Here is a 144179-nt window from a genome sequence, read left to right as displayed (position 1 = left end):
ATAATGTCCACTTAAACATATAAATCCTGTCAAGGAAAAAAAAATATAAATAAGTCCAAAGACATGTCATACTCGTGGATTGTAATACTGCAGTACTGTTGAGTTGGTGACTGTCTCAAAATTATCTGTGAACTCAGTGCAGTCTTTTTAAACATTCTGGTTGGTTGTTGATTCAAACAGGATGTTTTGTTTGTTTCTGTTATAAACCAAAAATCTAGTCATTGTGTCTATATGAAAGAAACTACTTACAGGATAAAAGTTTATTTTTCCTCATGACTTCAGAAGTTTCACTTCTATCGTTTTCTACAAGATTTAATGTACATGTAAGTTTTTTTTTTAAGGTTGATTTTTTGTTTAAGTGTTGAAAAATACAGACTCTGATTTCACCTCACCCTGGACACAAACACTCTGGGGGCATATGAGGACAGCTCAGAAGTCAGCGTGGCTCTGACGTGACACCGCTTACCAGCTCTGTGACTTAAACCAACGATATATCCCTCTCTGAGCTTTCTTATCTCTATCCATCACACATAGTTAACAGTGTCTCTTTGTAAAACTGGCATTAGCATTAAAGAGAAGAGGATACAGGCTAGTGAGATGGCTCAGTGGGTAATAAGAGTGCTTATCACCAACCCTGATGACCTGAGTTCAGTCCCTGGGACCTATATAGCAGAATGAGAAAACCAACTCCCTTCACTTGTCCTCTAACACCACACCTCGGTCATGCCATACGCTTATCCATTCTCTCTCTCCCTCTCACTCACGTGCACACACACACATACACAGACGCTAATGTAATTAAGAAAAGCAACCAGGCAAAGGCTGATCCCCGATGCAGGCCTAGAGTACAGGTGGGATGATTTCCCACACTGCCAAATTATTTCCAGACTCTTCTATAATTTCTGCTCTGTCCATTTTGGTTAAATTACTACCTGCAATGATTCCTTATTCCATTTTCTTCATTTTCTTCATCTAAAGGTCTCCATCTCTCTGTTCCAGCTAAGGTGTGTGCTTCTCAGTGTGTATTTTGATTCACATTCTATAACATCCCCACCCATTCGAGGCCACGAAGACACCAATTCCCAGGACCCTGCTCTAACCAGCTGAGGTAGAGCATCTAAATCTCTCTTACCTGGTTATTCCACCAGCCAAACTGGTCAGTGATTTCACAATTATTTGCTGCCCCCCTCAGCTACATTAATCTTTTCACTGGGCAACATTCCATGATGATGAGGAAAACAAATTAGAATGTTTCAGAAAATGGAAAGGTCCCAAACACATTTAAAATATTTGTGAAGGGTTTGTTAGATCTTATTACACTGGACAACAAAACATGTATCTACTGCTGTGTCTACTAAAAGATATAAATAGCTCAGCAGGAATGAGGCAGGGTAGAGAAGGAGCTCTGGAGACACAAAGAGAAAGGGTCCCTTTACGTTAGAGTCTGAAGGAAGCCTCTCACCAATTGAAAATCCATAGCTCCATCGTAACTAACAATGTTTTCAATAAAGCCTGAGAAGATCAAGTTGATAATATTTTTATAGAAAGATGTTTTGCGTGAAGTCAAAATGACGGAGGTGGAAGGCCTGAAAGGTTATGACTTAGGGGAGGGCCTCATTTTTTTTTTCCAAGTGTCCTGAAGTCTCTCAAACAAGACTTAATTTTGTTTACCTTAAAGTTCTCCTGTCTTCCTGAGTCTCTGTGGGCTTCATTTTTCTCAGCAGTTGCAATCTTGTCAGAACCACTGAGGATTCTTAGCAACTCTTTGAAGATAGTAACTCCAAACCCCAATATCCTAAATAACACTATCATTAAAAACAAAACAAAACAAAACAAAACCATGAACTGTGACTCTACTGTGAGACAGTCACATCTCTGTGCTTCTTTCTGAGTATCTCTTTTCTATCTCTTCATGCTTAAGCCTATATTAAAATATCTTTACATTGCCTCAACTCTGCTCCATAAAAAGCCAGTCTTAAAATTCTCTGCTGGCCTGAGAGTCGAAGTCCCTGAAAATGTAAAACTTTTCAGGCTGCTAGTGACAGCCAGAACCTGTGCCTGGACCCCAAAACACTTACAGGAAGCCTCAATACAGTAAATGTGGCAATTGTATAAGTGGTAAAGGAACCGTGTGTACTTGTTCCTGACTCTCAACTCATTACGAAAATGTGCAAAGCTTTTGTGAATGAGGCAACGGACAACTATTATCTCCCCTGTAAGTGACAACTTAGCAGCCTTCCTTAACAATAGAAGGCTACACTGAAAGAAAGGTTCTCCCTCTTTTAGCTCCCGTAATTCTCCCAAATGAAAAAAAAAAAAAATCAGAGATTTCCCAAGAGTTTAGACATCCAAATTTCAACCCAAAGACCTGTCTTCATCAAAGGAAATAACTGTTCTTGCTAAGGTTTTTATTCTTCAAGTGACTTCTAAATTGCCCCCTTCTTTGATTTCATTCATTACAACAGATAACAGCCTACATCATTCCCCTTTTTGTCACTTTGGAGGGGGATCTTCATTCTTCCGCCTCATTCTTCAGTCTTTTCTCTATCAAATACCAGTTACTGAAAGTTTCAATGAAAAGCCAGTAGTTGTCCTAGTTGAATGAAGACTATTGGCCCTTTTCCTGACCTTGCACTATCACTGTGAGCATGACTGACATTGTATATGAGTCTCAAATATACACCGGGCTCCAAACACCTGATTTAAAGATCCATTAAAAGAATGAAAAGGTCAAGACTGGAGAGATGGCTCAGTGGTCAATAGAGTATACTACTCTTGCAGAGAACTCAAATTCAGTTCCCGGTACCCACATCAGGCAACTACCTGCCTGTATTTTCAGCTCCAAGGGATTTGACAGTATCTTGCAAACACTGTGGGTACCTGTATTCTGTGGGGGCCTGTATTCATGTGCACATACCCAGATACATATATACACAATTAAAATTTTGAACAATGAAAGAGAATGAATAAGTCTATAAGTAAGAATAGACTTCAGCAATTTGGGATCTAGTTCAGCCTTGCAAGTGAGATCATTCATTTCTTCCAGGGGTCTGCGTGGATAGCCCTCAGAGAGACAAAGACTGTTCTAGCCTCTGACCTACAAAGGCAGCCCAGATTAGCTGATTTCACCTTTTGCTTCAGTCATTACACACAGAAATGGCTGCTCTTGCTGGAACTTGGGTCTTTTGCTTAGCAGAAAATAATTGAGCACTGGCTCCTGATACTTAAAACACTGAGCAAATTACTCATACTACAAAGTCAAAAATCAAAATCTTCTGCAAAACTGGAGCAAAGGCAGTGAAATCTATAAAATCCTTGATTGCTGTAAATGCTTATTAAATATTTACCAAATGTTTCTGAAAGATGCATACTCAACAGCTGAGAGTTCAACACCTCAGGTTTATTATTGGCCACACGGAGGCTTTCCCTTTCCATTTATCCTCAGCAAGAACTGGACTTTTAAAACAGATTAGTTTTTTTTTTTTTTCCAGAATAGAGAAAGAGAATGAGAATGATTTACAAAGATACCCAAACTGAAAAGATATTTCTTGACCATCTTCTATGTTATTATATCAGAATATGAGAGGAAGGGAGAGAAAGGAAGCTTCATTACTGCCAAAGTCAATTTGACTCTTGCAAACCTAATTAAACATGTCTGAGGGTATAAGATATATCATCCCCAGATAACAGCGCATTGTGAAGTTCTTCATCTTATTAAGAGCCTGCATTAAATGCGTCTTCAACATAAATTGTAGACCCAGACAGGTACTATTTGAGAAGGCTCACAATAGGAATGACCTAAATTAGGGTGACAGAGGCAAAAGACAGATAGCTGGTGCCTGTCTCTACAAGAAGAAGGATGGGAATCCCATCTGCCATTATGGCCCCAGTCTAGTGTGTTAGCATTCACTTCTGACAAGGTTTCCTTCCGCAGCCTTTATTTAGGCTTCCCTACAGTTCTGGGTCAGCAGAGGGGTTTTCATTCTCAGGGGGAATAAACCCAACCCCAGGGTCATGAGGTCAATGCTGAAAGTCCCTTTCAGACCCCTGGAATGCAATATTTTACTAATGAAGAACATGAGGTCTGGATCTGTAGCACATCTGAGGTTATAAGCAGTTACGCCTACTGTAGAGAGCTAATATAAATAAGTTATTGATCTGAATTGATTTAACCATAAAAGATACATGAACTTCTTAAAATTAACATGGTGTTTTATGGGCTGGTCTTATTAATCCATATCTTCCATACTTAGCACTATTACCCTAAGAAACCACTGTGGGCCATGCCAGCCTAGATACTCTCTTCCCTGAGGGTGAGAATTCCAGCTCCTTCTTCATGGGATCATAGGGAAAGCCAAAGTCAACAGAGCCAAAACAACTTTCCATGAGAGTCCACAAGATAGCCAGCAAGCACCAAGTGTAGCAGACTAACGTCCTCACAACAAGCTCTGCCTTTAGAATTCCTTTGAGCTTCTCCTGTGTCCTCCAAGACCAACTGCAAGCCAAAGCTCTTTGTGAAGATTGATATCCAAAGCCGTTCATTTCGGGTTCCCTGTGTTCCAGAATTCTCATCTCAGGGGCACATCAGCAGGCTTTGTGATATTTTAAACACCATGAGTTATTCAGTCTCCAGATCCGCTCAGTTCAGATTCCATCCCTCAGTGATGAGAGAGACAACCAAATGCATAAATGGAGAGCACAGTGTCTGGAAGCAAACTCAGCTGTGCCTTTAATTGATCCTTCCTGCCTCAATTTACCCCCTATTAAAAAGTAAACAATAGGCTGCCATGGAATGAACACTGTGAGCAATAAGTACATGAATACATGCAACATAGAGAAGCATGCCCAGCACGTGGTTACCGTGTAACTGCTAATATAGTAGTGATTGTGATTACAAGATATCAACATTTGCCAACATATGGTAGTGACGTATACAGAAATCAATGTATGTTTCTGGTCTAAATTTATTTGCCTTCTTCCTCTACAACTGCACTAAAATGGAAGCCAGTTTCAAGGGGTGTTTGCCTATTGAAGAAGTCCTTCATACTAAGATAAAATATCATTTAAAAACGATAAAATTCCGAGACAGTGTGCCAAGCGGAAGAAATCATACACAAAATGACAAGCATCACATGCTTTTATTTATATGAGTCACCTAGAAGAGTCAAGTTCAAAACAAATCACTAGCTTTCTTTTTCTCTACCATGTCTGTATACGCACAAGAAGAGTATGGGTTGGAGAGATGGCTCTGAGGGTAAAGTTTTTACTGTGTAACTCTGACTTCCTGAGCTTAGTTCCCATATATATATATATATATATATATATATATATATATATATATATGACCTACACACACACACACACACACACACAAAGACACACAGAGAGACAGACAGATAGAGACAGGCAGAAAACAGACAGACAGATACAGACACACATAGAAAGAATGACATACACACACCTCACAGTTTTGAAGGCTGACTCTCCAACAACAGGACAAAGCTCTGGAAATCTCTCTTGATTACATGCCATGGTGAATGACATCATAATGGAAGAGGAACATGCAAGAGAGGGAAATCACACAGGAATCCAAAGAGGCTGGGGATGGAGCAGTGGACAGACCTGTGTTTCTTTTTTTTTTTCCATAATTTTATTTTTCTCATTAGTTACATTTTGTTAATTCTGTATCCCAGCTGTATCCCTCATTCCCTCCCCAATCCCACCCTCCCTCCCTCATCTCCTCCCTGCCCCTTTCCAAGTCCACTAATAGGGGAGGACCTCCTCCCCTTTCATATGACTCCCTTTTGTCAGGTATTTTCAAGACTGGCTGCAAAGTCCTCCTCTGTGGCCTAACAGTACTGCTCCTCCCTGTGTTTCTTACAGCAACACTCTAAGACTTCCTCAGAGCCCTCCTTGCTGCAGGCAGTGCCCTCCATGACCTAATAACCTCCAAATAGGCTTCATCCATCATCAGTCCTGCCAGTCCTTCAATACATGCTGCCAAGCGATTACATGCAATTCAAGTCCAAATCAGAGCACCCTAGGGCCAACAGTTTAGCAAGAGGAAGCTCCAAAGACAGATGGTAGTGATGGTCACATAAGAACTGGGAAGTATTCAATGATGTTATACTGAATGCTTAACATGTTTAAATTGTGCCTTTTATAGTAGATATGTTGCTGCAATATAGAAATGTCTAAAAATCACAGGACTATGGAAGACATTTAAATGTGGTATTCCCTAATTACAAGATTATATTCAAGGCATTAAAAACCTCTCTGAATTCTCCTCTTTATTTTCCTCAGATTACACACACATAGATGGCTTTCATATATCATTTTGACAAGTGTGATGCAAAGTTGACCTTCTACAAAATACATACCACTGAAGTGAGTGGGGGCAGTAAAGCACCCAAAATTTGCAGAACCCCCTCAAACAGAAAATCCTGTGCATTAATAGGTAAACCCTGAATGACATTGCGAAGTTGCTATCGACTTGACGTTTGATTGATGCTGTGACAGCTCTTGCAAACCTTATACACTGTCGCGCAGCCGTATTAAGAACAGTTCTTGACTTTGTAAAGTCATTTTTAAAAAAGTAACTTGAGGGTAAAGATTACAAAATACCTCATTGACATCCCAAGGGCACTTACATTGAAAAAATAATGTTCCTCACTTTGGGACGATTTCCTCGGGAGAAAATAGATGTGCGCGCGCGCGCGTGTGTGTGTGTGTGTGTGTCACACATATATACATTCTATTGTCCCTAGAAGGTGTATTCCTTCTAGGGACACTGTGTTGGCTCTGCGAGTCCTTGAGATTCATTAAAGGGCCAATGGAACGCTGGCTCTGCATTCATTTACGCACTGTGTGAGACACTTCCAGCGAAATTCAATTGTGACTATGAATGCTCCCGACCAGATACAATTTTAACATTTTCTGCCACTGGAGTGGGAAGACCAAATAGCTATTGCGAATTCACATTTCCCTTCTCCAATTGATTGTGGTGCTCCCCTTGGAATGCCCCATGTGACAACAGTTCTACCTTTCCAATTCATTTTCATGGGAAGAAGCCGAAACATGAAGCAATACCTTCTCCTCTCCCAGTCACCGTGTTCCCCTAAGGGTATTTTTGTGTGAGAGCAAGCCACTGGGTAACAGACTGATAGCTTTTTGTCTTCCAGAGCTCATTGACTAAGAAAATAATACTCATAAAAGCAGCCTATTCTAAAAATATCCCAAGGGGGACACAGTCTATTGCCACCCACTTTTAGTGATGGTGATAGAGAGGGCTAAAGAATAAAACAGCTTGGGGGCTCTAAAGGATACCAAGCCAATTCTGTATGTTTTGATGAAGAAAAAGTGGGGGAAGAATCATGAAAACTACCCAGCAAGAAAAATTCAGGTGAAGGTTCCCCCTGTCAATTCCGATTAGGTAAGAGTTAGAAATGAGCTCTGTGGTAATAGATGCTCATTGAATTTGTACATTGCTTTACTAAATGAAAATACAAAAATGAAAGGAGCACAAAATGACATTGTGCTACTGGGAGAGCACAACTTGTCCAGACTTTTGGGGAGAACCAGTGCCCAGAAACCTACCCTGGAAACTATGTCTTTAAATCTTCCCTTCAATTGCTGGATGACATTTATTTCTTAATAATGCTTCATGGCAAGCATCCAATTTCAATACAGAAACAATTTCAAATCTGAAGTATAAACATATTTCTGTATCAGGTCCCATAATTGTATCTTACTTTATAAACACTATCACTTGAACCTGCACGAATGCAGTATAATTAGGAAAAAAAGTAAAAAGCAACATGATTTTTATTTCTGTTTACAATTTTATAAACATGGTTAAGCTTTTCCTTTTAATGTCTTACCTCCAGCTGTAAAACAGCTTTAGCACTGTTTTTAATAATCTGATCTTATTTAAGATTGCTTCCTTCCTCTGTATACGTATTTCTTTTTAAAAAAATAACTTAGTGTTTAAAAATTGTGAATCTATTTTAGAAGAGAAACAGTTGAGTCACATGCTCAAAGAAGAAAATTCCAATGCTCTGAGTTTAAAATAGCAATAATGGTAGGAAATAAAACTGGTTTTGTGAAAAAAAAAAAAAAAAGCATTTACTTCAGTAGATGGCAGGAGTAAAAGCCTTCCATTTTTCTCATTTTGAATTTTCATGTTGAAGGAATGTAATGCATAAACATATTCACTGCTCTATCATTTACCAAATATCTTAATGCTTATTTATTTTCCAAAGTATATCATCCAGGCAGACACAGGCCATTTCACAGTTGAGAATAATAAAGTTCTTAGAGACTGGAGCAGAGTAAGGAAATAAGCATGAGGCCTCTGAACTTGAAAAGAACTGATGGCCATCCATGCTGTGATGGTCAAGACTGCCTGTCTACTTGGCAGGATCTAGAACCACCTATGAAACAAGGCTCTGGTCATGTGTGTGAAGAAGCTTCTAGATTGGGTTAAGTGAGCTTTGAAGTCCTTCTCTAAATGTGGTTGGTACCACATTCCCGGTCCCAGACTGATTAGGAAGGAGAACACAAGCTCAACCTGAACATTCGTCACTCAGTCACTCTCTGCTTCCCGACTGTAGCTGCCATGTGACGAGTGATTGCACAGTCCTGTTTCCATGTTTCTGTAGAATATGCTGGACTGGGATTTCAAACTGTGAACCAAACAGACCCTCCCTTCCTTAAGTTGTTTTTGTCCAGTTATTTTGCTACATCAAGAGGGAGAGTAACCAAGCGTTACTGTTTCAGTGGGAATCCAGTTTGGACATTAACACTTAATAAGATGTTTCTCACTGCCCTGGAAGATGCAGTCACTCCTAGCATCTGCTTTGTGAAGAAGCACGGGACCTCAGCAGGGATCTCAGGTGAGTGGCAGAGAGAGCAGCTGAACAGCATCACTGATTGTTAGATGCCTGTTGTCCAGCCTCAGACGGTCTTGTCTTCCAGCCTCCAATCCTCACAGCTACAAGGTCTTTAATGTTTCAGCCTTGAGCATAGTAGCTTACACCAGTTTTGTTAGTTTTTCCTTAGTTCAGTTTTCTCATTTCTCTGTTTGAGAATTCTTATCTATGTTTGGCCATATCCTTCCATCTCTCCCCTGAAAAACTCAAGATGGACCTGTTTTCATGACTAGATACTCTTAACTCTTAACATAGTTGTGTTCACAACAAACATGTTACAGTTCATTTAATAGCACATAATGTCACATTCCGAATTCTAATCTGACTCAAGAAATTGAAGCATTGATTCACACAGTTCTGTGTCCTTAGGAGTTACTTAGGAATGGCCTTCAGGGGAAAAAAATATGCCACTGGGTCTCTATCCTGTTTCCCAAGCTTCAGCGTCAAATAGGCACACAGATCCTTGTTTGGGGGATGCTCCTGGAAATAAAGCTCATCCTTACTAAAGCTAACACATAGGTGCCATATACTGTTTTCACTCTGTACAGTCCCCCTGCATACTGCCTGGATGATTGAGTCAAGGGTACCAAACAAAAGATCATATTTTCCTGGAATACTAAAAGAATACTGATAATCTCTTACCAATTCAAGCATAAAGCATTTGAGGCCAAGTTTGGGAACCATCCAAGAATGGTCCAACTTTTTGAAGCTTTCTTCTTGCTCCCCATTTTGCACACTTTTAACAAATATCCTCCTGCCGAAGATCTCAAGAGCTATATGCCCAAACTTGGATTGTTCTAGCGAAATAATCATCTGATGAGTTAAATGCAAATGAATGAGAAACATACGAACTGGATTTCCCTTGAAACTCACAGGGATTTAAAAGTTAATGGGGAAAGTGCTGGCAACACACATTCAGACATTTTATTGAAACCGAGCTGTTTGAATAAACATCCTACATTCACTAACTTGAAGTGAAAGAGGGTTCACCAGCCTTTAATTATAACAGCACTCCAAGTGACGGGGAAGCATGTCACGTTCAAGTTTCAGATGGAAAGCTTCACCTAGGAATAGAGTTTGGTTCCAGAAACTTCGGCATGTGTTACAGCAACCCACTGAGACATTAAAACAGGCAGTGACGTCCTCGGCGCAGTCTGGCAAGCACCACGAGACAACTGGAATTTAAGAAAACAAGAAAAAGGAGTGTCCAGAGTGTAATGATTAAGTTCAGAGAGGAGGTTAGAGCAGAACACACAATTTGGAAAGAACATGGCTTTTTAAATGCAGTAACCATTAGCAAATCACACAGGAAGCAGTGGTCAGTGCTCTGCTTTTTTCCCTTCAGACCTGGGGCTTATAATTTAGATCTGCTTATGTGTGGAAGATGAACAGACCTGGAATGGAACTACAATTTTTCTAATGTCTAATGTTTCTATTAAGCGAGAAGTGGGGAGGGCAGAACTTCTATGACCAAGTGGGACCAAAGCTCCTGACCCCATGAAGTGAATCCCCAGTGGCTTTTCACAATAACTACCTCTGAGATCATCCAGGGTTCTGTTTAAATGGTAAGAGGCAAAGTTAACCAGGCGATGGCTGTTAAACCCAGCATGCATTAGCGAAATCCTAGCTTGCATCAGAAACACCTGAAGAACGGGGGCGGCCAGCAATGCCTTAGCGGTTAAGGGTACTTGCTCTGGCAGAGAACCTAGGTTCAGTCTCCAGCTTCTGTATCAGGCCTCTCAACTATCCATAGTTCCAGATCCAGGGGTTCTATGCCCTCTTCTGATCTCCATGGGCATCAGCCATATACATGCTGTGCAAGCGTATACTCAGACAAAACATTAAAAAATAATAATAAATCTATAAAATCCATTGACTGAATGTACAAATCAGCAGATAATTAACAAAATTTGAAACACAAATGGTTTAATACCTGCCCAAGGATATTAAGATTCAGTAGGTCTAGGGGAGAGCCTAACATTTTCCCTTCTAACAAGTTTTTTTACATATGATTCTTGCTGTCCTGGTGCCCTTTGCTAAAGACTATATTCTTGCAACAACTAATTCGCTCCAGTCTTAGGTTCTTTTCAACGTCTGCAGCAAAATACCATGCCCAATTCAATTTTCAAAAGAAAACATTTTATTGGGAGCTTGATTGCAGCTTCATGGAAGACAAGACTATGTTGGGGAACATGGCAGCAGGCAGGCATGGTACTGAAGCGATATCTGAGGTCTTACACCTGACCCAAAGGACCAGGGAGAGAGAAAGGAGACAGAGAAACAGGGAAACCTCCGAATCCATCCTCGGCGACACACCTCCTCCAACAAAGCCACACCACCTAGTCCTTCCCAAACTATTTCACCAACTGGAGACCAAGTGTGCAAACATATGAACTTATGGGCCATTCTCACTCAAACCAACATGGCACCTTTACAAAATTAACTGGTACTCCTGCAGTCTTCTATTTTCTTCACCCGTGTGTGATCTCTGTAGCTCCCAGACACTCTCTTGAGTGTTGAAGCTTGTTATGTAAATCCTCAAGTTGGGCAAAGTGATCCTTCTACCTTGATTCTGTCTTCAAAACTGTTTTGGGTAGAAAGAAAATTTTAAAACTGGTTTTGCTTTTATATATCCTTTACCTACTCATGAGAATGTTTATCATGATCTCCTTTATAGCTACAAAAAAATAATTCTGCTCGCATTTTAGTTGGCATTGTATTTAATGTAAATAAGTAAATAAGTTAGGAAAAATTAGCATCTTTATTGTGGGGTAGAAAACTATATTGATCTCAATTATTTTACTCAAATCTGTGAACACATGATATATCTCAATAAGTCATCTTTGATTTCTTTCATTGGTGCTTTATAATTTTCATCATCTAGATGCTAAGTGCGCCTTGTCAGATTTCTAGCCAAGTATTTCGTTCTAGCCGAGTTTTTATATGTGGTAATTAAATTTTTTGAGCTAGGCATGGTAGAGCACACCTTTGTTTTCAGTTCTTGGGAGGCTAAGGCAGGTGGATCTTTGTGAGTTTGAGGACAGCCCAGTCTACATCATAAGTTGCAAGACAGCCAGATCTACATAGTAAGACCCTGTCTCAAAAATAATAAAATAAAATTTTTAGTTTCCTAGTTGCCAGTATTATAACCTAAAATGAATTTTGTTTGTGCTGATGGTATGTTTCTGATATATACACTTATTTCTGGGAATAATCTGAATATTCCATGTGATATTTCATAAAGGGTATCATAACATCTGGGAAGGAATAACAATTTTGTTTCAATATGAAGACCTTCTATTCCTTTTCCCTACCTGGGTATATAGGTTAGGACTCAAAGTTTGACATTGATCAGGAAAGAGGACTCCTCTGCTTTCCTCCCAATCCTAAAGGAAAAGCATCCTTCTGAAGACAGCACATTCTGATGCTATCTGTGGCTTTGGTAGATTATCACATTGAGAAATTCTCTTCTATTTCTACCAGGCTGAGAGAGTCCATCATAAATGAGGATTGAAATCTATCAAATTCTTTTCTGCATTCACCAATATTTTCTTAGGGATTTATTTAGATAATCAGTATGGTAGATTGCATAGATTCTTAAATATTGAAATAGGTTTTTAACCACAAATGAATCCCAGCTGGCCATTTTATATTCAACTTTAAAAATTATTAGATTGTATTTGTTAATACTTTGGAGGATTTATTTTATCTCTGTTCACGAAAAATGTTTTGTCTTTTTTTGTTTTGTGCAGTCACTTGCTTTCTTGTTATGATAATTTTGATGTCTCAAAATATAGAAAAGATGTGGTTCCTATCCTTCTCTTTTCTGGAAATTTTGGGGTATAGATTATATTAGTTATTCATATTATATAAATGCCTTATATCTATCCATATTGTATACATATTCATATTGTATAATGCCTTATACAATTATAAAAAAAAGAGAGTGCTACACTCTTTTAATCCCAGCACTTGAGTGGCAGAGGCAGATAGATCTCTATGAATTCAAGACCAACCTCATCTACAGAGTGAGCTCCAGCCCAGAGCCAAATAGTAAGATCCTATCTCAGAAAGAGAGGTAGAATGAAAGAGAAAGAGGAAAGAAAGAAAGAATGAAAGAAAGAAAGAAAGAACGAAAGAAAGAAAGAAAGAAAGAAAGAAAGAAAGAAAGAAAGAAAGAGGAAGGAAGAAGTCTCATACAACAGCTATGAAATTATTTGAGTGTAAATATTGATATCTCAGAAGGTTTTAGCTATGGATTTTATTTCCACTGTTATATGAGTCTGTTGAGCTTGTTGGCTTCATACTGTGTCAAATGTGTGACATGTGTAAAAGTCTGCAGATGCTGAGCAGACCTATGAGTTACTGCAGTGGCGGTGCCATCTTGTTACCCTTTTCCTGTCTGCAGTGGTACTCTTCATACTTGCTAGTAAGGATGTATGTGCCTTTTACTTCTTTCCTTTGTCTACCTTGTTAAACGGTCATCAATCATACTGGCATTTTCAAAAACAAAAAATCAGCCTTTTATACTTATTAAGTGATGACAATCATATTTTAAATTTCACTGATTTCCTTCCACCATTTTTGTTTCTTGAAAGTTAGCTTCTAAGTCTTACTTTTCCAGTTTTTCCATGTAGAAGAAAAGATAACTTGAGAATTTTATTCTCTTCGAACACACATGTGAATGTTGATTGTTCATTGGTTAACTGCATTGCTCAGTTTCCCCTGACCTTGATGATTCTCTCGAGCCCTTAGAGCAGGCTGCTGGAATTTTCAACTGTAGTCATGGATTTGTCTATTTCTCCTTCCATTTGTTGGGTTTGCCTTCATGGATTCTGAAGTTCTTTGGTCAGGGAAAAGCATATGGCACTGGGAGGAGGGAGAGGGTCTTGTGTGACCTGAAGAGATTTGACATCATTGCATGAATACTGGGAAAGACGAGAGAGGGGGTTGCTAGAAGAGATGAGCAGCACAGGGAACTAGAGTCTAAGAGTTCTACTGTAGCCTCCAGTGACAGTAACTAGAAACAATTAAGCAAAAATGATTATGGCCAGAGTATTCTTCCCAAAGTATTTTACCAAGGACACTGTGATGGAGATCAGGTTTCCTTAGAAAGCAACGTGAACTTGAAACATTCTTATATACATACTGAAATTCTAACTGAAGCACTTGAGAATTGAGAGATGGCAGCATTACCAGTAATGTGTTTTATTAATCTAGGTCAAAAAGACGTTTACAAAGAAAAGGACCTTGTACGCACACAGCTACACTGGGGCCTCTTGAAGTTGTCTCAACATAAGTAGAAGGGAGGAGGCTGTTTTTTATATAGTATTTCAGAACGTCCATTACAGATTTAGCATTAAAAGTTTCATATAAAGGTCAATTTGCTGTCTGTCCCTGTGAATGGCCTTATTAATAAATAATCCATATTGTTTAATTAGAAAAATATGGGGAAGACCAAAATGTAAAACATCTTAATAAGATGTCCTTATGAAAGGTCATTGGCCTTTCTAAATGTTTTCTGATGACACTTCTACACTGGAAAGCTGTTTTTAAATGCACACATGTAACGTCAATACAATCACTTCAGCAGCTTAAGCATTTCTAAGTGTTGTAGTTCGGCTGTGTGGTGACTCTGGAAGGCTCACAAGTTACAGACTCATGTCCCAATGTGTTGTTCAGAGGTGGGACTCTTAGGAGCTGATGGGTACATGAAGGCTCTGAACTCCTCGATGGATTAATCAGCTAAAGGATTCCTATTTTGAAGGCATTAATGTGTAGTGGTAGAAAGTGAGAGGTGGGGCTGGGTGGCTGAAATAGGAACACCCATATGGAAGGCATTTTTATCCACCCTGGACATGCTGTGCCCTTCCTTTTACAGCAATGGGACTCTAAACATCATTGTTCCCCATGGAAGAAGGAAAAGGCTGGTCCTTGTACCCGCCAGAATAGAAACTCTCCCAGAAAGTTTAGACAACTTGATGGAACACTTTGCAGAAGAGACTGGAGCTAATGTAACACCAGCTGAATGGTGGGTGGGATCATACTTGACTGCTTAGGTACACATACATCTCTTGAAACTTAAACCTCATAGCAAGACCCTGATGACAGATTTAAGGGAGCCCTTGGACCTCTTTTTTCCCAATGTGACACACTGAATAAACCTGCTTTCACTATTACTTGTCTGCTGAATGGCTCTGTTGGGGACAAGTGGCTGAGCCTAGCTTGTTATAGCTGCCAGAACCCAAGCCAAACGACTACACCAGTAACATTTCCTATGATACACAACACCCCCACCCCAGTTTTCTTCCCCCAACTCTGCCTCCTTTCTGTGGTGGCATGAGCCACTTTGCCTGACAGCAAGTTCCTTGCCGTTATGTTTTGCCTCGCACAAAGCCAGATCCTCAGAGACTGGTGGCCGTGGGCTGAGCTCTCTCACATGGGGACCAGAACAAATTTCCCGCCTCTTGAGTTTTTATGTTAGCTAGTTTGCCACAGCAACAAAATACTTACACTTTGAGAAAAATCTGAAGTTGTTTCTGAAACTGTTTCACAGTGTCACAGTGATAATCTACTATTTGTAGGCTTCAAAATAAATAATTGCTTTCATAATAATAAAAAAGCAAGCACTTGAACTGTAAAGGTTGTCAAAGGAATGCCATAAGGATTTGAGAGGGACTGCCCTTAGTTGAGGAGAATTTGGTGGCTATCAGAGGAGAGGGAATCCCTTTTCTTTAGTGCTGTGATCCCTAGTAGGATGACCGTGCTCCAGAAGATGGCCCCAACACCCATGCACATATGGAAAGCACTAATTGGATTCAATAGCTTATTAAAAAAAAAAAAAGTAAGTAAGACACAAGTAAGAGAGGGATGTTGGAGACCTTGGAGGAGAGAGGTAATATAGGAATAAAGTCAATAATACAGTGTGTGTTTGTGATCCTCAAAGAATAAATAAATATTATAAAAAAGAATGAACAGATCTCAAGGAAATCAGCAGGAATAACAAGGAATTAACAAGGCTAGGCACAGCGAGTCTAAGGACCCCTTTTTAATCTAAAGGTGAAGTTTTCTCATAGCTGACCTTGATGATGACACCTGCATCAACCAGAAAAACCACAGGGGCATTTACGTCACTCCACTACTACCTTTATCTCCAGTGCTAACTTCCACAGGCCGAAACACAACATAGTAAGATTGATCCATAAAGGTCTGCCCCCTAGTTCCCAGAATATGGTAGAGACAGAAAATTATAGAAATGGAGTAACCAGGCAATTGAAAGCATGGAGAAGAGATACACACAATTAAAATATTTTTACCAGGTGTTTTATAACTGAAATATTGCCAGTCACCTTTGCCAATGCTCATCCATACTAGTATCAATTCCATTTCTTGGGGAGGTAGTTCTAAGCCACCAATGGTGACTAATGCCCATCATCCTAGCATTTGGAGGACTGAGGGCATTGCCTCAAGTTCACAGTCAGCAAGAGGCACAGGGTTAGTACCAGGCTAGCTTGTGCTGCAAAGTCAGACCCTTTCACAAGACAAAATAAGTTCAGGCCTTTGCCAGAATTCCAAGTCCAGATATTCGATGACAAGGAGAGCTTCTACTCCTGTTGAACACAGCACAGGAACTCAACCCAGTCTTCATTCATCGTCTTAACTGGTGGGGCTTAGATTTGGGACAGCAAGCACTCAAGCAACAGGTCCCACTAGTGCAACTAGATCCGAAAAACTGAAAAGAGCTAAACACCTCAATGATTTCAAGTGCTTGAGGCTTTGAGTAGTTCGTGAGGAAGGCAAAACGAGATCATTCTGAGTCCTTGTCTGTTCTTATTGTCACTTGATCACAATCGCACTAATAAGATAAAGGGCTTCTTCTGTGAAATGAGGACTTCAAGCATGCTTAAAGCAATTGAATAGTGCTTCTTTTATACAAGATTCACAATCTTACTACCTTTATATCCCTTCGGTTTCAAACAAGGGCAAAGATCCACTGGTTGTACTTATTAGTGGAAATCTAGGAGTTAACATAGTACATAGCAAGTACTTTTAACTGAATGGACAAGGTAACATGCTACTATGAAAACTATTTCACCTTACTCTGCATAAGACTAACAACTTAACTATTGGTTATGTTCAGGGAGATCATTTAACTTTTGAGTTTTAAGTCTCTTTTGAATAAAACAAGTCCTTTCTGGATTGGTAAATCATAAGAAATAATGTATTTGGAATGATTTGGGAAAGTGTTAGTCAACTTCCTATGTATGACTATAATAAAATACCTGAGATAATAAACTTGGACAAAAACTGATCTGGATCAGTTTAAAAGGCTTATATATAGTTTATGATTGATTGACCCCTGTCTTGGGTCTGAGTTAAAATAATACATTGTGGTTGGAGTAGGATATATAGAGGGAAATTTTTATTTCATTTAGAGGAGGAGGAGGAGAAAGAAGAAGAAGAAGAAGAAGAAGAAGAAGAAGAAGAAGAAGAAGAAGAAGAAGAAGAAGAAGAAGAAGAAGAAGAATTACAAGGAGAAGAAAGAAGGGGAGGAAGAAAGAAGGGGCAAGTCTCAACACCCCCTTTGAAGATACGTCCCCAAGAATTAAAGGCTCCTCACAAGTCTCCACTTTGAAAAGGTCCTCCCAGTTCCCAAAATCAATATTGCAGCTCCAAATCTTCAACAATGGGCCTTTGAGGGGCATGCACAATGCAAAGCGTAGATGCAGTCTAAACCATAGAGCTTTTTTTATGTTACCCATAAAACCTGTTACTGTGGTGGTTGATTTTACATGGTAAATTGGCTAGATTAGGGATTGCCTGGAAGCCTGTAGAATATTATTTCTAAGTGAGGTTGTTTATAGAGTAGATAGGTACTTGAATCAGTAGACTGGATAAAGAATACTTCCCTTGTCCAACACTGGTGAGCATCATCCAAAGGGCAGAGGGTCTAAATGGACAAAGGGCATAGAGAAAAAGAATATTCTCCTCGTTTGAGGCTTAACAGTCTTTTCTTCCGCTCAGACACTGGCACCCCATGTTCCTGGACCTTCAGACACAAACTAAAATACCCATCATTCTCTAGCAGGTTTTAAGCCTTCAGGCTCAAGAAAAGACATCAGCAATATAAAAACAGCTCAGATTTCTCTGTATCACACCAAACAATACAGATTTTGGTTCCCTGAATGGGGGGTGCTACTGAAAATATAGGGGCATCATTGGAACTAAGTAATGGGTAGAAGCTAGAAGGGTTTAGAAGTTTATGCTATAGAGAAACATACATTGTCATGAATGGTGTCAAGAGGAAATTGTGGTGAGCCAAACCCACAAAAAGATCATTTCTATCTTAACGATACATAAATCATCAGAAACAGGACATGGGAATAACATGGATGGTACAGTCCATTTTGATGAGGCCTCGTGGAAATATGGAGTATGCTGTTAATGTGATATTATAGGATGGATCATGTTTGGGAAGAGTGAGCTTATGCACAGTGAGACCAAACACTTCAAATCAAGGTGTTCAGGGTGAAACTTTTCTTGATTGTGAAGGTAGACCAAGGATATAAAGAAGCATCTACTGGCTACTTTACTGCTGTAAGAAATTACCACAGCTAAAAACAAATCATAGGACAAAGGTGTGTGTTTAAGCTTAGAGTTCCAGAGCAGGTGCATTCCATTATGGCAGGGACAGTATGACAAAAGGAATGGGTGACCCGCCTAACTATCAGAAGGCAGAGAAATCACATTTCACCTTCACACAGGAAGCAGGAAGAAAGAACAGGAAGTAGGAAGGCTATATACCCTCAGAGTCCACTTTTTACAAGCTCCATAACTTGAGCATCACCAGCAACTGGGGACCAAATGTTCAAATACACAAGTATATGGGAGATGTTTCTCATTCAAATGACCACAAGGTACAATAATACATTTTCAATCAAAAGAGAGAACTTAAAAGTATGGATAATTTTCTGTTCAAAACTGGAAGAAAGGAGAAAGCTATAGAGGAGTTAAAACAAGGCTTTGAATCAACTTGAGGTCATGGGCATGGATCTGCCATTTTAGTGGAAGACTGGTACTAGTTATCAAACTAACAAGCACATAACCCAACAAAACAAAGCCAGGATCTATAGTAAAAAAAACAATAATAGAATGACTCTGAAGGTATTTCATAGAACATCAGGGATGCCTTTCCATCACAGGCCCAATTTTCAAAAGTCTAGGGATAAAACCATTTTAAATTCAAGGCCACTGGTACCAAATATCCCCTCCATAAGAGACTGTTCTCTAATACTCCATGACCCTACCGCTCTTATGTGTGGCACCTATATACTTCACCCAACAATACTGAAAGACATTGCTGTCTCAGCCTAGATACCAAACGATCCTCTAGACAGTCACTGGGTGAAGACAAAAGCCACAGCAGGAGTCCATCAGGTCCATACCAGCTAAGACAATGTGGCTGTCAATGGAGCAACTACTCCAGTGGGTCCATCTCTTTTCCACTTGGCCTGAGAGTAGAGTACTGAGCCAAAATAACAAAACATAAAACAAACAAACAACAAAAGTATGTTCAAGACTGTATAGATTTAATCCTGCTAGCCTTCCCATCATTACATTTTGTTATAAACATGTTTTGATTTCTTGGGTTTACAACTGGAGAAAAACATGTTTCAGATCTTTCATCTGAGTCTCATCCATATCTGATTTAGAATACATTTAGATAAGATAGGACTTTAGCTTTTGGAGTTAACACAGGGCATGATCGTGTGCTAAGAGATGAAATGAGTGTATCTTGTGTATAAGAAAAACCTAAAATTTGCAGGACCAGAGTTAAAATGTAAGTCACTGAACATTTATGCCTCTTCCAAGTTCATAGGATAAAATTTTAATTCCTCATATGATAGAAAAAGAAGTGACGCCTTTGAAAAGTAGTTACACCAAGATGAAGCTCCCCCTTTCATTGGGATCCCTGCTCTTGTACATCTGATAGAGGATTAATATCTAGAATACATAAAGAACTTAAAAAAAACAACCAAAGAGTCAGAAGAACAAAGAACCCATTCAAAAAGTGAGCCTAGAATCTGAATTGAGAGTTCTCAATAGAAATAAAAATGACTAAGAAATAATTCAAAAGATGTTCATTATAAATGGCAATTAGTAAAATACAAAACAAAACAACTCTAAGAATGAGAATGGTAAAGATCAGCAAAACAACCTACAACAAAAGCTAGAAGGGATATGGAGAAAGGGGAACCCTCCTTCACTGTTGGTGGGATTGCAAACTGGTCAGGCCATGCTAGGCATCCATGTGTATAATCCTCAAAAAGCTAAAAGTAAATCTACCATATGGACCCAGCTTAGAATATGCCCAAAGGAGTCAACATCTTTCTTCACAGATATTTGCTCAGCTGTGCTCATTATTTCTCTACTCACAATAGCTAGGAAATGGAAACAACCTAAATGTTCTGCAGCTGGCAAATGGATAATAAAATGTACATGTATGCTATGCGATACTATTCAGCTCTCAGGGAAAATAGGAAGCCACGAAATCCTCAGGTCAATGGATGAATCTTGAAAAGATCATACTGAATGAGGTATCCCAGAGCCAGAAAGACAAACACTGCATGGTCCCTCTCATCGGAGGTTTCTAGTTCGAAATATTTAGATATGAACACATAACCTGGAATAACTACAAAACTATGAAAGTAAAGGGGACCAGGCTGGGGAAGGGGAGCAATCAGAGAGGGAAATAGCAGGGTAGAAGTTATGTGAAGTGGAAAATGGGGGGAAAAAAACTCAGGGAAAGGGTTCTAATTAGGGAGTGGAGAAGAAGATAAACACAAAAGGAATGAAGACAGGAAAATAACAAGATACCTGAAAAAGTTATAAGGAATCATACTATTAACTATCTACATAAAAATACACCCATAATGTACAGAAGTTGGCATACACCTTTACATATATCGTTTAGATAAAACTTTCCTATCCTACCTCACACTACTCCATTTAAGAGCCAAAGACCATCTAATAAAAACTCTAGCACCAAACATGAAAAGTCCTTTTTTGAATTGTTTGTCAGTATGGTCTAGGAGACTCCCAAAACATTTTAGGCTATTGCGCTGCCTTTGGTTGTCCCCTAGAGGTAGACAGTAGAAGACACCCTACACTTCAGACACAGGGCCAGAGGCCATGCAGTGGATCTGACCTGAAAACTTCCTCCTTGAACACTAACTTTCATGGTATCAGAAGGCAGCACCCAGGTTCTAAAGGGAAGCAACCAACAGTCCTTCCCAGCTACAGCAATTATGAGCCACAACAATCACCAACGTGGCATGATAACTCATAGGGTGTAGTAATGGCAGGCATATCTTGGTGGTAACCAACAGTTCTCTGATTACACTTAAGACACACTCAACAATAGGGAAACCATGCCTTGTTCTCAAAACTTAGCCAGTGAACCAGAGCTAGTAAAATTATGGTTCTTAGAAGAGAATTTACAATAACCACTTTACTGAATAAGCCTAATCATTAATTACCTTCTAAATATTTGTCCCAACGCTCACAGATAACTGTAGTCCTCACCGCTCACCAGAAAAACTTCTTTGTGCAACAGAGAAATCATGTACTCATTTGAGTTGAAATAGCATATAAACTAATGCACAGGACTGTCTCCCAATACTATTTATCTGCCCACACTGCAACTTATATTTTCTTTAATTTTCATATGTAAGAAAATAAAATTCATTTAATTTTTCCCAATTTCTAAAAACGTGAATAACATTCTGAGTCCATGAACCAACCCAGAAACAGGTAAGTGAAAGAATTTATCCCTAAGCTATAGTTGACAAATCCCTGGCATCAACTATTAAGCAAAGATTAAAACACCGATTCATTCTATAGTTACTATTCTTTCTCTAAAGAGCATGTAACAAGATGATAGGTAGAGTGATTACAGTTTATGTTTATGTAATTTTAAGACTATTATGCTATGGAAAAATAACAAATTATGTTGCTATTAAAATATAAGATTGGAAGCAAAGAAGGAAAATCTAGTTTTTCCTATATCTGTGTCATTTTTTTCTATTATCAATAATGTATAACTCTTATGAAACCGAAAAAATAAAATATACGTACATGTCAAAACCACAAACATTTCACCAGATAAATACTGTGTATCGTACATTTTTGTTCCTATCGTGATATACCTGAGGCTGGGAACTTTATAAAGAAATGGGGGGGGGTGTTCACCTCACAATTCTAGAGGCCTAAGGGCATGTCTCCGTGTCTGCTCAGCTCTAGCTAGCACCTTCTGGACTGCCACACATCATGGCATTTGGCGTCATGCTGGGAGTATGGATAAGGGAGAGATTCCATGTTGGAAATAGAGTGCCAACGAGATTAAGGAGACAGGCAAGCCTTTTCCAACAACCTCTCAAGAGAATTAACTGGCGTCCCAGGAGAAAAATGTACACTCCCTCTGAGGGCATTTTGCATGCTCGACTAAGTCATTAAACCCCACACTGTATTCCGCACTCACAGTACATCTGGAGTGGAGATGGCTACTGCATAGCTTGCTGGCATAGGTTGGTTGCTGATGGATTTTCCCTCGCTATCATTTGCTGTCCTTATGCTTATATACATTGAATGTATTTAGATACAAAGAGTAAAAGCTCTCCGTAGCGAAGTTGCTATATAAAAGGCATTGCTGGTTGTAACAGATAAAACAGTAAGTTTTAGAATGAGATGTAAAAGTATGCTGAGTAAATATTGTCACAGAAAAAGATTTTGTGAACTAAGTTCTTCCCACTCACTAAAGATCCCACACCATGTTAGCCCCTCATTAACCTTTGGAGAATCATACACAAGCCGCATCACGGCTAGCTACAGCCAACTCCATCACTGAAGTTTATATATAGATATCCATTCCATCCAAACAGGTTGTTTCTCGTAGCTGCGAAGAGGCAGGGCAGAGTTTAGATCTGAAAAGAAGGTGCTGACTTAAAATGTTTTCTACCCCTGAAGATACTGGTGCTTGCCTTTGTAGGATTTCATCTAAGTCACCCTTTAAATGAGTGAGTATGAATAGTGCAACATTATCTGGCCTTTTGCTACATAACAATACTTTCCAAATGTCTCCACTCTGAACACATTCAATGCACCTTGTCTTTCAGGTGGGAACAACTGAATTACCCAGCATGGGTAATTACTCCCCCAAACTTAAAGGCATGCATCTAAAATGAGCCTCTCCTGTCTTTATAGTTTCCATATATTAGAGGCCTGGTACAGGACTGTGATCCCAACTACCATAGAGGCTGAGGGAGGAGGTTCACAAGCTCAAGTCCAGCCTGGGTAACTGGGTAAGCCACTACCTCCAAATGTAAAAGGAAAAGCAGGACGGGGGATATAGCCCAATGGTAAAGCGCTTATCCGGCAAGGATGAAGCCCTACATTCAACTCCTAGTCCTGAAGTGGGGTAAGGAGTAAAAGCATAACAAGCATGTTCTCCTTTTAGTAGTATATCATATTTCACTAGTATGTAGTAGTAGAATAGCATTGGTTCTGGCTCAAGCAACTTCTGCAGGTCATCAGCCATGGCTACAAAGAGTCCTGACCAGTGCCATAGGATTCATTGCCAGGGATACTCAGAGGACAAAGGTCTTGAGTTCTTGACACATGGACTCCTCCACAGAGCTGCCCTTATGACATGGCAGCTCCCAGATCCCACAGTGAGGACAGGAACAAAGAGAATGCAGAAGCAAGCTGTCATGCCTTTTACAGCCTACTGTTGGAATTCACACGCCCTCGCTAGCCCATTGGTCCGAGGTCAGTGAGCAGAAGAGGGGCTGGGTACATGCAAGGATCAGGAAGTGAGAACCAATGGCTGCTGCAGACCACGGAGTTGCCCCAAGGTACTTATGGAGATAACCCCCGAACTTCACACACACCTCGCTGCTAGCCAGCTTTACAAATGAAACTCTGGTTAAATAATCTGAATTTTGTACAGAGCTGTAAGAAAAAAAAATCTCAGTTATATTAAAAGCATACTTAACTATAACTTGTCAAATATTTGACAATCAACAAATCCGTGCTTTTAAAACACCCAGAGAACACAGCATATTTTATACAAGCAAATTACCTATCAGTATAAGCTACATGCTCAAGTGAATAAATACAAGAAGCAAGGTATTAGATGGAGGAAAAATTGTATTGTAAAAGGGAACCGCATGGGCTTATTATTTTCCTGACAAAGTCTACTATAGCACAGGAGGACAAAAATCCATTTGGTAAAAAAAAAAAAAAAAAAAAAAAAAAATCAGGTTATTAAACCTAATGTATAGAATATCATGTCAGAAGAGAAATGTGTATGCCTGGAAAAAAAAGACTGGATGTACATTAACATGTTTCATGCTATCCCTGGCCGTTCAGGCTAGACTGTACGGCCGTCCTTACTCATGATGTTCTTATCTCTGGTCTTTAGAGAAACCATACAACAGTCATGTCAATGTGAAGAAAAAAAAAGACTTGTAAAATGCCTATTAGCTTTGCCCATTATCTATTTTTTTTTTTCAAAATCTGGCTTTCATGAAGGTACTTCTGTTCCCTATATCGCCTTTTGGAAATGTCATTTGCAGCATATAAATCATTCTTCCACATCCAGAGCACATCAGACACCTGTTCTGGCATTTACTCCTAAGGCCTTTGGAAGCTAATTGCGAATAGGTAGAATAAGAGGAGAATTTCATTTATATTAACTTACTTTTGTGTTCAATAGGGTCAAAGGTAATGGTTTGCCTCCTTCTGGTCCATAAAATATGGATTGTTATTTTTGAAGTACGTCAGCAGCAGTAATAGCCACTCCCATTTAGACAGTCACATAATCTTATGAAATATCGACATGATAAAACAATATAACCAAAAAAGAAAACAGGGCATGCATTTTATTGACAAATAAATGCATGGGCTTAAATTGCTCATAACACCTTTATACCTGATTGACATGTTATCCAAAAAAATATAGATCGACGTCTTCTGAGATCAATAATTTCAAAATACTTCTTCAGCACAGATACAAATACGAATTCAATCAACTCTGTTTCATATTGGAGTCTATGCCACCTTGACAGTCACATTTTATGGCAAACTGTACTTTAATTTTATGTTCAAACCTTTTTCTGAGTTTTCTTTGAGAATTCACTTTTTAATATATGACACTTCCTGGCTCAATTCAAGCTTTATTCACTTTTGGATACATTGGGAAGATAAATAACTGACAGCCTCTGCCATTCAGGAGTGACATACGGCCTATAACTTAAGAAAATAAAGCAGGTATTCAGAGATATAGACTTGTTTTAGAAATAAATATGTATCATATGTATAAGCAATAAAATAATGGTGAGTTAGATATTGTCATAAAATGCTTTCCTATTTTACTGAGAATAAATTATGTCCGGTGATATATTGTGAGGGCATATATGTTTAAAGAATCAAACACTTTCATTGCAATGCTGAATATAACCATGAGTAAATGTAAAACATACAAGTTAACTGGTATGTGTAGTCTTATCGCAGACTGCAGCTTTTGGTACACATCCATCCTGAGTTATTTCTTTGTGACTAAAACATTGTAAATCATCACAAGCATGATTAAGATAAAAACAAATCATGAAAAGCAAAGGTATGTCTGTATAGCACTTAATAGTTTTTCCAATTCATAGATTACGGTCTATGTGAGCATTTTTCATAAAAGCAACCCCAGTGATCATTTACCAGGTCCTTTCTAAGTACGGAGAACTCTTCCTACCTCTTCAAGGATTTCATTAGTTCTTGTGACTCATTGACAAGGCAGAAAACACTATCTACAAACTCCAGATGAGATCATGTCAGACTGAAGCCCAAACCTAGTTCTTAACTCTTTTACCTCAGGAAATTAATTAAATTGGATATTTAGATCCTAGCAAAGAAATAAATCTGTTCTTCTGTCTATGATCAACACTCACTCTCAATATATGCTAAGCCCGTTGCAGACAAAAATCAGTTGCCCTATAATCTCATTCATTTCTGACACCAAATGGAGATTTGGTCCCACAGAATTGTTCCTACTTGAGGTGTCGGTCACAAGCCTAGGCTGTGACCCGTAAAGACCAATTAAAACTTAACAGATTCCCAGGAGGCTCCACCCAATCAAATTGGATTGCTTGCTAAAATGTCTCCTAGCACTTGTAATGTATTTACCTTTTTGCATACCTGTAAAAGGATGTAACTCAGACATAACCAGGTAGAAAGGATGCCTAGGACAGGGTATGTGGGGGAGTCCAAGCTGTCATGTCAGACCAACCTCCATTATCTAACAACCCACAAGCTCTCTGTATGCAGTCCTTTCGGTTTTCTATAGAAGCCTCATTGCACAGACAAGACTGATATTAAATTATCGCTCCTTCAGTGAGCTTCTAAACTCTGGCCCCTCTCCTACGATGACACCCAAGAACCCTCACTCATGAGTAACCAGCTCTTATTACACAAAAAGACACTCGTCATTTCAGATACCTTAAAGGTTTTAAGAAACTGTGTGCCATGAAAGAGGGACAGAAAATGATATTCTTACTATATCACAATGCCAGAGAATGCAACATATTTGTTTCTCTCTGTCATTCTCAGATGAAATCATTAATGCACACCTGGTGACAAAATCTGACCCTCAAGAGAGGGACAAACTAGGAAGATTAAAGTTGTTTTGATATGAACCCCCTGGCAAGGTTAGTTTCAAACAAACCATCTCTATATTCTCTAGCTCTGACTACAAGCAGAGAAGTCACAGTCATGGCTAACTTTCTTAAGTTAATCTGTTGGAAACCAGATTAACTTAAGAAAAAGAAACTGGGCTTGTCCGTACAGTGACTGAGGTGTGATAATAATAGGAAAAACTGGTATATGTACAATAACTTTCCCAGGCAAAGACCTCACAAATCCCGTTGCTATCACTACATTCTTCCCAGGGAATAGTTTTTTTGTTTGTTTGATTTTGGGGTTTTGTTGTTTTGTTTTGTTTACACACAATGGGATCTAAGAGTAAATCAAATGGTTACAGCTACAGGGTCATTTTTTAATCTAAGTCTCTGCTCCTAACAGAGTGGGAAAAACATAAAAGAACCAGGCGCCTCTTCTAACTATTACATTGACTCTCTAGAAGAAAACTTAGATCTCAACGAACCCAAGCTTCTCACGGATACTATTATGCCTCCATACTTTAAGCTTTCCCAATCCCACGGCTCCACAAGATAACACTCACCCCTTTATAAAATAGTTTTTTAATATAGGTTTTTATTACTTGCTTCTAAAAGCATCATACCTTCCCCAGTGGAGACTGAGTAACTGCCATATGCTAAAGTTTTCATGATTCATGAGTCAGTGTATGCACCATAGTGACAAACTCTGAAAACTCCCAGATCCTCTCCTTCAGGCCTGTGGACAGAACACGGTGTTCCATGTTACCTGAGGTCTAAGAAAGAAGTTGTAATGACAGTGTTCATTGTCAACTTGGTAGAGCCTAGACGGGACCATGGGATGGGTGTTGGGGGTCATTCTGATGCTTTATTTTGATACTAATTACTAGCCTTCAAGATCTGATTACTGCCCGGATACACCTATCCTTGTTTTTTGTAAACCTGCCTGAGACATTATACCTGATTGACTGATTAAAGGCCTATGCCTGGGCAGGGCAGAATGAGGTAGGCATGGTTAAAGTTCCAGGGTTTTGAGGACAGAAGAATCACAGGAAAGCAGTGGACAGGAAGGGTGCAGGAAGGAGGACACCACAAAGGGTTAGTGTGGAGAAGAAACCACATGGGCTGGGAGGAAGGACTCCAATAATGGCGTGGAAAAGCCCAGATGAAGAATACAAGCAAGTGTCTTGGGATTATGGATGGAAGGTAGCCCAGATAGGAATGATTAAGGCAGATGGCATTGGATGGGGGCTATGGGAGAGGGATAGTGAGGTTATTGATACAGCGTGGGTAGAAATATCTGCCAGGCCCAAGGTAATAAGGCAATTATAAAATCTTATTATTTGTGATAGCAGGTCAAATAATAGCACCACAATAATTATGGGGCTAATAATAAACATTATATAGTCTAACACTCATTTTTATTTTCTACAACAGATGGGTCTTACTACAAGCCTTTGGAGCATTATCTTGCTTGCCTTAAAAGAGGAGGGAAGACACGTCTACTCTGTTTGAGACCATGCCGTGGAAAGATCCTTAAGAGTTTGTGTGCCAGGCCACAGAGGAAGTCAATGCAGCCAGTCCTGATGAGACCTGATAGACTAGGATCAGATGGAAGGAGGAGGACCTCCCCTATCAGTAGACTGGGGGAGGGGCCTGGGTGGAGAAGAGGGAGGGGACCAAGGAGGGGGCTACAGTTGGGATATAAAGTGAATAAATTGTAATTAATTAAAAATAGAATAAAATATATCTGGAGGAAAAAAAAGAGTTTACGTGGCAAAACAGAGTTAAGCAGCGATCTTCATGCCTAGCCTTCTGACCTCCTGCTTTAAGCTTCTGGCACCTTGACCTCCCTGCCATTACAGACTGTACCCTTGAGCAATGAGCCAGAATTTGCCTTTTCTCTCTTAAGTTGCTCTTATCAGAAAACTTTACACAAGCAACAGGGAAAAAAAATACGATAGAAGCCTTGAGTCCACAGAGTTCTTGAAGACAGAAGATTGGCATCCTGAAGACTCATCCACTCACATGGTTCAAGAGTTTCCCAGCTAATGCCGAGACTCTGGTGAAAGCTACTAGCTATAACATATCCATCTGGCTTTTCCATGCAGGTTTGGTTTCCTCGAAACACGTTGACTCCCTTCCATGGACAAGAGGCAAACTCATGCACAAGCCACATCACCTCAGGGACACTAACTTCAGAAGCTACCGTGGTCACCTACACTGAATTCCATAGTGTAAGACAGTCACCCAGTTCCACCCAGATTCAAGAGGAGGGAAGAAGGAAGATGTCATTATCACATTATAAGAATAGCATGCAAGATGGGGTGTACATTTGTATGGACAAGTTTGGAAATGCAAGCTGCCACAGTTTGCTTTAGGCCACAATCATTCCCATCCCTAGCACATGCAAAATCCCTCCCCGAAGCCCTCATGTCGATTACAGAATCAGCTCAAAGTCCAGGAACTTGTCATTTGAATCTGGTCCAGGAGCAGATGACACTCCTCAGATACATTTCCTTAACTCTACCCCCTTAGCTATATCACTGCCATCTTAAGGCTGTGAACCAAACAGATTAAAGAATTTCTACTCAAAGCGCATGTAGCATTCAACACTGGAGCATTCATGGAACCTGTTAAGCACGGTGGTCTCTTCAAAGTGGGGGCGTGGGAGACAGTTCACCATTCCATTATAGTTGTAAAGTTCAACCAGGTATATGTTGCCAGCTCACTGGTTGGTTGGAAATTTGTTTTGTACCATGGCTCATGATTTCATCCTCTAGTTAACAATTTTTTTGTTCATAAAATATATTCCATCACAGCAACTGGGTGGTTTTTGTCAATCTGTTCCCTTCCCACTCTAGTGATCTCCTCTGATTTCACCCTATTCCTGTCCATTCAAGTTTGACCTGATAAAAGTGCTCAATAAAGTTTTGTGTTTGCCTGATTCACATGAGCTTAGACAGAAGTGGTAGGCACAAATTGCTTTCAGATATGCTTTTCTCTGTCTTGGGTTTCCTATGGAACTGACAGGAAATGAAATCTTTAGGGTCCTCAAAGGCCCCATTGGCTTTGGCTTCCTTGTCACCCTGTTTTTAATCTTTATAAAGTGTTCTTCTGACTTTAATCTGGATATGATCTCTACCTGGGATCCATTTTTGAAGAGTATAGAATGTAAGATAAGTTTTCTTTGAAACTTTGCAATCCTTGGGTTTCCTGTGCTTTCTTTAAATTTCACTCCAAGATGAAGAAGTTTATTATGTACAGTTCCTGTTTCTCACATTATTGTGAGTAGTGGCATCGGTGGACTTGGGAGCATTATGTCCCCAGCTTCAGCTTCCACCTCAGTTGCCGATGAGACTTGTGCAGGTATCTGCTGTGACTAGCCTGCTACTACCTCTGCTCCTTTATCAATACTCTCCGTGACCTCTAGGTGCCACAAGCAGAGTCATGTGTCTCAAGTCTGCCCAATGTTTTGGCCCAAATCAACTTCCATAAATTTTAGGTTTTATGGTACTTCAATGATTGTGGTATCAATATATGTATTCCTGTCATTGTAGCTGTGTGCCCCTAAAACTGACTATCTTGAAGCAATTATGTATTATGTCCTCAGAATGCAGGCAGGGTATGGTAGAGGTGAATAGGTACTTTTGAGAGTATCACAAGCCAAAGGTCAAAGTCTAGATGACAGAGTTCCCTAAAGGATGCTCGTTTTAATTCCTGACTGAGACTTAATCTAGACTGGGTAGCTGTGACGGATAACTTCTTCATGCCAAGCTTCTGTGTTCTTAGTTCCAAACTCATAATCCTTGAGATTAACAAGGACCATTCAGGAATCATATCACCCCTTATGAGGTAACTCCATAGGTCATCCAGTGTCATTTCTGCTATGTCCTCAGTGTCAAAATTCGTCTGTTTTTGAAAGGACTCTTTAATAAATGATGTTGGAAAAATTCAAGATCTACATTCAAAAGGATGAGCCAGGAGCTTATCTTATTCTATATTCAAAATGGACTGAGGACCTACAAGTGAGGGTGGAAAGCATGAAAACCCTAGAAGAAATACTCCTGCACACTGACTCAGCAGTCACTGGGGCTTGGGGGTGGTGTGCGAACCATCTAAAACCCTGTCAGTGAAGACAGCAATAATTAAATGGAGTTATCTTAAACCAAAAGGCTTCTTCACAACAACAACAAAAAAGCCTATGAATAAGGTGAGAAAATAGAAGACAGATCAGGAGAAAATACTGACTCATCTTCTACCAGCTAGGAAGTTAATATCAACATATATAAGGAGTTCAGACAAGTCAATAGCAAAGCAAAATAATATAACCCAAAGCAAACAACCCATAAGAAATCCCATTAAAATGTTCAGAGGATGTGAGTGAACATTTCCTCCAAAGACCTAGAAATGGCCACCTATCTGAAAAGAAACTTGGCAGATCTAATCAACAAGGAAATGCAAGTCAAAACTACAGTGGAATGCCAGGTGATAATGTGTGAGGAAAACTATTAGCAGAAAGGCAACTGTTAGCAGAAAGGCAACCTGGCACGGACGTTGCAAATGAAAACTGGTGCAGTCAATGTGAAATGGCATGGAACTTCCTCAGAAGTGATTAAAAATGAAACCGTTGTCACACGCTACATAGCCACGTTTCAGTCCGCCATGGCTTATACACCGTGGCAGCCCCACGAGACTGTGCCTCCTAGCGACATCACACTGACTTAGCTTTTACGAGTATACACTCTGCTGAGCTGCATGTAGCAGAATATTTCCTTGTCAAGTGAACCGTGACTGGACCACAAAACTGGGCAATCCCGCTCCTCAAATATGTGCCAGGAGAATAAAGTTGGGATCTCATAGAGGTGTCTGCAGCACCATGTTTTTGATATATTATTCTTAAGATAAGATGCTATAAGTTCTTTATCTATTCATCTATTAATGGGCACCTAGGTTGTGTTCCTGCCTTGGTTATGACAAGGTAATACAATCATAGGGGATGACCAGTTTTGTTGTTTTGTGGATGTGTGTATGCCTGTATGGTGTGCAATGAAAGGGAACTGTGCGGGGTTGGAGGCCAACCTTAGGTGCTCTCCCTTGCACTTCAACCTGTTTGAAATAGGGCCAGCTGTTGTCTTCTACTGTAAGCACCAGACATGCTACCTTGTGAGCGTTGGAAATTTTCCTGTGTCTGCTTCCCAAGTACTCGGGTAATAGGGTCACGCTAACAGGCTGGGCTCTTGAGTGACTTCTGGGGTGGGGGGAGTCTGAACACAGGGCCTCATGTTTACGCATCTCCACGCCCACAGCATCCAACCATTTCAAAGAGAACAACGGCTCGATCCCTTAGTGAAACACTGTTCTTATTATGAGACGACAATGTGAAAGAACAGCACACACATACAGACATGCAGGCATGCACGTGCACACACGGTGTGTATTTATCTAATCAGTAGGTAAAGGATGCAGTTTAGACACGTGTTTATCCGGGGCTAATTTCCTGTCTATGATGTTAAGTATCCCCACACACTGATGGGGCTGGGTGCCACCTGAGCATGGATGATGGTGGTGGTGGTGGTAATGGCAGCAGCAGTAACAGCAGTGGTGTTTTTTTTTTTTTTTTTATGTCAAGTAAGACATAAAACATAAAACACAAACTCAGACACAGCCAACGAACGTGCAAATCAATTCAAATAAATATGAATGGACATTGTTGGGCTTTTCCTTTTCGTTTGTTTGGATTGGGGTTATTGGTTGTTTTGTTTTGTTTTGTTTTGGTTTGGTTTGGTTTTTGAGACAGATTCTCTGTGTAGTCCTCACTGCTCTAGAACTTGCTCTGTAGACCAGGCTGGTCTTGAACTCACAGAGATCCACCCGCCTTGCTGCCTAAGTGTTTGGATTAACGGTGTGTGCCATTACCACCTGCCATTTTTGCTATTGTTAATAGAAAATGTTGATTTGTACCAAATCAGATGTTAAAAACTTATATACATTTGATCCATACATAAACCTTATATGGTTGATTTTTAAAATTTGTGCTGTGTTTGTCTATTCTGAAAATAGGATTTTCTCAATATTTTTAAATGCTTTTACTTTATTGCATTACCAGAAACTACTAAGGATATTGAGGATCATTAATCAACACCATCAGTAATAAGCCACAATTTCAGTTTCATACCCTCAGATGTTCCTTATCTAGCTCTTGATTGGGAAATTTCTTTGCTTGGATTTCCGGCTTTGTGTCAGCCCCAAAGCATGGCCACGGATTGCTCCCTTTCCTTAGATAATTAGATATCTAAAGGAAAAGGCAACCTTTCAAATAAGTTTCTGAAGACCAAAAAATCCCAAAAGAAAAGAAAAAGTCACTTAATCATATAAAATCCCACTTCAGTCATCAAAGTGCTATTCCATATCCATTACCAAATTACCTTTAAAACTACGAAATGTTTAAATTAGATGGCTGGTTTTCTGATCCAAAATTTTTTGAGATAATATTGAGAATATACAGAAAAGATCTGAGTAGTATTTCTCATATACATTTAACCTTGAAATTTATATTTTTACAGTCCCTGCTGAACTCACACATGGCATCATGAAGCTTAAGTCAACACAGCTGATACATCCCTTGGTCTTCCCATAAGATTTTATTAAGGAGTGACATCTGTAAGTGTCTCAGTTTTTGTGAGTACAGACTAATGCTAATGAATCACGCAGTTTGTGGACTGTTGAGGTGAATTATTAGTATGTCTCACTGTCTTGGTAGCTAATCTGATAAGGTGATGATGATTTTTGATCTGAGAGCAGAGCAAAGTCACGGGAGCACACATTAACTGCTTTTCTTGTTGCTGTGACCAAATACTTGACTAGCATCAACTTAAGGGAATAAGGGTTTATTTCTGGCTCACCGTTGGAGGGGATACAGTCCATCATTGTAGAAAGCATGGTGGAGGTGTTTGGTCATGTTGTGCTGATGGACAGCTAGCAGAGACTGGATGAGAATAAGATCTGAACTAATCTCACAGTTCATTCCCTGTTCGCTACTTCATCCAGTAAAGACTTAGTGAAACCTCTTAACAGTTGTTCAAGCTTCCAGAGCAGCACCATCCACTGAGAGCTAAGTATTCAAACACATGGTCCTGAGAAGGACATTCTATAGTCAAAGCCCAGCAGAGCATATCTGAAGCATGCTGTCCTGGATTGGGTGGCATACAGTGGCAGTCTCGCTGTCAGGATCATCAAAACAGCACAAATCCCTGCCTACTGGGACTGACAGAAGGGAAGCCCTTCTAAATGGACGGATTGCATCCTATTTCCTTGGATCTTGGAGGTATCAGAAGAGCTTTCTATTCATTCAGCATGTGAACTCCAAAAGGTACGGCCCTGGCACTGCGTTCAGACTACTGCCTCCTTAGCCTTGCCTTTCACAGTGTGAACTATGGTCATTGAAACATAGGTCAAAGACTCACCTGTTGGTGACAAATAGCTACTGCGCAAACACTAACCGGTCAAAGATGCTTCCATTCTTTCAATTAATTAAAGTAATTTTCCCAGAGAACGAGATCTAACAAGTCTCTTTCATTTGCTGGGGGGTGGACCTCTCTCAACATTCAAGTCTACCTGGAACTAGGTGTATGAACCGAAATCTGTACGTTTTTTGGCAATAAGGTTTCCTAACATTCGCACATTTCTGACTGTGATCCCATGAAGCTCATGGCAACTCTTTTGCTGGTGTCTTATCATCTACCCTCGAAGGAAGAATGGAGTAAGAAGTACCTAAAAGATTGATGATGATGATGATGATGTTAATAATGATGACTGATTGATGTTGGTGGTTGTGGTGGTGAAGCTTAATACATAAACATATTTTTGTTTCTTTTGAACTGAAATAAATGGTTTACCGTAGTGTCTTTGTTTGGGAAATTATGGTTTACTAAGCAAATCCTCACAAACATATACAGCAACATGGCACTGGTCTAGTCTGATCAAAACTTATTGTTGTCATTATTTAAAGCTCCATTCACATAAGTGAAGCATATGCTATCCATCTTTGACATTTCAAAATACTCGACTTTACTTTACTTGATTTAAATCTTTTTTTTTTGCCTTATTCAGATTTTCACAATCAATCTTGCCATAAATTGCAATGAGTCCAAATAACACAGAAATTTTTTCAAGTTTTTTTTTAATTAAAAATTATGCAAAACTTTTGGCAGATTATTTCTCATAATAGATGGCTCTTGCAATTTCTCTGCTATTCATGCTGTAAGGATAGTTTCTTTAAAAGCTAGACCTGTGACTCTAGCAGGCACAGTGTTTTAGAAATACAGTCATGGCCTGGGAAGATGGCTCCAGCAGTGAAGTGCTTATCACTCAAGCATGGTAACCTGAGTTAAGATCTCCAGAACACACATATTAGAAGCTATATATGGAAGTAAGCCTCTGTAAACCCAGCACTGAGGAGGCAGAGATGGGTAGATCCCCCAAAGGGTTCAGTCAGCCACCATAACTAAATTCATTGGCTACAGGTTTATTGAGAGACCCTATCTCAAAAAGCAAGATTGAACCGCCACCCCCTTTCTCAAAAACTCAAGGATTTTTTTTTTTTTCTGGACAGGAGAGGAGAAAGATTGTAAGAGACAGAGGTGGTTAATGACTATGAGGAAATAATGTTTTCTGGGTCCAACACAGCAATTGCATACATGAACTCACAATGGTTGTATTAGCATACACAAGACCTGTGCAAATTCAAGCCAGATAAAATTCTAGCATGCCGTAGGATAGAAGAGCATAGCTGAGAATCTATTGGCATAGTAGTTTCTCCACGAGAGGGGGTCAGTTTTCTTTAAGGGTATGATCCCAGCTAGGTAGATCTTGCTCTCCTGAAGGCTCTGTACCCAGAAATATTTGAGCAGCATAAATTGGATTTGCTGATTTAAGGAGGAGGAGGAAGTGGAGGAGGAAAAAAAGGGAGAGAAATCTGGGTTCTTTTTCTTACCTGCCTATATCACCCTCCCAAACCCTCGATACTAAGTATAGAGAAAGAATGTCATAGGGGAAAGTGGGTATTGATACCGTTAGACTATTTCCTGCTGATTCTGGGTGTCGAGTTCTTTGAGGCAGGGATGATCTTCAAAGTCAGGACACCTCCAAGCAGCAACCAGCAATCCAGAAAACAGCAACAAACAGCAACCAACCAACGGCAGCAGCAATGACCACTGCCACTGCCTCTCTCAGGCCTCTGGTATTTATCTACCCTCTGAAGAGTCCCCCATAATTCCAAATGTAAACTATCTTCAGCTGGCAAAAAATCACGCCCTTGCTAGAGCATAAGGTAACTCATAGTGAGCTGCTGTGAACAGTCTGAAGCAGCCCCATAGTCCACACCTGGGATTAAAACCAAAACGTATTTTCATAATATTTCTGTGTTTTTTTAAAGAAAGCAAAACATCTCGCTACATTTCCTCTTTTCTGCTTTAAGCCATTAATCCTACTGTGTTTAATGAGAAATTATGAACAGAGACATTTTCAATGACCTAAACGCTTTTCAGATCAGTGGACAAGGTTTTTATCTATAACCTGGTGACTCTTGGCTGCTTCTTGTCATACTTTTTACTGCAGGGCCTTGAGCTGCTAGCCTCCCCCGCCCCATTTCATTTCCCAATAGCAAGAAATTGCCTTGGCTATCCCTCTTGGACCTGCATTCATTGGTCCAATGTATCTCTTGCCACAATGTCTGAAAACCCTGGGAAGCCTAGGCATTCTTTTCCGAACTCATTGCCCCAAGAAACAGCTTGTGCACATCTCTGGCAGAAAGTATTGTCTTTCTCACAGTTAATGCACTGGGCACTTTCAGATCTGAGGCTTTTAGTGGCTTGGTCACAATTTCTTTGTAAATGACTGAATTTTTTGCAGTTGAAACACTGGGCATTTTGATCCTGGAAACTTTTAGCAATGGCTTGTCCTTATGATATTAGCATGATACCCCTGAGAGCCAATATCTTTATCTATTCGTCCATTGGCCGTGCTCACACCTTTAATGCCCTAACAACTCCTTTACATTCAGTATTCGTTTTCAGTATTCATTAAGGGTTTCTATGAACACCTGTTTCGTAGGGTCTGCTAGAGCTTTGTTTACAGCTGAAACCAATCTTTGCAACAGATCTGTGAAGGAGTCCCCAGAACCTTACACAGTCTTAGTAAATGAGGTGGACCTTTTCCCATGGTGTTCTACTTTGTCCCAAGCTCTTGAAACTGCTGAGCAATATTATTCTATAACAGCATCATCAATTCGAATCTGTTCTTATAAATCAGAGTACCACCCCCCAACAAGCAAATGATCTTTGACAGTATTCATTTCCCTTGCTTCACTTTGCTGGTCAATATTTGGAGCTTCCTCCGTCCACCACATTAACCATTGTGACTACCGACCAGCCTCTACCACAGCTGTGCAATGCCAGGCAGGACTTTAATTTGCCTCCTAGGCCAGTTTGCTTCCATTTTTCTTTCTTTCTTTCTTTCTTTCTTTCTTTCTTTCTTTCTTTCTTTCTTTCTTTCTTTCTTTCTTCTTTTTCTTCCTTCCTTCCTTCCTTCCTTTCTTCCTTCCTTCCTTCCTTTCTCTCTCTCTTTCTCTCTCTCTTTCTTTCTTTCACTTTACAACCTTGTTGTAGCCCCATTCCTCCTCCCCTCCTAGTCTCCCTGTCCCCTTCTTCCTCCTCCCTCTGTCCCCTCCCCTTTCTCTCAGAAAAGGAGAGCTCCCCTTCCCACTCATCCCAGCTCATCAAGTTGCATCAGGACTGAGCATGTCCTCTTTCCCTGTGGCCTGACAAGGCAGTCCCACCAGGGGGGAAATGATCAAAAAGCTAGCAAGTGAGTCCATGTCCAGTGCAGTCCCACTTCCCTTACTAGAAAATCCACATGCAGCCTAAGATGCCCATCTGCTACATCTTTGTAGAGGGCCTAGGTCCAGTTCCTGCATGGTCCTTGGTTGATACTTCAACCTCAGCAATCCCCTCTGGGCCCTGGTTAGTTGGCTCTGTTGGTCTTGTAGAGCTTCTGTCACCTCCAGGTCCTTTTCTCTTTCCTCCCACTTTTCCACAAAACTCCCTATGCATCATCCAACATTTGGCAATGAGTCTCAGCATCTGTTTTGAGGTGTTGCTGGGTAGAGCCTCTTAGAGGACAAATCTGTTAGTCTCCTAACAGCTGTTAGTCTGTTAGTCTGCAACTTAGCAGAGTATTGTCCATAGTGTCAGGGGTTGGCACTCTCTGATAAGATAGGTCTTTAGTTGAGCCAGGAATTGGTTGGCATTCCTTCAATCTCTGCTCTATCTGCTCTATCTTTATCCCTGCACACCTTGTAGGCAGGGTAAATTATGAGTCAAAGTTTTTGTGGGTGGGTTGGTGTTCCCCTCCCTCTGCTAGGACACTAGTTTAGTTATAGGGTGACCTCTTTCACTCTCTACAGCCTCTAGTACTGGTAGTCTTTGCTTGAGTTCCCCTCACCTCCTCCCAGGAGCCTGCCCTGACTTAGGTATCCAGCTTGTCATAGAGATAACCCAACCCTCAGTTTCTCTTTTCTCTATAGGCCTTCTGTACTCTCCCCCTCCCTTTTCCCAGGTCTGATCTCCACCTTGTTAACTCTCACCGCTCCTTTTCCTACCTTGTTCTCGTTCTTCAGCCACTACCTCTGTCTATTCTATCTCCCCTTCTGAGTGAGATTTATGCATCCTCCCTTGAATCCTTTACTTTAATTACCCTCTTTGGGTCTGTGCCTCATACTATGCTTATCCTGTACTATATGGATAAAATCCACATTTAAGTGAGTACATACCATGTGTGTCTTTCTGGGTCTGGGTTACATCACTCAGGATCTTTTCTAGTTCCATCCAATTGCCTGCAAATTTCATGATTTCTTTGTTTTTAATAGCTGAGTAGTATTCCATTGTGTAAATGTGCCACCATTTCTTTATCCATTGTTTGGTTGAGGGACATCTGGGTTGTTTCCTGATTCTGGCTGTTTCGAATAAAGCTGCTATGAACATAGTTGAGCAAGTGTCCTTGTATGGAGAAACATCTTCTGCGTATCTTCTGGTCAAAAGATGCTCCTCCGTTTTTCATCCTGCAGGAAACTCCTCTCTGCTTGCTCAGTTACTGGGTCTGAGCTGGTTTGTTCTCCCTTTTCTGGTGCTGCTCTCTTCCCAGGCACTTCTGCCTCTACCCGCCATGTTTCCAGTTGCACAGCCAACTCTGCAACCCTTTCAAAAAGGAAAGAACAGAGTGACCTTTTGGTTTTCCCCTTTCATCCATTTTTTGTTGTTGTTGTTTCACAGATTCCTTCATTTCCACCCATAATTTTTCAAACTGTTCAGCAATTCTCCCAACCTTTTTTTGAGATGGAATATAGGAAGAAGAAAAAGAAAAAAAACATGAAATCCCCTCTCCCAGCAAAGTGAGGGAAAGCCTAGTGGCAGCAGCTGTAATAAATCTTTTGCTGACATCTTGAAACAGAATATTCATCCTTTCATCTCCTGCTGTTTCCTCTGCAGCATTTGTAATCAGATTTCTTATTCTGTGTAGCCCCACCTCTTGCTGCCAGTTGTAGCTGGACTTTTGGCTACCCAGTTGGGTTCTTTTTCCTACTGCCCTACACCACCTCATCCCTTCCAACTCCCCAACGTTAGGTAGGAGATAAAAGAGGTTAGAGGGAGAGGGGCACCGATATTGTTAGATTACTTCCTGCTGATTAGGGATGTCAGGTTTCTTGGAGCAGGGTTGATCTTTGTGGACATGATACATCCAATTAGCAACCAGCAACCCACCAAAGAGCAACCAACAACAACTATCAACAGCAGCAGGAACAGCCAGCAACAGCTGCAGGGGCAGCTGGGGCAGCAAGGCCAGCAAGGGTAGCAGAGGCAGCAAGGGCAGCAGAGGCTGCAGGAGCTGCAGGGGCTGCAGCAGCAGGGAAAGTAGCAGCTGCCTTCTTTTGGGGGGCTCTGGCAATTATAAACCCTCTGAAGAGTCCACAGAATTCCAAATGTAAACTATCTTCAGCTGGCAAACTCATGCTCCTACTAGAGCATGAGATAAATCTTAGTCAGCAGCTATGGACAATCTGAAGCTAAGAATTTTAAAAAAATCATTCTATTTCAGCATATATATTGATTAGTATATATAAAAATCAAATTGTCGATGGCTAAGACTTCTTACCTATTGATCCCAATTCGTTGTCCTCGCCAAAGCAAGGGAATAGGCTGGGATGGTAAATCTTCATTGTCAGTGACACTAGATTTAAAATTGCTGTGGAGCTTCAGAAAGTTTGACTGATGTGGGAAGGACCTCCCTAAATGAGGGTAGCTGAGGAGGTCATGGAGTTGGGTTCCAGACTGAGACTAAAGGAGAAAGCAGGCTGGGCACAATTATCCAACTCTTTTCTCTTCTTGACAGCAAAAGCAATGTAACCAGCCCCCCTCACATTCATACTGTCATGCTGTCCCTGCCATGATGAACTGTCTTCTCAAATCACAACCCAACAAAACCTGAGAAGTTGCTCTTATCAGGCATTTTGCCAGAGACATAAGAAAGGGACTAATACATTCATTAAGTCTTAAGGAAAGATAGAACCTTCCTGACCATAAGTCGAGCCCTTGAGTCTTTTTGCGGAGTTAGTAACAAGTACCACACATGCACAATGCTTGCCGTCAGATCCAGCAAACAGTAAGGCCAAGATTATAAGTATACAATCATTAGAACCCCACTTTCAGATGACAGGCCCAAAGCTTGACAGTGACAAGCCGGCTCCACAGACCCAAGATTGTAGACTTTCAGTTCACATTCTTTTTCTGCTGTGTTCATTCCTAGGACAATCCAAGGAATACATGAACGTCAGGAAACTCAAGAGTTGTGTTGCTTGTTTGTTGTGTGTGGCAGTTACCTGAGCTGCCCTAAGACTTTCAGAGCCCAGGAGATGCTGAAGAGTATGAGAGTATAAGGAGAAAAGAGGTCAAAGAAAGCCCAACAATATTTTGCTTTTCTCATGATGACTGTGTTAAAATATCAAAAGCCAAAATTCTGAAATAAATGTAATGCTTTTGTTTCACTTGTTTGTTAAAAACAAACCCTCACATAGGGTACAATGAAACTCTTGTTTGTTTCAACATGAGTCATTGGGGTTGGGAGGTGTCATGAAGTTTAGAGGTTGACTTCTTAGATACCCTCCATACAAATGGATGATGTTTGGTATATCCAGGAGGAAGAGAAAGGAGGGAGAGTATCTTCTGTCGAATCTTTTTTTTCATCACATCCTAACTCTTGGTACACTCCCAATGTGGGTGTTGACTGCTGCCGTGTGCTCTATTACGCTTCCAATATTCTACTCCCAGCTCAGGGAAGATCTTGAAGACTCACTGTAGGGGTATTTGTTTAAGTATGGCTTCAAGGTTACCTTGAATCCTCACCTGTGTGCAGTGATTCGGGCGGATATGGGTGAGAACTACGTGCACAGAGTAGGCAGATTCTGACTCATGATGTTCTGTGAAATAGGAATGCACCCGTGATGACAACTGAATGTCAGAGCCAGTGTCTAGATACTGGGCTTTGTGTCCTGAGAAAAGTAAAGTTCTTCCTTCCAGATTTGCTCTCATTTAATGTGGGTCCTCACACCCTCCTCTGCCCTCCAACCCCTGCCCCAGGGCCCTTCCCTGATCAACTTCCTTTCCAGTAAGCTAATTCCCACATGCAGACTCTGTCCCTGATCTCCAGCCTGAACTTCTCACCTAGTTCCAAAGTCTCCATAGGAGACACCTTTTGTGACAAGTGTAGGGAAAATGTAGCAAAGAGTTAAAACTGAATCTCTTTACCTCTTTGAACTGTTTGCTTCATACTAGGTGTACACAGATGCACTTTTGATGTGTTAACTAGAGAATCTGACTAGAAAAGAACAAAGCAGCTGTCACTGGAAGGAAGACACTGACAAAAAAACCACCCAGCCCTTTATTGAAGAACTGTCAAGGCTATCCTACAGTTCTGGGCTTGTCTGTGGTATTTATCAAACGCCTCGATCTGATGCAGGAAATTAAAAATAATAATAATAATAAATCTATCCACTGGACATTTATTAAAGGAATCTAAAATTATATTACATTTAAAATGACTAAAAATGGATATTTTAACAAATCAGAAACAAGGTTGTTTTTATTAGTTTATACATGTATTTGTGTATTTGTGGACATGTTTTTCTAACATCAAGTATATATTTGTATAAAGAGAAAAATATTTATATAAAGAGAAAAAAGTATATATTACATCTCATCTACGTGTCCTTAAATTAAATACATGTCCTTATCAGTGTCAGAGAAACACAATACTCAAATAGTTACTTTGTTCTTGATGCTACCTTTAATAATACATCATGTAAAATCAAATATTTTAACTATTCCTTATCTCGGCTTAAACAAGGCCGTTTCAGGCAAGCGGACTTTCTTAATTCATGTTGTTCTATTTCATAGCATGTTTCTGGCTACCATAGCCTGTTCAAAATTAATATATGTACTGTATTTACCTTCATGCCGTCACATGCTAATTATAAAATTATTTGCTCTGTGCATGCTGTTTAGACTCGGTTCTGTGTTACTATATTTTCAGGCATTCAGTAACATTAGCAAACATTCTTAATAAAAGTATTTACACAATGCACTGTCTATGAGGAAAAAAAACAATCTACACATGTTCAGAAAGAACACCCTATTGTAAGCATATATAGTATATTCTATATATTCAAATCAATGTATCTCTTCGTGTTTTCTGATCACAGCGACATAGCACAAAACAGGCTTCATGGTTCAAGCTTCAAAGTTAACTGAAATGCTAAAGGCTGACAACACTGTGTTGGTTATTTAACTTCTTCACCTGTAGGTCTGGGATACTATCTACTGTACAAAGCTTGCTTGACTGTGGAAATATTTACCAAAGCAGGTTCTGTAGAGTGGCCATTTGAAAGGAAGTGAGTCCAAGTTGAGTAAAGAAAAAGAGAAGGGGAACTCAGTTCAGTGAGAAGTAAGTTGGGGAAATGTAGAGAACAGACTTCTCTCTCCGGAACAAAATGCGCAGCTGCTTAGAGCCTTTCTTGTGCTGAATCTTCACTGTGCAGCCTGGCTGGCCTGGAACTCGGTGGTAGGTCAAGCTGCCCTCAAACTCAGAGCCACCCACTGCTTCTTCCTCCTAACTACTAATACAGGCCTGAGCTATCACAACTGGCCAATTAGATTGGTCTCCTGCTAGCTGGTTTACATGTATTTGTGCATGTACACACTGATGATTTTGGAAGGGGGACCAGGCTGCAGGTCAGAATGAACCCTGGGTATGTCAGGGGCCACTGAGATGGCTTTTGAAAACTGTTCTTCCCAAGTCAACCCAAAGAAGGATGTGCAGAATTTGTGCAGAAATTCATTGTCCCCTGTTTATTTTTCAAAAACCAAAATGCTGCGTGGAAACAAGGTAAATGTAAGAAACAGTATAATAGATTATAAATATAATGTAATGATAACTATAAGAAGCTTTTCTGTAAGTATAAGAAACTTTTGAACAGTCCAAAGGCAGGAAAACCTGATGATTCATGTCTCTCCTTTTTGAAATTTTCTCCTTCTCTGAAAATTCCAACTGTTCAAAGGATCTGATAAATAATACCAAGTTCACTGGCATTTCAAACAGACAAGACATTTTATCTATTTTAAGCCATGATGAATGTCATATTTCCATTCAAATTTGGGAAGATCACATTTTCAGCTACCCACCAACTATGGAAAAATCCTTCAGACAACAATAGCCTCCTAATTGAAGATTTCTCTTAAGAATTTTTAATAGAATAATGTGGGTGTTATCCTTCGGAAAAACAAAATGACTTTTAATGAAGCAGTTCAAAATCAGGGCAGGAAAAGAGCAAAGAGTCCCCTTGAGGTTCGTGTGACAGTTTACATAAAAAGATGTTGTATTTTCTCTTCACAGGGTGTACACCATCATTTTGTCTTATTATTCCTGACATTCGGTTCATCATATTAGCATCTTTGTGGGAAACATGAAAGCAATTAAGGGTTTTGCTCCCTATTCTTTAGAAGACACATTTTTGCTTTCTCTCAAAACTCCTAAGGATGAGGCAGCCCTGGTCAAACACCAAATGCACGGGCTTTAAAATGCGATAAAGATAGAGCTTTAATAATTTTCAATTACAGTCATCCTGCAATAATGTTAGCGAATCTCATCTAAAAAGTAAATTATTCATTGAATAGGAAATGGGAAAGCTTTGGGGTTGTGCAACTCCCATTTCAAGTTTCGGTGAGATTTTACTTGATAAAGTCCTTTTTAAAGATCACATACTTTATACTTTGTTTCTATGCCTTTTCTTCATTCCTGATGCTGTTTCTACTTTTTAATTTACTTTTCTAACAAAACACGGTAGCTACAGAGTGGCCATTCAGAGGAATCTATTCGGAGTAAGTATTCATTCATTGCTGCCAGAAATACTGGTAATATAATATTTTTTATTTCATTTCAAGAATTTTTTTTTCACTTTAAGCAAATGAAACCTAGAACCATTTTTTTTTTTTAAGGGACTCTCATTGGCTTTCATTAGGAGACTGGCAGGCAACCACCGTCCCTGTTACTTTGCGTTAGGAATGTTGCCTTTCATGTAAATAAATTGATCACTTACTGGAAAGTGTATAGAATGCAGCAAAACTCTGAAATGTTTTAAAATACTTTAAATTGAAATAAAATAGTGAAAAGGGGATAGAGACCATGATTTCCAGGAAAAAAAAAAAAAGAGTGGGGGAAGGAGCAGCAGTTCCTTCTGAGACTTAAAAACAAATCATTAGCTCAGTAATTTCCTCCAGTCCTCCGCCAGACTTTCCATATTGGTGCTGAGGTGAATGTGAGGCTCTGTGCATTTCGGTGCACGCCTCTCTCTTGCCATCACTCCCACTGCCTTTGGGAAGGTCCTTTGCCTTCAACTGAAGATGTGTGTGACAAAATTAACCTGCTGATTAGATTCGCTCAAAACTTTTTCAGTGAGACCTGAGACTGGATGACTTCACACGCAGACTTCCGGCACATACCGCAGACTTTCGGAGTGTGGGGTGTGCAAATAACAAGTAATTCTGAAGCGTTCTATTGCCAGCCCCTCTCTGAACCTAAGCCAGCACTGGCCGAAATGCCCCTGTGGAGAACTGGGCATCGTGGGTCTGTTTCTCTAATTTGTGTAGAGCGTTATTTCAGGGTCTATATTTTTCCTTGGGTCATATTTAAGCAAAGCAGTGTTCCATCTGTTCCAGTAGGAAACAAAGTCAGGACAAATGTGAATTTATTCTATAATATAGCTCTCCTACCTACTGACTTCCCTGATTCTACTTCACAAAGGGTTCTGACTGAGCCACGAAGACAAAGGAAACAGAATCTTTGTCACCTCTCTCCCCTCTACCTCTTTAGACAGATGCTGAAATTTTTTTTTTAATAGCTTAACTTAGACTTTTCTCTTCTTGCTCTGTCTTCTTGGTGTTGCCAGGGACCAAGGCCTCTCGCGTTTACCAAGCAGGTGTGCTCCCACAAGCTACACCCCAGCTTTGTATTTAAAGACTGCCAGTTGTCACCGAAAGGAGAAACAAATGCATTGATGACCATTTTCTTGTTGTATGAGCACCAGGGTTACACAGAAGCAAATCTAGGTGGCAGCACAGCTACCTATAGCTTCTCCCGAAGCTATTTAGCTCTTACTGTCACAGACAATCAGTACTGACCAAAATGGCTGATGCAACCCGTGACGGTGTGTGGCAAGGTAGGAATATATGGAAAACAGCTTTTTCATGAAAATAATCATGAAGAGTCTTTGAGTGGACAAATTTTTAAATTAGATCTCTTTTTGAAAACCCCTTTACTGTGCAAATTAAGATTTGCCTACATAGGACAACTGCATCCACACCCAAGAAGGCAAGAGATCTGAGTTCAAATTTTGGCTGAGCAATTGCTTATACCTCATGGTCTACAAAGGTGACTATAGGAGTGGGGACCCCAAACTCTTGGAACAGAGTTTGGGTGTGCATAGCAGGCAATTACTAAAGATGAGCCAATAAGGAGTGGGCGGCTGTAGTGAGAAATGAGAAATAAGGCATCTTCTTCAGTCTTGTCAACATCATCCGAGTCAAGAAAAACCACAGTGTAATGTGAAAATTGGTCCCTGTCACATCCAGCATTGGACACTTGACTCCATAATTTTTCTACTGATGTGGGTGGTGTGTTCTCTTACTCTCTCCCAGGAAATAGCCCCACAAATTTCTTTGCCGTGACATGATTCTTGTAAACGACTATCAAAGCGCTCAGTAAAAACACAAAAATGTAACACCATTCAAGTGCTAAATGAAGAAACACCCAAAAGAAAGCTTCCTCTTTGACACAGCTCCACCCTGTGTCTTGAAAAACTTCACTTGAACAAATGACATCTTAGGTAAAGCGCTATTCCGTACTTCCATCCCTGTCTTCTCATTTTTATTATTATTTCTTGACCATCGTTGAAGGTCTATATTCTTAAATCTTTTACCCTAAATCTTGATTTATCAAAGATAATTCTATTTCAATTTTTTTTCAGCAAAATTCCAGGAACATGCCTGCTGAGAATAAAGATGAAATATCCAGAAGCAGCAAAGAGCAAAACTGTGTAAGTACTGTTGGTGAGACCCAATGACATTAGCCCACTTTAGTGTGTATGACACTTGACAAACTTCATAGACAGACAGCTTATTAAAAATAGCTCTGATTTGGAAACTTTAATCCATAATTGGATTTATAACTTTCAAATGTTCACTTTACTTTCCATGTTGATTTACATTTTACTCTGTGACGAGATTGGTTGTCTGTTAGAATAAAATCAACTATTTTCTCCTCCGTGGAGCCGAAAGGAACATCTGATAGAATTGCAGGCTCTACATGTTTGGGAAGCGCGCTGTGGTGTCACTGTGACATGTTTGCTGTTGCTTGGCAAAACGTGAGGCAAGATTTGGCTTTAAACACAGGTAGATAGGCACACACCACACACTAGATATCCCAGCCCACCCACCTGGTTGCTCAAAGTCCACACCGTTTCCAGCACATTCCTTTGGCGAACACAAAACTGGAGCAAAGAAATTAGCCCCTACAGTTTGAAGCCCTTATTCAATCGTTGTCATCAGGGAGGCCTTGTCATCAGTGGCTGTAGCAATAGCACAGAGAGGATGGTTTAAACAACAGTATTCATAGGTGAAATCCAAAACCAAGGTTCCTTTCAATTTGGTTCCTGGTAAAGACCTGGTCTCTAGATTGCATATCTTGTGTGTGTGTATGTGTGTGTTATTAAATTTGGAAATGTGCACATGCAGATACGCATAAATGTGTATGCATGTATGTGGAGGTCAGAGGTTAACACTGGTGTCTACTTTCCACCATGTTTTCTGAGACAGGATTTCTCATTGACCTTGGAACACACCAATTTAGCTAGCGTGGCTGGTCAATGAGTTTCAGGAACCCTCCTGCCTCTGCCACATCAAGACTTACTTGTGGGTTCTGGAGATCCAAATTTGTGTTCTTATGTTTGCACAGCCATTACTTACGGGACTGTGCCACCTCCCCACGATGGATTTCTAGCCTCTTGCCTTTTGTTTCTGAGGCAGGAGGAGGGAGAGCTCTCCCTGTCACATGGTTCTGTCTTCATGACTTCATCTACACCAATTACCTCCCAGGGGCTTTTCTTCCTAATGCCACCATACTGGGATTAGTTAGAGCTTCAACATAAGAATATTTTGGTAGAGGGGAAACCGATACTCAGCCCTTAAAAATTAATTCAACATAGCAGTAACTAGATTTATCTTCTAAAATTTAGAGTGGGAGATAAATGCTTTTACATTTAATAGTATACCAGATCAAATCTCTTAAGGCCAAAGTTTCCCTCCATTACGTGAATCACTGGTCAGGTAAAATACAAATAATGCCTTTACATAAACATAGGAATTCTATTATCTAAATGTTCAAAAGCCATTTAATATTGCCTTAGTAAATACACTGATCATACATAATGGTGAATTTGATTTGTGTATCATTATATAAATATAAATGAGTGCATTATTCTCTGTAGCTCATAGAACTAAGTACATGATCAAACTATCAGCAGGCTATTAGCAAACTATCAACAGGCTATTCGCTTTGGGGGATTACTTAGGGAAAATAAGAAAGAATGATTATATCATAGCCTAACAGCAGTAAATTAACATGTTTGTCTCTTTTGCATTTTATTTCATTATTGTGGTATGATAAAACTTTGTCATTAAATAACTATTCCATATGCTGTTATATGCGGCCATTGCTTTCTAAAAAATGGATATATGTGTTTTTTCATATGTTTTATTCTCAGGCAAGCTAATCCTGTAGCAAACATAGCCTGTTCTTCAATCTGATCATCTGAAGCACTGAATATGAGGCATCCTAGCTCATCCGTGTGTGATTAGTGGTTAGTGGGTTGGTTTTTTTCCTGTGGAAGGTGCTCAGTACATCAGAACATTTGCACATGAGCTTAGGCAATCTCTCCCAAAGAAGAGTTTAGGATCATTCCATGTCCAAAAGAAATTAAAAAAGAAATCAAGGCCATTGCTGTCATGGACATCTTTGGATCTAAGGTCTGTCTTCTGATGTACATAATTTGATTTTTAAAATGTCAACTTAAATATCAGGTTCCTGGGGCTTGGGGGATGGCTCAGTCAGTAAAGCATTTGCTGTATGATCATGAAGAGATGAGAGTGTGTCCCCAACATTAGTATTAAGAGCCAGGCACAACAGTATGAGGCTGTATTCTAAGAGCTAGGGGAAGCAGACAAGAGTCCTGGGGCTTGCTGGCCAGTCAATCTGGCTGAATCAGTAGGCTCCAGATTCAATGAGAGAACCAAACTAAGATGCAGAGTGTTTGAGAAGGCACTAGATATCAACCTTTGACCTACAGCTAACACGAGTCCACATGCATCCATGAACATATATATACATACAAACACACACCTAAACTCATGCACTCACACCCACGAAATGAAACCTAACAAACTATCAGAAACATCAGATTCCTATCAAGGTTAGCCATTATTGTCTAATATGGCTCTTGCTAACATATTTGAGTTCATTCTGTGGTGTTGAATTACCGTGCATTTCCTCAGCTTCCTCTATGCTTTTACCCAAAGGAGATCACTTAAATCTGTGCCATGTTTTCTCAACCAAGTGTGGAGAAATCCTTGATACACTCAGCAAAACTGCACATCCCATTTAAGTATGTTGGCCTGTTTTTAATCCTCAGCCATGTACGTCTTCTCAAGACAATTCAAATCCCTTTCAGTCAGGACACCCACAGAACTTTCAATTACTTCGTTCACAATAGTTTCTTATTTCCTGTTTCTTATTGTCTTTTTTTTTTTTTTTTTTTTTTTTTTTTTTTTACTGCATCCTGATTTCTTCCTCCCTGCAGCCCATCTTCTGGTGATTGTTAAGCAAGGTCTTTTGGGAAAATAATGCTTTCTTCACCTTCATTATTGAGCAAGTCAGCTGGATACACAATTTTAGCTTGATGCTCACTTCTCTTGACTCCCTACAGATGATCTGTTGTCTCTGTTGACACCTGGTGTTGCTTCATCTAACCTTTGGTGCTCTACAGTTTATTGTGACATTCCTTGGCATTGACTCACTCTAACTGACCTTGCTTAGGAGTCTCTGTAATTCTTCAATCTGAAGGCACATGTCTGGCACTAGATAGTTTAAATTATCAACTATGATATAAGTATCTCCCCGCTTTCTTTCTTCTTTTTTTTTTTTCTTCACTTTCCCTTTAGGAAAATCTGGGCCATCTTTGTTCTATCACCCCTGTCTTTCACATTCACGTCTGCGCTGTGTAGGACAGGAGTGTGTGTTGGTGGGAGTCTAAAAGGGGATCCTGAGGTGGGGCGATCAGGGATGTTCTGCCAGGCTGGAGGTAACATGCTGCCTGCTGGCAACATGTGTCGCCTTTCAGAATTCATCTCAGAAAGCTACTGAGCCTTTGTTCTTGCGCCTGCAGTTTCGGGAGATGTACAGTAAGGCGCTCTGTCACTACTGGGGCCCTTCAAAACCCCAGTCTAACACAAGCCACATCAGCTAAACATCGATGTCTAAATAAGAATAGAAAAACACACATAAGTCAAAAACGTCGTCTCTGGTTGACCCTGCACTAGTAGTAATTAGCATGTGAATTAACATTCAGGATAAGTATAATTGATTGTAATGTTTTTCAGGGCAGAGTGAAACTTTACCTACAATGTTTGTGTATAACTTCAGCTTCAATCATAAATCCAAAGACATGGCACTAAAATTCTCCACATCTCTGGATTATCCATGTGTTACCATTTATGAGATAGAGCCACCCCTCAGAGGTTGATACATAGAATCCTCCTGCCTCCCATCCTCTATATCCTATTAATTCATAGGGCAAATCTACTTTCCTTTTATAATCTCTTCTTTACAGTATCAAGAGAAATTTGAGGAGGATTAAAATGTCAATTTGCACATAACAAACAATTAAAATTGAAAGGGGAAAAATCCAAAGGAGGTGTTCTGCAAGCAGAATTGAGAACAAGGGGGTTAGGTGGAGAACAGATCCCCACTGCCATTAAAATAAACCCCTGCACCTTCCTCTGCTTTGTGAGGTCATTCAGTTGCAATCCCAAACTTTCTCTCCTTGGGTTACAGTCAACTGTTTCTCTGCAGAAAATCTCTATCTCGGCTAAACGGAAATGACTCCCAGTTAATGGCACCGAAGTGACTTTTCCTGCCTCATATATTCTCTCAAACTCTCCTTCCCTTTAATGTGTTCTCACTTCATCCCATACCCCACAGCCTCCATCCCCATCCCCAATGATTTAAGACCAAGTTCAAACACTACCTTCCCCAGAAAGATTCCCTTGAGTTTTGCTATAGATGAACTCTCCTGACCCTTTTCTTCAAATCTAAGTAACCTTGATGCTACACGCTTGTCTTGGATGGCTGTAGTTCCCTTTTGCCTTGCTTCCAAATTGACAAACTTGAAGGCATGTTCAGTGCCATGTTCCTCAAAGCTCTCAAGACAATGCCTTGTACATAGTAGGTATCCAACGCTTGTAGAAGCTGTCCTGTCGCCAGCTCAGGAGATGTGAGTGAACTGAACTGTGGTTGTCACTCAGATTAGAAGTGGTATTTGCAATTCAATGTGAGCTCTTTGGAAAATAGCTCTTATTAGAGGAGAATCTTTGTGAATCATTAGCAGCCAGCCAGCGGCAATACTGAACGACTAATTTTCATAACATTTCCGTTACAAAATTCAAAGGCTAGGTTCACCGAAACAGATATAGCCAGGACAAGTGCACCTGTTGGTGATTGCAATGACCACAAATCAATTTTCACACTCTGTTCTCAGGCTGAAAGCTACAGAGATCTTCGCCTTCCCATCCACTGCCCAGAGACCATCAGCTTGCTTCAGCTTGCAAGCATGTCAGAAATGCACGCTCTCAGGCTGCTCTCTGGCCACATTCCATGAATCTGATCTGCATTTTGACAAATACATGGCAAACATAGGCCCTGTGGTTTTAAATGTTTAAATGGACATTTATCAAATTATTGTCCAAATACATCTATCTATGAACTCAGTAGACAAACCGTCAAAGCCTCTCCGGTATGTGTAGTACGATTTAGCATTAAGAGGTGATTTGCATGCACCATAGACACAAATACTAAAAAAGGAATTAAAATGCCATCTCAAATCATTTCCTTACATTTTGCCTTCTTTGGGGGTTCTAAAACAGCAGCCCAGGGAAAGTGCCAAGAATAAGATACAGCAACTCAACAATAGAGATGAGCCCCAAATTCATCTTCTCAAGCAAGACATGAAAACACTAAATACCAACTGACAAGGTTGCGGTGGGGGAAGCAGGGTCCCAGGTGGGGCTCATGAAATCCAAATTGTTTGATCCGTGTCTACAAGAGGCAGAAGTGCTTTGCTCTCGCCTCTGAGGAGAGACACAGAAGACCCCTCAGCAGAGGGGGAAATGTGGTCTCCCTACCACGCCAACACCCTTAATTATGGTTTTTTTTTTTTTGATGTTCTGACACATAAATAGCTAAAAATTTTGCTTTTTCATTTTGTGCACTTGCAAGTTGGAAATGTCATCAAGTTTCATCAAGATTGAAATGGGGTCCAATTTGCTAAAAATGCCTCATGCATAAGGAAGTCTTGTGCTCCCTTCCACATGGGAGTCAGCCGGCACGACGCATTATGCCCCTCGAGCTGGAAGGATCTTGACAATGCCACTCAAAACACTGAGGTGGAGGGAACAGTCGCTTTGGGGGTCTTTGCACTTTCAGCGGGAGGGGAGGAGGTCCAAGCCTCAAGTATTCCATTGCCAACTAAAACTATTCCGTGTCCTCACTATAAAAGTACTTGCATATAAATGATACCTACAGCTTCTCCCTGCTCATTATCTCTGAATCACAGATGGTTATCCTGCCATGGTATGCCCCCAACACAAAGAATGGCAGACTAATGGGGAAATGTAATTGCTATTTTATGTCCCTTTTGCTTTTAGCAAAGTATAAAATCAACAAGTTTTTTTTTTTTTTTTTGTCACAATAGGAAGGCAAGTGAACCAGTCAATGCAAGGTTTGCCTTCTGACAATTGCATCCTATCTTTTTAAAATTGGGGTGACATTTCCCTTGATTCAGTCAGGAGACTATGAGAGGAGACAAAAAAAAATTATTAAGGCTGGATGTTTGCAGCAGAGGGGGCTGGAGTTACTTTCTGAGCTGAAGTGCTTTCATCGCCTTCCCTGCTGATGCTTTATTTAATCCCTTCTATGTTTCCCCTGACTCTCCTCGTGGTCACTGGTTTTAATTAATCGCCGCTTCATTTACACTGTGGACATCCTCCATTGGTAGGGGCTTCGCTACCCAGAAGGGAACAATGGAGATGACAGGATCTGTGGGACTGTCTTTATATTAAGAACTCACAATTAAAACAAACAAACAAAAACCACAAAGCCTAGAAACCTGTGAATCTCACACATTCCATCTCACCTCAGATGGAAACAAACACTCAGAGCCAGAGCATCCAACTCAAAGAAAACTGTCTGTGAAACTTTTTATGTCTTAGGATTGTGGGTCAATGTTTCACTGTGTTCTGCAGTATGACTGTCTGCCTTACAGCTTTTAAAAATTACATCCAAGCTCCATGCCACAAATAACATAGTGTCGAGAGGGCTCACCAGAGCTTTCCAGAATGTTCTGATCCATCCGCTCTGTAGAGCTCTTCAGATGTACCTCTCCATATTGACAGCTAAGAGTCTGGGTGATCATAACAGCTTTAAATTTGACCCATTGCTCACTAAGTTTTACTTCTACAGACATCGTCAGAATTCTAACAGTCAACGTTAACTATCTGGTGCCCGTCAGGGAGGTGTCCTGCAGATGCTTGTAGCTTCTCATGCCATCTTTGAAATGCTCCTGGCTATTTGCTTGCTGCATTTGATGAACCCAGAAAGTGAGGGTTACAGAGGATAAATAGTCCACAGTATTCCAGCAGAGCACGACAGGTTTCCGGTGAGTGCCTGTCTGTATTTGTCTTCCACAAAGTAAGGACTTCTGACTTCAGTGGACTCTCTCATCCAAAAGAGGTTCCCAGGGCTGGAGATGTAGCTTAGTTGGTAGAGTGCTTGCCTAGCATGCGTGAAGCACTGGGTTCAATCCCCAGCAGTGCATAAACTAGGTGTGGTACCGCATGCCTGTAATCCAAGCACTCAGGCAGTAAAGGCAGGAAGATCAAGAGTTAACATTAACAAACCATCCATTGTACATAATAAGTTTGAGACTAGTCTGGGAAAGATGAGACCTTATTTCAAAAGAGAGGGGGAAAAATAAGCACAAGGAAGAAAAAGGTAAAGCCCACAGCTTAGCATCACATGATAGTCAAACAACAAGTCTCAAGTCTTCTGTCTTTAACACCCTTGAGTTTTTCATCCCATCACAGATGGCTTAGGTAATTCCCAAGTCTATATTCCTAGAAATCACTGATTTAAAAAAAAAAGGGGGCTTAAGTGAATCAATAGAACATGATGAAACTTCAAGTCTTTATTTTCATGCAAATAGTCTCAGGATGAAGGGCAAGACATAAAGATTCAATGACCTTAATTGTAAGAGAATTAAAAATTCCATTAGTAACTATCACAATTTAATAATGCTCATTTTTTTGCAAGAATGGGTGATAGTTACAGGAAATTATAGCCACCTCTTAATTTCTAAGATGATTCCTTCAAGTGCGTTTTCCTCATTAAGGATTAGATGCCTTTGTAGCTGCCAGTAGTGAAAAGGTAGAGTACCAATGTCCACCAATAAGAAATCTCTTGTGTTCAGCACTGTCAAAGGTAGCAACTCATTCTGCAGGTAACTTTTCTGCCACTGCAGGAACTCAAGAAGAAACTAGATGAAGACTTGTCAAAGGTGCAACCAGAAAGAGTCAGTCTTTTATGATGAAAGACTTCTCAAGACTGCCCAGGTGACTACAGGTGATCTCCAAATATGGTGAGGCTAGTAGGTCACGATGTAGTACGCTGACCAAAAAAAAAAAAAAAAAAAAGAAAAGAAAAAGAAAAAAAAAGTCGCCTATCTGCTGATAAACACATGCTTTCAGCAGTTTGGTGACTGCCTTGTTGCCATTCATCAAAATAGTCTCCAAGTGATTGTTTGAAATTTGACGAATTATTGCTAAAAATAAAGCAAAAAAGAAGGAGGAGGAGGAAGAGAAGGAAAAGATGCTGATTCTAAGAATAGAGGTTCTCTACCTTACAAATGTCATTCAAATGAGGCAAAAATGCAGTCACTAAACGTCCTGAAAATGACAAGTATTCTACCACTACTGAATTCTCTCTGAACTTTTATGTCAGCACTGAAGGAAAACAGCAAATGAAAAACATGCAGAAGATGCTGAAAACCCGCCAGAGACAGATGCAATTTTGGAACCATTTAGTCCCTGTATTGATGCCTTCATGACTTTTTTCAGAAACCCTTTTACAATGTGTGTTAGTTAGCACACTCTCCTTTGTCTGCTTGCAGGAGAACACTGTGTATGAAGTCCTGACTTAGGATTTGGTTTTGTGCTCTGTGTTCCAATGGGCCAGATGAGAGGTCCTGTCATTTACGGGAGTTATGTTTGATTGGGAAATGTCCTCCATGGGCCTGGGTATTGATGGTTTGGTACCCTGTTGGTTGGGCTTTGGGAAGTAGTTGAAAACTTCAGGAGATAGGAGGAAGATGCTTTCGAAGGGGCTGAGGATACCTCCTGTCTCTTTGCTTCTTATGTTCCACAAGAGAAGTAGTTTCTGCCAATGTCTCCAGAGTGATGATAGTCTTCCCCACTCTGGGCCCAGAGTCAACAGATCCCAGGTCAATGCAATGAAACTCAAGAAGCCATGAGCCAAAATATATCTTTTTTCCTTACCTGTTTATGTTGGGCACATTGTTATGAGACAAAGAGTCTAATGCACTAAGGATAGAGGAAAGACAAATTCTAACCATGGGTGTAAAAAGTACTGGGCAAAGTTGCAGTCCTCTCCAGATACTTAATATTTCTTGTACATGAGCATGTTGCATATATAATGCTCATTACCACAGGTGAATGTCATACTTAAAAATAAGAAAGTTAGATTATTTTTCTAAAAGCCACTAAGAAATTGATGTTGTCTTTCTTGGTAATCTGTATGATGAATGTGATTGGGGTGGCCTCATTGAGCACCAGCCCACACATACCTAAACATCAAGGAAAATCACCGATATAACAATCATCTCACCTAATATAATGCTCTTAAGATATTGTTCCAATCAAAGATAACTTTAATATTTTCTCAGGTAAAACCATCAACATGCAATTTAGGAAGCAAGTAAGTATTTAAGAATTGTAAATGCTTGAATATTCACTTGCTTCTTCCATCCTGTCATTAGCTTTTGTAACGCTTATATCTTTAAATATTGGCCCCATCCTATTTATAACAACACTGGCTAGCACCACTCATTTATCTCTTTAGAAAAGGCAATTTGGAGGAGGGGGTAGCCACCACCACGGCAATTTGTCATTAACAGCAGTTCTAATTAAATAGCCTTCTCTACAAATAACTGTATCATCTTGTGCATTTTTCTCAGCCTAAGACTAAATATCTTCTAGACCATAATAATCCACCAGATCAAAAATTCAGCTGCTTAGGAAAGTGAGAAAATAGTGATTTACATGTTACACTTTAAAAGCTTCATCAAAGCTGTAATAATTTTGTTGGATAAACAATGTGATTCTCGACATTAATAAGAATTTCTAAATATGAACAATATGTACCCTGAGGAGAATAGTATCTAACAAGGAACTGATAAATTATGTTGGGCAAATAATCTGCATACTAAAACCTGTGTAATGGAGACAGGAAATTAAATATTGAAATGTGTAAATAATGCAGTTTGGTGTGTTGGGTTCCTCTCCTATCCGGCTCAGTTGGGCTAAATCCCAGCTTCAAAATAATAGACGTGCCATAGCATGCCCTTGTCACTCACACAAACATTGGTTTATGTCTCAGACTCAAATTTATGCTCTGCAAAATAATTAGTCATTGAGAAAGACTGGGACGGGGAGAATATCCATGGATTTTCTTTTCTAGACTCCCCAAATCTGCACTTGGTATTTTTCATTTCTTGAGCACAAAAGTTGCCTTTGGAAATTAGATTAAACTATTTTTTTTTTTTTTTTTGTTTTTAAATGTATGGTGGTATGGAATCGATGGGAATTCTGCCAAGGATAAAGCAGACTGTTTGAGCAAGAGCTGGATCAGCAGTTGAGCCTTGGCTGAGCATATTTCAAAGGTCACCTCATCACCTGTTCCCATTAGGCCAGTCAGGAGATGTGTCCAAAACCAACTGCGTGGGTGCAACTCTCCCACATGCTAGTTTCTTTTCAAGACAGTTGTTTCACTGACAAGAGATGCCAAAAAGTCTTCGCAGGCCAACATGAGGGGCTTTACAAGTACAGAGAGGAGCGCAAGAAACTTAGTGCCATCAGAACTTATCTGAGAGACCGAGCTGTGAAACAGTCATAAAAGTTAACTGTGAAAGAACAGGTAAACGAACCCTAAGTAGAGAGGTCAACACAGATAGGAAGCTTGAGGTCAAACATATTTGCCAGAACACAAGTAGGAGGTGCGGACAAAAACGCAGGAGAAATAAGTCCAGTCTAAAAACAGTAAGACACAAGCTTGTAGAATATTAGCCAAAGATACCATAGCCTGATGACCAGACTCCAGAACGTCTACGAACACTTAGGAGTCAATTAAAAGATAAACCAGTTGAAAACTCTATAAAAAGTTAAGAGGAGAAAATTTGTAGAATATAAATTCTACATGATTATGAAAACCCCTAAAAAGAAGTCTAGTCTCACAGACATGCGTGAAAAAGAACACAAAATACAAATTAAGGATCAGATGTAAAACTCTGATGATGTCAAATGTAAGAAAAATGTGTGCTATCAGGACATTCTTTTAGTAAATTGCTTTCAGCACTCACTCCAGAGAAGAAAAATGACAGTGTCAATAAACATTTAGGGTAAAAACCATTGAACCTTTAAGGTAGAATAAACTTTCCTTATAACAATTTAAATATAATAGTCTATATTTGTAATATTTGACTGTTTATTCAAAAAATAAAATATGTTAAATATTAGACAACATATATTATAGTACATAAAATGTTTTAACATATTTATAGTCATTTCATATTGTTTCAAACTTACACATACACATATTCATGTCAAAATATTCATAATAATATATAGTTATATAAATGTTAGTAGTGTTTATATATATATATATATATACATATATATGTCTGTCAGTATTAAATAACCACAAAGTGATGGTGTGTTATTCATAGGATGAATAGTCAAGGTGCACTGAAAACAAGAGGTGAGGATATTTGCTATCAAGACTGATGAGATAAGTCCAGTGATTGTGAGCACATAAAGGAAAAAAACCAACTCCTATCAACTGTCATCTACTCTCCACATGTGCACATGCCACACACACACACACACACACACACACACACACACAAGTAAATAAATGTAATTTTTAAAATGTTTAAAGTGCATTGAAGATGAATTAGAACCACATGGATCATGAATCCTTTAAACATAACAAACATAAAAGGTAAAAGCCAAGCTGGAGAAAGACATGAGCCCCATCGCAGGAGTCATGTGATTTTTTTTTTAACATGGCTATAACAGTTCAGATTGCCTGGAGGCCCTAGATAGAGTAAATACAAAGAAAGGTGAGAGACTGGGAAGCAGCAATCGCCAAACTTGACCTAGCTATTTTCTACAGAGGGCCAACACCTCTGCAACCTTGTCCTTATTCTGGCAATATTTTATTCCTTAAAGCAGGGCAATAAAGAAATAATTCATTCAAACACACGTCAGTCAAATGATTTTGTTTGAGATGTATGCTTTTCACATGTGTGTCCACATACATGGTGTATATATATGTGCGTACAACCACATATGTGTACAGAGGCCAGGGGTTGACAGCAGGTGTCCTGTTATTCTCCACATTATTTTGGAGGCAGGGTCTCTCTTGGACCTCATCCACCCTGCTAGCTGGACTGCACGGCCAGCAATCTCTACGGAGCCTCTTGTTTCTGCCTCCCCCGTGCTGGGATTACAGGGACAGACCATCACACCCAGCACTTTATATGACTGCTGCGGGTTCAAACTCTTGATGGTGTGCTCATATGGTGAGTATTTTGCCTACTGAGTCATCTCCTTCGCCCCTTAAGTAGAGTTAAAAACAAAAACAGCTCATTTAGGTCACAGGGAAGAGAGTGAAAAAAAAAAAACAAAACGGAAAGCAAAGAGAAAGGAGATAGATAAATTTAAGCTAGTGGGGAAAAAACCAAAACCAAACAAACAAAAAAAAACTTCCCATTTTCCAAAAAGGCATGGCAGGATGCTGGCTTTGTCTGGACTTCACAGTATCTTTTTCCCTCTCTACTCCCCTTAAAATATCCACAAGTGGGTGAATTAAGCGAAAAAGAACACAGACTGAATGCTATAGAGCACAGCTGAGTCCAATCAAAATCAAAAGTAATAGCCAAGTCCTGGAGGAGGGGAGAGAAGCTAATTTAACCTTTCAACCCCAGCTCCGTATGTATTATGTGGTGGCGATAATGCAGAGAATGTTGTGCGGATTAATACATTCATTTCTCAAGCTTTGGAGATAAAAATGTGCACCCTAAGTACTTTATTTTAAGACGTGTGGAATGGTTTGTTTATTCCCCTATCCCATTCAGAACCGCCTTAAACCTTATCTCGTGGTTCTGGCTTTTGAGAAGAATATGGGGGTCTTTTTAAGTGACTGTGAGTAACCTTTGAGGATTATGCATTTTAAGCACTGGTTCACAATGACTGTGTGACCAGATAGATGTCACACAGGAGAACGTAAAAAATATAATCCGTAAGAGGTTAATGACACAAATTGTATGTGGAGTTTCAATTTGCTGCGATAATTCTAGGCACTTTAGAGTAAGTGACTTTGGCCTTAGCACTCGGTGTCTGCCAATACAAAGACATCCTGATTTGGGGGTCTTTGGGGGGAAGAGCCGAGTTTGGAGCTGGAAGGCAGCAAATCAAGTCATAAAAATCAAGAAGAGCATACAGTGTCTGCTGTTTGTAAAAGGCTGACAGGAGAAGTTGCTTCACGTGCCTTTCCTTCCAGCAAGCGAACAATGGTTTACATTGGTCCCTCCACATTTTCTTAGCCACTGCTCTCCTTAAAGAAAGGCCCGGACTTGAAGTGGGCTATTGCTTTTGAGAAGTGGTGAGGCTCGGGGACAAGAAACCAAGCCAGGGGTGCTCACCTTCTCCCGAAGCTGCTTTGACTCCCCCACCCTACTCCACACACAGAAATCCCAGCCGTTTGAGGAAAAAATACCAAAGATACAGGTGGCCACAACTTTCTCTTGCCGTCTATAGGTATAGGATCTGAAGACAAAAAGTGATGTGTGCCTGGTAATGCCAGCACTCGGGAGGCTGAGGTAGGAGGATCATGGGTTCAAGGTCAGCCTGGACTATGTAAAACCACAGTCTGGAGTGGTAGCTACTGCCTTCATGCACTGGATCAGCATTTTCCCAGGGTGACAGCCCCTACGATATACGTGAGGAGCGAAAGCACACAGTTTGTGGTGAGTTTTGCGTACCGCTGCATTTTCTTCTGCGAAGACCAAAAGTCTCGTTGATATTTTCAATTTAGACAATTTCACCACCGGCTTCTCTCACCTTGCTTAATCCAGATTTTTCTCAGTCCCATCTGGCCCTGGAAGTCTCTCCACTTCTCAGAGCGTGAGGATTGCACAGGAGAGGTTCTAGAAGATGCGCCGCTACGCATCCATCCTGTGACCCCATTACCAAATGAATTGCTTGGGTAGACAGGACAGCCAACTATTGTTCCCTGACGGCAGCCACGAGCGGCCTGGTGATGGGAACCCGGTCTGAGAGACATTTAACCGGTTTCTGTGCTGTACAGGTGTCACAGGATATACCTACACAAACCAAGGTGGACACTACCCCACCAGCTCATACAGTCTTGAAGGGACAGGGCTGCATAGAGGACTCCACACGGAACAAAACTTTGTTATGGAACACATGACTATCATTGGCCTTCTAGGCGGCTTCTACCATGACCCCTGCAGGAACGTATTCTCAATCAAAATGTCACCGAATGTGGTTTTCCCAGCTGAGTCACGGTGTGGCATCTATCTTGTGAGGATACTCTCTTTTGATGGATTGAGTGAAGCAAGGTGACATACAGAAGCACTTCTGTCATGCAGAACCTGTGAGGCCTTCAACCTAACAGCCACCAAAATACAGAGGCCCCTCAGTTCCAAGGCCTCGCGGGAACTGAGACCAACCAATAGCCATGGAAGCTTAGAATCAGACCCCACCCCCATTCACTCTAGAGAAGGCCCCTTGTCTTTGGTGCACACCTGATCTACGCTAAATGTAAGACCCCGAGCAGCCCACCTGCTGAAACACCCCTGCAGCCCCAAGCACAGGGAGTGTGACATCGTAAGCGGTCACACTCGCCCTCAAAGTTGCTGACAATCGCTTATTCTGTGGTAAGTAGCAAGGGTAGGTATTTAATTAGATATTATTAATTAATAAAGTACGTGTCAGAAAGGGTCACTGAGTTACAATAAGTACAATGACCTACTTTCTATGACCTGATAAAATTCTAGTGTAGCAGAAGAGAACACGTATTATATAGTAACTCACTAAAATTAGGGTTAATACTGTGTGGGAGGTAATAATTACCCCAAGTACTTTCTATATCTTTTAACATTTAACCACCACAGGGAGGATTGACTACATTTTATGGGCTGAAAAAAATACAGTGATTTCTCAGGGTCCCATTCATGGTTATTGACAGAGCTGAGTTTGGACCGATTTATTAATAATGGTGCTAAAGACAAATGTAAAGTGATGAGTTCAATGAAAACAATGTATGTGATACTATACAGTGCTGTTAGGGGATATTTAACCCAGCAAGGAACTAAATAACTCTTAACTAGAGAGGGATGAGTAAGGTTTTTATTTAAGACAGGCATTCTAGACTGCAAGGAGAATGCTCACCAAGCCCCCCGTGGCAATGTAAAAGACACATATAAAACAGACAAAGGAAAACTGACTGTCAATAGGCACGCAATACAGGGAAGGGATGAGAAAGGTCAGAAGGACCAGACAAGGCGTTGTTAGCCCCATTAGAGGGCTTTGTTGTCTGGAATGCGGGGGGAACGAATGTGTCCCAGGCTGTTTACCGTGGGCGGTGAAGCAGTATTCATCTGGCTATCCTTGCATTTGTGAGACTACCACACTGGATCCTGATGGAACAGATGGAAAGAGTCAAGACTAGGCCTCCGAAGCTATTAGATTCTTTCAGGCAAGAGGGAATGATGGTGGCCTAGGCAAAAGAGGAGGTGCCTGGCATGCACAAGAGTGATCATAACTCAGAGACGCTTTGAAAATAAGAACTAGATGAAGGGAGGTGAAGGGGATCAAGAACGACTTCAAATTCAGCCATGTTTAGCTTGAGTTTTATACAATTTGCGCCAACTGCTGCTGATGGTTACACAATTTCCAAGTCAAAGGCAGCGCCTGGGGAAAGTTAGTCCCTGGAGTCAGGTTTGTGGTTTCCCGTATATCAGAGCATAAAACACAGAGGACTTGCTACAGAAGGTTAGAGGTTGCCAAACATCCCCCAAAGGAACCTAAGGGCTTTGACTGGGGACTTCAATCACTCATTTAAAAATCAAATAGCTTTGGTTTTAGAAAACACATTTTTTTTTTAATGAGCAGGCCAATATGGTTTCGCTTCAGGCATCATTTCAAAGGCGTTCTTCCTAGAAGGATTTCTCAGTATGAGTTTGATCATCCAGCTCCACCCCATCATAGGGGATTCGTGGAATTTCACAATTCTTTCTCTCTACAACTAACCAGGTCTCTGCTGTGTGCCATACCTGAACCCAATCCCTGCATCCACCTGATGAGACGTTCCTCAGTGTCGTCAGGACAGGAGCCAAGCAGACCCCAGGCGAGTAAGAGATGAACACAAAGGCCATTGCTTCCATTCAGAAGATGGCCATGGCACAGAGGGTCTCCTAAGCATCCCCAAACAGTCAAGCTGTCCTCTCTTCTTTGGGTAAATAGCTATTCAAAGAACCATGATGCATTTTTCTTCTGTTCCTGTGTAGTTTGAGTTTAGCCTCAATTACCTCATCTAAAAATGGACATACTGCCTGGGGAAGAGAGATATCCGTAATATGATTGTGCTTTAGTCCGGCTTCTCTAGAGGCACAGAACCAATGGAAAGAATACACTAAAAGGAGAGTTATTATCTTGAATTATACATACAGTCTGGGTAGTCCAGCAATGGCTATCTTTGCAGTAGTGAGGCCGAGAACCCAATAGCTGTTCTGTCCACAAGGCTGGAAATCTCAGAAGTCTCAATCCGGCGCTGAAGGCCTGGAGGAATCCTAGAGAGGTGCTGCCTTCAGTCCACGTGGGATGCTGAAGAGTCTTCATTCTGTTATCAGCCAAAGAAGGTAGCAGCAGTGGCTACAGTCTCAGCAGAAAATGGACAGGTGAATTGGCAGACGAGGCAGATGAATTCACAAGCAAGATACAAAGGCAACCAGGCCAAAACCAAGGGTTTTTTCTCCCACACCCAGAAGGTGACACCCACCAAGACTCACCGGATCTGAATTTAATCTTCAGAAGCAAGTACGTAGTATGAATTTATAATCCCAGTACTAGGAAGGCAGAAATAGGTGGAGCACTGAGGGACATGTACTCCTGTACCCCTATGTCACATACATACACGTGAAAATTTGAGTGTATCAATATGTACCTGCAACACTTTGTAGAGACTGAGGTGAATTAACCCATGGAAGATGTCTGACACATGGCCCAGTACACAGCATGTTCTCCTTTCATGCCCATCGTGATAGTTCAGTGCAGAGGGAAAGGCAACAATACTCAGCAGAGAAGCTTTTAGCTTTGAGGGTCTCAGTCTTCAGTTGAAGAGACATGGAGCAGATGAAGTGTGTAAGAACAATGATCAATAAGGAAGCCCACCCCAGGTCAGGGCGCCATCCACTCACACTCCTCTCCTCACATTTTTCTCATTGTTTCTTCCCAGAGCATTTCACAGGGACCCCGTCAAAAAACACAAGTGGAAATACGAGGGGCACTGACCTTAAGCAAGTAGACAGTGGTCCACTATCTACCCATGAGAATTGTATGATGCAAATCACTACCCCTGCCCAACTCAGGTCCCCTGCTATACTTTAAGGAAAGCATCATCACATAGACACAAAGACATATCTGGTATTTAAGACATAGGAAGATGAAACACTAAGCAAGAAAAAAAAAGTCATTGAAAATTTGAGCAGTCAACACAATATACATTAAGCACAGACGATGTACTCAGAGACGTGGTGAGTATAGAATGAAACAGATAATTAGCTCCTGCTGGGCCCCAACTTAGGGGCAAAGGATAACAGTACTTCTTCAGGTGAGACCAAAAAAAAAAAAAAATCAACAGTCCCGAGGCCGGATAGTGAAGTAATAGGTGGTACAGCTGAATGATCGTGCTGTGTGAGTTTAGAGCAAGAAGAGAAATGCTTTAGAAAGGTGGGAAGCCAAGAGCTGGGTCAAAGGAGAGAATGAAATGGTTAAGTAGATGCTGTCTCAGGTGAAACTAGCCTGAGTGATGAAGATGTGGGGATGAATGAGGCAGATATGGGGAAAATAATTATCATACGAATCACATATGATGGAGAGCTGATAGACCTTTTCTATGTTTGAGCATATGCATGTATAAGACAGAGTGTGTGTGTGTGTGTGTGTGTGTGTGTGTGTGTGTGTGTGTGTGTGTTACGTGCATGGAAACTAGAGGTCAGTTTCAGGTGTCATTCTTCAGGTATCATTCCTCAGGCCCACCTTGTTGTTTTCAGAATATATGTCTCATGAACCTGAACTTGCTGACTCAGTGAGGCTGGCTAATCAGTAAGCTCTGAGAATCCACCTGTTTCTACCGCCCCAGCACTGAGACTAGAAGCCATGCCATGCCGGGATTTTCCGAGTGAATTCTGAGGGATGAGGATCAGGCCTTGACGCCTACAAGAAGCACTCCGCCAACAGTTCCCTCTCCCCCACACCCACTGTTTAACCTTGGAGCATGTATTTTTTGCATTCAGGCCAGTTGAGATCAGAGAGGGTCGTTTCCAAATCAAAGAAAATCCCCAGAGTGAATGCTGGTATAGATTCATCTTTGGCGTTATGGCTTCAGGTTTGGTAAAGAAGAGGTTTTTAAGAACTCTCTAACCTTTTTTCACTTCATTCAGAAACTAAATGCAGACAAAAGACAGGGTCCCAAAAGTCATTGAAAAGTCAAAGAAGGTAGCAGCAGTGGCTACGGTCTCAGCAGAAAATGGACAGGTGAATTGGCAGACGAGGTAGATGAATTCACAAGCAAGATACAAAGGCAACCAGGCCAAAACCAAGGGTTTTTTCTCCCACACCCAGAAGGTGACACATCACGTTCAACTGAAGATAGGAGAGTGTTATTCCTACAGATAAGCCTATGGCTTTAACTAGCTTTAGTTCACATCTTCAGACCTTAGAAGAATACAGTTTAAAATAACGAACCTGTGCTGTGCTTGTCCTATGAGTCTCTAACAGCAAAGAAATTTCTGGAGACATCACGGAGTATTTTCAGACCTTTCTGTCTCTAATGCTTCCAGACATTCCATTCCCACCAAACAGCAGTCCCAAGGGGCCCTTGGGTTTTCAGACAGTATAACTCAGGATTCCTCACTCAGCCTTGGAGTGATTGCTTTCAATATAACCATACTGAAAGCACACTGACTGAAAAATTTGGAAGGTGGTTTTGCCCAAACTCTCTATGAGCTGAGTTTGGATCAGTAGCCGAGAGTCATTTAGCTGATCGTCCTCAACAAGGTTGTGCTTCTGACCCTCACTGTGTCAGAAAGCTAGCAGACATTCTTCTCGGTGTAGAAGGTACATGTGCCCAAATGGTACCCCATTTCACAAAAGACCTTACAAAACCCCAGCTTCCCAAAGCCACTGGAAACTTGCTGCCGCTGAGAGCCCTCCAACTGAGTAGAGAGACCTAGAAGCTACAAATCCACAGCAGGAAAGCCTGCCATGACCTCTGCCTAAGGGCTTCACACAGTCTGAGGACCCCCCTCCCAAGGACCTCGAAACGGTGAGAAATTTGTTCGTTCCACATTTCAGCCTAATCAAAATCAGATTTGTGCATTCTTTTTCCTTCGAGGCTAGATGTTAGGTCACCCAAAGAAAAGTGAAATAGGCAAAGGCATCCAAGGCACCCTACTGACACACCCCATTTCTGAACAGTGGGTGATAGATGGATAAGCAAAGATTATCAGAGACCCCTTTCTTAGAGACTAACCTGAGCTACAGTTCCACTTACATGTCAAGCCTCAGTATAAAATTAATGCGTACGCTGCTCCTGCCTTTTTAGAAGAAATGGAGGCAGGTGGGTTTTGAATATGCTACTGCATTCAAAATTTATCTAAGTAAATAATTATTTTGAAAGCTAAGATTTAGGCAGCTTTTGTATTCCGCGTTGTGCTAACGTCTGACAATTACTAAGTGTGGGTATCAGCTAGTGTTGTGGGTTTTTTTTAAAGTTTAATTTAAAGCAATTTGACATGGAAAGGTTATTACTTTAGTTGCCAATAAAAGCTGTACTTTTAGCATAAGTGTACAGTAGGCCCCAGGGTATGTGACTATTATCTTTTCTGCAATTATGTGGTGTTCTACATAATGTTAAAAAAAAACTTAAGAAATATCAAAAGTACTAACTTAGATACAGTGTGCAAGTGGAATGCAGAAAGCAGGTTCTTCTCACAGGACATGGGGTGAGGTCTCCCCCTACAGCTTAGACAGAGAACAGCACCAGCTGGCTTTGAATAAATTAATTCAAATGATATCTTCAAAACACACACTTAGCGACCAGAATATCGATTGCATGAACATTCTGTCTTTAGATGCAGTTGTTCAGATTCATAAGCTAAATGCCATTAACAGTAGTAGCAAGACTCTGAACCAATTAACCTATTTTTCTGGAGACGCTAAGTTACCAAAATAAAAAGAACATTTCTCAGATGGTGTTTGCCATCCGAAGCTTTCATATGTCCCAGAGAGAAGGAAAATAATCTCTTGCCAGTAATTGGGTAACTTTTTCTCTTCCCTTGATCTTTCAGAAAGACTGGGCTTCAGCAAAACAAAACGAAATGATAATATTTTTGCTCTTAAGAAGAAGACAGCGTTAATCCAGCTCACCTACCCTCACCTTCCCACACTTACCTCAGAGGTACTCATATTTAACTAATGGGGGAGATCCGAGGAAAGAGCCTGAAAATGAATTTAATCAATAGCTACTGTCAATTTTTCATTATTATGGGATATTCCTTTCCTATAATGAGAAATCATTCACGAAAAGTGAAGCCAGCAAAATGGAGACATCCACCCGGCCATCTCCTTAATAGAAGCATTTCATCTATCAAAAGGAAGTGATGTGGGGCTGGAAAGGTGTTCCTATACTCCCCGAACTCTGGCCAAGGGAGCAGAAGTTATTCCTTAACAATAAAATAAAAACAGCATACTCATCACAATTACTATTAGAAAAATGTATTTTTAATGAGAGTATTTGTAACCTTAGCTTGACCTAAACACTTTTTTTAAATCACATCTTCTTATCTAAAGAATCCAAAACATGGGTACCATCATTGAGGTTATTTATACCATAGATAAGCCAAAGTCCTTGGAAGCACTAGAGCTACAGTGTCCATGAGCTAACATCAGGATGTAGAATGTCCCCAAAAAGCCTAGGAGTGAGAGGCTTGGTCCTCAGCCACGTGCAGAAGGAGGTAGTGGGGCCTTTGCGAGGCAGGGCATAGTGCAAGGTATTTAGGGCAACTTGCCTAGTATACAAGAAGCCCTAGGCCCCAACCCTAGTACTGCCAGAAGAGGAATGAAATAAAAGGGAACCACTGATGAGGAGTTGCTTTGACAGTTCTTCAGGGCTAGGAAGACTCCATCGTTGAAGATCTTACTGTGTGAGGAACTGAATTCAAACCCCCCGTATCCACATAAAAAGCTAGGAATGGCAGTGACTATGTGTAACCCACATGCTGGGGTAGATCCTGGGGACCTGCTGGTCAGTTAGTCTAGCTGAAATGGCAAATTCCATGTCAGGGGTGTCTCAAAAAGTAAGGTGAATCCCCCTGAGGGGGAAGCAGCCTTACCAGGACACACAAAAGAGCACCTGCACACACACACAAACCCAGACACGACACACACACACGCTCACACGCACACACATATCAAATATGTAGAGATATATTGTATTATATTATTGTATATGAAGACCATCAGATGATCACCAGGGGCATCGTTCAAAGATGAATGGTGTGATCAACCACGGCTCTCCCTAACACGGGTCCACAGCTGCCTTATCACAAGACCGAAGCAATGGGGCTGATCAGTCATGAATGAGAACTCCTGAAGCTGCGAGTCAAAATAAACTTCCCCATTTAATAAGTCGGTTATCTCGGGTACTTTACTGTAGTCATGGAAACCTGACCAACACATCAACTCCACCTTGTCTGTATATAAAACACACCACCTTAGGTTGGGGGAACAGTTGGCAGCACACGTCCAAATTGAAACCCTAATTTTATCATTTCCAAGCCTAAGAACCTCCACTAATTTTCTTCTTCTCCGTTTGACTCCATTTCCCTTTGAGTAGCTGGGGTTGAAATCATATTCACCTAATAACGCTGTAGATATTGGACTCACATTAAACATTTGGAACCTGGCTCATAGTATATTCATCCATCAATGATAATGTATGTATTACTATAGCCTTTCCTCAGACTCCTCTTAGTTTCCTTTTGTAAAGTCCTCTGTCCTTGTCTAGTTATTTGGGAAAAAAATACTCAGAGACTTTTTTTAATGCTAGAAAATAATAAATAAAAATAGAAGACATTGCAAACTTTTTTATATGTGTCTTCTTTAATCGTTCCGATTTAATATAGAAAACACTTCAGAAATTTAACTTTGACTATGTTAGAGATCTTGAGGATGTGTTTGGCCTTTTGCTATCCCACCAGAATGTTGGTGAGGAAAAAGGTGATCTACTTGTTCATGTGTCCAGTTGCCTGCTCAGGACTGAGCCTCAAGCTCACTGTACCTGAGACCTAAAGGGATCATGACTATGCCTTCATAGACAGTGGAGATATTTGCAGATCTGTGAATACAAAGGCTTACTATAATGCCTTAGAGATTTAGTCTTAATCCTGGAAGGGATCCCTTGTGTTATTCACAATGAAGCTGTGGTTGAAAAGCCATCACACAATTTTAAAACAAGGGAATGAAGGTTCTGGGGCCGAGCTATAAAAGTATATTCCCACCAATACATCATAGCTGCTTCTTCGCCTTCAGCAAAGTATCCCAGATTGGTCTCTCTCTCTCTCTCTTTCTCTTTCTCTCTCTCTCTCTCTCTCCTTCCTGTGGCCTTGCACGGACTTGCCTTCCACCCAGTTATCTTCTCCGTTCCACACATCATGAAATATGTTCTGCTTTTGCTTTCCTATTTATAATAACGTCATCTCAGTCTCCCTTTGAAGTTAGTCTTCCACCAATTTTCAGTCTATGTGACGAACTTGGAAGGACAAAGTGATCCCAGCTCTAAGGCTGGACATAGAATGTAGGTTTGATCCCGCAGAACACACATATCCTGATTAGTTAAGGGACCGGCATGAAACTCAAAGCCTGATTGGTGCCTGTATGTGCTGAAAGCATCAGGAAGAAGAAGAAGAAGCTGTCTTCGTTCTGGGGTGGCATAAATAGACTGCAAATAGAGGGCATTTATCACTCAAGCTGAAGAGAACCTATCGGTCAATAAAGTCACCACAGAGGAAAACACATACCAACTTGCAAGGAAAGCTGCGTTTTGGTATCGATCTAGCCTCTGGATCAAGCCAGGCCTGAAGCAATTCCATTTCCTAGAAGTTTTAGTCACATGAGCCAATGCCACACCATCATAATTCAAGTGATAGTGGGCTAGATTTCTGATCTGTCCCTCCCTCTCATGCTCCCCATCCACACATCCTTCATGGCCAAGCACACCACATTTGTTTGAGAGCTGGAACATTCCACTTTCACTCTAGAGAGTCAAGTTCTGCCTTACAAAGGGCACACAGCTGACATATATCTCTGAGTCCAGGGACAGCTTACGATGGAGATTACATCTTCCCCTGCCTACTTCATTTCCTGAAATAGGAAAGCTCTCTCTTTCTCTGTGTCTCTCTCTTTCTTCCTTCCTCCCTCCCTCACTCCCTTTCCCTCCTCTCCCCTCTTCACTCAATGGGAAAATAACTGTGGTGTGAGCTGAGCCAGAGAGATTATCCTTGGCCAGTCTTCCTGGATGTTAATGGGCCCCAAGCAGCTGAATCCACAAGATCCTTAAGCACAGAAGTTGCCTTTTCCACATGTGGGACCTAGTTGTGCACTTGTGGATATGCCAAGCAGGCTCTACACTGGGACTCCCAAGATGACAAGAATCTGCCACAAACTGAATGGCCCTGGCTGCTGCTCCTGATGCAGACATGTGAAAGTGCTGGGTGACTGCTGATATGTATCCACAGATAGGATTCTGGGCTAAAACTTGGGCAACCCAGCAGCTACTAAACTTGGGTCAACACTACCAATGCTGGGCTTCGCTACACAAAAAGAGTATGTATAATCACTGGCCGCTATGAGTACTTTGGAGAAACAGAACATTGCAGGGATCAGAGCAAGAAGGTGCCTTCGATGCAGAAAGCCCCTGGGGTTTCTGCAGCAGAAAGATGAGAAACAGCCATGGTGGCCTGAAGCTCAGAGAGGGAATGTACCTGTTCAGAGAGAGGTGACAAGGCACATCACTTTCTCAGCTGGACATCTCTGGGTTTTCTGCAACCTCAGGCAGGCTTCTTTGCTTTGCTGTGGGATCCTCTCAGATAAATGGGACTCATACATACTATCTCATAGATCTATCATAGGGATTAAATGAAATAGGTCCTGCATGTATAAAATACAGAAGGTGCTCCTTTTCACAAAGCACTCCACTGATTAGTGTTAAAGCTGAAATAATCCCTGTAAGGACAAATCACATGGAAGGATTTCTCAAACAAGGACATTAGCAAGAACTCAAGAACAATATATAGGGCAGGTCTTGTCAGTTTGCATTTAAGGCATCTGAAGATGCCAGTTCCACAAGGTACAGAAGATCCTATCAGGACCTGGCAGAACTTCCAACATAAACTCATTTTAGACTGGTGGATTGGAGGTCTTGCTGTGGTAGCCAGCACAGACAGGACTGAGAGCAGCCAAAGAAACCAAGGCAAGATGCCCAGGAAGCTTCTCTAGCCAGGCCAATAAGTAGTAAGACCTCAGCAAAGCTAAAATGAGAGTCTGGGCAGAGCATTCAATGTTCTCTCTATGTGTTTTTCTTTCTCTCTGGTTCCTGAACACAAGAGCCTTTGGAAAACATTCTGTTGTAGCAGCCAAGGCAAAAGAAAAGCATGTTCATATGAAGGACAAAAGACAAAGAAATCAGACACCCATTGAGTCCCCAAGGAAGAGGTCCTCCTCAATACATCAGGAGGGTGAGAACAGGGGCTGACACGGTGGTCCCTGGCCAGCGTCAAAAGAAGACTTCCATTATCAGTACCAAAGATAAAGCTTGCTTCTTTGATTGGCCTTCTTCACGATAACAGGCTGATCATTTGTCGAAATGACCTGCTGTATGCATTAATAATTTTCTGAAAATATTAAAATTGACTTTAGAATTGATACTTAAAAAGCAATGTTGATAAGAAACCCATAGTCAATTATGAGACTACTGTGACGGTTAATGTTAATTTTCAACTTGATTAACAAGTGCCTTGGTACTAGAGAGGCTGTGGACTCTGTACAATGTGTGTTGAGGGGAATCACAGAGGATTCATTGAGGAAGGAACACCATCCCATGGGCTAGCATTCCCATGGGCTAGCATTCTGTTATGAATACAAAAGAAGAAATAAGGAAACCAGGTGAATGCCAAAAACTTTTCTTTCTCTATTTCCTAATCCACCAAGATACGAACAAGTAGCCAGACACTCCTGCTGCCGCAACAGCAAGCCACGCCCTCCGCCAAACCTTGCTTGCCATCATGATCTCTGAACTATGAGCCAAAATAAAGCTTTCTTCCTTTCTTTGCTTCACTTGAGGGTTTGTTTGGGTTTTGTTTTGTTTTGTTTTGTTTTGGTTTGGTTTGGTTTGGTTTGGTTTGGTTTGGTTTGGGTTTTTTTTTTTTTTTTTGTCACATCAATGAGAAAGATAGCTGCTACCACACCATGATCAGTCTAGAATATTCAGTATTCTTTCCCCAAAGCAGTATTTTCAATAAGGAAGTTTAAGGAAAACCAGGTTTTCTATTCCGTATGTAGGTAAGTTCAGACTAACACACAGTTGGAAAAGGTTTGCTGGGGTTTCATTTGAGAAGCCCCTGAAGCATTCCTGAAGCTGAAGAGGTTCAGCTGTAGATAGCAACTATCTCTGAATTCCCCAGTACTCACCTGATTCTCACTGACTCTCCAAGTCTGCCATCATACCCACGCCTTAGCTAAGATACTGTTTCCAAGCTCAAATCTTTTATCCAAGAGTGGTAATGGCATAACCCGTGTTACACATTGCTTCATTTTTCAACTGAACTGGTTGATGACTCAGTCTTTCCAGTACTATGTCCAACTAGGGATGACAACCAGGCATATCTCACAGAATTGTTTAGAAAGTGATTCCTACAGTGAGCAAGGAATAGAGTAGCATCTAGGACCACACCAGCGCCGTTGTCAGGGAGTGTTTTATTATAAGGTGTTTGACTCATGATTTTGATTCTGAAATTTGAAAATAACAGAATTAATGGGGAGAGCAAGCTCCATGGTAGAAGGAGGTGTCCAGGTGAGTAATTCAACACAAGGGTGGCATCCATGAAGCTCTACATCCCTTTTTATTACCTAAGTTAGGAACAACTGTTCCCTCTTCATCACCCGTGCATCCTCTGACAGAAAAGGAATATAATGCTGTCAGATTTCATTCGGCGGTTCACGGGCCCCTATTTCCTCCTAAGTAGAACTAGTCTGCATGATCTAACCCCTCCGAATGAAAGCTTTCTCTTAGCTCTGTTCATTAGTGTGAACTGAGGTGGTGGTTTCTGTTTCAAGTCCATCCTTGTTCACCACTTTATCCTTACGTAACTCCGGAAAGGCCGCAGCAGTCCTGGGATCATTGCTGGTACAGGTTGCTGAGGAAGCACACTGCCCCTGAGGTCCCAGGACTCTCGTACTCCACTGCCTGTATGGATCTCAAGCTGGAGAACAACTTCAAAATGGGAGAACCAGGCACAGCAAGGCCAATGTGATTCAGAAGGGCTGTGTGGACAACTATGGTATGGAATATGAATCAGTTTAAAGTACACAAGCTGAGGTAGCACACAGCAAGTGTTAACTCCTCGGGTCAGGGTTCCAGGTGTGTCTGCATTATGGAAATAGCTGGAACAGGGCAAGTAGCCATCTGAGTGTTAGCTGTTTCCACCCATTCGTGCACCCGGGCTATAATCACGGACTCCTTAGTTAATCTATAGCATCCAATTTCTGTGCAATATCATCAAAATGTATCTCATGAACATATAGATAAAAATGGGAATCCGAAGTACAGCTCAGTTGTAGGGAGCTTGCCTCGCAGGCAATTTGGGTCCCAGTACCACATAATTGGGGGGGGGTGTACACCTGTGTAATCCCAGCACTTCAGAGGTAGAGGCAGGAGAATCAGAAGTTGAAGGTCATTGTTTGAAGTCAGCCTGGGATATGTGAGATTCTATCTGAAAAACAAAGAAGGGACAGAGAGGGAAGGAGAAAAGGAGGAAGGAAGGAGGGAAGGAAGGAAGGAAGGAAGGAAGGAAGGAAGGAAGGAAGGAAGGAAGGGGAATGGAAAATGCAGGTAGACATTGTACGATAAATAGTAAAGGCTAAATTAAGACAAAGCTACATCTCACAATGGGAAGGTCATCAAGAAAGGTTCTGTTCCAAAACACTGTGCGGCATGGTGTCTGGGGTTATGTCGGAGGGAGCCAAAGAACAATTTCAGGGGATGGTGCCAAGATGAAACTGTACTTCACTGCCTGGAGCAGCTCTTTTACCCTGATGCCTTCAACAGCAGGAAGAACCAGAGAGCCCCATGTAATGGGAGAGAGCCACACTCAGAATTCACAGTCCTGATGTGTCTTTAGACAGTACAAGGCAAGGTTTGATGGATAGACAGAAGGATGGGTTCACACACATGACCCTCTCAGCCCTTCCTCTAACTGCTAGAATTGAGGGCCGTGGCTGATGGAGAAAGCTGTGTCTGAGAATGATTTTCCAAGGGCTTGGCTGAAACAAGAAGGGAAATGACCCACAGCAGTGGCTGTTAAGACAGGGAGCTGACATGTAAACTTCAAGCTTTGGAGTAATGATATCCCTTCACAAGTATTTATGTTACATTCACATGTGGCCTCCGAATGAAAACCAAATGGCAAAGAATAAAACCCTTTCAAGACGACCAATTCTGGCAAATAGTCACAACCCCAAGCTCCTTAGTAAAATGGAATGCTTTTCCTTCCTGTAAGTTGCATGCTCCTCAGAACCCTACAGACCATGAAAACTCTTCGGAAAGCTCGATTCTCCAGTAGCCAAGGGGAATTACATAGCGGGTGTTCCAGCTCCCCTTCCCGGGGCTTGCTAGAGTTACTGTTTTACAAAGCAAGACATACAGAACCAAAAGCCGCCGCTGGGTTGGACTCTTAGCTCTGTCACTCACGAGTCAATGAGATGTGGAACAAGTCTCTGGATCTTGAGCCTCTTTCTCTGCAGCTGAGAAATGGAGCAAGCAACCCCGCATAGCTCAGAAGTCCATGAGGAACAGGGCGCGGTCGATCAGGATTTGACTTCAGGAGGAGAGCATCCATCCTCTGCCCACAGGGAGGAGTCCTGGTTCACATAAAAGGCAAGAAAATAAGGACAGGAACACTGCCTGTCCACAGCTAGCAAGAGGCAGAGCTGCGCTCATACAGGTCAGGTTTTCATTGCTTCCCTTTTCTTTTTTTTGGCCTTCGACTGCGCTGTTGTCCTTCTAAGCATCTGACAAATGGGTGCAAGTGAGGGAATAAAAGATCCAGAATTTGAGGTTGGGGAGATGCTGCACAGGCGTGGAGATTTGTTTCCTAGGACCTGTGTAAAAGCAGCATGGACTTAACAGCGTGGCCCTGTACTCCCACCTCTGGGAGAGAAGGGACAGGTAAATCGAGATATGTGGGGTTCTCTGGTCAACCTATCAAATCTACCAGAGGGATTCAGGCCAATGAGACAGGCCACCTTCAAAAAACAGGTGGATATCACCTAAGGAGAAATGACCTCAAGGGTTTCCTCTGGCCTGCACTTGCACTCAGACACTTGTGTGTATACAAACCCTAGAATCTTGACTAATTTAAAGGACCATTTTCCTAAGGGGGGAAAAAAAAAGCTTGAGGATATACCAAGTGTCTCCTAACTCTCTTTTTTCCATCATCTTTCAGCTCAATTACAGTTTACCCTTCAATTCTTCAGAGGGGTCAAGGAGGGAGGGGGGAATTTCTGCCCAGATACTTCCACCAAGTTCTCTAACACCCTGACCCATGCATTGTCTTCTTGGTATGTGCTGCAAAGGTCACTGTATTAACTAACCAACATTAATGATATGTTACACAGTTATTTAAACATGTCTCTTCCTGGAAAAAATACAGTTTAAGGGGGCGGGAGTCAGGCTAGTCCAGGTTGCCTTTTTAGCATCCACTCTGTGATGGATGGCTAGATGAATAGAATTTGGGCCCAGGGACAATGCTATTAGGGGCCAAAGATATAAAGGTGAATGAACACTGAGAGACAACTCACTGGCCATAACACAATGATCTTATTACCAGAGGAAGCAAAAGTGACCTTCAGTCATTTATTTTTGCCAAAGTCAAAACAAGGTCACATGAAGTAGTTACTAAACATGACTTATATTAAGCCCAGAGGAATGTGGGAGTTTGCATGAGTTTGGGAAGGATATTTATTTTGATACTGTTTTATGAATGTCATTTCAGGAAGCCAAGAGACAGATGTTACTTGCCCAAAGGCTAAATTATCTCAACCCTCTGGAAAGTGTGCAGGTATCCATCTGTTCTCATTTGGAGTCTGGAATTCTACTTTATTTCTCAGTTCCTGGGGTAGAAGGTTTTTGTTTTTTTTTTTTTTTTTAATGAAACCTGAGGAAGGAGCTCATTGTGTCAGCAAACAGAGAGTATGCTTCTCCCGTGGGCCACAGCAGGCCTGCAAACTCCCACCTGACTTCTGTATGCTACAAACTCCAGAAAACAGTTCGGCTAAGCGCTGAAGTTGCTCTTGGAACTTTTTGTGAAATCATGGCAACATTAGGATGGAGCTTGCTGTCACCTCAACTCGGGATCCCTGCTGCTGTGCCGGGTAGACTCACCAGAACCTCCAGGACATGCACAATGTGGCAGCTCTGATGTAGACCCAGCCTTCTCTGAGCAATACCACAAAGCCACTCTGAATGTCACGCTAACCATTTTGGCTCTCATCTTTCCTCTGAACTCATCTTTGTCCTTAGGACTTGAGTAATCCTGAAATCAAGAATTTGGCTCGCCGGCTCTGGTGGCGCAGGCCAGTAGGATTTGCTGAAGAAGAATTTGGCTCACACTGCCAATTTCAGATGTAGTATGGCTTCTGTATTTCCCACATGTGAGAGAGCCTCAGAAAAAAATAAATAAATCTCAGCATATGCAATGGTTCTCCTCTCCTCCCCTACCCTCAGTTTTTCTTTCCATACTTCAAATTACCACAATCAAAAAAACACAATAGAAAAAAAAATTTTTTTCAGCAATAAATAAGGCTTAAGTTTTAGACTGAGTATGATTGATCTCATACACTCCCCTTCCATCTATTCAGAACATGAGTCACCTCGGAAGCCACTGGATCCACACTCTCTATGCTACCTACCCCTTAGTTACTGTCTGTAGGGTTATCTGGTTGATGCTAGCAGTACTGCAAGGCTTGTGTTCCAGTGTTTTTCACATTGAGAACATCCTCAAAGCTCAGCAGTGATGCTAGCACATCAAATATGCGGGAAAAAAAAGCTATAACACAGTCCCTGTATGCAAAATGGTGAAAGTCCTTGACTTAATAAGGCAAGAAAACAATCATGTATGGAATTCCTTTAAATCTGTGGTAAGAATGAACCTTCTACCTATGAATCTGTGAGGAATGAAATGTGTAACACTTGGGGAGATGTAGTTCAGTGAGAAGGCGTGTAACCAGTATGCATGAGATCTCAGGTTCAATCCTCAATAACAACAAAGGAAAACCAAAATCTGTATGTATTTTGCTATCATATGCACTTAACCAGCATGCATAAACCCAGATTTGATCCCCACTAGCAAAAAAAAAAGGGGGGGTGCATTTTACCATCATACCTCACTATAGAAGTCATGGCCACATGTGTGATATGTATGCAACGGGCTGGAAAAAAGGCAGGGAAAAAATTATGTTGTTTGTATGAAGAAAAAAAAAACATGACAGGTAGAAGGCTCAGGCTTCACTGAAGATCTTAGAACATAAAAGCAAAGTTGCTATTTAATCCCTGACCTACACTTTCTCAAATTCAAACAAGGTATACCAGTAAATTGCTATAAGATAACTCATTCACTCACTCTAAAAATCTGCGTTGGGTCCATGCTGTTTCTTCACTCCCACCCTGCAAGGATACACAGAGTCATGGCAGCACAGGCCACTGTGTGCCCACTATGTGCCCACTGGTGCAAACTCCGAGGAGTCTGCCTACCTATGGCTTACTGTGATGGTAGAGAGAAAGACTGTGTTTAACAAACAACTTAGAGATTTCAAAGAGTGATGAGAACCATGGAGACAAAAAAAATGGCTCACTGAGATCCACCATGACAACATCCGTGAACTAAACTGGCTAGAAACCAGGAGACATTTACTAAGGCAACAGCTAAAAGTCAGCTGAAGATTCAAAGAAATGATTCTTTGGTAGCCATCTCATGTAGAATGCCTGATGTTTGAATACCCACCTCCCTGGGCTACAAAAGGCTCCGGATAGTTGTTTACTGAGCATTTAGTAGGAAGCCCAAGAGCTACACCTCCAAAGCTACCAGGAATATTTTCATATTCCTAAAGTTTGTAGTATATATTATATTTGCCATGTCTGTCAATCTATTAAGCATGTCATCACACAAATAGCAAGTTCCAGGATACAGGCACAACGAAAAGAAAAATTCATATGCAGAAAAGTAACAGTCATGAGTTTGAAAATCACGAAAGTTACAATGAACAAATATCAGGGTGTGACAGTAGCCGGTGTTTTATACAGGAAGTGGTTCTTGGGGTGGGGGTAGGGAAAGGCTACCCTGCAGTGAAATCTAGGACAGACCTGCAATAGACATGAAGCAAGATAGGGAAGCACATAACTGGATTAAATTTGCCTGCAGGGACCAGACTCAGTACAAGCAGTGGATTTAGGGAGCAAAGGAACTGAGCTTTGGTGTTTTCTCTCTGCAAGTTAGGAGTACCCCACCCCGGGGGTGGGGGTGGCTCAGGTGTGACATCAGCTGCAGAACTCACAGCGGCTGGGAGAGGTATGCTAGAGGCTCACAGGCACCGGAAGCGACACCTATTTCATCCTCTACATCATTTTGAAAACAGAACTGGATTGCTGGGATTATCCAAGGAGGGGATAATGTAGCATTTGCCAATTTTGCTGGTGTGAATGCTCTCACTGTTGCAGATTTCAAACCATTGGGGGGATCACTAAACCCAGAACTGGCAGCTTGAGTGACCCTAGGCAAGGACATATAGGGCAGACTTAGTCCAGACCTTAAGTGACATCCACAGCGCTGAGAGGCACGAGAGCCAGCAACTGTTTCTGTAAGCACCGGGTTCTTTCCTGCTTGGCAATCTCAGTTCTGATTCTCTGGCAGCAAAGCAGCCACAGACGTGTGGAAGAACAGCACAGCTGGGTTCCAGGTGAACTTTATTTACAAATGGGTCCATGGATTACATTATTGCCAAGATCTGCTGTGGATATGATTCAGTTGTTTTTATAATAATGTGTCCTGTTTAATTTATTAAGTTGGGCCAGCACTGGAGTGAGGTAAGAGGGGTGCAAACTTTAAGGAAAACTGCCAATGACCGTGAAAATAAGCTCTTCTTTTAAGGTTCATTTATTTTATGTGTATGAAGTGTTTTGCCTGCAGGTATGTTTGTACAACACATGTGTTCTGTGCCCAGAGAGGCCAGAAGAGAGAGTCAGATATCCTGGGACAGGATTTGCAAAGGGTTTTGAGCCACTATGTGGGTGCTGTGAACAGACACCTGTCATGCTCACTCATCCCTTTGTCCCCAGTGAACGCCATCTTAAAATGTGGATTCTTAGCATCATTTCATCTTCATCTTGAACTTGCCTTGTGACTTGGTTACCCTAACCAGATTTACAGGTGTACTAGTCAGGGTTTCTGTTTCTAAAACCAAACCTCTGAAGCAGAAATGGATTGAACACCTGGACTTCAGAGCTTGCAAAACTCTTGAAAGGGCCAAGAAATGTGTGTAGTGATGCAACCATATTGACAAACTTGCCTATCAGGGAAACCTCAACATCTGCCTTGCTCATGAACTCGGAGAACTGGAAACTACCAGTAAACTTAGTTCAAAGACAATATGATGCTGTCAATACCTAGAATTAAGGCAACCACCACTGTTCCTAAAAACCCAGGAAATTAGTAAGCAGCACTAGGACAGCCACTTCCAAACACATGCCTCCTGTATGTACCTTCAGAAACCTAATGTTTTTCAGAAGCCTAGCTGCAAGAGAGTCTGGAAACCATAGTTTCTTGTTTAAGCCATTCAGTGGCACTAGAAAAAAAAAGCAAAATGTCTATGAGTTATCATTGACCATATCTACCACAAAGGGCATCCTAAGAGCGTCTGTCAAAGAAGCAATGAGACTCTACCATGCCAAGTCTGATTTCCACCAGAGACTTCCTTGAAAAGGAGGAAACAGTATCCCATCCTCCACTTTCTAGCCCCATTCCCCAACATATAATATCTGGTCTGTGATAGAAGATGAGTATGTAACAGGGAAGGACTGCAATGGTGTTAAAGAATGTCACCAGGCGTTGTGGAGGCCAGCAGAGGAAGAAGAAATGACTTTAGGTAGGTAGTGCAATAAAAAGCTGCAAGTTTCTAAGAAGTAAGTGCAGAAAACTGAGGATGTAGCTCAACTAGTACAGTGTTCATCAATGTTCTTGAGGCTCTGGATTTGAACCTTGCCACTGTATGAACACAGTATAATGGCACACACCTACAATAGTGAGTTTATTACATGAGACCCCATACAAAAAGGAAAGAAAGGAAGACAACTGTGTATAAAGACATCACAATGGCTCAGCAGATAAGAGTATGTTGCTAAGACTGACCAGTTTAATCCCCGGGACAAACATAGTGACAGAAACTAGATGACTTAAGTCGTCCTCTGACTTCCGAATATATGGCATGGATGTCTGCATATACATACATACATCTCATATGTCTTTAAAAAGAAACGAAGGCATCAAGAAAGCTGAGCGTACCTTCTATTCATCAGTTGTCTTAAAGGAAGTTCTTCCTGTATTCTCTCATCTTTACTTATGTAGGAAAAAAATGTTGGCATCGTTCCCTGAGGTCAGAGATGTGTGCAACTAATACTGAGCAGGGTGGGAATACACAATGATCTGCAAACCGCACGTCCTAAGCATTTCTGTAGAGAGCAAAATCTATGACTCAGTAAAAATTGAGTTATTTTTGTCTGTAAAATTGTTTATATGCTGATTTTCAAACATGCACATAATACATATATAATTATAAATTATAGTAATCAAACAGGCATTCAAACTCCACCACCTCAAGCTCAAACGAATGAGGTGACCAACGCATTTCTTCTGACACCTTCATTCCTGGCCCCTCTTTCATTGGCAATGAACTATTATCCCCAATTTTAGGTTGTGTTCTGCCCAGCTGAAAATACCATTGTACCACACAGGCATATAATCGGAAATATTTTCCAATTTGTACACCTCAATTTATTTCTAACACACAGAAATGCACATTCTTGTCCAGGGATGTCTTTCAAACAGTGCTTGTTAGAACTGTTAGAATTAGAAAAGAGAAGGGAGAAGTCTTGGTTTATTTCCAAGGAAAATGGAGAGTGGGCGAAGAAAGGAAAAAAGCAGGTATTTTCTGTAAATGCTTAATTTACCTTAGACTTTGTGTTCTCACTTACAAAAAAATAGTTTAATCATGAAGTCCTTTTGGGTGCCGGAGTCTACTGAAACAGTGGTTAATTTAAACCGTGTTTCACGATGGTGAGCGGGTCGCAGAGATAATAAAATTAACCTTCCTTCATTTTTTTTTTTTTTTTTTTGCAAATCTCCTCCCCCCCCCCAAGGAAGAGTGTCACTGTATGAAACACAGCGCGACTCTGTGGCTGGTTTTCGGGATTTGTGCCATCACTGCTGACTTGTCACGCTGCCCCTAACAACATATTTGTGTTTTGCAAAATGTATAATTTTTTTTTAGCCCCTGAACAAATATATTTACATAACTGTGTCTAACGAGAAATTACATTTAACTTCTCAGAGATGACAATAACTAAAGGCTGGACTGCCAATTTCACTTCATTAGCGTGGTGGAAATGCATTCCAAATGTTAATAAAAATTCCAACATGCTGATAAATTAGAGCTTGTAAGGAGCATGTGACACCTTGGTTAATATATTCAACCTCAATTATATTTCTCTTCAGCACCCTGTTATCTGGAACCTTTGCTGGCAATCAGAGGCGCTGTTGTTCAGCGGCCAATTTTCTAGATAATGTAGCTTATCAACACTGTGGGTAAACTTGCCAATGGAATCAGGCAGCATGAACCACACACACGCTAATTGCATCCCTTTTTTATGCATATTTACAGACTGTCACTTCAAAGAAATCAGTGGCCCATTGAGGGACCCAGTTAGCTGGAAGAATTGCCTCTTGCAAATGAAAATTAGCAAACAAGCTAGTGATAAATATGAAATGAACAAAGTATAAAAATACTGTTTTGTTCCCAAATTTCCTTGTCATCCCAATTGATCCCCACAGAAGGAGTTTCGAACATAGGATTTACCTTTTGTTTCAGATGAAGACAGGAAGAGTTCTTTCTGAGACCCACTAACTAGGTAAAAGCTTGTTAGCTTTTCCCTCTTCTCCCACACCACCCCCATCCCAACTTTCTATTCACATAAACAGGTTATTAAATCCCGTATTAGATTTGCTTTGGAGTTTGAACAGACAAATGACACGTTAACACTTCAGAAACAATTAACCCTGGGAACTTAATTAAGTTCTTCTGACTTAAAGGAAGCACATTTCAAAATAACGTTTTTAAACTCTCCCGGTTTCCTCAGGAATAGCAACGCGTTCCTTCTGCAAAGAACTCAGAAGTTCTACTTAACGGCAGAACGCTTTGCCTGGCTATATATGGATAAAGGCTATGGCACTCTGAGCTCACTGCACTGATTATGTCAGAGCGAGGACAAAAAAAAATACATATATATTGGGACTAAGAAAGAACAACCATCAAAAACATCTTTCCAAAAGCACCTAACTCGGGGCGTACATAAAAGAGAAGACAATTTCATAACATCGTCCTGAAAGCTGGGCATAATCAAATTTACAGAATTTGGGCTGTGTGTTTGAAATCTCTACCCTGGCTGTTTTAGAATAACATTTTAAAACAAGCTCCCCCACCCCTCCCAATACAACAATGTTTTTAAAGGGAATATTAGGTTTTGGAAAGCATGTCATTTTAATATAAGCAGATCATCTTAATATAATTTAAAATAAACCACGTAGCAATTAAACTATAAATACTTTTAGGGGTCCAGTGCCAAACAGAGCAAGTTAGAGTGGCAAAACTCAACAAACAAATGGCACTTAAGGTCTTAGCTTACAGCTAACGGTCAGTGATACTTTATTTGGTTTGGAAAACCGAGCCCTACTCCTGCTGTGGATCACAGTTTTGACACGCTCTGACATTGCTCATCCTAATGTCAGCGATGCTGTACCCTTGAGAGGTTTTCTTGGGTTGGTTTTAGCTTTTTCTCTCAATTATTATTTTCTTACCGAGCCTGTGCAACAATACAAACATTGATACAAAGCCTGGGGAATTTTAAGAAATTCACCAGACCTTCATGCTGACTGCTCGGTTCTTATACAAACAAAGCAAGTTTCTTCAGTAAATTAGTGCTCGTCAGCAAGCGTCTTCAGACCACTGTTTCATATCCCTTTTCGCTTTTCATATTCCAGAGCAATTCTGTGATTGTGTGTCTGTCTCCCTACCTGCTTAGAGAACCCCAAGAATCTTGCTCCCTGGAAAGACAAAGACCTCCACCAACAAGGATTTCTTTGGAGAAGGCAAAAGACACTTGCATAGCCAACATAGACCAGAGACCAGAACAAAGAGCTATAGGTTACACAGAAGAGACCTTTATCTTCCCAGGAGCTCTGAGAAAGAAATCACCAGAGAGATGACATTGGAATGAGATCTTAAATGAAAAGTAAGATTTTTATCCTCACTGCGTAGACATTTCAGAGAGACTGACCACACGAGAAAAGCAGAATACACCGGAGTAAATGGTCCATTCACAGAAGAGAGATGCTCTGTGATACTGGGGTGGAGGCAGAGCATCCCTTACTCGTGCAAACAGAAAGACATCTAAATACTACAAATGATTATGTATCACTTTGACCTTTTGTGCATTTTTAACCCTGGGGGAGAGACAATGCAAGGAAGGCTTGGCTTGCTCTTGCCAAGACTGAGGCAAAGGTTAAGAGATGAAAGAGAAATGTATAACTTATCTTAATTTTTGAAGTTCACCATTCCTGCTGTACAGTTACATGAATACACAACGACACAGCAAAAACACGGGATGACTCTATCACACGGGGAGACTGCTCTCACAGGGCATGCTGGAAGACAACATGGCGGCTCACAGGCACACTGAGGGCGCCGTGTCTTGGTCACTCTGGATCAGTGAATATTAACAAATGCCTCTGTCTTCTTCTAAGTCTGCTTCTTGAAATTTGGCTTAGGCTTTGCTCCAGAAAAGACAACAACTGGAGCGAATGCAGAGCAGAGCCTTTAAAACTTTATTTAAAGCTTAGGTCATTCAAGTTATTTCTGTTTTTAATAGTCAAGCAAACAACTTTCGTGATTAGGGAAAACAATCTCTAAGAGTTACAAAATACCAAAGCTGGTCAGTTGTTTTCAAAGAAAAAAAAAAAAACCTGATTGCTTAATAAGTATGATTTTTTTCCTAGCCACCTTATAATATGCACATTATAACTAGAACATGAAAGGCGAACCATGAATGTCATGTGTCAGCAGCTAACCATCTGAGGCTATGTATTGTCCTCTGGATTGGAATCCAGAAACTTGTTAACAGGATGTCTGTCATTTAATATAGGAATGTACCTATGAAGGGCATTTTTTAACCCTGTTTTCTGTTCATTTGATTTTTGTTTATTTGTTTTTAAGAAATAAAGGGGGTGGGGGGAAGAAAGCAAGGTGATTTCTTTTGGCCCAGCTTAGTTAATGGCAGTCAAGACTCTGGACCATGCCTTCCAAGACTATGGCTGAAGTTGTTAAATGTGTTGCCTTTTTGTAAATCATAATTAGACTGTTTTTCTTGTTAATGAACAAGCTTGCCTGGAATCACCTTGGGAAAAAAGTCTGTACATAGAAGACAAGAAAAGGACGAAGGAAAGAGGAAGAGAATAAGAACGAAATGGGAAGAAAGGGAGGAGAAGGAAAAGGGCTGATGGAAAAGCATCAAACTTTAAGACCTCACTACACTGGGGCTCTGGCCTCCACTTATCACTTCTGCTTTACATTTCATTGTTCCTTTGCCTCTATCCCATCTCTCCCTGGGGGACGGAAAACCCTGTGAGGGCAGGCACCCTCTTCCCGGGGCACCACAGTATCCCAATGCTTGCAAACACACACTGTTCACATCTAAAAGAGGTCACCTGCCTGCCATTGGCTTTGTAGGCTTTGTAAGAATGGCAGCCGGCATCCTAGAACTCATTCCTCTCCAACTGGACACACGGCGTCGTAAAACAAAAATTAGACTTTGTCTGCCTTCTCTCAGCTCCTTGAAATGAAGTCTGAGGGTAACCCCACCATCAGAAACGTCAGGGAGCTCAACATTCCACAGGCATCAAAGTTCACATGAATGTTTTCTCTTTTCCCCGCCCCCACCCCCATTCATTTTACATTTAGCCCAACTCAAATGGTGTTCATTAGGGCTATTACCCCTTTTCATACTATCCATCAAGAACTCATGTTTCAATATGCAGACACAATATGCAGACACAGCGTCTGGAACACTGCATGTTTATTTCATAAATGAAAATAGCCTGGCAGTTAAAATGTGTGTCAAGTATTTGGCCCTGGAATACTTCATTTGTTGTTGTTTGTTTTGCCCAGGCTCCATCAGACACCTGTTTAAAAATCCTTATTAAACTGTTTTCTTTTTCTTTTTTTTCCACTTTTTTTTTTTTTCTTTTTCAAGCCCCTTTGCATTTGAGGTTAAAGCTGCAGTTTTGTTTTCTTTCTTTTTCTTTCTTTCTTCTCCTTTCTTTTTTTTTTTCCTGGAGTCTCCCTCCCCTCCCTGGTTGGGAGGAGACTTGTTCTTTGTGTTAGAATTATTCATGGGACTCACGGAAAGGAGAACAGGGTAAAACAAACTGGCTCAGGAAAAACAAGAACAACAGAACCAGCCACCAGCCACGTGACTGGAAAAGGGGCTACAGAAAATTCCGGGTGCTGCATAGCTGAGCAGGAAGCTCAGAACTGACTTGGAAACAGGGGTCATCTCAGAGCAAAAATCAAACTGGTAGTGATCACAAAACAAAGCCCTGAATGGTCTCCACTGCTTGGGGTTTAGGCTAAACTCAGAGTATTGCTGGGGTAACTTCAGCACCAAAAGTGTACGGTTCCTTTAGTGCTGGAAAGACTGGGGTGGGGTGGAAGAAGAAAGAGGTAGCTTGGAAAGTTTTTAACAAATTGGTCAAATGTAATTTGTTCTGAATATTTTTTGACACAAGTCACCCCTAATTGCCATTTCTGAAAGGTGTCTCAATTAAGATCACACATCGTAGCTGTTTAAATGCTATACATTTGTCTGAAGGAGAAAGAAAGCCACCACATTGTCTATTAAGTGTCAAAAAGCCTTTTCTTTAACTGCAGAGGGCTTGGACACAACTCAGGAAACACTTCAAATGGAAAAGAAATGTTAAACGCTACCCTTCAAGCTATTGGAAAACCTATTATCAAATGTTAAAACCTTTTAGAAAAAAAAAATAGCCATGAGTGTCCCCCAGCAGGATGACATATCTTTGTTTAGCAAGGGTTGATCACCATTGATAACCGAGAGCTAATAAGAATGGATGCAATCCAACTGCTAATTAGGAATCCAGAGGCTTAAATTAAGAAACTCAGGAGGACTAGGTATGGTAGCTGCTTCCATAGTTCTTTCAGTGCCAGAAACATTTAACAGAAAACACGGTGGCTATCCCTCCTCACATTTCCAAGTCAGAATGGCGGCACTTTGGATGCTAGAGACTGTGTGTGTGTGTGTGTGTGTGTCAAAGAGAGAGAGAGAATTGTGTGGTACAGACATATATGAGAACCGGGGTTGGTGGGGGTTCATCCATAAGAGATCAGAACTTCAGAAGAAAATGCTGGCGGGGTGGGTGCCTGTAAACATGTATGTGCCTACACAGCTTTCACCAATTCTCTCGGTTCATGGGACATAATGAGAATTAATTAGTGCATTCCTAAATCATTAGCCCCAATCTCTCTAACGTGTGCCTCTCTGCCTAACAGAAGATTTTCTAAAGAGAAGAGACAGAAACCAGAAATCCGGGGTCCGGGGCAGAGGCACAGATGCGCAGATAAATGGCTGTCCTGTGACGGAGACCCTTTGTGCTCATGATTACAAATGATTTTAGCTCAGCCCCTCATGCGCGAGCTGCCCCTTTTTCTTGTTCTAAATACAGTACTTTCAACACCCCCTCCCAATTCATTCCTTACAGACTTGGAGGATTTAAATTTTTCTCCAAAATGCCACATGTCAGTCAAAAGAGAAAATGATTGGCTTTTAAAATTATAATTTAAAGCACATTGACTAAAGGCTATGTTTTCATTAAAATTTAACCCCCTTTTTAAGCTCACATCTGCAGCTTTAGGGAACAAGCTGAAAGATGGGTTTCTATCTCTGTATCTTTTCCACAAAACAAGGGCTAGAAAATTGAAAACACAGAGATGCAGTGAATAATGGCCCATGCTAATAAGGACACCATTTCTTTAATACACCCATCAGAACACTACTGGCTGCTCTTTCGTTTGCAATGTGCAGACAAATCCAGAGCCTCTCATTTTCATCTGTAAATATTTCAAACTTAAATCTACCTAGAAAGCTTTAAGTAAGAAATTATAGGGGCCTTATTTTTTAATGGAACCATTTTACACCCTCTCTGGGCTATCATTTTCTATAGACAAATGTTAGCTTTTGGACTATATCCACCTTTTTACCATGTTACTATTTCATTAGAATATGAATTATTTTCAGAGTAAAAAAAAATTCAGTTAAGTAACTCAAAACATAAAAATTTCATGTGACGAACTAATTGGTTATTTCGTTTTATTTTCCCTTTTTTTAAATGCCAAAATTAAAAATAAGGTACCTTGGTAGTTAAACAAACTTTTACAGGTGCTTTAACTGAACAAAACTCTAGAAAACAAATGAGACCATCTAAATGCAACTAAAATGCTACTAAGGTCTATGATATATTTAACAGAATTTTGTCAGTCGGATTCTACTTTTGATAGGTGCTGGGGTTCTTTAAATGCTTCTATTAGGGAAGCTGGGTGAAGGGTATGTGGCACTTCTGTTTTTACAACTTCTTAGGCATCTATAATTACTTGAAAATAAAAGATAAAAATAAATTACCTCTACATGACTTTATGAAGTCTGACTTTTCAGACATGCTGAAATTTTCACACTGCAAGAATCAAACTGATCTCACTAAAATGTAGACCCAAAGTTTGGAGATATTTTGCAAGAGTTCAGAAATACACCCTTCCATTAACCCAGATCAGAGGGAATCTAATTTAATTCATATCATCGTCTATTACCTGATAAAGAGCATATCTCTTATTTTCTCCAATTACCTCATATTGCTTTGGCCCTAATGTCTTGATATGACCCCATATTCCAATCAAACATGATGTCCCCTCATATTGTCTAATTGAGAAAAAAAAAATCAATGATTAAAATCCTGAATATGAATCACTGCCCCTCACTTCCTGTGTAACCTTGTCACACTGCTTACCTTCTCAGAGCTCAGTTTGCTCGGCTGCAAAGTAGGAAGAAGGGCAGTGTCCCCTTCACAGAAACTGAGAGGAGCCATGGGCACAGAAGCACCTGTCATCTGCAGAACATGTGTAGACCTCCTATAATGTGGGTGAGGGGTGAACCACCTTCATTTCCACCTCAAGAGGCAAGCGAAGTCAAGGGGATGGGTCTTAGAGCCACTCAGAGCTTCCTTTGCACGCTCACTTCTCTTGCTAAGGGTACAAGGTCACATGTCACCATGCCCCAGTTCACTCACAAAGGAGGAAGTCTATGGTCTGTCAGCCTGTGGCATGCTGCTCCATGAGTATTTCCACACTGCAGACATTTGGACTAATTCTGTTGACTATGTTTTACACTGTTGAGACCCTAAAGGCCGAAGTCAGATGTCATTCCATCCTCCCATCTCTTGGCCAGTACGTATGCTGACGCTTGTGAAGTGGTCTGTGGTGGTTTTGGTTTTTTACAAGCTGATAACTGAAAATGAAGACATTCAAGCCTACACAGCATTTCTGCCTCCTCACCACATGGGTGAAATGACTTTAAAAACCACTCTAATTGCCAAACTCTCTCTCTCTCTCTTTCAACCTCTAGTGCTTGTTCAGACTTTGGGAGAGCGTCTTTGTAAACCATCTCTCAAAAAAGACTGGCCTTCTGAACATCATAGCATCTTCCAGTAGTCTTTTGCTGTGGAAAGCCAAGTTCTAGTGCAACCTGGCAGGCATAAGAGGTGCCTGAGAAGGGGGGGGGTGTCTCCCAGAAATCAATGTTCATGGCTCACTGCTCTATTGACAACATTCAACATAACTATTCCTTAAATAAAGCTCCTGGAGATCTGATAGACACCCACAGGAATCACTCTGGCTTCTGCGCTATTTATTTCTGGGTTCTCTTGTCAGCACCCTGAAGGGTCTTGCCATAATCCTGAAGTCACTTAGAGGACTCCAAAACTGTGTTCAGGAAAGACTTGCTTTTCTGTCAGAAGGACTTATTAACTGTCACTTGAGAAAGACTCTTACAGATAAATCTAACACCACAATAATTCAATATTTTTCCTCCAAAACAAAGCCATTAGCATTTTATTAGAGGAAATATTTCATCTTTCCTCTCCCTCTGTTTAAACACAGCACAGATGTAGCACCCTGTGTGGGTTGTTACAAAGTCAGGGAATATAATTTCTTGATTAATTGCCATACACGGGATTCGAGTTATGTACAATTTGGGTAGTTAACCCCGGCACCTCCCATAAGCAGTTAGAGCCAAGCCTTCCAATAAACACTGAGCACATTCACAACAAATCACCAGGAGCAGTTTACGTGGATCGGGCCCTAAGTTCCTCCTCGGGATAGATCATGTCCCTCTCAACATGCAGGAATCGCAGGGGAGAAATTCCCTTGTGAACCTCGGCTGAGGGGGACTCCATTTCCTCGTAGGCTTCAGGGAGTCTCAGTCAATATTTCTTATCCTGTTTTTAACTACCTTGTGGTCTCAAAGATGGCCGGTGATTCAGAAATTACATCAGGAGTCTAAAGATAGACCAGGAGCGTAGGACTTCGATAAACACAGAAAGGGGAGGAAGGGGGGATGCCTGTTGGTTTTACGACTATTGAGAGTCAAAGATTTATTCTTGCTCTCCCAGTTTAGAGCAGAGCGCTCTAACAGCCCGTTATGTCCTTACCTCACATCCACGTCCTTAGTTAGGTGCACGGACATAAACTCCAAGGGTCCCTGAATATTTACTCACCACGAAATCTTCAGCTATGGATGTCTCTTTACACGCTTTCTCGCCCACCACCACAGGCCATCCTCTGTCGGTCCCCAAAGCTTTCCTTCCGCAGGGTTGTAACAGGTATCTAAGACAGCGGAGATGACCACAGCCGGAACAGGGGGAGTTGGTACCACCTGTCTTTAGCGAAGGCCACTGACAGCCTAACAGGTGAGCTTGTGTTTCTGAGACACGCTGTTTGCTTCCCGGGGCCAGCACAACTGTGAAACAGCCATTTCATCATATTGGCATACCAATACATGGATATCAAGTAACTGGCACCTCACGCCTTCGGGGGTCCATCCCCACCCCCGCCCAGCTTCCCTCCCCAGTGGTTGCTCTCCTTTAACATCACAGATGTATTTTCTTAAAAGCTGATTCGTTGGAGACTAACCCAAATATCCTTCTCTCAGAACTTTTCTACAAATGAAAACAAAGGGAAGGTGAGCTGGCCCTGCAGGTAAAGGCGCTCCCTGCCAAGCCTGGTGACCTGGGTGAAACCCCAGGAACCCACATGTAGAAGGAGAAAGCCAGCTTGTGTGAGTTTTCTTCCAACTTCCATAAGGAAGGCCAGGGAACACAGGAGCATGTGTACTTTCAAACGTGTGACTGCCGGATCAAGAGAGGGAACCACCCATTGTCGCCCTGTTCTTGAATCGCCTACCTTAGGATCACATGCACTCACTGAAGATATAGAAAATGAAATGTATTTTTAACACAATTTTGGTTCACATCAGGCACCCCATAGATAAGCAGGCACCACTTTTGCATGTCGTTCTTTGAAGTGGATTAGATTAAATTCTATATGTATTTTTCTTCCTTTAAAATAGAGCATACCCTGAGGAAGTCTCCCCAGAACCCATGCCAAGTTTTGTTTGCTTTGGTTTGGATTTGTCTTATTTTTAGTTTTATTTTGTTTTTTTTTTCTTTTTTTAATTTTTCCTGTCCATTCTAGATGTGTTTCTAACCACTAGACCATAATTTGATGATAGACACTACGAGTATCTTATTGGACACAAGAAATGAAAACAAAAGAAAGGGGACTGGACAAGATGGAAATGGCCTCTAGGCTTTCCTACCACATCCTATAATTTTCCAGTTGGCTTAGCCCCTTGACATATTTAAGTAACCAACCAACATATTTATTTAACATTCGGCAGATGGACATGGCAGAAACACCATCATTTTCAGATGTACTTTTCTAACTGTGATGTTTCCTTCATGCCAGGATCTCAACAGGTTCTGAAGGTAACTCTGCCCTTACCTGCTGTTTCTCCAGCGCCGGAGTCTCACGCAACCTAAACATGTCCACTCCGATTAATTTAAAACCCTGACATTAAAGCAGAAATCAAATCATTCTCTCCAACCTATTTTTTACCCACAGCATAAAAGAGACTATTTTACATGTTAATAGTAATCTGATGTGGTTGTATAAATCTGATATAAATATGATCCTCTGTTTGGAAATGATGTTAATTTAGTTTAAAATGGAGATTACATTTCAACTTGTAAAGGGGCAGAATGGAATATTAGCATTCGTGGCTGTTACATAATTTCCCTTTACACTACACAAGTGTTACTCAGAATCTTTTCTGAGCCTCTTTGTCCAAAGATTTCCCATTCCCCTTACAAGAAAAGGGAATTCTCTATTAACTATACATTAAACAGGTGGAAGAAATCCTTAAAAAAAAAAGATTAACACCAACATCATAAATGCATTTTTTAAGAAACATTTCAAGTTACAACGTAATAAACTGAACAGAATGTCATAAGAATGTCAGACTGGGCACTGTAAAAATAAATGTTATTCCCATGGAAAAGAAAAAAAGTCTGCATATTTATGTAACATTCAGCAGATGGGCGTGATATTAATATAGGGTTTTCGGTTGTGCTTTTATAGCTTCTAGATTTTTCTTGCCTAACTTGGCAACCCAAGGCACCATTTGAGTTTTGAATTTGGACAATACTGCAACAGATGTCCAGACCAATAAAATAAACTCCTTAAGGGCTCTGCTTAATTTGTGTAATTGATCAATTTTGGTTGCACGGGCCTCAGCTCACCAGCATGTAACTGCTTTCCACAAACGCTTTGCAGTTGGGATTTCATTCCATATGCTACAGGAGTTTATGGGCTCTCTCTTCGATAACACTGCAGACAGAGGAGGGTCTGTGGTGACACCTGTTGGCAACAAGCAGGGAGAAACAGCATCACTGGAGCCCTGAATTCTCGGCCCTGGTATTATCGACACTTGGGCAGTACTGACACCCCTTATGGCGGGGGCTGTGCTGTGTGCGTAGTCGGAGGTTTCACGGCATCTCTAGTCCCTGGCTCCAAATGCTAGATGCACCCATCTCCGCTGACACACGGCAACCTACAGCATTTCCAGACAGACCCAAATATCCCTTCCAGGGCTCAGGAGCGAGCCAACTTCACTCTAGCTGAGGACTTCTGCAGCACAATGGGTGCTTCTGGAAGAGCCACACACAGGGCAGCTAAAGATACCTCACACTTACCAAAGGGGGGGGGGGGGAAGGACAGAAGGGGCTGAGGAAGGGGCGCAGGCATGCAAGCATGAGAAACTGAGTCAGAGTTCCAGGAGCCATGCGGAAAACGGTAGGCACGGTTATGCGCATGCAGAATCCCAGCACGGGAGAAGCAGTGGAGAGTTGGGAGCAGCTAACCAGCCAGTCTAGAATTGGCCCCAGGGCAATGATCCTGTCCTAAACAAGGTGGACAGCGTCTGGTTGCATAACACCCCGGCTTGTCCTCCGACCTCCACATTTACACCCATACCCTGGCACCCTCACAACATGCGCGCCTGCAAGCCCTCCTTCCTCCCCCCCAACTTCCGCCCCGTACACATTAATAGAGACTGAAAAACAAAACAACAAAATAAACTTTTTCCTCGCTTTGACGCATTTCAATCTAATAACGCTTTTACAGAGAACTGCGGGCAACTTCAGCCTGACCCATGGTATCCATGACACAAGCTTCCGGCCCGAGCTTCCTCCCGGCGCTCGGATGGGTGGTAATTAAGACATGGGTTTTGAAGCTCAACTCTAAGTGTTCATCACTCACCTATTAAACTTGCCAGAGTTGCTGCGTTAATTATCTCCCGTTTCCTTGATTTAGCATAATACGGCCTGCAGCCTGTGACAGAAATTAAAGGAAAGACCAGTGACCTCTTTTGTGGTTGTGCTAATAACTACATGATAATAAATTAGTTTTCAATTTTCAGAAGACTTAACACGGTTTAAAAAAAAAAAAAGAGCAAGAATGCGATGCACAACTTGATAACCAGATAGCAGATCAACTCTGAATTTCCTCCATGCGATTTCTCAACCAAGGACAGTGGGAAAGTTAAACAAACCGTCCTGTTGCTCAGGACATTGCTGATAATCGTAAGAGAGAGCGAGAGAGGCCGAGGCCGTCGGTGGATATTTTAACAATCTATAAAAGCTCATTCAGACAATTCTTCCAGAGGAAGAGAAGATGTTTGAGACACAGGCTGGATACGGGCATGCATATACAACGCCATGCACAAATGCTTTTTCCCAGGAAGACATGCTGATTTGAAGTGTTTCTACTAATATGAGAATAAAAACATGGGAAAGAAAATAGCTTCCCCAGTAGCACAGCAGTGCCGTGACTTCCTGGCGTGTTTTGTGTCTCTCTTACATCTGCTCCCTGCCTCTAACAGCTTTCTTCCTTTGGCTGGCAAAACGCAAATAAGAATGTACAGGAAGCCTGGCCCCAATCTGATGTACAATAATATTTAGCTAATTAGAAGAATCCTCCAGCTCATTACGCTAGACAGTAGGAAGGAAGACGCCACATGAAAGCGTGACACTTGCTGAGCCCTAGGATGGTGTCAAAGCCGAACTGGCATCACTTTCTCCCATTTCTTTATAAACTTGGTCCGAGTGCAATTTCATTCGTTTTTTTCCCCCCATTGGGTTTGACTTTGAGGAGAAGCGATTGCTTGAACACTCTGCCATCTTCTGGCCTGATGCTGAACTGCAAGTGCTTAAGGCTGAGAACAACTGCTTTGAGGTATAAATTACGATTTTTAAGAGAGCATAACAGCTACATAAAAAAAAAATTACAAGATGTTCTCTTCCTGGTAAGTTAAAATTCGATGGGCCACCATTTTAATACAGTGCTTTGCTCCACTCACAACCTCAAATTAATGTTTTAATCTCACAAATATTTGCTGGAAGCCACATAGGTATTGATTTGTTACTTGGAGCTAGAGCCCAGGAAAGTATGGAGTGTTCTCTGACCTTCTGAGAGCTTCAGGCCTAGTCAGATAATTATAGAATGTGAAATGTGTGAGACAAGGAGTATGGAAGGAACTCGGAGACAAAGTCTGCACGGAGACCTTGTAGGAAAGGTAAGTCTTTTGCAGAGGGCTTTGAGCGCTTGTGGATGACGACAGAAACGTGGTCAGGGTGTGCTGGCGGCTGACAGCCTTACAAATGAGACCTTAACTGATCCTCAAAGCAAGCACGTTTTGCTGGAAAAGCTAACTCTTAGGCTATGCTCCCGACTGACTGCATGCTGTCCCCACCCCGCCCCCATGACAGGAATCAGGTCCACAGACAAGAGGACAGATAATAGGTGGGGTCTGCTTAAGGATGGAGGCAGGCTTTGTCGTGGCCGAGTAGAGTTTCCCTGGAAGAGGCATTCAGTGGGAAACTGGGGGAACCATCGTTACTATAACCGGGATATGGCTCAAGCGCGCCCCCTAATGTCCATGCACTCTAAATTTGGTCTTGGGTGTGGGTCCACTGAACTCCTTCTGGACTTAACTATAAAACCCTAGAGGCTGGGTACACCTGTGAGGGATTTTTGTTTTTCTTAACTAAGTCATTTGAAGAGGGAAGACCCACCTTTAATTCGAATCTTTGGAGGTGAGAATGCCCCCCCTTTAATCTGGGCCACACCTTCTGAAGGCTGCCTGTAGAAAGGACATGGGAGAAGGGGGCTCTTGCCTCTTGCCTGCTTGTTCTTGCCCTCTCTGCCAAGCCCATTCCTTCACTGGCATTAGCAGAAGTAAAACTCCCACTTCTTGGGAATTCTGGCATATCCTGAAGACCAGCTGAGAGATCCGGCCTCATGGAGGACCTTTTGCTGGAATACAGCCTTTGTTGAGCTAGCTGGACCACAGGCTATAAGTCACTCTAATAAATAACCCCTCACAGAGGTAGACATACAGATGATCTAGATATGGATACGTTTGATCTGTGAGTTCTGTTCCTCCAGAGAACCCTAGCTAGTACAGGCCTCTATAGAAGCAGAACTAGCAGAAGGTAAATATGTCACTTACTATCACTTAGGAGTCACCCAGAGAAGGGACTGATGCCATTCCCATAAGACTTCAGTTAGTTCTTTCGAGAGTGGGTTGTTAAAAGAAAAGAAAAAAAGCAAACATGGACCCTCCTTAGTATTTTGTTTTTCATGCCTTGCCACATGCTCTTCCCGTCATGTGCTTCCATCACCATTGTGCTGAATATCCTCCTACAGGGAAATCAGATGATCTGGAATTTTCAACCTCCAAAAGTATAGTTTTTTTTTTAAATAAAATCAAATCAAATATACATCATCCTCAGGTTTTTTGTTAGAGCAACACAAAACAGACCGATACAGTGCCAAGTGACTCAACTAGCAGTTGTGTTCGTGGAGGAAGGCCACAGATCTTACCTAGATAAAGCAAGAGCACTGATGGAGATGATGAGCAGGTACTCATGGCTGCTACCACTAGGACTACGCATTTAAAAATGCTCACGGCTACACACTAAAGAAGAGCAAGAACCCCCATGAAAGTGTCTTCATGGTTCAAAGGCAATCACAGGGAGCCAATCCGGAAAGCAGGTTGGAAAAAAAAAAAAAAAAAACACGGAAATGTTCACAAAGTTGCCTTGAGTGGAAAGATAAAACTTATGTAGAATAATGACCCTGTTCAGATATTGTACGAAAGTTCATCTGTTCTCAAAGAGGGGAGAGAAGGAAAGGTGGAAAGCAGGGAGATAAAAGCTCCGCCGCTAATGAAGACATTTGTCAAGGAGAAAGAATGAGAGGGGCCACTGTGAAAAGCACTACAAAGAAAGTGGGGGCATGGGAGGGGGTAGAGGCCGAGGTCCCTTGTGAGGGACAAAGAACTTCCAAGTGGTTCTGTGCTTGTACTTGAGAGCAGGCTCACACATGAAAGCTGAGAAAGCAAGAGATGAGGTGAAACTCTCAGAAATAAGAGAAAACGCACACGCTAGAGATGCTGCGTTCCAGATGCCATGGCAGAATGTCCAAGTTGCAATCGGAGCTGATACTCACAGCTTGCTTTGGACTGGGGTTATGCCTAAAGGTGCAGATGTGGGAGTCATTAACACCAGGGTCAGAAACGAACACGTATGAATTATTAGCAAGCAACTAGGTGAGACAACGGGGCTTGGAACAGATAGGAGTTACTAGAGATGAAGGAAAATCAAAATGGCTGAAGAGTAGCCTGGTATCGGGTTACTGAGAACACAGATGACCATTTTTGTGTCTGACAGGTATTTATAGAGTATTCACTGTGCGCCAGGTAGGTTGAGGGCTGTGGCTAAAACACAAAGCCAGACTGAGTCTGATTCCTCACTGGGCTTAGGTTTTAAGGGAATGAAGTGAGATAAAAAATAAAACATACATTAAGTAAAGCCTTACAGAATTGTGACTGTAGCCCAGAAGGGCTTCAAGCTCTCTATGTTGCCCACGTTGAGTTTAAACTTCTGATCTTCCAGATTCCACCACACTTGAGCTGGGATCACAAGCATGTGCCACCACGCCATGTTTAGACAGTGCTTGGTACTGAACCCACAGCTTTGTGCATGCTGAGCAACGCCCTCCCAACTGAGCTGCCCCCCAGCCCTTTCACTGCTTCTGACACATACAGCATGTAATCTCCCATGGTTCCCTCTGACATGATGTCAGGTGATGCTGAATGTAGTGCGGGAAATACAGTAGGCTCAAAGGAGGAGCATGTCAAAGCCCAGGGACTGTCTTCCACACAGAGGTCAGGGCGGGCTGCTAGAACAAGCCTGGACAAAAGCCTCAGTGGGATGGGGCACATGTGCTCTGAATGTGTAAACATCACTCAACCCTTCAGGAAAAAAAAAAAAAAATGACTGAGCAAAGGACAAAGGCTGCTGGCAGGTGGGCAGACTCAAGCTGGAGAGGTAAGGGATGTCTGCCTAGCAAGAGCAGTGAGGCATCCTGTGGGGGAGGGGGAGCACCCTGAGGAGGCACAGGTGGGCAGGGGGTGGTCATGGCAGCAACTGATAGAGGCAGCTTCCAAAAGACTCCCTTCAAAGGCTTGGGAACGAGAGTCCAGGGAGAGCGCTCAGTCTGGAAAGCCCCATCCTCACAAACAAGAGCCTGGGTTGGGTTCCTATAAGATGTCTATTGTGGTGACTGTACGTGTAATCCCAGTGCCCAGGGGATGCAACCAAGAGGATCCCTCGGGGGGGTCACTGGTCATCCAGCCACTCTGAGAGACTGTCTGACACCAACCCTACACCCGAGTTGTTTGGCCTCTGGCATATCCCACCTCCCCTCTTTAAAAAAAAAAAAAAAAAAAAAAAAGGCATGAGATGGGCTGTCCAGATGAACTTGAGACAAGCTGGGGGCATACTGCTCTGTCCAAGGGGGACCACTGGGCCTCAGCTTAAACAGAGATTACTAAATGCAGGAAGAGAAACCCAGATTGCTGGGTGCTCTGCAATTTGCAAGAAAAGCTAAGAGAGAGAGGCTTCTCCACACAGTTTCTTGGTGTGTAGACTGTTAGAAATTGGAAAGAATTTTAACATGCTCTGTAGGCCAAGCAAAACACATCTGTAGTCCAGATGGGGCCTGGGTGGTGCCAGTTTGGGACCTCTGGCTTAGAAAGAAGATGTTAGAACAGTCTCGACACTTGGTCATGGCTCGGAGCTACTGATTTCCCGGCACATTCTTCTCTAAGTCCCACCTGGAGGACTCGCCTAGCCAGAATGCCTAAACTCCCCAGACCCCTCTGCCTACCACGCCTTGCCCTCGTGAGCACTGGGGTGTTGCAACTCAAGTTCTCGCCTCTTCATACCACAGCCTAGATCAACAACCCCCTCTAGCTCCTGTCTCCAGCTTCTGGACACTTCCTACAGCACAGTTCTTTCCATCCACCTCAGCCCCAAGGCAGGAATATTTGAATGGCTTTCTCGCCGCCTGTGAAGTCCAAACAACTTCACCTGGCCTGAATTCATAAACCTCCCAGGACATCGTTTCTCCGTGGACAAATTTCCCTTCTATGTCTGTAAACACCTGAAGCTCTGTGGGTATGATCTGCCCCAAGTACCAAACTCAGTCCTGTGCCTTTTCTCATCTAGCTCAGGCTTCATTACAGTTCCCCCAAGGACCTCTGTGAACATCTAAAACTCTCTTTGGAGCCTGTCCTCTGCACAGGCAAATGGTTAGCATTCCTGAACTCTGCCCACCGGGGCCCTCAGCAAGAGTTGTAACACTAAACAGGATATAAGGGAAGAGTTGATTCCTCATAACATTTTCCCCAGAATAACCTTAAATTAACTTCAACTCTATTTGCTGATAAATGGTAAGATGTGTTGAGGAAATAGGTGGGTAGACAAAGAAAAGGTATTTGTGAGGCTGGGGACATGGCTCAGTTTGGACAGTGCTTGCCATGCAAACTGAGCCTGCATCCAGTACTCAGAACCCATGTAAAAACGTTAGGCATGGTTATCCTGGAGGCGCGATAACCAGCCAATATAGCCTAATGGGGGAGTGCCGGGCCAATGACAGGGGCTTTCTCAAAGAAAGCATGGTAGCTGACTTCAGAGAGCTGAGGCTCACCTCTCTCCTTCTATGTAGGCACGTGCGTGTGTACATGCATGTTTGCATACACAAACACACACACGTGCACCTGAACACACGTAGATAGGCACGCATGTGCATGTTTATACCTATATAAAAATTAAGGTTATGCTGGCTGAAAGTTACTCTGTATGAACTAAGGAGCTAGTGACCACACTCCACGCGTCTCTTGGCTTTCTCGTATCTGCTGAAGAGCCCTTCCCTTGAGGCATTTTGTCCCCTTGACACCAGCTGAGGGCACTGAGCTCTCACGACACAGACTTTCCGATAAGGCCGAGGTGCTGATTCCCTCTCTTCCATGCCACACTCCATGAGGGCACAGGTGTATTCCCAGCTCCCCGGCTCAGCATCAAGAGGGCATCAGCACTGTAGCAGTGTATACTGCGTTTCTCCCCAGGGTGATTCTCCCGTATCACATTCTCAGCCAATGCCATTCTCTCCTTCCTTAAGATGCAGCTCAAGATTCATGACATCCACCAGGACCTCCCTGGTCCCATCTGGCAGTGATCTCCCTTTTCTGTAGCTCTATGCAGCGTTCCACATTGCCCCACGAGCCAAGATTTCCCATATATCAGGACTTCCTCATCACTGAAATTCAAGGTCTCCGTGAGAGGCTGTCTTCCACTGTGTTTTCATTACTCTTAAAATGATAAGCCCAGATACCTATAGGCTATATAAATTAGTATGTTATTCACTTGCACGGCTTCAAAGTTCTCCATGAGCAGACCCCGACTTGTCGCTCTGATGGCTCATGCTGTGTGTGGATCAAACTGGACTAAAGAAGATCTTGTAGCTGGTGACACGTTCTCTCGGAGTGGGTCTGCCAGGGTGGTGCCAGGGGAGCCGGTGACTGAATCGGTAGGCCTGCGTGAGGAGGAGCCCTCTCATTCTGTGAGCAAACATCATCGATGTGAGCGCTGTCCTCACCATGGAGAGCAAATATCAGATGCACACAGTCCCCATGCTCAGCCCTCAGCACTGCACAAACTGGGCCTGGAGATGCACATTCACACCCCAGCTCTCGGGACGTGAAGCCAGATGGTTTAGAAGTTCAAACTCAACCTGGTCTATATAGAAAGAGCTCGAGCCTCTCCTGCGATATGATGGCAACTTTACCGAGCTCTACAAAATGTACCTTTTTGGGTCTGCTTTCCTTTCCATAAAACAAAAGCTCAGTGGCAACATGGGCTTGCTTTGTTCTGTGTTCTATCCCCAGCCAAACACACTTACCTTACATCTTTGAATACTCTCCCCATCTGGTGATACTGTTGTTGGAGGTTGTGGATATTTAAGACAGAGGTCCTCCACCCTACTAACGCTGTGACCCTTTAACACGGTTCCTCATGTTGAGGTGACCCCCCCCCAATAATAAAACTGCTTTTATCGCTACTTTATAACTGTGATTTCACTACTGTCACGAATAGCAATGAAATACCTACTGTGCAGGTCATCTGATATGCAAGCCGTGTGAAAGGGTCATTGTACAGCCCCCGTAAGAGGTAAAGCCTGACTAGCAGAAGCAGGTCGCCAGGGCAGACTGAGGTAGTGTAGCCACCAACAGCCCTGGCCATGAACCTGTGCATTAGACCTAACTTCCGGTTCTCTAAGTGGCTGGGGGAAACAGTTCTCATTCAAACCCGGACACCATCACTACTGAGGGCTTGAGGACAAAGTTAGAGGAAGTGCAAACTACTCTTCCTGAATAGCGATACCCACCTCCTCCAATGCATCCCGTTCTTTGGTCTTCAGGCTCAGCCCGGGGTTCACAGCTTCAGCGTCTCTCCCTCCTCAGTTTGTTGAGTTGGAAGTGAAATGACATCACCAGCTTCCCCCCCCCCCCCCGTCTCCAACTTGCCAAGGACCCATCATCGTACACCTCTCAGGCTCTGCAAGGCAAGGTGACTGTAAGGCAGTAACTCATAGAAAACTTTTTTATATATACTTATGTGCCCCTATATCTAGATCTCTCCGTGTATCCCCAAGTGATTCTGTTTTTCTAGATAACCCAAACTTATATAGTAGCTAAATTCAGAATGGATGATCACGCTGTAAAATGCTCACCTCACGTTTTCTTCCTGTATTTTAAAACTAAGTATGCCTCTATCTAAGTATACCACTTAGAAAATAAGCAGAAGAAGCTTCTGGACAATGCATATCTTTATCATCATATAAGCTTGTGGTATCACGGAATGAGCTTCTGGCTAGAAGTTTGAGTACAGGCTTGGCCCGAATGTGAGGACTGACTTCCTGTGAACTGAGGCAATTCCAATAGCCTCCTGCATCTCTCCAGTAGGTTCCTACAGTAGGTTCACTCCTCTCTGGAGTCATGACAGTTTCCACAGGTTTGAGCTTCTTGAAATGAGGTTTAAACTGGTAGTCCACTTCGTGACAGCTGTGTACCCTTAGTCATTTTAATCACCATGTCATCTCTTTGGCCCGATGTCTTTGGTTGTAACACAGGAAGAAAAGGAAAAGCCTCCTCTCTGTGCAAGACTTCTCACAGTGGTGCATGCAGTCACCAGCCAGTAGCAAGTGTTCGATGCATGCAGGCCACTCCACAGAGAAACAAAGGAGCCCACAAGTATGAAACACATAAAAGTGTGGTTTCTTGGAGATGATCTGTTTCACAACCCTACTAGCCCTTGGAAAGCTGATCGAGAACAACAACGACTGCCTAACACCCATTTAACCAGAGTTCTTTCTTCCTTCCAGACTCAAGGCCACAAAGTCAGCCTAGGGTTTTTATGGACTGAAACCTAGGATTGGGCCCAGGACGTGTGTTCTAATATTTCAAAGGTATAAATCTGGAAATTTCCCCCACAGCTTCATGAAACCTCTTTGGGTTTTTAGGAGCCCTTTCTATTAAATCTGGGGGTTTGGTGGGGAGTATCCCAATCTGTTCCAAATCAGTTGACATTTTACTGTACTAAAACGAAGGCAGAGTGGACTGCAAGCTCAACATGACAGCAAAGCTAAAAGAAAACTTCACACTGGCTGTGGGCTGAGGAGGTCAGCGGTCACTCAGTCATAACAGTGGGGTGCTTTTCCTTTTGCTTCAGAAAATGGATTTGGGAGAACGAAGCAGTTCATATCTGCTTAACCCAAAGACACCCCTGTACAGACTGAGCTGCAAGCGTCTTGTCATGGGGACACATCCCCTACTCATCCTCGACTTTCTAGAGGCTGAATGAGACAGTTCAAATTCACCTGCAGAGGGAATTCTTCTCAAGTGGAGGGGAAATGAAGAAATTATTTTGATTATTTCAGAGCCAACATCTTTTTTTAAAATATGCATATTTTATTCATTCAACAAATATTTCCCTTCAACAAAAATTCTAAACAAATGTCTTCGATTCTCCTTTCACTGTTAGGACCCAAAAAAAATTTTTTTTGACCTTGAACAGATTTTACTCTTAATGTATCCATCCATAAAGCCAAGATAATAACGGCATTTGTCTACCACACGAGAGAATTGTAAAACTTCATTAATTGAAATCTTGGATGAAACATAGTAGCCACACACCAGCATTCTACATTAATGCCTGACCTGGGTATGAATGAGTATTGATTTAAAATGACAAATTCTCCAATTTATTGAATACTGGAATTACACACACACACACACACAGCCGTATACATATGTATATGCATATGTGTGGCTTGGCATTTACACGAATGTGAGATTTCAGGAGCAAATCAGCCAGAGTAGAAATTAGCTGAAGCTTCTCTTTGCCCCCCCCCGAAGGAAAATAATTTTGTATTCATGTTCTGTTATTTTCAAAAGACTCCAATGCTATCATTTCAAGACTGAATGTCCTCAAACACTGCAAAGACAAAGCTTCGCTGAATTGGGTTTGCAGGAGACAACTCAGTGTTGTGTGAGAAGCTCTCAAGAGCAGGGCTACAATGTTTTCATGTACACGGGCACGTTCTTTTTAAATAATAAGAAAAAGCACTCCACCCACCTCCGGGTAGATAAATTTAAAATGAAGCTAATCACTCAAAAAGAGAGAAGAATGGGATGAAAATATAAAACAGGAGTGTTTAAAAAACTTGTGGCCTTCAGCTGCTCTGTGCAGACTTTTTCTTCTTTTAAGGTGTTGGGGAGATGGTTCAAAGAGTAAAATACTGGTCCTGTAAGCATGAGGACCTGGGTGGAGGCCCACATAAAGCCAGTGGCAGTAATTGCACATTTATAAGCCTAGTATTTCCAAGGTGAGATGGGACGTAGAGACAGAAATCCCAAAATCTCACATGCAGCTACCTGGGTGAGGCTAGCACAATGCAACAAAAGACCCTGACACACACACACACACACACACACACACACACACACCATAGCATACATACAGCTGCACTCCCCAACGCAAATGTGCACACAAACACACATACTGTACCTACACACAGAGAGACTTCAAAAGAAAAATTTAAAACATCTAGGAAACACATTCTGACTTGGCGAAAATCAGGTCAGGACACTGTTGGACAAAGCTACTAGAAAGGAAAGGTCTGATTGGCTGTAGAAATATTCAGGCTTCTCTGGCTAACTGTCACAAACACAAGCCCTGCCTGCTTCCTTCATCACACGAATGACATATTACTTAGAGATAAATGCCTACTCTGGATGCAGCTATTTTCATAGTTGATTAGTTGACTAAATTCCATAGTAGCTTTAAACTAGTTTATTTATATACGTTGGGCTCTTATTCCAGAATAGTGCCAGTTAAATTTGGCATCAAAATCCAGCCTTCTGCCAAAGGCAAAGTATATGCTATTGACAGGACTGCACAGTACTGGGCTAGCTCCATAGAGGGCAGAAAACGTGGGCGAGGGCTGTTTATTACGTAGCACAAATGGGACTCTTTTGTTAATTTAAATCACACAGTATCTTAATGCCTAATAAAAGTGTTAGATGTGAAATATAAACATTTTATGGATACACTATGAATTTTAATGTTATTTAACTTTACTTTGCTAAATCATTTCCACCTAGACAGTATATTTCCATTAACATTTTTAATGAAGAGACAGAAAGAGAGAAAGCATGGGTAAAATATCAAATGGATCCTATAAAGCAGGAAAGGAGCACAGGCATTCCTTAAAGAGATGTGTGCAAAAAGAGAACAGGAACAGCCTATGAGGTGTCATAACAAGAGGGTGACAAACACAGGTATTGAGAAAGTCTTAAATCTTTCCTTCCATGGTTAAAAAAAAAAGAGAGAGAGATCTCAGTTTTAATTGTTCCTCGTTAACTAGAAGGACAGATTTTTGTCTGTTGTGTGCATTACCAGGTCCTCAGGGTAGAGCCGCTTCTCATATACTATGAAGTCAATAAAACCCCACTGAATAAAGGAGCAAAGGCAGGCTGGCTGGCCACGCACACCCTGGCACACCCAGCCTGTGGGGTTTAAAAAGTAAAAGTAATTCCAAGCACCTCTTTGCTCGTTCCTTTGAGGTTTAACAAGAAGGATAGGAATAAATGGGACCCTGGCCCAGCCTGCACAGACTCCAAAGACTCCCAAAGGCTCACTGGGAGAGTGTTCCCTCCAGTCCCAAGAGAAAAACACTGTTTTGATTTTTTTTTTGTTTTTTGTTTTTTGATTTTTTTAGAAAGAAAAGGATGGGTGAAATAAGCCAGAAGGGAACCCTCGCCAGCTGAGGATGGGCTCTGGCTATTCACTGAACTTTGGGGTAGCAAATGCCCACTGTCTCTACATACCTCACAGTCCACAGAATAGGCAATACAGGGGCTGGCTCAGATTCTAAAAGGAAAAAGAAAGAGAAAGAAAGAAGGAAGGAGAGAGAGAGAGAGAGAGAGAGAGAGAGAGAGAGAGAGAGAGAGAAAGAAAGAAAGAAAGAAAGAAAGAAAGAAAGAAAGAAAGAAAGAAAGAAAACTAGCAAGATGGCAGCCACATGGCAAGCAATCTCCCCCCTTTCCAACTCCTGACAGGTAGAGAATGTATGCAAAATTCCAACCTGCCTTAAGACAGACACAATGGGTCACAGGAGACAATTTCTGACAAAAGTCATGAAATTCGTGCTGATAAATTGGGAACGTTGTAGAAAGAGAGAATAGTTATTTTGGAAGGTTAAAATCTCAGTGGATAGATGACTGGATATTTAAAAATCAAGAAAGTAAATGGATGAACATGTATGCACTTATTCAAGAAAATTCCAGAACTGTAGGATGAGAGACAGTTCTCAGCATTATGGTGATATGTTTATGACAAACATTTTTTAAAATGCTATAAGCAAAGATAGCAGAAACAAAAATATAAGTAGATTGGGAAGTACATAGAAAATGCATGAATTAGCGAGAACTCTGGTAGCCTGAAGCCAAAACAACTGTTGGGTTGTGTTTTTGTTTTTGCTTAAGTATTTGTTACACACGCTTGAAACATGCAAAATTAAATATGCATTTATTCATCCATCAGCTAGCTTCATTAATTATCAACCAAGAGCTAATGTTGTTTTATTTCGACTCCTTACTTCATTTATATCACATTTCTACACCTCAACTCCAGGATCATTCTGAAGACCACCTCAAAAACTTCAGCATTTATCTTGTAAAGATTTCCATGGCTATTTCAAACATAGAAGGATGTTTTTGAAAACATAGCCACAATATCAATAGCTTAGAAAAACTAATAGTCACTCTTGAAAAACATCAAATACCCAAATTTCAATGTCAAATTTCCCTGGCAGGTAACAGAGTGTGGTGTGAGAATTACTAATTCATGATTGTGTTGGCAATGGGAGAGATTTCAGCTTAAATCCAGTATTTCTGAATTGCTTTGGAAAATCAGAAGAATGGAGAAACTCTATGTACACATTTCTGAGGCATAAGATTGAGTCATAATGAGAGGTCTGTTTCCCTGACAACCTGGTTGGTTGGTCACACTCTCTGGCTCCCCACTTCCTGCTGTCCCGCTTGCTGCACACCCCATGGCTACATCACCTTCCTGATTTTAGGATACAGTTGAGCTAATACAAGTTTTGAAGGACCAGAAGCCATCTGTTAGCTTTAGGGGTCAATGTCATAAACAACAGATATCAACATTATGCAGCTTTGCAAACTGAGTAGGTCGCAGAGCAGAAAGCTACAGCCCTGAAAACAAATGGTCAGGCTTGAAGGTCAGCCCAAGGACAGAGCAAGAGAGGGTACAAAATCAACAGACAAGCGAGCCAAGGAGGAGGAATGGAGGTGTTGCAAGGCATAGGTTTATTTGATTAATTCAAGAATTATTTGGAGAACCAAATTAGGCGCTGGACTCTTTTCTTTGCTGTGCGGCATTCCAAGATCCAGAGATGGGTAATGTTGCTTTTCAAGGAGTTAAAGCCAAGTTCAACACCACATAAAGCCTCCCCTTCTCCCTGTTCCCTTGTCACTCTTGAAACATGAGAATGTGAGCACAGTAGGTTAAATTAAAAGTGCATGGGCTGGGGGGGTGGGGGGAGTGTTAATACACTTAAAATTAAAACTGAAACCAAGGTTCCTTATATTCACCTCTACCTATTATCAGCGCTTGTCTTTGCAGACACTACGGAATGTTCCATATTCAGTAGAAGAAAATAAAATGATGTGTGTTTCACAATGAGGTGCTATTGAAAACAAAATGAGCCAAATTTTAAGGCTGGAAAAAAAAAACGGTACAATTTGCCCGTTACACATACAATAAATTAAAAACTGAAAGCAATGGGTAGAAAATATCCAACAAGATATGTTTGTGCACTCTGGTATGAATGGAAAACAGTAAGTACTGTGCTCTACCCTATGCACACCTAGGCTGAGAAATTTGACTCCCAGCAGATGGGGCTATGACTGGTAGGTATATATGCCCAGCTCCCGTATTCCGGGACCTAGGGGGTTGACCTTTGAGGACAGCAGCAGGGACACCTAGAACAGCAGCATGATGAGACATGAAGAAGGCTCTGTTGTCCTAAAAGAAGGGAACTGATTCCATTACAAACGTTCGGCCTAAGGTTGAGAGACGGCTCCGCTGATGAGAGCTACGCCTGACAACTAGACTTCAGTCTTCCCCAGGATGCACCGTGGAGAAGGGGAGTAAGGCTCCTTCACGTTGTCCCCTAACTTCCACACACAACCTATGGCACGCACGCACACACACATAATCTAATTAATTTTTTTAATTGCAATACAATGTGCAAACAACACACAGAAAATCTGAACGTGCGAATGATCGAGCAGAAAACGCGTTAGGACGCTGGCACGTGATAGTCGCCATGATGCATTACAAACCCATGGCTCTCTACAGCCGTGACCTCCACCGAGGAAATCAGCCCTCCTGCTGAGAACCTACCATGGGAGCAGCCTTGTCTTTCCGTGGATTCCTTGAGTTCATTCTAGTGTCCTAAACAGGATTTCTCATGATCACTGAGGCCAGACCAGCCCCAGGGCAAAAGCCATTCTCTGAATGACCCAGACAGTAAACTCAGGGAAAGGCCTTGGGCTCCCCCTAGAGAGCCAGTGGGGAACTACAACTGCAAGGACTACAAGATTTTTCTGTTAGCTTTTCAGAGCTGTAGATATGCTTATTATGTATTGTTTTTTTTCCTTTTGACACTTTCCTAATAAGAAATACATGTCTGGAAGTATAAACTATTACACACTAAGCACAACAAGGAGGAGTGCCATCGTGTTCTCACTGCCTTGAAATAAAGTCCATTAACATTGCGGGGCATGAATACCAGTTTAAATCAGAGATTTTCAAACTGGGGCAATAGTGCAATTTAAATCCGGGTGAGATCTGACAACCTCTGAAAACATTTTGCTCTGCTGCTTACAATTCAAGGGCTGGGCTAGAAATCCTGCTGGCATTTAGCGAACGGAGGACAGAGTTGTCGTGAAAAGCTTCTCCTAACATACCAATAGAGAACCCAGCCCAAGCGTGCCAAGACTGAAGCTCCCCTTTCAAATATAGGAATATGTGTGCATGTAACATAAGTATAGCCCTCCTTCCAGGAGTGTTCTAAAACATCCTCTACCAAATTCTTGCTATGTGGGGTAAGGTTTCCCCAATCTCATGTTCATACCCATGGTCAATGGTGTCATGATAGCCCGCATGCAATGTACAAATAAAACTTAGTGATGAAATTAGAAAAGGCTTCCTCGTGTGTGTTTTCTGGGGTAAATGTTAATGCCAATTTCTTTTATAACGTCAGAAAGCTGGAAACTGGGTAGAAAGAAGATGGGAGATGGAAAAGCTACTGCTTCAACAGACTCAGGATTCTTCATCGTTTGTTTCTATAAACTATATAGCTTGACATGGCAATGGGTCATAGGGATGCAAGACTGGCTGTGACGAGCATGTAACACACTATATGTTCTTGTTAAAGTAGGAATATCATTATGAGCAAAAGTTTCTTATTCCTTTTTTTGTATGAATAACTAGGATTAGGACAATTAGCCATATACTTTGACTTTTCTTAAATAAAATTAAATATTGCTTTTTTATAAAGCCAAGAAATTAAACCCTACCAAAGGAATATACTAGCTAGACTAATTGAAAAGGAAAGAGGTCAAGTAAGGAAAGAATCCACAATTTTTTAACCCAAAGAACACTGTACAAAAAGATTCCCATTAGATAGAATCATAGTAGTCACTAATCAGGTCTATTACTTTGTTTTCATTTAGTAATATATAAGATGTGTGCATACATATTATATCTTTATATACCCATAAATACAACTCTAAGCCACCCTTTTAACAGCACAAAAAATGTTTCTTTTTATGGATGTTGTGAATCCCCTATCAAAAATCTTCTATTGTCAATCATCTTTTATTAAGATAAGCATTATGTGTTCTGAGCATCTTTATCACTTAATGCTTGAATATGTCTTTAATTAGTCAGGAGGTTGTGAGAAGACAAATTAGAACGTCAAGGTAAAGATTCATGTGGCCACACTGTTCCCCAATAGACTTTACTGAGAGAAGAAATTGAATTCATCTTAAATTCTTCCTGTTTAATGTTGTTTACTACCTGCCTCCATTCCTTAAAGTGTCCCTCTCTGATTCCTGGTGAGGACAACTGTTCCATGTCACAGCCTGTGTCAAACTGTCTCACTGTAGTAACTTCTTGGTTTTGAGCCCAGATCCCTAATCCACTATTTGGTTTGAAGTTTGGAAAGACAATCTGGCTTGGGCATGAAGAGTGTCCTAATGAGCACCCATCACTCTCTACACACACCTTAAACTTCATCAGCTTGTATATGTGGTAATTCAGTGAACAGATACGGTTAACTTTTTTAAACACCTAATTTCTGGGCTAAGGATGAAGCTTATAGATAGAGTACCTGCCTCACACAAATGATGCTCTGGGTTCAGTTACCAGAGCCACAAAACAATTATGATGATGATGGATGGTGGTGATGGTGATGGCAATGACGATGATGATGGTGACAACAATGATAATGGTGAGGACAACAATGATGATAGTGTTTCCAAGCACCTAATACATGGCTCTTCTTTCTGACACTCAGCAAGCACTCACAAAGACGGACATCACGTGTAGTCCTGGGCTTCACTTTTTTGTCTTTACTAACCACATGTAGGTTGTTATTTTTCTTCTTAGTGCTGTATTCCACACAGAAAACAGTGGAAATAGATGACCAGCCATTCCCCTGTTCTTGACAGTGGCAGATGTTCAGAAATAACTATATTTTGTCCTTTAAAATTAGCTACAATAGATTGACTCATGCCTGAAAATATGTGTCGTTTATACAGAACCCGAGATACGTTTAATTAAGCGTTCGTACTAGCCAAATGTGGAGCGTTCTCCATGATTGATCACGGCAGCCCATGTCGGCAGGGCCCTGCAGTTCTCATCTCTGGCCACTAGGGCATCATTTTCTGCTCAGAGGGCCTCTAGGCTACAACATCTTTCCAAGTGTGAATTTATTCTTCCCCTCCTCGCTGGCAATTTTTACTTCTCCAGCTTGGCATATAGAATCTTGCAAGTCTCCCTGGAAGGTGACTCATATTTGAATATGAATAGAGCAGCTGGCTTCTGTTATCTTAAAGGGTTACATGATGTCATTGCACATTTTCAATCGGGGTGAAAACAAACTGCTCGCTTCACACATCACTTCCAGCAACGCACATTTCTGTGAGATCACGGGGACTCATAAAGCGCCTGAAATTTTTCCAGTTTTAAAAATCAAGACCAATGTTCTCTGTTGCTTAGCAATTCAGCGGTGGCAACCAAAAGTTCCCCGAATGACCTGTTGTGCTCCTAAAGATTTAGTTCTCGGACATTATAGTGCCTACAATGAGGACAATGAAAACATCAGCGCTGATGACAATAAATGCTGCTGTTGTTTGACCAGGGACTATATCCCAGACAGGCACCTGCTCTGTAGTAGTAGCTTATGTATAGGCAGCACAGTTACACACGGGCGCGCGCGCGCACACACACACACACACACACACACACACACACACACACGCTGCAGCTCCTTCAACAGCAGCATCTCTTGCTAATAACCACTCAGAGCCTGCCTGACAGAAGAAGGAATGGGCTAGAGAGATGGCCCAGCAGTTAAGAGCATTGGCCGCTCTTCCAGGGGATTCAGATGTGAGTCTCGGCACCCACACGGCAGCTCTCAACCTTCCTTAGTTCCAGTTTCAGGAGGTTCGGCACCCTTTTCTAGCCTACCTGGGTGCCGGGAACACAAGCGGTGTCTAGACAGACATACAAAACCCCCATGCACATTAAAAATCGAGCACAATCAGATGAGTTAGGCTGCTTTATCTGAAATTCTTCTATGCATAGTAGGACAACACACTCGTAATTCCAGCGTTGGGGAAGCTGAGGCAGGAGGATCGCCGCTGTTTTGAAGCTAGTCTCGTTTACAGAGAAAACTCCGGGTTAACCAGGGTCTCTACTGATCACCTTTTAAGGGAGAAAAGATTATTTAAACTCGGGATTTCAAGAAATGGCAGTCACTCAGGGCAAGAAAAACAGTGGCAAGAGACAGAGATGAGATCTCTAACCACCAAAGGGGAGCCCATCAAGAAACGGATTTCCTCCAATTTTGAAAGTCATTTAAGGTTCTTAAATTATTTTTTCCCTTTTTTCTTAAATTTTTCATCAATTACACTTTATTCATTCTGCATCCCCCCATAAGCCCCTCCCTCCTCCCATCCCAATCCCACCCTCCCTCCTCCCTCTGCTTGCATGCCACTCCCCAAGTCCACTAATAGGGGAGGTTCTCCTCTCCTTTCTGATCTTAGTCTGTCAGTTCACATCAAAAGTGGCTGTATTGTCCTCTACTGTGGCCTGGTAAGGCTGCTCCCCCCCCCCCAGAGGGAGGTGATCAAAGAGCAGGCCAATCAGATTATGTCAGAGGCAGTCCCTCTTCACATTACTATGTAACCCAATTGGACTCTGAACTGCCCTGGGCTACATCTGTGCAGGGGTTCTAGGTTATCTCCATGAATAGTCCTTGCTGCACTCAGGGTCAGCCGCTTCGGACCCAGAGAAGAGCATGTCTGATTGCATGCGGGTTGATGCCCCAGGTCCCGCCTCTGAGAAAAAGGTATCGGATGGTCTGATGCTCTTTGGGTGGATGACACCTAAATGAACATCTGTACAAAGTCCCAATTTATTTCTAATATCAGAGATCAGACCTCTACTCTTGCCTGATGCGTCTAAAACAAAAAGGGGGAACTGTAGAGAGCTGCGGAATGCTATGCCTTAAAGATGGAGCTGGTTTCCGCCTTCCACCTTCCCGATGGTGAGTGCTCTCTGTCACGAATAACTCCACATTTGGCTAAGGCCGAGGATCTGGCTTGCTTCCATGTATGTGGACCTATCTGCATTGCCCCCGTGGCACGCCTGGGTTGGCTACCCAGAGGCTATTTAAGCTGTGGGCTGGCTTTCCCCGGGGTCCGAGGATTGTTCAATGTTCCTGAATAAACTGCATTGAAAAAAAAAAAAAAAAAAAAAAGAAACATATACACAGGCGAAACACCCATACACGTAAAGCAATAAAATTTTAAAAATTAAAAAAAAAAAGAAACGGATTTCCTGTGGCCTCAACCGGAGGCAAACAGGCAAGCAGGCCATGGTGCTGATGCAGTAGCTGGGAGCTTATATCTTTATCCATAAACACAAAGCAGAGGAGGCAAACTGGGAATGGAGTGGCATGCTCCCAGTGACACACTTCCTCCAACAAGGCCACGCCCCTTAACGCTTCCCAAACAGTTCCACCATCTGGGAACCAAATATTCAGATATGTGAGCCTATGAGAAGCATTCTCATTCAAACCACCATACTGAGAATATATGGTGGTTATTTGAATAGAACATGATGTACAATAAAACATTGGTATGTGTGGTTGTGGTGTATGGAATGAGAAATGTTCCTCACAAGTTCGTGAATTTGAACATCTTGTTCCCAGTTACTGTTTGGGAAGGTTATACAACCCTGAGTGGGTAGAGCCTTGCTGAAGGGAGCTTGTTACTCTGTGAAGGCTTTGAGGTTTTATAGCCCTGCCCCACTTCCTGTTGTCCCAGTCTGCTTCCTGCGTGTGAATGAAATGTGCTCAGCCAGCTGCCTCCTTCTGCCACCATAGCCTCCCCATCAAGAAGGAATCTAGAACTATAGGCTAAAATAAATTCTTTCTCCTCCAAGTGCCATCTGGTCATAGTATTTTATCACAATAGCAGAGAGGTAACTGATACAGTGGCTTAATAAGAGTGATAGTATGAATGGCCCCAGTCTTACTGCAAACAGTTGATAATAAAGATCATATGAATTCAGAGTCTGAAGCAAAAGGCACAGGGCCTAGGGGTTTGCATCTGGACCTCTGAATATATATTATGGTGTTCAGTTTAGTACTTTTAGAGGACACCTAAATGTGTAAACAAGAGGGTCTTTGAGGGGCTGGAGAGATAAAGAACCAGGGTTCAATTCCCAGCACCCACATGGCAGTTCACAACTGTCTGTAATGCCAATTCCAAGGGATCTGACACCTTCACGCTAAATGCACATAAAATAAGAAATTAAATAAATTATGAAAAAATAATTATAAAAAAAGTCATTAAGAGGGTTTTTGATTCTTGGGGGCTCTCTTAATTTTCTGTTGGCTTATCTTGTTCAACAGCCATATGATGGCTTTCATTTTATCATGCTATATTTTATTTTGTTATATTTTGTTGTTATCACCTAGCAATGTGCTCTCTTTTAAAGAGAGACAGAAAGGGCATAGATCCAGATGGGAGAGGACTTGGCACAGAACTGGAGTACAGGGAGGAGAAACTGCATTTAGATGTTATCTTAAGAGAAAGAAAAAAATCTATGTTTGATAAGAGGAAAAAAAGAGTATTGATAACGAAAGCGTTCCCTGAAGTTTTGAGTGTGTAGAATGGGGAGCTGCTGGAGAGAGGGTTCAACAGCTGAGAGCACTGTCCGGCCTTGCACAGAGGTCTAGTTTAGCTCCCAGCACCTACACAGCAGCTCACGGCCATCCCAACTCCAGTTCCAGGAGACTCAGCACCCTCTTCCGGCCTGTGCCACCACCAGCTGCACAGTCACTTCAGGCCAAAGACAGATAGGCAAATAAGTAAATAAATCTTTTGGGCTCAGGGAAGAAAAGTTAAGATGGAATCATCCTTTCTGGGAGCTGATTCTGCCATCTATGCTTCTGGTATACAGAGCATAGTTTCTTCATCAAATTGGATCCAGGCTTTTTTCAAAACTAGTTCTTTTTTTGCAAAACTAGTTCTTATATGCTGAAGACTATAACTAACCATTTAGTTGGATAACTCCAGTTGTTATCTGGGGAAACAGCATTTCACAGGGGTCACTTCATCTATCCTGAGCCACATCACACAGCTGGTATATTACAGGACCAGGATGGGATGTGATCTGACTTTGCTTAGTCAGCAGATCAGTGATTCTCAACCTGTGTGTCATGATACCTTTGGAGTCAACCGACCCTTTCACAGGGGTCACTAAAATCCATTGGGAAGCACGTATTTTTATATTACGATTCATAACAGTAGAAAAATTACAGTTCTGAAGTAGCAACAAACATAGTTTTGTGGTTGGGGGTCACCACAGCATGAGGAACTGTATGGAGGGGTCACGGCATTAGGAAGGTTGAGAGCTGCTGCCTTAGACTAAGACTATATCACAAGCAAAATGAGCACATTGGTTCAGTCCATCATTGTGAACAACCAGCAAAAGGAAAATCTGAATGAGGAAAGAAATCCAGAGCCTAAGTCCTTAACCACAGTCTATCTTTTGGGACTGGGGAGAGGGCTCAGAGGTTAAGAGCACTGCCTGTTCTTTTTCTTTTAACTTATTTTTTTATTAATTATAGTTTATTCACTTTGTATCCCAGCTGTAGCCCCCTCCCTCATGCCCTCTCAGTCCCACCCTACCTCCCTCTTCTCCACCCATGCCTTTTTCCCAGGCCACTGATAGGGGAGGTCCTCCTCCCCTTCCCTCTGACCCTAGCCTATTAGGTCTCATCAGGACTGGCTGCATTGTCTTCCTCTGTGGCCTGGTAAGGCTCCCCACCTCAGATGGAGGTAATCAAAGAGCCAGTCACTGAGTTCATGTCAGAGACAGTTCATGTTCCCATTACTAGGGAGCCCACTTGGACATCGAGCTGCCTTTGGCTACATCTGTGCAGGGATTTCAGGTTATCTCCATGAATGGTCCATAGGTTAGAGTATCAGTCTGAGAAAAGATCTCTGGGCCCAGATCTTTTTTTTTCTCTCCTTGTGGAGCTCCTGTACACCTAAAGAAGCTAAGCAAGAAGGAGGACCCTGGGTAAGATGATCTATCCTCATTCAGAAAGGCAAAGGGACAGACATCGGAAGAGGGAGAAAACAGGGAACAGGAGAGGAGCCCACCACAGAGGGCCTCTGAAAGACTCTACCCAGCAGGGTATCAAAGCAGAGGCTGGGACTCATAGCCTGCTCTTGAAGAGAATACAGATTCCGTTCCCAGCATCCACATGGCAGTTCACAACCACCTATAACTCTGGTCCCTAGAAAGGCAGCACTCTCTCCCGGTTGTCGTGGGAACCAGGCACACACAGAGTGCACACACCTAAGTACATTCAGGCAAAAAAACCCAAACCCATAAAATCTCTTTTGAAAAAGTAGCCTACTAATCACATTCTATAAATATTATTTCTTAAAACACACTGCTGTGGGGGTCTATGTGTCTCTCCAAATTCATCTGTTGTGAGCCCAACAGGCGTTTAAGTCTTAAGAGCAATCTTGGATTTCTCAGCCTCTAGAACTTCGAGAGAATTAGCTTATCTTCTTTATAAATTACAGTTTATGATTCCAGTATAGTAGCACAAAAGACCAATGCAAATAAGTGGCAAAATGAGAAGCCAGTTCAGAAATTATAATATTAACATCTGCCACTTATTGAGTTCTTGCTGTATTCATTTTATTGAGTGCTTGCTGTATTCATTGCTTCAATGCAATCATGTCTTTCTTTTCCTTTCTTTCTTCCTTTTTTTAAATTTTTTTTCTTTTTCTTTCTTCCTTTCTTTTTTTTTTTTTTTAACCTGAACAGACCTCCTACACCTCTGCATACTTCTTTCTGTAAAGGGCATGAAAGAAAGAAAGAAAGAAAGAAAGAAAGAAAGAAAGAAAGAAAGAAAGAAAGAAAGAAAGAAAGAAAGAAAGAACCATATAAAATGAAGGTCAGTAACTGCTATTCACTTTGTCTAACCTGCGGGTGAAAAGGCAGACCCTGCTGCTATCTGTCCCCAAGTCTTTAGAGCCGTGACTATGCGGTGCTGCCTGGCAAAAGGAACTTCACAAATGCAGCTGGGGTTAGGGTCTTCAAATAAGGGATTATCTTGGCTGCTCAGCGGACCCCGCCTGTTTCCGTGAGTCCTTCACAGAGTCTGTCCATGGATCAGGGGAAGGAAAGGTGGGCCTGGAACAGGGAGCAGAAGGAGGCAGCTGGCTGTGACAATGGATGCAGGCACCAGGAGCCAAGGGGTGTGCACAACCTCTAGACCAGTGGATGTCAACATTCCATACAGTTCCTCATGTTGCAGTGACCCCCCCAACCATAAAATTTTTTTTTGTTGCTACTTCCTGTGTTTTTGCTGCTGTCATGAATCGTAATGTAGATATCTGTGTTTATGATGAGATTTTTCTAACGGTCCCATGACCCTTGTTAAAAGGGTCTTTAGACCCCTTAAGGGGTCACAACCCACAGGTTGCAATCCACTGCTCTAGACAGCAAGCAAATAAATATACTTCCCCCAACCTTGGGTCGGATGCATGGTTCGCCCACACCTCCATTTTCTGAGAGCCAGAACCGTACACTAATAGATTTGTATTGTTTAAGCTGCCAAGTTTGTGGTGACTGATTACGTCACCAATAGGAAAATAATGCGCCCTACTGCGGTGAAAGAAACTGGATTCTCGGGTTTCAAAACAGTACGGCTGGCTTTATTTTACAGGTTGTCTCGGCTGTAAATATTAATTTTAATGCCTCAAAATAAGAAAGCACAAGCATGCAATGAGTTGTAAAATAAATATTACCATTGGATACACTTGGTACCAGCTGCAAAAATACCCATTACACATATCACTTTGCAGATCGTCCAACATCAATACACAGTATTAGTGGATTAAAACGAGCTCCTGAACAGTTGGGGGAGATGGTCATTCCTGAGGACCAGCCATCATAACTCCAAACTTTCCACCTAGACAATTTGCATCAATCATTCAATTTTTTTTTAACTTCAAATATTTTCATGGGCCAACGTCACCTCTAAATCTGTCTGTTCAAAAGTATGTGTTTTCCTCCCAGATAATCCCATTCACTGGAAAGGGAAAGAGAATTGAACTTTTGCCAGAGAGGAGAGAAAATTACTTTGGGTGTGAGTGTGAGAGAGATAGAAACAGACAGAGAGAGAGACACACAGAGAGAGCGAGACAAACAGGGAGAGGGAAAGGGAGAGAGAGAAGGAGAGAAAGAGAGAAAGGGAGAGAGACAGGGAGAGGGAGAGAGACAGGAGAGAGACCTCATTCTAATGAAATTCCTTTCTGAAGACACAGATGCCAGCAGAACACGGACAAAAAGGCGCTGTGATGTTTTCAAACTCTACTTCTATTTCAAAAAGCTCTTCTTCCAGGGCCCCTCAGTGAGACATGCAATGATAAACCACTAAAGAATAAAAAGTGACTGTTTCCTTCCTTCTTCCTGGTTAACTTACTTGCGCTTTGATGGTGTTATCTTTAGTGAGAAAAACTTGCCGAAAGACAAGATCATTAACAGTTAAAAGGGATGAATCGCACGGTTTTAAGAAGAGCTAATAAAGACTCGGATTTTCCCAAGGTAACACGAGAGCAATAAATGCCCATATCTGTGCTTAACAACTGCAGAAAAAGGAGTCTTAGGGTTTAATATGTCACAAACAATGTAGCCAATCCATAGGCATTTCCTAGACACAGTTTTAAAACCACACTTCCAAATACACACTAGCCATATCAAAATGAGAAGCGTTAGGGGGCAAGGAGTATGTAAATTTTTAAGAAAATAAGTATCTATTTTCTCTCCCTAAAGAGAAAAAGGAACAGATTAAAAAAAAAAAAAAAAAAAAAAAGAACAGTACCAGGGTATATGGCAGTTGGTGAGCAGGTGTGAGCTGGTGAATGGGCCTCTAGGGAATTGGGAGCTTTTAAAAGAGATTGATTCTCTTGCTTAACTAATTATTTTAAACATGCTTTTAAAGGTATTAATTACTTGCAGAAAAGAGTCTCCATTTGCTTCTAAATTGTTTCTTTACATGACTCTTTGCCTGCAAAAATGACTGGGTTAAAAGTGAACATTCTGTCACTATAAATTTAAATAACACACTTAAATAGTGTATTTAAATTTACTACTTATACGATCATACAATGTTATTTTTTTAAAAAATATGTGATTTGACATTAAAGAAAATGCATTTAAATATAGCTATGGCAAACACTTAAAATTATCAACCATTTAAAAATGTTTATAGATAAAATTATATGCATTATAGCCAAAATATCCCTATATATTTGATATCTACATATGCAAATGCCAGACTGGATGTCCCTTAAAAGATTTTCTGTTTTCTTCCATGCGCTTGTGCTGTGTGTGCCCTTGAGTGTGACACGGTGATAACTCGTCTTGCACACTGTGAAAATGCCAAGGAACAGCCACTCTGCTGCCTCCAGAGCCTTCCCCAAACACTATAGATGTGGGCATCCGCGGTTTCCAGCTGGAGCTGCTCGGGACGTCTGAATCCACATTTCAAAAATGCAGCTCAGTTTATCTAAAATATTTTAAGGTTACTTTTGAAATGTTCACTCAGCAGGCAGAACAAAGGCTTTCATCACGCCATATTCATATATATATATGAACATGTATATATATTCATATATGAACATATATATATATATATATACACATATATATATAGTGGGGGGGTACTTTCCCCATACTGTGGCACTATCCTTCCCCATCTCTCCCTGCTTCTTCCTCCCATATAGTTCCCTACTCTTTCCATACACATATCTATACATATGTGTACATATGAGAGAAACATATCTATTTTTCTTTCTTTTCCTCCCAATACTCTGCCTTCCCCATGCCTTGGACCCTTTCCTTTCCTTATATAATTTATGCTATAAACACAGAATTTGCATGGCATATATATGTACATCATAGCTACATACATATGTTTCCTTCTGGCTTATTTTTTTCATTCTTTAATTAATTTTTACTAAAATTAATTACACCATTTCTCTTCATTCCCTTTCCTTCCTACAACTCTTCCTCTGCACTCTTTGCCCTAATATCTTTCAAACACCTAGTCTCCATTATTTTATGTGTGTGTGTGTGTGTGTGTGTGTGTGTGTGTGTAACTATAGATATAAACCTGTCATGACCATTCAGTGTTGCATATACATGACTTCCAGGAAGACCCCTTGGTACCGGATAACCCAGTGGGAATGCTACCATGGAACAAGAATATTTCCCCCACTCTCAGCTTCCCTCGGTTTCCTGTGGTTCCTTACACAGGATACAGCAGGACCGTGGCAGACACCACTGCGGCCATCAGCATGTCAGGCCCAATTGTACATTGCCTGGGGACTTCGTTCTGAAGTCTTAACCACAGACACTTTGGTACCCCCCCACCCCCGCCAGTACAGCATACTCTTTACTGTGTACTGGGAACAACTCTGTGGGCAGCAACTTCGCATCCAGGACTCAGGTTAATGAATCACAGATGGCAAAATAACAAAACTTAAGACTCTTGGAGTTAATGAGCAGGCAGTAGTAATGCCAGGAAGCATCACAGGTTCCCTGGAATTTGAAGGAACATTATTACTTTAATCCAGCATAGACACCTCTGTGTAAAGATCTTTGCTGTGTCAAAATACACAGGTGTGTGCATATATAGATACACACATACATATATATCAATATTTTTCAGTCAAGAATAAGATTATCTAAAAGAGTAATCATCTTATCTTTCATCCACCAATATCCTGTTAAAGTGCTACGACAATTCATCCTCATGAATCCAGAGTTTTCAAGTTTCCTTCCACGTCAAATATACAAATAAATAAAATACCAAAAGATAAAGAATCCACTTTATGCTTCTCTTGTTGGCCCCGAACACGTTTTAATACATCACATGAAGATCAAATTGTTTTTGTTTTTGTTTTTGTTTTTAAATCAGTTTTCATGAAACACTGAAGCCTGCCTTTCAATGTCCCCAACAGGATAATGTAGTTTCACAGTTTATAAACACAAGGACAGAATTAAAATGAAAACTGCCCCAGGTCAGCACTGATATCACTTTGTAACTAGAGGGAGAAAACTACTGGTGCCCAGCGGAGAGAGGAGCTGGTTTCTGAGAACATACACACGAGTGACAAAAATAAACAACTTCTACAGTCTGGTGGATAATTCTGCTCCCCTGTGATAGCAACACAAAAAGGGAGTCTCTAACAAGCTCCAAAAATATGTGGATGTGTATTTTAAGTAAAATTTAGCTTTCTAGCCAACTACATTTTTTTTTTTTTTGGCCTGCTGAAAATAATGAAGTAACATAAAAATGATATAAGGATATGTGGAAAAGGGACATTTAAGTGAAGAAGGTTGAAGAGGCCCATAAATTTGTTGAAGATTAAATTAGAGCTGGACGTGTCAGGTAGAGAGATAGAACAATTTGGGTCGGTTCCTTTTCTAAGCAAGGATACGTTGGGCTTTATCAGAAATCGGGTTTGCATAACTGATCGGAGGCAGGAACAGACCCGGCTGGTGACTGGGAATCCCAAGCAGCCTCTTGTAATGCATACATGCTCAAACCTCATTACTTTTGATATGCCTTGTTCTGGACCTAAATGCAATAGAAACTCTTCCTTGGGGTGCATGATATACATGAAAAAGTACAACTTCTTTTTAAAACGCCATTAGAATATTTTATTGTGTGTGGACATACACTCTTGTTGCTCCTAAATGCTATTCTATTGAGTACAGTTTATATTCACTGGCAAAGCGAAATCTCCGGGGAAGCCGAAGAGGGAATGCAATTTCTAGTAATAACAGCTCACAACAGTGAATACTCTCCACTTATCCTCACAATTTCCAGCTATTTTGGACTCCTTTCTGAATTAACCTTTCATATCAAAAGGAGCAATTCTGCACACTAGAGACTCCGGCACAATTTCATGCATAATTTATTCACTCAGTTCAACATTAAACGCACAGTCCTTGACTTTGTCAAGGTGGATTCTGTTGGCAGACTTCACAAGCAGCAAAACAGAAGAAATGAGATCTACAAGTCAACCTCTTCACCTGTTCTGTCTGGTGAGAGATGACGGGAGGGGGTTGCAGAAAGAGCAAAGGAAGGTAAGATTCTGGTACAGTGTGCTGTCGGCTTTGGAGCCTCTAGGAAGCACACAATACCACATTCTTCGTCTGGTGTGATGATTTTTTTTTAATTCAAAACAGTGCCTTGAATTCTGTTTCACCGACCAAAACCTGGTGTCATTCCTTACCTTATGACAAGTCCACAATTAGTGGCTAAACAGTGTTTTTCTAGTAGGTTGTTTCATAGGCATTGTTGGAAGAAATCGCTAGACGCTCTTATTCAAGCAGATGCAGACATCAGCTTGAGGACACATTAGAGCAGCTCATTTTTAGAAATTTAAATAACACAGATTCTCTAATGGCATCTCCAAAGCTCCATTTGTTCTCCCGGGTTAGTCTTCAAGAATATAGACATTTGTTTTCTCTTCTTACACTGCTCGTTCGAAACCCCAAATGAAAGATATGAGCAGCCACGTGTAAAAATGAAACCCTGGCTCGCCATGAAAAGATATGTGCTCTTAGTGGTGTGGGAAGAAGCTTGAAGCAGACAGAAGTGCATTGTTGCCGCCTTAAAAGGCAGTTTCCCTATCAGTGGACTTGGAGAGGGGCATGGGAGGAGATGAGGAAGGGAGGGCGGGACTGGGAGGGAGTGGGGGAGGGGTTACAGCTGGGATATAAAGCTAATAAAATGTAATTATTGTAAAAGAAATAAAAAGTAAAGCAAAAGGCAGTTTGATTTCAAGCCCCTGGATGGCATTGAGACGCAGCAATGCAAAACCTATAGGGCAGTGGTCCACAACCTCTGGGCTGTGACCAGGTATAGAAGATACTTACTTTATTGCTTTATTAATACAAAACAGTAGCAAAATTACGATGAGGAGGAAGCAGCAAATAATGTTATGGTTGGGGGTCACCACAACATGAGGAACTGTGTTAAAGGGTCTCGGCATTAGGAAGGTTGAGAACCACGGTTATAGATGCTGTGTTTCTTGGTCTCCAGAATCACAAATAAATTTTGTTCCCCCTGTAACATAGGGCCTCATTTCTGTTAATGAGGCCAGTAGTTCCCTATCATGAGTACTTCCTTCATGGCGACCGCGATCAGAGCTTTGCAAACATGACTGAATTGAATCCTCCGTAGCAGCGCTGTGATAAAGCCATTGACATCCATACGCTGCAGACAACAAAACTGAGGCGCAGCCCCCCAATTACCATTCTACCCCCAAGCTTATAAGCCTCCATGTCCTGTGAAAGATAAGTTACAAAATTAAGCAGTAATGCCTTTAAATGCAGAGACAGACACTAAGAGAGTTCCTCAAATACATTAGACAAAGTAATTCCCTCCTTAACTTTTGCCCTAGCCTTTAAAACACTCTTTTTCCAGCAGTGGCCACAGGCTGCTTTCCAAACATGTGTCTATTACAAGGCCTAAGAGTATCCAAAGAGGCGTCACTGGAAATTCTACAAATGCTGGAAGTTTCCGCTCAGGACACTTTGGCATACGTCCTTCAATCAAAACTTTCTTAGCCAGCCGCCCCCACAGTCTAGTTAGGAGAAGCCACAGTGCACATAAATTTAAGCCTTACCAAAACGGAGCCTTACTTTTATAATTTGCCTTTAAATTTACCACATGACTGTGAAAATTAAATGCCTCTGGTACCAGTGAAGTGTCTCACTGAGAGTTGAGCACTCCTGTCTAGTTACCATTCAGCAGTCTCTTATTGTCTCCAGACAGTTCCTGGATTTGGACCAAATCATTGAAATCTATGGAATCTCAGAGATGTACCAACTTTCCCATTTATGACCTTTGCAGCCCTGGAGACTCTCATTTGCATCCTAATTATGACATTACAAAATGAAGTAGAAAAAAGCTCCTCTGCCCACTTTCCCAAGGCACCAACACAGGGGTGATTGGCAGGTGGTAGGAATAGCGCAAGGTGTGACAGAAACAGATGCACTGGACTGGGATGTAGTGGCTAAGCATCCTCTCCTGTACGTCCTCGCCACAGCCACTGTATCCTCTTTGCTTGGGTACCCACAGCCATGAACGTTCATAGCAGCAGCCTAGAATTCCAGATTGATTCTGAAATAGAACTTCGTATTTACAGAGTAGCAACCGAGCGTTGAGAGTCTCAACGCTCAGGATTCCAATTATCTGAAGCTGAGCAGGAGTTTCGTACTCAGCTCTGTAGAGGCCAGAACTATGGAATAGACTCAGAATGGACGGGTAGATAGCTGTGTCAGTAAAAAAAAAAAAAAAAAAAAAAAAAATGTTAGCATGCAAGCATGAAGACCAAAGCTGGAGTCCCAGAACCTGAAACCGCATCAAGGAGCCAAGCTTGGGGGCACGAGTTTATAACCCAGCACTGGGGGACACAGGGCAGAGCGAGACATGCAGATGTGTGGGGTTCTTGGTCAGCCAGTCTGGTTAACTGGAGAGCCACAGAGCAGTGAGAGGCTCTGCCCATTCGACAAAACGAACTAACGAAAAGACAAGATAGAGAGCACTTGAGCAAGAGCCTAAGGTCATTCCTCCGGCCTCCACATATATCAGGATCACACACGGCCGTACCCCACCCACAAACACGTGCTCTCAGGCACTGACAGAAAACCAACAAAAGGAACAAAAGACAGCTCTTGCGCTTCCTGCTCTTGTGACCGTGTACACACGTTAATCTTCCAGAGCCTCAGGTTCCCCATGAGGCCTTGAGCGAGGTGACACCCCCTCTGGTGATCTGCTGTGAGGACCACTTGATGCTGATTCCAAGCTGAGTAAGCAACTGCCTGGCTCCGTATTTACCAGTGATTCTCTCGTGTGATTTCAATTCCAAATTTATTATTCATAATTTATCAGTTACTACAAGCATCTTCATATAGATGTTTGAGTCCAAACCTAGAAACGAATTTGTATGTGTAAATCATGCTTAGCTGGTAAGTGGGAAGCTGGAATTTATCATGGATCTCTTTGACTTCGAAGCCCAAAATGTCTAAATCACGGCGCTATATACTACCATGCTAATAAATGGCTGATGAAAGGAGCTTTGCAAGAACTGACAATGGATCGAGGAGGAATTTGTGTAAGACCATAAACTTAACTTACAAGTACTATAAATTAAATGTTCTACTGTTTATTCCTGTGGCATCCTCCAAGCACTCCATAAAAGGGCTGTTCAAATGCGTGTTCTTGAATCAAATCTGAATTCCTACGGACTCTTCCTCTGATGACACCCAGGCTGAAATCTTATATCTGCGGATCTTTGTAAATTTGTCCTGGGCTGATGAGAGACAACTCTCAGGGGTAGAAATGACCAGGTGCTATATTAATCACACTAATTTAAATGGGAACTTCATCCCCAAAACACTCCAAATTAAAAAGAAAACTTAGCTTCCGGAAGTGGCTTCTCCTTCCTCATTCACATAGCAAACAATCAACTGCTAAAAATGGTCAAGAGCCCATAAACAACTAGGGACATAGCTACATCATGGACTGCATATGCAAAAGCCTAGGATCCATCCCCAGCAACTAGATAGAGAGACAGATAGACGGGCGGACGGACGGACAGATGGACGGATGGATGGAAGAGAAGAGTGGGGAAGGAAAGAAAATTTTCTCCAGCTGATAGAGGGGGAAGGAAAGGGAAGATGGAGGTGGCAGAGCTTGGAAGAGAAGAAGCAGGGCAAGAACGAGGCAGGGGGGTGGAGGGGTGGAGGCAATCACAGAGTGGTGCATCACAGGACCTTCCCTGGTGGCTCTGTCGTAGAGCTGAACTGCGTCGCATGAAGAGGAAAGTGAACCCTGCTCCCCAACTCCAAGGCCCTCCAGTGAGGGAGCCAAAATCATGGTCTTGCTTCCTACTGGTTCCTTGAGAAACGGTCTCCCCAGGCAGGTGAGAGCAGTGGAATGACTGAGCAAAGGAAGGAAATCAATGCAGCGGCCGTCATCAAGCAGGGAAAACCAGTGCCTTTGAGAATTACCCAAGACTGCTTACTGAGAGGCCACTGGTTCCTACCTCATGTCCACTGGGAAGCTGCCCTTGAACAGTCTGATTTCTGGGCACTTTTATTTTGTACTGTCATGTCATGATCCTTCAGAGAAAGTCCTCAAAGAAAATCTGAGAGGCACAGTTCAAATCTACTATGTCCAAAGTAGCCTGTACATGGACTCAAAAGGCTGAGGCAGATTGCAGGCCCCAGAGTAACTGGCACACCTTCTTTAAAAAGCTTCATCGTCTGAACAGAGGCGCATGACACAAGTCCTCCAGACCTAGCCCAGTTGCAGCTCTTGCTCGTGTGTATTATGGTTTTCTGTTTATTGCCCTCTCTCTTGCCCTGGGCTCCGACCTCCAGAATGGGGTGCTGTGCTAGAAACTGGCTCATAGAATTCCTCCATCGTTTCTTAGGTGAGTCAGTCCGTGAAGCCTTCCCTGATCCTCCCCAATGCACTACTTATCAAAACCAACATCCTTTGAACATGTCCAAGAAGATAATATACCAACTCCGTAACATGAAGTTTAAGGTCTGCAACCCTCACTGTCAAAATGTGACCAAGAACTTTTGTTTCAGTTCAAATTGTTACAAAAAAAAAAAAAAAAGTTGTTTCCTACCTATCCTTTGGAATTAAAAAAAAAAAAAAAGGTAAGTAAAGAAAACAGGGAGAAAAAAATCCCTCTGTAGTATTTAAAAATGCATATGTGTACATATGTGTGTGTATATATAGATTATAAGTCAGTGCTGTTTTAATACATATTTTATCTCATATTTTTTAAAGTATTTCTTGCTATAGATTCAACTGATAAAAAGTTATCTTTACAGTAATTTAAGCAAGTGCCCTATATTTTCTCTAGACTTCTTCAAATTAATTTGAAAGACTTTTTTTTCCTGTGCCCTTCTCCTCCTGTTTGACTGATGCACTCTGACATAAATTCAATACAAATATGAGTGGCCGTTCAGAGAGGCAGCCTAGCAATGTTAATTGACTGATCCAAACCATGGCCTCCCATCCCTAAAAGAATCATGTTTCCAAAGTCTTATAAATTTAAGGTGGAATCTCAGGGACCCTGAGTGGAGCAGTTTATTTTCCCATTTTGTTAAAGCATGGCTGATTGAAAAAAAAAAAAAAAAAAGTGCACTGCCCCCCACACACACACAGACACACACACACACAAAATGTGTAAAGTTCAACTCCTAGGTGATATTTAGAGTTCACTTAAAGTCCGTCTGCATCTGTCAGATTTAAATGGCGTAACCGCTCTGATCTCAGCAAAGGCCTGTGCCTGGCACCTGTGCATTTGATAGCTATGAGGAATCGTCTTGTCACTTCAGATCCCGTCAGCCCATCATTTAAATGGTTCAGTACCAAGCTCACTCAGATTGCTGAGCTGGTTCCACTTGCCAAGATCACCAATATCCCAGTAACTATACATATACCTAAAGCAAGGATTCTATCTTCTCCTGAAAAGGCATTTGCCATCTGCTAAAACTGATAGTCCCTGTCATTGTAAGCGGTGTCTAAACATAGCTTTTCACTTCCAGGCCGACTTTGTCTTTTCTGCGGCCAAGAGTGTTTTATCCCACTTGGTTGTGCATATCATTTTTATGACATAATCCGTATAACCTTAGCAATTGTCAGTATACAACTCGGTGGAATTATTTTTACATGCTGTGTGATGATTATCACCCTTTCTAGACTTTGCCCCCTTCCTCCAAAGAATCACCAAACCCATAAATTAGTAACTCTCCATCTTCCCCCTTCTCCGCCCCTAGTCACCCCTCATTTGCGATCGCTGTGAACCTATCTAGCCCCCTGTTAAAGCAATGTCTCTGTTCTTTGTGTCTTGCTTATTTCACTTTAGGGTTAAGGTTCTTATTTCCTCTAGTGTCACTGTGTCTCTAAATTGTGCTGCCTTGTATGGGTGACTAATACTCTACTTTTACTGTACTTATTAAACACATTTCTTTAGCCATGTTTTTCCTGAAGGACGCTTGTTTTGTTTCTTTTTCTGGCTACTGTGGATACAGTGCTGAGAGCGTCATACAAGTATCTCTGAGTACCACTTTTCATCATGTTGGGTTCACACTTAGTGGTAGACCTGCTGGACTACATTAGAGTTCGTTGTTTACTTTTTGAAGAACTGACAGGCTGTTTCCATAGCAGCCGTGCAAGCTTCTATTCCTACCAGCAATGCACGGGATTCTAATTTTTGCGAACCCTTGACAATCATTGCTATTTTATTATATTTTTTTTAATAATGGTTATGAAGTGTCATCTTATTGTGCTTCTGATTTGAGATGCCATTCCATAATGTCTGATAATTTTTAGTAGCATTTCAGCTACTCTCTGAGTATCCACAAATCCTTTGTGAAAAAGTAGCTACTCAATTTCTTTCAGGCAGACCCAGGGCCTCACACCTACAAGGCAAGTGCTCTACCTCTGAGCTATGCCCCTAGCCCATTCACCCACCTTAATTTTTGAATTGAAAATAACATTTTTAATTCAATATTCTCTGCTATAGCTTCTCCTCTCCCAACTCCTCCCAGATCCTCCTCACTCCCCCATAGAACCAAATCCATACCCTTTCTTTTTCTTCTTTCTTTCTTTCTTTCTTTCTTTCTTTCTTTCTTTCTTTCTTTCTTTCTTTCTTTCTCTCCTTCTTTCTTCCTTTCCTTCTTCCTTCCTTCCTTCTTTCACTAGGCTACCAAATGGCATCTAAAAGAATAATAAAATAAAATTAGATAAAATAAACAAACCAAAGCAGGACAACACAAACAAACAAAGAAAAAAAGCCAAAGGAAAATGTGTTTTGCTCACTTTTAAACTGGGTTGTCTCTGTTATTATTACGGTGACAACGGATAGTTATGTCTTGTAATATTAGTCTCTTATCATATACATGATCAATGACTACGACTCTTTTCCAAATATTTTCCTTTCATTCTTTGGATAATGTTCTTTAATGAGCAAGTTTTTAAAGTAGCTCTTTCTTTATTTTTTCTGATGTGTTGCCAATTACTTTGGTGTCATGTCCAAACAAATCATTGCCGACCCCAATGTCACAAAGCTTTCCTTCTGTATCTGTTTCTAGGGGATGCAAAGGCCTGTCTTCTTAACTCTACTCTGATTGGTTTTCAGTTCCTTCTGTGTGTGGCTTAAGGAAGGAGCCCCATGCCACACTTTTGCAAGTGGATCTCCAGTTGTAATGGCACTCCTTGTTTTTATACTTCTCGTGAAAACATCAAATGCTGCTTATATTACTTGGTCTTAACATTTTTTTTCTAAAGTGTCTATGTGTGTGTGTGTGTGTGTGTGTGTGTGTGTGTGTGTGTGTGTGTGTTCATGCATGCAGGTATCCACAGAAGCCAAAGGGAGATATTGAATTCCTTCCTGCAGGTAGGTTTTTATGCTGCTTTGTGTAGCTGTTGAAAACCTGCACTTGTCCTCTACCGTCATCAAGAGTTGCTACTGCTGAGCTGTCTCTCCAGGCCCCCAGATCTTAATATTTTATTTTGTTCATAAATAAAGGAAAAGAACACTATCTCACATTTCACTTGGTGTGCTCCACCGACATCATGTGACTCCTTAGCTACAAATATCCTCCACCTCAAAATGGCTCCAAAGTGACTACAAGAGGATGGAACAAAGGTTTGTTTGTTTGTTTGTTTGTTTTTTCTGAAATTATGTTGCTAGAAGTTACAAATGATATTTATTCTTCCAGCTGAAAGAAAACCTGTAAAGAAGAAAAATAGAGGGTAACCAGGCCCCAGTTTCTCAGTAACTTGCACAAAAAAATATTTTTTAAAAAAATCTAAAAAGGACAATATATCAAAATATAGCAAAAAGAGTTTTAAAATGCTTAGGTTGGAGGCTGGAGAGATGGCTCAGTTCTTAAGAACATTTATTGTTCCTGCAGAGGACCTGAGTTCAGTTCCCAGCACCCATATCAGGCAGCTTACAACTGCTTGTAACCCCAGCTCCAGGAGATGGCCCTAACCTCAGGCACATGCATACATACAGACACACACACATGTACACGTAAATAAATAATAGTAAAAATCTGTACTAAAGAAGCCTAACAATTAGCCGTCATAAGTGTTATTCCTATTCCTTACTTAGGCTTCTTACATCTAGGCAAGTATGTTGGGAAAAAGAAAAAGAATACCTACTATTAGCATTTGTTTTCTCCCATTACTGACACTCATACATGATGAACATTATATAAATTTTGAGTCAAAATTAAGCTCATCTAAAAATACATTTAAATTGAAATTTTTTTGCCTACAATTAATATAGCCAGAATAATTATGGGTTCAAGAAAACATCAGGCACTGGACAGTTATTCTATATTCTAATATAGCACACACTGTCCACTCAAGAACAAGGGCTCCACCTGCATAGTCCTATCAGAAGGAGTCAAAACACTGCCTTAAAGAACACAACTTGGCAAATAGCTATCTTCATCGAGAAATTAAAGAATTGTTGTAAAACTTCTCCCAAAATTCACCCCAGGAAACAAGCCCTTTCTTAGGCTTACTTACGTAGAATGGGTAACGAGTTACAGGAGTGCCTGTGACCCCAAAGTAGGGGGAAGGATGACACTCCTCTGCTGCTCTGCTCCTCTGCCTTTCCTGAGCCTTTCAAAGCCTAGATATCTACCCCCTCCATGAGACCGTCCCTTCGTGAGTTCAGTTACATCCAAACTGCACAGGAGTTCAGTTGAGAGGAGTGGTTGAGGGTCCATTGACCCCCACAGTTCTTCCTTCTGTGGGGGAATGTCAACAGTCAGCAAGCCCCTGTGATGATCTTTTGCAAGCAGGCAAAAGATACTGCGCCTGGTCCTATGGAAAGAGTGGCTTCCTCTGCTGGCAGGACAGAGCTACACAACAGAGATCAGTAGTAGAAAGGTAATGCTATCTTCGTGCTAACAGAAAGTTTAATCCCATTGTTGTAGCTTTCAATGTAGAAAAAAAAAATCTCAGGAAGGATTCCGTCCTATCTTTACCCACCGTTCCAAAGCTAGAGGAGTGGATTCCTAAAACACCTCAACACGGAACTGAGGAGATGCTTCGTGGGGTAAAGCACCCAATCTGTAAACGCCTCCAGAACCCACAAAATGCTAGAAACATGAGTGCACATCTGTAGTGCCCGCAGTTGGGGGTAGGGACAAGAGCCCAACTGGCAGCTTGCCGGCTAGCTAACCCAGAATATACAGCAGGAAACAATAAAATAGCCTGTCTCAAGCAAGGTGGAAAGTGCTGTCCTCTGACCTCCACACCTATGCCAAGACATTTTTACATCTACATTCACACATGAGAACACATGTACACACATATACACACACACATACCTTTTTAAAGTATCAGAATTGCACATATTCTGATTATATGTACATTTGACATGTAATCAGGGATGGATTAAGCATATCACCTGTTGAGAGCAATAAACTGGGTCATGGAACTCTTTGTTTTATAACTGAGCCTATGACTCGATGCTCACCTTCTGATGTTGTGATATGAAATGAGATCGGAGATTAATTCTAAAACACATGGAATGCATCATGGTATAACTTGCCTTGAGCATCAGGAGGTCCAAATGTTGGATCTATAACGTCACCTGAAACAAGTCACAGTCTCTCTTAAGCCTATTATTTATCTGTCAAAGGAGTCTAAAAACGGTGCACGTCTTTACTCAGATCACAACCAACAAACAGTGGCTGGAAATGCCCAAGTATTTCACTATTGCTACTGCCATTATGGGGGAGTAAGAGTTAGACAGATTCCCTGGTAGGCAGTTGGATAGAGAGAGGGGCCAGGACTAGGTAATAAAGATGGTGAACTTTCAAGAGAGTGGTTTCTTCATCCCCTCCTGACCTGAGACAAAAGCCTGACAGCTTAAAACATACATCTGGGTGTTTTGTTTTCCGGGAAAATGTTTTCCCCTGCAAATGGGATCTCTGGTGACAGCCTCGTCCACTCAACAGGCCAGATCAGGACATGTTTATAAAATAGCTGTCGGGAAGTCAGCTATCCTGTCTCTTTTCAAATACTGACCAGCCATAAATTAGTGAAGGAAGACCCATCACAGACTCTTAAAAAAACCTGCCATCAAGGAGAAGCTGGGCTTGGCCTTTTGGAAGACTCCCTGTGCGTTTTCCCTGTATGACTCCCTTGCCTGTGTGTCCCCTAATAAAAGCCTCTCTTCAACAGCTGATTCTGTCTGCTCCTGTTTGCTTGTGTTCGAAATTTCTCTGCTGCTACCTATTGCTCCCAAGATTGTACCTGCCTTAAGTCTTTAACTGGCAAAGAAAATAAAATCCCTTTAATGGTAAAAATTATCAGAAGTGAGTGAGAAAACTACATGCAGGTGACATTTAGACTTAAAATTTTTGACCCAGGAAAAACATATATGTCTTCTTTTGAATAAGCTTAAGAAATGTGAATGACACTGTCTAAGATACCCTCTCTCCAAGCTTCAAGAACTGACTCTAGGCCTGTAGTGGTGGTTCAATTGGTTTTGGTGAACCCATGTGAAAAAATAAAATAAGAGTAGAAATGTGTGGCCATGTGCTTGTAATCCCAGTGCAGAGGAGGTGTAGATAGACAGGTCCTGAGGGCTTCCTGGCCAGCCAGTCTAGCCAGCATGGTCTGTGAGTCTCAGACCAGAGAAAGAGAAACCCTGCTTCAAAAACCAGGGTAGATGGGACCTAAGAAACAGTAACCAGGGTGGCTTTTGGATTTCATGGGCCACACAGGTATGCATATACATGCACATCTATACAAACACACATACACACACACACACACACAATATTCTCCAGTTTCTCCTGTTTTAGCACAAAGCGACAATACCATACAGCGTGCAGAAGTGACTTTCACTAAAATATCCCATTATTCTGCCTCGCAGTTTCTCAATATCCAGACTGCTGCTTTCCCAGCACATAAAATACTCGGTACTTCCTGGGCATGTGTGAGACACAACTCTGATACCAATGGGCGTGTATCATCTGCCCGCAAAGGCCATGTTGTAACAGGAGTCTCTCCTGCCACACGTGCTGGCAGATCACCCATCCTGACCATGTGGTCAGCACTCTTAGGAATGCATCTGCCACTCAATATATACTGCAAACAGTATATATTCAAAGAGAGCCCACCAGTCCCCACTCCCAAGAGACACTGTGACTTCAACTCTGTGTTCCCTTCCTGTCAAACAAGACTTTTGGTAACTTTTAGTTGTCCAAAACAAAGCAGAGCCCCTTTCAAGAGAAGGAGAAGGAGGAGGAAGAGAAGGAGGAGGAGGAGGAGGAGAGAAAGAAGCAACTGCCGAGATATGAAATTAGCAATGATGTTTAATTGAAAAGGCAAATTATTCGCATTTGCTCCTACTTGCCTAAGTGTATGTTGCAAAGGGTTTGGAATACTGTCTATTTCCACATGACCCTAAGTGAGAGTGGCTTGGAGCTGTCTTCTGTGTTCTTTGCTCGGGCCTGAAAAAAAATGGCTGCATTCCCTTGCATTTGCTCTTAGAGTCATTAGCCTTCGACAGCGCCATCATTTAAGAAATTTATCATTGGCACTGTCCTTCGCACAATGTATTAGTGCAATACATTATAAGAGCACCTCGCTCTGATGATGTATGGCTCCAAAGATGGCAACATCTGGGGACGGATGGGTCTCAGAATAGATGGTGTAAGGGAAGGAATGCAGGGACCCACCTTTGCCGTGTTGCTCTGAAACAGGCCAGAATTTGTTCTCTCAGCCAACTCCTCCACCTCTCACAGTAACCTTCCCAGGCACTTTGATTTTCAAAAACTTTTTATGACATTAAACTGATTTTTTGATGACAAAGAAGGACGAATTCTAAAATTAGTGGGTTGGTACATTAAGGCATAACACTGCACACTTGATGATAAATTTCGATCATTGCTTTCAAGAAAACTCTAATTTAATCCACCTCTCGCTCACTTAAATTTTTCAGGAGATTCTCCAAACGAGAGGAAGGAGATTAACGTCTAATGTCTTCAAGGGTATTAGAGCAAAAATTGAGCCACAATTAATTAGTCTCGACCAAAATCTAGCTTTCTACATGGCCGATGATACATTTTTTCAGAAGCCTCATTCTCCCATTTCCATCCTTCAAAGTCCAGAATGCTGCCCTATCCATTCCTTTGTCTAAATAGCACACAAATATTTTAGCTAACTACTGAAATAAATCATTACGAACATTTAACCTCAAAGAAAGTTATAGCAAATAAAAATGCCTCCGTGGCCTGATTCATGCTCAGGAGAGCCATGTGCAGGGTCACCAGCGTCTGGGTTAAAATGGGTTCAGAGCACCCATTTTACAAACCCCAAGGGCGTCTGGGGAACGGATCCTACTTGCTCATTGTAAGCACCATGCCAGCAGAACTCAGCACTGAGGAGAAGCCTCAATCCAGCGCACAGCCCAGAGCCATTTTCCAAGGATGCTTCTTTAGTTGGAGTTGATTGTTGATCAGTATTCTTTATGCTAAAGAAAATGATAAGCCTTTGGAGATAAAATCTCGTGCATTAAAAACGTCACAGTTTATTGATATTCTAAGCTGTTTGGAATCTTAGTGTGGTGATATCGGAGAACATCGGATCCTTTCACTCCATGATCACCAACGTGAGCTTGTGACCCTCAGCATCACTCACAAATGGCCACGTGATATGACCTTTACAATTTTCTGTCTACAGGCTATCACGAGAAAGAAAAAAAAAGTTCATATCATTTGTCTAGGGTCCTGGGCGTGGTTTTGATGTTCCTGTGGTCTGTTACCTCTTAGACTGACATAAGAACAATACTCCATGTTATTTGTAAGAACCACAGCAATCACAATGGAATCTTGATTTCAGTTGAACACAGACAGACAGAATGAAAGACACATGGGTCAGAATGGCTGGTAGACAAGGAGAAGCAGGAGAGGGAAATTTATAAGTTTCAAGTTGTTTTCTGTTCAGTGAGCTGACTTCTTGGAAGCAGAACACTGGTTTCTGGAGTCAGAAAGCTGCCTTGCCATGACACAGAGGAGGACATTGCAGCCAGTCCTGATGAGACCTGATAAGCTAGGGTCGGATGGAAGGCGAGGAGGTCCTCCCTATCGGTGGACTTGGAGAGGGGCATGGGAGGAGATGAGGGAGGGAGGGTGGGATTGGGAGGAAATGTCGGAGGGGGCTACAGCTGGGATGCAAAGTGAATAAAATGTAATTAATGTAAAAAAATAAAAATCTAATTTAAAAAAAAGGAAAGAAAGCCTGTTCCGATGTTAACATGGAGTGGCTCCATCTTCCAATGTCATCATTTCCTTTCAGGAACTGTGTCTGGCAAACCTAGCAAAATAAAATATTTGAATTAAAGGACATATCATGTTCTTGCATGGTCTTCCAAAAATCCTTTTCCCCTTCACTTTTATAAATGACCAAATTTTCATTGCTTGTCACTTCTGCTCAATTAGATTATTCTCCCTCTTTCTTTGTCTCCTCTAACTTAGAAAACAGGACTCTTGCTGATACAGTGGCTCATGCCTGTAATCTCAGTACTTTTGAGGCTGAAGCAGGAGGATTATTGTGAATTTGAGGTCAACCTGGGATACACAGCAAGTAAGACCCTGTCCTAAAAGCAAACAAAAAAGGAAAGATGATGTCCGATTTTTCTGATGTAAGATGACTATTTGGTTAAATACAAAAATAACTGAAGGGCTAGCAAGCCATTCTAAAGTCCCTTTTTCTCTACATACTTTTAAGCAATAATGTGTCTCAAAACGGCCTGCTCTTTAATCATCTCCCCCTAAGAGAGTGCAGCCTTACCAGGCCACCAGAGGAAGACAATGCAGCCAGTCCTGATGAGACCCAATAGACTAGGGTCAGATGGAAGGGTAGAAAGACCTCCCCTATCAATGGACTTGGGGAGGGGCATGGGTGGAGAAGAGGGAGGGAAGGTGGGATTGGGAGGGGATGAGGGAAGGGACTACAGTTGGGATACAAAGTGAATAAACTGTAATTAATGTAAAAAATAATTTTTTTAAAAACCTTTGTTCAGCTTCTCACGCTTTACACATTGTAGTTCAGCTAAGTTCACAGTAAAGTAATGTAACATTGTACCCAGGAGAGTCCCACACCTACAGCGGAGTCTGCAGAACAAGTTCAAGGGCAGGCTGCAGTTCCACTCTTTCTCCCAACTGAGTTATCAGACCAGAGGAGCTAAATAGTCCATAATTTTCTACCTCTTCTTTTTCTCCAAATCTTTTTTGGTCATTGTTGCGAAGATTCTGATTCGATAAGGTGGGGGCAGGGGGAATTTGTTTTACCATCTGTATTAGGTTCTCCCCTCTGAAAACAAACCAAAGAGGCCCACTGTGACCAGCAGAGGTGCTGCAGTGTGGAGTCAAACCTCCAGCTCACAATGACAAAACACCTTGCTGTGTTTGCCTCTTCTGCACATGCTTCTCTCAGGGCTCTTGTGGAGAACCGCAAAGATGCGAGCAAGGCAAATCAGGCAGGAGAAGGAAGTAATGCATTGTGACTCAGTGTTGTCCTTGGACCTACCAGCCCTGACCTTTGATAGAGAGCTTCCTTCCTTCTAGCCTTCACTTCACTTGTAATATACAGATCTGTAGACTACTGATGAAATGTCACAGAATTGTTATATTATTCCCCAAAATATGACCAACAAAGGGCTGGTGCTCTCTCTGGTGTCTCTGTCTCTATCTCTCTGTGTATCTCTATGACTCTATCTCTGTCTCTGTCTGTCTGTCTATCTGTCTCTCTCTCTCTTTTTCTCTCTCCTAGCTTGTAGATTAATCAGTAAGGAAATGTAATGTCTACCTCATTTTCAATTTGTAGCAAATGGACAATCACGTACTATGAAAAGCCAAAGCATGCACTGTAAAAACTAAGAGAGAACTGATACGGTTTTGACACAACCCAACAGTGAAAACCAGGAAGCTCATGTGTTAGTTACACTAATGAACAATAATCACCTATTTTATGTCTAGACTTGTGTCAGTCACTGTGGAATACAAAGAAGCTTTGAGGTATTGTGTTTGGGGTCCAAAAATTTCTCAGCGTAGCTGAGGAAGTGAATAGACACACAATATTGAGGACTGAGTCCCCAGGCAGAACACAGACCTGAAGGAAGGGGCAGGCCAAGATGGATGGTGACAGCTGAGAAAGGGAAATAAAGAGGCTGCAGAAATATGAATAAAAATGTGACTTTCTATTACAGGAGAAACAAAAGAGTAGGGTGTCCTCGGAAGGCCAAGAGGAACACAGGGATATGGACAGAAGTGGACTTTGTAAGAGACTGATAGGAAATGCATCTTGTTTCAAAAGATTAGCAGACGAGCAGGTGGGACAGAGCGGTATAAATTCACGTCAGCTCTCGGGAAGGCTGAGGCAACAGGATCTTGAGATCAAGAGTTGCCTCATAGAAAGCTGAAGTTCTGAACAGGTTGTGTAGCAAGAACTTGCTCCACGAAAAGCAAAAGAGCAATTACAGAAGCAGGGGCGTGGAGCTGAATTTGGAACAGTTGACAAGTGGATTCCCACCATAGTCCAAAAAAAAATAAAATCATCTACGAGAAAAAAGAAGCAGGGACCAACAGATTCAACCATCAGAGTTTTATTTCCTATGAATACTGCCTCCCAGATGTGAATTCAAAACAGTGGTGAGGGGCCCACATCAGGGGACAGATTCTAAGATGTTCTGAGATTTTTGCAACTTTGAGGTTATTGGAAATGTCCTAGAATCTAGTGGAGAGCCATGGGAAAAAGTTGCCGCCATCTGCTTTTTTATTTTCCCGATTCAAAGAAAAGGTACGGAAAAAACATGATTTTTTTTTTTCATGAGAAATGAATACATTCATTCTTTTCCACCACCCCAGAATAGAAACAATAGTCAAAAGTACTTTTCTTAAAAATGGCAGACGATGTTTCCTTAAAAACTGGCAGCAGGGACCACGTCCTTCCAGGCTGAGAACGGTATGCCGAATCACACTTGAGTCTGGCCCGCCCTTCAGATGTGCACCAAACCTTATCAGAATCAGTGAGTTCTTTAGTGATATTTTTGAGAAACAACCCAAGAAGACACCGTGAGACGATAAGATACTGAATCCAAAGGGACTCGATTCCATCCAGTCAATTAGAATCAGCGCAAGTCGGAGTGCTACGGAGATTGTGCAGTAAGAAATAAAATTAATTCCATAAATGTTCCCAATCCAAAGACAGAGAGAGAGAGAAACACAGAGACTGTTATAAATAATCAGCAGTGTGCTCTGCGCCACGGGCCTCGCAGCACCGACCTTAATAATGATGTCAGGCTGTGCAAACCGGGGGGCCTGGGTCGGGGCTAACCTGCTGTCCTTTCTAGGCAACACTGGAGATCGGCTTGCGGAAATCCCTGTGTGCCTCAGTCCCAACTCAAGGACAAAAGAATACCAAGGGACAAAAATCTTCAGGCCGGGTAAAAACAAAGGACCCCTCTTGTTACTGCGCCGCCTTCCCGCTAGCACTTCCTCCCAGCAGGTGATGACGAGCTCTGTCACCTCGCCACCTCTGCATCTGGTGCCTGAACAGGTTTCATCTCCCAGTCTTTCTTCCCCTTGACGAGGACTACCTTTGTGAGGCTGTCGGTGGAGATTTCACAGGCCTCTTTGAAAATAACTCTAAGGACGAAACGACTCCTAGCTTTAAGCATGCGCAGGGATGGGTCTCCACCGGAAGCATGATTTTTTTTAAAGTCAGGGCCGGTGCTTCCGAACACACGGATTTGTACAGGAGCGACTCAGACCTCACTGACAGAGGGGATGACACTCCCGATTACTTTCGTGACTTGGAAACAATCCCAGACTCAAGATCTATGTAGTCATGGAGGTTGGTTTTTGTTTTGTTTTGTTTTTCCTTGCTAGTATCATCTACAAGAAACACTTCAAGCTACTGAACTGAAAATGATGTGGGTCCTTAGTGACAATTAATTAGAGAACTAGAGAGGATTTTTTTTGTTATAATAATGATGTCTAGTAGGCATACATTTGAAATTATTGAGAGAAATTTATTCAATCAGTTTTTGCTACTTTTCATTTTGTTGTCAGTTCTTTCTTTGATGAACTCTATGATGTCATCAGCTAACTCTTTAAAAATGGAGTACGTGCTTTCATGCTGGCTTCTTTTAGAAATATTTTAGTTTACGTGTAGTGCATGTGCCTGCGTGTCAGTGTGTCCACCCTGAACATGCAGTGCCTGCAGAGCCCAGGAAGAGCTTGTGTGAGGCCCGTGGAGCCCTAGCTGCAGACAGTTGTGAGTTTTGTGCTGAGAACCAAACCCAGGTCTTCCTCAAGGGCAGCATAAGCGCTGAGCCCTCTCTCCGGCATCCACACTTCATTCACTTTAGTTCATCACACTTTAGTTCATTCTTGCTGAAGAATTCCCTCCCGGCCTCACTCATTTTCTCCACACAACCCCTACACACACACACCAGCACACACACTCACACATACACATTTTCATGATTTGCTAATGTGCTCAAAAGAAGTCACATTCTAAAAATCATGTTTCCCAGAAAACGAAACCCCCTCTTCTGGCTCCCCTCTTAAAGTTATGGCGTCAGGATCTCCAGAAGTGACAGACCTGGCTCCCAGCAAGATGGTTGGGATCTCTGTTCCTGTAGCCTTCCTTTTCCCTGGGCCACCAGGCACCAGAAACATCCAAATGCCCTGCTCCCACCTTCTCACCATTTTTTCACCTCTAGTGCTTCTTGAACTAAAATACAAATATATTAACTGGGCAGCTCAAACACGTCACTGACCATGACCAGTCCTGCCAAAAGTAGCTGTGCCATTTTCTCTCTATGGCACCAAGGAACCTCTATGAGACATCCCGAATCTCGCTCCCTCTTTTGGTAAATCGTATCATGCATTCATTTAACAATAAACATACATTTCATAGGGTGGCTGAGAAGGGAAGGAAATGACGTCTGTGAGGAGACTCTCTGTGCACCTGGTAAATTACGGAAGGCGCTCAATCAACAGTAGCCACGACTGCGATGATCATTATTATTATAAATTATTATTATAACTAGTCCCATTAGCTAATGGAAAAGGAATGAGATTCATGTTGCCCCTATCAGAGAGGTGGGAAATGGAGAGAGGGTGGGGGTGGAGGGGACATGTGGATGTTTCTGGTGCCTGGTGGCCCAGGGAAAAGGAAGGGTACAGGAACAGACCCCTGACCATCTTGCTGGCAGCCAGGTCTGACAGCTTCTGGGTTGCCTTCCACAGCTGCGGACAGATGAGCAGTTAGAAGAACCTGCAAAGAAGGGCTATTTGAATGAATGAACTTGATCATTCCTTACAAGGTGTTAGAACTGCCTAAAACCCCCCATTCATGTTGAAGTGTTGCATCCTTGTGTGTGCCGATGTCTCTGTGTGTGTGTGTGTGTGTGTGTGTTGATATGGGTATTATACATATCTGTGTGGTATGCATATCTATGTTACGTGATCTGTGTTTTACACATATTAATGCTAGTGGATCGCTTGTGAGGTGTCTGCCTCTGTTGCTCTCCACTTTGCCTCTCTTACTGATTGATTAGACTTGCTGGGCGGCAAGCCCCTAGGATCCTCCTGCCTCTCTCTACCTCTCATTGGTTGGACTTCACACTGTCATACCTGGCTATTACGTGGGGAATTAAAGATAGATTTTATGCTTACACATCAAGTACCTTATCCACTGAGACAGCTCCCTGGTTCTTACCTTCTTTTTTGAGACAGGATCTCTCATGTCTGTAACTCAACAAGTAGGCTAAGCTAGCTGACTTGCAAGATCCAGGGATCTGCCTAATTCCAACTCCCCAGTGCTAAGATTACAAGCATGGAGCATTCTGCCTGGCTCTTCTGTTGGGTTCTGGAGATCAAACTATAGTCCTCATACTTGAAAGATAAGTAGTTTGCCAACTGTACTATCTGCTAACCCTAACTGGTGTGTTACTCACTGTCTCCTTTCTACATAGTCTAGAGCCCAGCCCATAGAATGTCACTGCCCACTTTTAGTGTAGGCTTTCAATCTGGACTCATCTTCACAGGTGTGCCCAGTGGCTTCTCTGAGATTTTTACATCCCTTCGACCATCAATGCAAACCATCAGAGCTGGCGTACAGAATGTCAGAAGTGTGAGATCACTCACGCCAGACAAAGGTAAGCAAAATGCCTTATGCAAGACTTCTCAGCCCCTTCAATGCACTAATGGAATATCACTTCCCCTGCCTTCTGGTGCTATTTTCACAAAGGCCTTAGCAAGCTCCTTACGTACCTGTGAAGGACTTGGGCAAGGCTTGGGGTGGTTTCAAATCTCTTGTTCATTTTGTTTCATCTTTTTTGGGTTTAGTAACCAAAGTCCATATTAATCTCTTTTAAAGCAGGACTTCAGAATGCTCATAGCTATTCTTAGTAAAGCTGAGAGGATTCTTGTCTAAAATGCAGGGCTCTGATTCTTTAAAGCCACATGTTTTAAAGGATATGAGAAGATGGACAACCCATACCTTCATGCGCTGACATCAAGGGAAACGATCTTTTCCTAAACTCCCGTATGCACTCACGAATTAATTGTGGAATTATAACGCATGTTTAAGGAAACACAGGGAGATTTCCTCTGTCTCTCAATATACTGCCCACAAATAGCACCTTCTCATATTCTATGGAAAAAGCAGTCAGAAGCAGATTTCTCTTGAAGGAATGAAAAGTTAATGGTTTTGATTTCTGTGGTGGTAAACATGGCGTTCAGAGGCATCAGTTTCTCTGAAGTCTCACAGCAAACAAGCGCTGGCTCTATATATAATCCCTTCCAGTTCGGCCTGTCTTATCAGCTTTGTAGAATCCCCCATACGTTGGTGGTATGTCCAGGCAAGGACGCAGACCCTCAAGTCCACTGGAAGGTGAGTTACAGCAGCTGATTACACTCCCTTTGTCCCATGGGTAAGTGCAGTGTCTCGGGTCATCATAAGGCCAAGAGGTAGGAGGTGTTTCCTTTACAAACAGTGAGTGATGAAGGCCTCTGAACTGGAGCCAGGTCTGTTGTGGCCATTGGGAAGGTGATGCCCTTCCTGTAAATGGAGCCAGCACAAAGAAAAAAGCACAACGGGAACATGGTAAAAATAACGGTTCCTGAAAGCAACCCTTGGATCCAGCCAACATTCTGAAACAGATCTCCAGAGCTTATTTCCCAGGAGAGTCAGGTGTTTTCTCCCGAAACCAGTTGTGGGGGTTGGGAGAGGGCTACTTCCACGCTGCAATAAAGAAGTAGTTGAATAATCCACTCCTGGTCTTAAAAATTCATGTAAAATTTGCATTTCTCCTTCATAATATATCTGTGTTTGCTTTAAAAGAAAAATATGTTAAATTATTTACCTTTGAGCAGAGTTGACTTTCCAGGAAGACGTGCCATGTGTGTGCAGCGTCTAACCTCCTTCATTGCTGAGAGCTGACAGCGGGGGACCCCAGGGCTCAGCTTTCCGTTATAAAGTAAGACGGATCTTAAGTAAGGTTAGGATAGGGATGTCTTTGGAGAGCCATTACTCCTCAGATCAAAAGACTAGAGGCCAGTAGGTAACTGCTTGAAGACAGTTTCCAGCTTTAGAATTTCAGTTTGGGGTTGCACCTCTCTCCTCCATTTTAGGATCCAGGATGGGTACAGTGTCTCTTGTGGTCTGTCAGGCTCTTGGAGCCTGGACCAAGGGGTGATTATTCATTCAATAATCTCTGTCCCTTCTGTCCAAAGACACTTTAACCCACCACTGCCACTCCTGACTGCCAGGCTGCCTTCGTCTACAGCAATTAACTCAGTGTATACATTCCAGAATAAGTTTGCATAGGTCTCGCCTTAATAATTGTACTTTAAATCATCTTTGGAACAAAGTTTATTTCCTTCTTTTGGGCTGAGATCATTGGTTTCCGTGATTTAGACAGAAGGTGGTTTATTTGTTTTGTAGTCTGGGTTCTCAGATTCTATTCCCGTCACCATCAGATTTTCCCCCGTCTTTGTTTTCTTTGCCTCATAGAAGTGGAACTGAAATGCAGCACTCAGACACTTCATAACCAGCTAACATCACTTCTGAAATTTAAACAAAGCTTTAAAGTGGGCCAGGAAGACAGCTCAGTGGGCAAAGAGTTTACCAAACAGGCCAGAGAACCTAAGCTCTGATTGCCATGCAAAGAGCCAGTTTATAGCAGTTCACATCTTTTACCCCAGCCCTACACTGGAGGGGAGACCAGCAGATCCCTGGAGTCCGCTAGCCAGTCAGTCTAACCTAACCAATGAGCTCCAGAATCAGTGGAGACCCTGACTCAAAAACCAAGATGGAGAGACGCTGAGGGAGGCACCCAACATTGAACTCTTACCTCCATTTGCACAGAACAAGGGTGTATGTCCAATGATGCACACACACACAAGAACTATAAAAATAACATCTTTAAATGTATATTCAGTTCATTCTTACATACAACTCCCATACAGAAGCTTGGGAGAAGAGCCTTAAATTTAGGAATGTCATTGGTCAGACCCTAACAGGCCCTTTCAATGTTATGGCCTGATTTGGGGGATTCAAAGGAGTCCCAGGATGGGATATGGTTGAAGGGCTGGGAAGAACTGCATTGCTCTGCATAGGAAGCCCGGAGAGGATTGTCCTTAGAAAGAGCCACAGAAAACATGCAAATGAATGAAAGTAACCCACCCCAATAAACTTTACAAATTTAGGTGTTGGGTAAGACCTGGCCCAAGGTTTGCTGACACCTTGCCTAAATCTTTAGACCAATAAAGTCACCACTGCCCTGTTGCTGTTTCATTCTGCTTGAGCTCCTTATTTGTGTTTCCAAAGCAGTAGCTCCTTGTTTTATTCTATGGATTTGGGAACACTGATTTAAGGCATCTACATTGCTAAGCCAAAGGTCAGAAGTACAGCCAAGGGGGAGAACAGCAAATCGTGAAATCCAGTTCTGTGCCTCATGAATACATCTTCAGAGTCAGTTACTTCCAACAGATTACACATGATGTTAACAGCCTAGTATGAAAGGAAATGAGGGGGTAACAGAACCGCAATAGTTAAGACCAGTGTGAGTGAGAGAAGCGCATGTTCTTTCCCTGCAGACATTCTTTCTCTGGGCTGTGGTGATGATTTGGTAGTAGCATGGGATAGCCCTTCAGGCTGATACTGAGATGTGTGTTAGAAATCACATGGACTCTGTTAACTACCAAGTCTTGAGTTCACATCCTCCTGCTGCTTCTCCTATTTGTGTCATCTCTTCATGTCTCAATTTCCATTTTAATCTAATTTCGTAGTATCCATGAGAAAACACAGAGGAGGAGGAAGAGCAGTGCTGTGCAGTGGAACTCAAATGTGCTTCAAAGGCTTGCATGTTAAAGGATTGGTTTCTGGGAGATGTTCTTAGAAGGTGGTGGAATTTTGGAGAGGTGGGGCCTTTTTTGAGGTCTTTAGGTTGTTAGACTATGCCCTTGAAGTGGCATACAAGGGACCATCTTGTTCTCACTCTCTTTTGTTGCCTAGCCCTGGGATAGAGAGTTTAGCACCGCTACATGCTTTTGTCAAGGTGTGCTGTCCAACCACAGGCCCAACATAATGGGGGCAATTGAGAATGGACTGAACCTTCCAAACTTGTGAGTCAAGATGAACCTTTTTTCTTTATAAGTTGGTAAGCTCAAGGGTTTTGTTACTGTGATGGAAAGCTCACCACACAGATAGGAATTAAGCACACTTTTTTTTTTTTTTTGGCTCCCCCATATGCTGTGTTGACTGGGTTGCCTGAAATTACAACCTGAAACAAAGGCTATAGCACTTCATAAGCATCAGAGTATGGCTGCTCATTCAGCTTTTTATTAAGCAAAAATGATAAGATTTATTCTATAATCAGCACTTGTTCTTCTTTTCTTGCCTAATGACACTAATTTGTTTTTATCTTAGTCATTTAACTGAGCTTCACGATTAGTCCAGGCAAGGTTTTAGGGATTTAAATCATTTGTTTGATGTTTTTGCTTTTAGGCATGTTTTATTATTTATTAAAATCGATAAAATCAGCCGAGTCAACTAGTTATTAAAACTATAATTCCTTTATTGGCAAACACCAGGAGGGCTGAAATAAATGAAAAGACTAAAACCGTACGAGAATCCTTGATTATGAAGCAAGTTTCTACAGGAGTGGCCTACATACTCTGCAGTAACTTAAGCCTGTTCACAACGTCTGTTCTATCTTTAGTCAATAAGGAAAAGGACCAAGTGCGTAAGCATATGTACAACTCATGTTCTGATTTATGCTTTAAAATAAACACAAGTTTGAAAGAAGCAATGTGTTCTGGTCTTCAGAAAAGAAATACCAAATCCTTGCAAAGAGAGAGTAGTGACTTGTTCCTAATAATTCCTTCCTATATGGTATGTGGACGGGACTCCAATCAATAAGAAGAGGGTTCTCTTTTCACGTTTCTGTACCTGGGCTTGGTGTGACCAGTAGACTATGGTAGGGGTGATACTACCAACTGAGGTGCTGCTCTGGCTTTTAGTCATCATGAGGCCTTCATGAGCTCTGCATTCACAGTGAGCCAAATGTCCAGCTCTGAAAAAGCTTAGGCCAGAATACAAAATGATGAGGCACCACGTGGTGA

General features: G+C 41.7%; 1 long non-coding RNA gene across 1 annotated transcript in view; it reads right to left on the bottom strand.

The window, feature by feature from the left end:
* Positions 1-143514: 143514 nt before the first annotated feature.
* The window catches only part of LOC132654245 (uncharacterized), an 8384-nt gene continuing 7719 nt past the window's right edge, over positions 143515-144179 (bottom strand). Inside the window, exon 3 of the long non-coding RNA XR_009591900.1 lies at positions 143515-144179. This exon is cut by the window's right edge and continues 77 nt beyond it. This is a non-coding gene — a long non-coding RNA (uncharacterized LOC132654245).

This window comes from Meriones unguiculatus, chromosome 5 (assembly GCF_030254825.1).
Source record: "Meriones unguiculatus strain TT.TT164.6M chromosome 5, Bangor_MerUng_6.1, whole genome shotgun sequence".
In the NCBI taxonomy this organism is placed as follows: domain Eukaryota; kingdom Metazoa; phylum Chordata; class Mammalia; order Rodentia; family Muridae; genus Meriones; species Meriones unguiculatus.
The sequence above is the reverse complement of the archived record's forward strand: the minus strand, read 5'-3'. Positions and strand labels throughout refer to the sequence as shown.